The sequence below is a fragment of the Callionymus lyra genome, chromosome 4, assembly GCF_982586985.1.
Source record: "Callionymus lyra chromosome 4, fCalLyr1.hap1.1, whole genome shotgun sequence".
Taxonomy (NCBI): domain Eukaryota; kingdom Metazoa; phylum Chordata; class Actinopteri; order Syngnathiformes; family Callionymidae; genus Callionymus; species Callionymus lyra.
Genome location: NC_141821.1, coordinates 21222468 through 21366646, shown reverse-complemented (window position 1 = coordinate 21366646; position 144179 = coordinate 21222468). Strand labels below are relative to the sequence as shown.

The 144179-nt window shown below is 37.7% G+C and overlaps 3 protein-coding genes and 1 pseudogene across 3 annotated transcripts; 3 read left to right on the top strand and 1 right to left on the bottom strand.

The window, feature by feature from the left end:
• Nucleotides 1-1865: 1865 nt before the first annotated feature.
• snx7 (sorting nexin 7) lies at nucleotides 1866-26425 on the top strand. The gene is made up of 9 exons (XM_087789149.1): nucleotides 1866-2033; nucleotides 2726-2902; nucleotides 6343-6453; nucleotides 7483-7641; nucleotides 9340-9538; nucleotides 11080-11279; nucleotides 12959-13045; nucleotides 14762-14914; nucleotides 25184-26425. The coding sequence occupies exons 1-9, from the start codon at nucleotides 1950-1952 to the stop codon at nucleotides 25241-25243; spliced, it is 1230 nt and encodes a 409-aa protein (XP_087645275.1). The 5' UTR covers nucleotides 1866-1949; the 3' UTR covers nucleotides 25244-26425.
• Nucleotides 26426-36431: 10006 nt separating this feature from the next.
• Nucleotides 36432-38333, top strand: LOC148082060 (uncharacterized; annotated as a pseudogene).
• A 1755-nt stretch (nucleotides 38334-40088) lies between these two features.
• Nucleotides 40089-109455, bottom strand: plppr5b (phospholipid phosphatase related 5b). The gene is made up of 8 exons (XM_087789160.1): nucleotides 109374-109455; nucleotides 105268-105347; nucleotides 90185-90373; nucleotides 77153-77285; nucleotides 63110-63360; nucleotides 46966-47142; nucleotides 46346-46480; nucleotides 40089-42352 (listed from the first exon to the last, which is right to left on the bottom strand). Exons 2-8 carry the CDS (start codon nucleotides 105328-105330, stop codon nucleotides 42323-42325), a joined length of 978 nt encoding a protein of 325 aa, XP_087645286.1. The 5' UTR covers nucleotides 105331-105347; nucleotides 109374-109455; the 3' UTR covers nucleotides 40089-42322.
• A 1232-nt stretch (nucleotides 109456-110687) lies between these two features.
• Nucleotides 110688-136998, top strand: plppr4b (phospholipid phosphatase related 4b). The gene is made up of 7 exons (XM_087789157.1): nucleotides 110688-111025; nucleotides 127464-127649; nucleotides 129011-129140; nucleotides 130072-130267; nucleotides 132167-132224; nucleotides 132304-132477; nucleotides 133175-136998. Exons 1-7 carry the CDS (start codon nucleotides 110954-110956, stop codon nucleotides 134804-134806), a joined length of 2448 nt encoding a protein of 815 aa, XP_087645283.1. The 5' UTR covers nucleotides 110688-110953; the 3' UTR covers nucleotides 134807-136998.
• Nucleotides 136999-144179: the final 7181 nt, after the last annotated feature.

Here is a 144179-nt window from a genome sequence, read left to right as displayed (position 1 = left end):
TTTTAGTAAAAAATTAAAGGTAACTACTTTCAATAAAGTATTCAGTAAAAATGTGTGATTGTGTGTTTTTAATAAATATAGTCTATACTAATAAGCAGTTTTAATGAATATTAATTCATAGCAATATTCAATTATATATCTTAATAGCGAAATGTATGTTTGTGTAGACAACTAGCTCAGTGTGCTAATGCTAATGTCCTGCATTTTTATATATGTAATATTTGTAATTAAATGTATTCAAACGAATATTTCAGGTAAGCTCTTTTAATTGATACTTCCTTTTCGATATTTTAGCCTGTAATATATTTGTTTTCCTACAGTTATTTGTATGCAAAAAAAAACATACTTGGGGGTAATTAAATCTCAATATTTAGAAATGCATTACATTATAATACCTGACTATTGCAACCATTACAACACCTGAGCCATTATAGGAATGTATTACCCTGTAGGTGGATGAAATAATTACAAGAGAGATTAAATGAACAAATGATTGCATACAGATAACCAATAACGTTAAGCTAGACACTCGAAGCCAAAATAATTGTAATGGTTAACCAAGAATATTGTTGATTTTATCTGTATCAATGTCATTTTGGCTCTTATTGGTTTTTCTGGATTGTGGAAGAATATCAATATTTTACACAAATGGTTGAATCGATGAATAATTTGGATTTGAAAATTGGCAGCTAAAGCAAATCTCTTCAGGAAAGACAGAAGAAGACACACACCTACACACATCCATGCACACAGCAACAGATAAAAACAACAACAGCTGTCACTGGTCCAATGAACATATGTAGAGTCAAGAATCCAGTACTTTGTACATTCTTACTTAGTAATCCAAGGCAAATGATGTTGAACTAAAATAGCAATAATACAAATGAAAGGGAATGTGGTAAGATTTCATCCAAAATGTTTCATTTTAAGCCTTGTGAGCAGAATTTCTTACTTTATTTTACATGCAAAAAGAAAATCAAATTAATGTGTATACAGAGCGTCACAAAGCTGATCTTGTACAACAGCGCCATCTGTTGGTTAAGACACAATTTCCATTTTTTTTTCTTCTTATAATCGTCCGCTGCATAAATGTGGAAATAATTTAAGGCGCAAGTAATGGAGATATTATTAGGAACAATGATACATTACCATCTGTCGAATCTATTTTTTGACGTTTTTTGCTATACTTTGTTTTTTTCTGATATATTATTGATTATTTCATCAATCAGTCATTTAGCTGCAAAGGTTAAGTCCCACAGTAAAGACAAAACAAACAACAAAAAAAAACGTAATTATTTTTGTGAATGTCTTGTCAAGCACTATAATGGCCCAGGATGTCCCTATCCGTGAATATATAATACTATTAACATAAATTAAAAACTTCAAGATATTAAACTTCAAACTTTCTGTGTATTCTTTGTCGAGCTGAGTTGCTGATCAACTCATTTATGATCAACATTTATTATCGATGACATGACATTCATTGTTTTACTATAATAATAAGATAGTAAGTATAGAAAGTAATTTAAACATGTCGATTAGTTTTTTTCTATTAGATAATAAATCAATAACTTTCTTATGCGAGTTACTTCCGCTAATGCGCACTTTGTATGTAATTTGTTTGAAGGAACACTCGGCACCGGAAATATGTTTGTCGTCAAAATAAAAGTTGTACTACTTTCTGTGTAATTTCCGAACTTTAATTAAGCTATTCTCGCACAGCATTGTCGTATTCTTGTCATATTGATACAATACTGGTTTAAGTTATGCCAACAAAATCATTCGTTTCTCTATATTGTGATCATAAATATAGACGTTGACTAAACAGTATTCTGAATTGTGACTTCCGGAAGTTCTTCTCGCGTGTGTTGTTGCGAGCTGAAGTTATCCAGTAACTTTTCATCTTCCGTGTCACAAGCGTTTTATTGGAAAAAGTCACAGGGGGTGAGATGAGCGAAGAGCCGGCACCGGCGGATTTCCCAGAACACATGTTGGACCTGGACGAGGACGAAGACTTGGAAGTGTTCAGTCAGGTAAAAAAAAAACAAAAAAAAACATCTTCCGGGACTCTTGTTGTGACGTTTATGGCTCAGAGTCTGAGCCTCAGATTCTTCCTGCAACTCGATCAAGTGACGGATGAGATCACGATTAACTCCTCAGTGTTTCCTCACAACTAACATCGTTTTAAAGACACACAGGAAACACTATTTAAACGAACGTTGTTGATGAATGTAGCAGCTGTTTGTGTTCTAGTTCTTGCAATTGTCAGTGTGTACATACTAGTGTTGTCACCTGGGTGTGTGTATTTATATTTGGACTTAACGTTAAGACTCAATACCGGTGGAGTCGATCCACTTCTAGTTGCAACTTGAAGTAGATCCTGGTGCCTCTATTCCTGGTGACTTATTAGAACTATTGGTCTTGGTTTTATCAAGGTACTGACCTCGTTCAGGTCCAGACCACTGTGACCTGACCTGCAGGTTTCATCAGGATTTTCACACAGACGTCTGTCTTTAGACTGAAGGATCTGAATAACATCCGTGGTAACAAACCCCTCACTTTATTTAGAGTCACACACACCAACACACATAATCCCCAACACACACACCAACACACATACACACCAACAGACACCCCTACACACAGAGGCACTCAATGACACACTCTTGTTCCTCTGCCTTGCATCTTAAAAATGTTAAAACGATGAAACCGTTTCTCGTCCCAGAATATGTCTCTGGCGGACGGAGGTCCGATGCCCAACTCTCCCGGCTCCATGGTCAACCATTACCAGCTGGAAGAGGAGGCCCCCGTCGGAGCGAAGGACCTCTTCATCACCGTGGACAATCCGGAAAGCCATGTCACAGCCATTGAGACTTACATCACGTATCGAGTCTTGACCCAGGTGTGGAATTCAATTTTGAATTTTTGATGATTGCAACTATGGCAGAAATACAATGAATTAAACATTATTTTTTGTTTTCGGTTACTTCTATTTAATATTTATTGTATGTGTTTATATATTTGTATTGTCTCTATTTGCATAATGGTATCTATATTTGCTCAAAAGAAAAAATAAGAATGAGATACAATGAAATTATGTTTCGTTGGAAAGATCCATTTTGTCTAAAGAAATGTAGGTATAATTGAATATAAATAAAAAATGGCAAAGTAAAATGAATTATTTAAATGTTTTCATTTGGTAAAAACAATGTATTTTGTAATAAATAGATTAAAAGAGGGGAATATGTTGCATTCTTTGCAAACAAAATAAACGTATGGCAATGTTATTTAAAAATTGACTTTAAAAACAATTTCAGATGGAATGTTAGTCACAACCAAAATAACACGAATAAGCTCCTTGTACTTTTTCACTCTATCTTGAAAATGCAATTAAAATACTAGTTTGCTCACACATAGACACAAAAATACAACTGCAGAATTAAAGAAAATGTCTTAATAAAATTTGTTTTGTGCCACTGCAGTAATCACATTCGCTCTATTTATAAAAATAAAACCTTTTTTTCCCAACACAATACCAGTAAATCTGAAGGTTTGTTTGATGATGCTTTCATCCATTCAAACATCCTCTCTTCTGTGAGGACCTTTTTTACCTTCCTCACCTTCCTGCAATTGTTATTAATCTATTAAAATTCTACGCACACAACAAAGTGGTACAGCCTTGCTGAACTGTCGATGTTTGCTGCGAATGTCCCGAGGCTGTTGGGAGGATCCGGGTCTCCTCTGCAGCGAAGTAGCTCAAGGCTAAATCCCCTCCTGGTGATTCTGTGATGGCGTCATTGTGATCGCTGGTGGTCACTTACACAGTGCATTTAGCCACTCGGCTGTCAGCCCATAGATTACTTGTGAATAATTATTCCCAAGGCAATGTGATGTATAGAAAGAGGCGTTGAATTTCTAATCAAACTCATTGTGTGTCTGAGCCATGTTGATTCGCTGCCTCTGTTATGACCTTCGCCAGAACTTGTATGGACCCCTCCTCCAGTCTCCTCAGTGGAAAGGCTGAGATTCTCCTAGATATTGACATGATGGCATTACTCTGTTGCTGTGGATTTGTTGGCTGCACATGCCAGATGTTTAGAGTCCAGGGATCTCTTTATGTCAGGATTCCATCTTTGTAAAGAGTCGTTTGAATGTAACCACTGGGTAGATTGATGTTGCTCAGGAGCAATGTCGTTGATTTTGGAGCTTAAATCATTTATAATATCACTAATAAACGCTGATGCAAAAAAACAACAAAATAATAATATTGCAATGTTGCATATCAGTCACTAAAGTCAAATCTCTGCTTAAGTAAATTAAATGCTACCTAATTCTAGGGGTGTAAGAAAATGTGTATATATATATATAGCAATGTTTTTTATTCCTGATACTGTATTGATATTTAATAGCACTGTATGGATTACATTTTGTTCTATATATATAATTTCACACTGAAAGATTCACAGCATTTACACCAGGCTCCGGCAGCTTTTAAAAATTATGTTTGGGCTCCTTTTAGCAGAGTTTAAAGTAGATATTAACACTTCATTGTGTATTTTTTAATATGAATTAACATTTTTTGTTAATATTTTTTACTAAGCACTTTCCTACAAGCACTTTCAGATCTTTGATTAAAGAAAGTATGTATTCATTTTTGTTGCTGTAAACACCAGAAAGAAGTGTTCCTTTAAAAGGAAACAGTATATCGTTGTTCCAACGTCAGCTTACTGGCATGTTTGCCTCTTTTTGCTTCAATCGGCAGTTTTAAGGTGCAAGAGTCGTTGCAGAATTTATTGAATAGAAAAAAAGTGTTGGTCACAGCCAGCAGCACAGATTAACTCATTTTTTTTTATTTCATTGACTACTCATGGACGGATGCAATATAATGAAGTCTCTATCGACTGGGTCTCGAATGTCAATCGAGGTAAAGTTATTTTGTGATTAAATATCGTTATCGCTTCATCATCAAACCTTCTATATTATTCAAATAAAGCTCATGTTAGTTGAGGTCAAAAAACATCTTTCAATATTCACTAGTGTGAATGTGTGTGTGTTTGCATTTGCAGCTGTAGTTGATCAAGTTCGTTCTTCGGACCCTAGAGCCTAAGTGTTGGTTTGAGTTACTCTTGTCTGTCTCATCACCTCAACCTGTTCTCTGGTAGTTCTTTTACGTCTATTGTCAGAATAAACTGCTGGTGCAAAAGTTGTTCCAAAGGAATTCAAACACCCTCAAAGTACATTCTTCAGAATCTCAACGATTACCATTGAAAGGCTTCTGTTAATGAGTAACTGACATTTTTATAGGTCAGATTTACAGTAAGTGACGGTGAAACATTCCACCATTATGAGTTTTATTTTATTTTAATGTTTTCAGCTATTGCCGCCCATGAACCTTGCTCTGCTCATAACAATATACTTAAACACATCTTCAATAAAATATAAAATCCATTTTTTGAAGCAGCCTTAACTATCATATTGAGTTTTTATCTTAAATGATCTGCTTCACGTGTCCACGTCACCACCAAACAACTTGTACTGGACGATGGTTCAGGGACATTTATATCTAATGAAGTACCAGAATATTTACCAGGTAGAACCAGAAGCTGAAGCATCAAGTCTAAATCTTGTTCGGTAAACCAGTGTGCAAGTGGTATTTGGTAAAGTCGCCTCACTCTCTTTGCGCTTGATGGAGTCTACTGACTCCTTTAAGAAACATCTTAAGACGTTTCTATTTGTTCAGGCTTTTCCTTGATTTTCTGGAACTCCTGTGTTGCTCTCAGTTTTATCTTGACCTTTAAAGTATATACTTTATTGAATATTGTTTAAGCGCTTTGTGACCCTGGTCTGGAAAATCGCTATATAGATAAAAATTACTTACTTACTCACTGATTTTAAGATGGTTGCAGTTACACTTTTCTGACACCAGGGGGTCACTAGAAACAAGCTTCTAAAAATTGCGTATTGTTGCTTAAGTGCCTGTAGCATGTGTTAACTTTGTTGGCATTTGTTTAATTGGATTAAATGTTGTGTTTCTAGTCCAAGATATTAATCTTTATTTAATAAATATGGCTGTATTCAGTCAATATGTGTAACATCAAGAGCAAAACAACATTTTATTTCGTTTGCCAGAAAGTATGTATTTACTTGTTCAGAGTCTGTATTCTGGATTGTGCAAACCACAACCATTGTTAATGAATTCCACAAAATCAAAACTGTCCATTACTTACAAGTAGGATTTTATTCTCCAGGTAAAGCTTCACGTATCTTTCCCACTCTCGAATGCAACAACTAAGATAAATTCTTTATTCCATTTCTCCACCTGACACATGTTCTCTCTTCCAGACCACCAGGAGTGAGTTTGACTCCAGTGAGTACCAGATCCGTCGACGATACCAAGACTTCTTTTGGCTACGAAGCAAGCTAGAAGAAAACCATCCGACGCTCATTATCCACGTACGTGTGATCGCACTTGATCGTCTTCTGCTGCTATTCAGCTGCTCGTTGACATCCTTTGAACCTTCGATATTTAAAGCTTAATCATCCTCTTGAGTTAGTTCTTCTTTAGATTAGCCCTCCTGGTTCTAATCAATCTGAAGGCGGCGGTTTAGCTTTTGTTTTGAGAGGCTTTTGTCTTGTCCTTCCCAGAGTGAAGTTCAGAGAGGAGCAGTATCATTAAAAATGCTTTTATTCGCAACGAGATACAACTATTGATGATCTTTTAATTAGGTTTAACTTGTGTTTTGGCGTCCTTGTACTGTACGCAAAAAGAATACAAGAACAAACAAATAAAAACAATGAAAAATTTCAAGTAATTCAGCAACTTATTGTTGGTAAACTTGAAAACACACATTTACTGATCAGCATAAGAGGTAAATAAATCACATTATTTAAACTTAATAGTCACGTGTTAGTCTGAGTTCACGGATTCATATGTCTTTTTTGTTTTTCCTGTCCTTAGTCGTAATGTATTCTATACACCGCGTTGATGTGGGCGAGCACATGAAGCGGTGGCAGCTGTCATACTGGCTGCAGTGGGATGAGGATGTTTGTGTAGAAGAGAAATCCACAGCAGAAATAGATCATATATAATGTTTGCTCTGTGAGGAAACCTCCATCTCCGCTCTAGACACATCCACACTTGCACATGGAGGGTTTTTTTAAGAAATAAAATGTAAGTAAGTAAAGTAAAGTAAAGGTTATCTGTAAAGTGCATTTCTAGACAAGGGTCACAAAGCGCTTTAACAATCAAAAACAATACACAGTTAAAATATATACTTTAAAAGATCAAGACACATAAGATGAGAAATGTGGTCCAAGAAAATCCGGGGAAAATCCTGCACAAATAAGAATGTCTAAAGACGTTATTTGAGGGAGTCAGTCATCAAACGCAGAGGGAGAGGAAAAATGTGTGATTATTAAGACTCCAAAAGGGAGGTTCTTCAAAATAAACGTCTGATTAAATGTCACTGGTTTGTTTCGTAGCCGCTTCCAGAGAAGTTTGTGATGAAAGGGATGGTGGAACGCTTCAACGACGACTTCATCGAGACCAGGAAGAAAGCGCTACATCGCTTTCTCAACAAGATCGCCGACCATCCCATTCTGTCCAGCAGCAGCTACCTGAAGGTCTTTCTCACCGCAGAGGTCAGAATCTTCTATCGAACAAAATATCACTGTCAAATGACATTTGGAAAATAATTTACAAGAAGTTTGGCTCACAATACTCTAGGTTTAGTTTCAGAACCTTTTTTTTCCCAGCTTGACTATTGATGTTCCAACCAATTCGACATGATTGGCTGTAAGCTGCTATGCTGCCCGTCCTTCATACCGGATGGATGTGACTCTATCTCTGTGAAGCATATGGAGAATTGACAGTGAAGGGACAAATAACTAATGACAGAAATAGCTGTACAGATGCTGCAGATTATCACACAGCGTCGGTCTATTCTCTGATGTATGGAGCAATAATGATGATTATTACTGCGTGAAATATTTCTTGTTTTTCCTCATCATTCACAGCAGTCTAATATCTATATATATCTATTTGCAAAAACATAGCATTATCTTATGTTATATTATCTGCAATTGGTTAGACTATCCAATGAAAAAGTTTTTTAATCACTCCTAAAAAAGGTGATGGAGTCCTCAACTTGATTTTCTTTGCATTACTATTCGTAATTGTGGCAGATCAGAAGATTGATATATATATATGAGAACATAAAAAAAAAAAAACCTTAATAAAGGAAATTATTGTTTTAAACGGATGCAGTTCTAGTAACGTTCCGCCGTATATGAGACTAGACCCAAGTAGGGGTGAATAATAATGTGTTCTTTTATCCATATCATTAGAAAATAAAACGTCTATAAACCTTGCATTTAACACAGTGGTCTCCAACCCCCGATCCAGGGACTGGTAACGGTCTGTGAGGCATTTTTTACCAGGCTGCACAGAAAGAACAAAGATTTGCATTATTGATTATTAATGTTATAAATGCGTTTTGTTTTGACAAAAAGGCAAAATTAGCTCTTGACACGTCAAGATGCTCGTTTAGGTCATGTTTAAAAAAAAATAAAAATAAAATGTAAATTTATATATATATTACCAGACACATTGATGTCTGCTCTCGTGTGTCACTGACCATTGTTTTTAACTCAAACAAAGACAAAAAACTCACACACAGAAACGATTTCACAAAAGTGCATCTTGGAAACGGATACAATAAAGTTAAAGATTAAAGATGAGATCAATCCATTTAAAAGCACAAAGTTTCACTGTAACTTATTTATTGCATAAATTCACTGTTTACTGTTGCAGGGATTATGAGTAGAACAGGAGTATAAATGTCAATAAAAAAAGGAACTGCAGGTTATATAAATACACAAGAAACAAATTATTTTGTTTGATAGTCTTGAGGATATTTAAATGTATTTATTCCAGCACTTAAAAAAATCCCAAGTCAATGCGACTATAATAATGTTTTTTATGTCTTTTTTAAGATGCATTTGTTGAGCTTATGTTATATTTTAGGCAATAAAAACTACTCTTTTATTTGAGTGTAAGACAATGAAATCCTTTAGAAAACATTAAATATCTGTGCTGTATAAGTGAAATGTAGATAAAACGTATGTAAATACATTTGAATTTAGCATTATTTCTGACTTTATGCTATGAAGTTTGAAATCCTATCAAGACATTCCGCTGGACTCCATTTTTAAAGGTCACAATCATGCTAAGAGAACCATGTACGGCTTGATCTCATTCGCAACACGCTCACATGAGCCGTTTCAAAAGTGAGGTCCTGTTGATAGACGCTCACTCCAGATCAATTTTCTTCTTTACAGGATTTGATGCCGCACAGAAAACAGGGACCCGGGTTCCTGAGCCGAATGGGAGAGACCGTAAGAGCCGTGGCAAACTCGGTGAGAGGCGTGAGGGCTCGACCGGAGGAGTTCACCTCCATGCAGGAGTATGTGGAGGACTTTGGGAACAAAATTTCCTCTGTGGACCGGGTTACACAGAGGATCATTAAGGAGCAAAGAGGTACAGATGGAGTGCAGTGTTGGAGCGTGTTTGGTTGGAGAGCGTTTATTCAGTTAGACCCTGGAGTTCCAAACTTCTTCGAGCCACATTTGATAAAGTGAAAACTAGCGGTTGCTAAATGAATAACTTATTCATAGACATACAGGATCAAAAAGTTCAGTATTTCGGGATAAGCAGCTTTACATTCTCTGACAAAACAAAAAAAAAAGTTTACAAAAGAGGTATATGTCTACTAATACTATTCCGGGTCAGACTTTGGACCTGCCTGAGCCTGACAGTGAGTCTGGAAGTGATTTTATTTTAGCTTAAAGTATTTTTGTTAGTCTTGTTTCACACAAAGCCATGCTGCTCAGTCCTTCCACACCACCTCAAACACCAGGAGAATCATGTACTGGGAGTGTGTGCGCACTGAAAACTCACTTTTTCAGGGCAAAGTACATATATAAGAATGAAAATGGCATTTAAATGTGTGGGTTTACGACATGCATTACAGCTGGTGCCCGCACATATCTGCTGCTGCCTTCCTTTTGGACACTCGATCGTCCTGTTGAGAAGTGCACATCAGAGACACATTAATGATCAACATTGATCAGTTACGGGAGTGGAGATCCAATATTTGGACACTTTTAAGTACTGTATGTGCCTCATTCTAATCCTTGTTATTGACGACATGATTGTTTGATACCAGATTTTTATTAATCAGCCTTTTTCACACAGTTCAGAAAATGTTTTTGAAGGAATTGTTATTATACAACGAACAAAAAGAACCACATATGATCACTTCACCTTCTGAGAGTGGCAGCCAGTCTGGTCAATCAGGGTGAAGCTGAACATTCAAATTAAGGTGCATCAAGGGCCAGTTTTGATCAATGCCATCTGCTTAAAAAACACACCTCTATAAAAGTAGTATCAAAATCACATGAAAAATAGGTGTATAGAAACAGAACACACTTTTCTTAGATAAATGTAATACAAATGAACACCTGTGTGTGTTTGTTGTGCGCATTCATATTGTCGTTTATCCATGTTAACAACCCATAACTGTAACTCCGTAATGTTTAATATGAACACATAATAACTCCAAATCCAGTTTTAAATTTATGTTTTCATATTTATGATCGCACGGAGTAGAAGCCACACAATTCTTAGTACACAAGGCCTCTGGACATTGCAGTTATCAATTGAAAGGAAAACTTACTAATAAAGAAACCTGAAATCAAGTTATTTAAATCAAGTTAAAAGTTGTAGTTTGTTTCTCTGTATTAAGTTGATAAATTATTCAGGTATTTCTGCAGCTTTTATGGGATCCAAACCTTCAGCTAACTGTGGATAATGACTCTGGCCTTCATTTCCACTCTCTCGGAAAAAGGGATGTGGGGGAAATCAATCTTTAAATGTATCACAAAGATAAGAACCAAACAGTTTATTCCGTTTCAACACAGTTGTGACTCGAACAGGATATTATGGCACAACATTATTGGCTCCACTCCATGAGTTGCTCAAGTGTCTTTGGAAATAGGTGACATTTGTAAATATTGCAGAGTACCTGGATGAGCTGCAGCAGTACAGCAACACCTACTCGCTGTGGGCCGGGTCGGAGGAGCAGCTGAAGGAGCCGCTGCAGGGAGTGGCCTCTTGTGTGGAGGAGTGCAGCAAAGAGACAAAGGAGCAGGTCCAGCAAATGTCTGATGTTCTGATTCCCACCCTGCATGAGTACACGCTCTGCACCGAGACACTAAAGGTGAGCTGGATGCTGCTCATGAAGCCGCTTCAATGGTCATAGGACGGTACAAATGCTCAAGTACCAATAAGAGGATTAACTTTCAGGAAGGTTTGCTCAGCAAGTATTATTTCTAGTCTCACTTTGGATTCTTCTAAAACATTGATCAGTAATCCTTGGGTTCAGACAGAGAGATACAGACTAACTTTATATTTTGAGTTCACCACGTCAGCTCCTTCCTCTACTATTGGAGCTGTAAACAATACAAGTGAGGGCAGGTCACTGCTATATATGTTCAATTAAAAAGAAAGTTTAACTGAAAAAATAAATAAATTATTGAATTACAACTATCAAAAAAATAATGCAACTTTTGTTAATTCAATTTTATTGTTACTTGAATAAAAAAGTCAAATATAAGACTGAAATGTTGAATTCAAGTATTCAATTTTCTGACGTAAAAAATACTAAACTAGTGCTACAGACTTTTCAGAATCAATTGATGGCACCATTGTAAGTGGATTAGTAGGCAGAATTGCAGCTTTTATCTAATGTTGATGTGTAAAAACAAAACACCACATCAGCATAAAATCTGGACTTGTTTTGCAATATGTTGTCTACTGTCGGATTTAATAAACTTGTAAGAGATATTGACGCAGTATCTGTGACGTCGTGGCTTTCGTAGAAATGCTTATCCTGACTTTTCAGTTCAGGCTGTTTTTTTTGGTTGGGAGATGAAACCGCAGTTATTTAGCTCAAGGCTACTGTTAGCCTTGAGCTAAAACAAATATTGTAGAGATAGTGCAAGGTGAGGAACGGGATCTATAGCCTAGTGTTTACCGTCTGTGAGAATTGAAGCAAAAAACGTGATCACAGTCAAGTTAATGCAAAATCATAAAAACTGAAATAGAATAAAAAAGGGGGGGAAATAAAGTTTCAGTTTGTGCTGATTGTTAAAATGTTAGTGATTAATACGAAGCTCAACAGATATGGATTTGAATCCCACAAAATGTATATTTACCAAACTGTCTGTAACAACTTGTATGAGTCTGAATGCTATATTTATTTTTAATCTTTGAGGTTCACTATATCTAAATTATTTATATACGTGTCCTCTATGAAATGCTCACCAAGGAAATTCATTTAACATAATCTTTACCGTTATTGGAAAATCTCTGTTGATATCGATCATTAGAATTCATTAGTTCATCTCCAACACTGACATCTCTATAGGTCATCATGTCAGCATGTACTTTAGCCTACTTTGATTTGAGCCAACTGTCCAGTCCTATCTGGAAAAGTTGTTTATATCCGTCCATTGCTTAATGATGATACTGGATAGTGACTCGACAAAGTTGGCGGGTGATTTAGAAGCTTTTCCAATACTTGTTATTGACGTTCAACTGACCTCAAACATAATATCACTTGCCTATCGGGAAGTAATGGCCATTAATGGGGAAATAAATATTTGATTGGTATATTTGATGAGCAGACACTGCTGTGGATGCAACCTCACACATTGTTTGGTGTGTACAGAGCTTCGAATAAGAATCTTAGCTATTTATACTCTTCCATTATGTTTTTGAAGAATGAAAATAATCTACTTCTGTAGCTCTCTACAGAGCCCGGAAGGAAAAGTGTAGGAAAGTGGAAATATCTGTACTTTCAGCAGGAGATTTAAAATCTGCGCTTTCTTGTTTCAGGCTGTGATGAAACGACGAGACAACATCCAAGCGGAGTACGAAACCAAAAATGAAGCCCTGGCGTCCAAAAAAGTGGACCAGGACGCGGTGAGTTCAGTTTTTCATCTGCACACTGTGAGAAATCCTCTCTCCCTGTTGCCGCCTGTATCCCTGCAACCCAGCAGATGTGTTTGTGTGTCCGCCGTCATCTTCCGGGAGATTAGGTGTAATAAAGTGAAGCGCGGAATAGTGCATCTCCCTCAGGGGCGCCCTCAGCTCATATTTGATGGGAAGAAGTCTTCCTGGGAGGATTATCGAAATATCCAGGCTTGTTGGCTCAAGCTCAGTCCTCAGCTCAGTGGGAATAAGAGCTGTCAATATTATATACACATGGTAAGCCTGCCAGCTAATCACGGCATAATGAAAATTCCCATTCCCTCTTTCAGATGATGACTGAAAATGTCAGGGGAGAAAAAAAGGGAAAACTCAAAGTTCGAAAGCAAAGGATGAAGCTATTTTTAGGGGGGTTTAGTGTGTGTTTCTGTCTGCGTGTGGGACTTTAATGAAACACTCCCACCTCTAATGCATATTGCCTTTAACAGATCTGCACTAATGAGGATGTAAATGTCAGCGCCATTGCTTTGTTAGCATTTCCTTCACAGCTTTTGTTAAAGGAAGCATGTGGCCGCTCTCTCAGCCTAATGAGTGTCATGGAAACACACTGCTTGTCTTTCCCTTTCCGATCTGAAGTCTTTGATTTGATTTAATGATCCGTTAGTTCTCCAACACATGTGGCTCTGCTCGTGGTCACATGTCCTTCTATTCCGTACAACTCCTTATATCGCTACACACCCGTCTAAGTATATACACTATAACACGGGCACACCAACTTTACTGAGCAAAGTTATTTTCTGTACTGTTACTTTGCACATAGGTTAATGGTTATTGTAACTTTATTATTGTTGTTTTTTTTATTTTTGTTGTTGCTATATTACTCTGCGTTCTCTATTTGACCAGTTTGCTTATTCTACTAACTAACTTTTTCATTTAAGAAAAGCTGTTTTAAGACATTCACATTGTATTAAATTATAATGTGACCTATAGAAATGTTTTTATATATATATATTATCTAAATCCTTATTAATAGTAGTTTTTATAACCCTCAATTTGATTTGAATCAATTTATGAAAACATATTTTCTATATTAAAAATGATAGCTTTGTTATTTATTTTAATATTGGCATACATTTATATTCAGCCTGTTTAGATGATTTGACAACATGCTGAATAAGTAGGTTCATGTTTATAGGAATATGTTAATGTACACTAAATGCTGTTTTGTTTTTTTACCAAACTTAATTTTAATTAGTCATTTTTAAATTAAAAGCTTGTTTTCTCAAGTCTTGAATTTCAAATCATACATTTATTTGATTGTCACTTATTAAATAACAACCCAAATATTTGAAGTACTCCTAACATTAATGACTTGCATATATCATTTTAATTATAATGTTCTTTATATAGCATTTACATTTAAGTTGTTTATTTTGAGTCGCATGTGTGTATTTATATATAGAATATATGAAAAATAATATACTGTGAATATGTATATGTGTATATCTTTGTATATAAATATATATATATGTATATCTATATATATCCATCCTGATTTAATGTATCAAATGTATATATATATATATATATATATTATATATATATCTAAATATAGATGAAATTTAAATCTTACATCATAATTTCTATTGTCATTCAATCCTATTTTAGTACTAATGTGACTCATTTATTTTGCGTGTGTGTGATTTGTAGCTACAACAGGAGGTCGACGGTCTGGCCGACCGGGTGGAACTGGCCAACAACGCCCTCCGAGGAGACTGGACCCGCTGGCAGAACAGCATGAGGTCCGAGCTCAAGTCGGCCTTCGTCTCCACCGCAGAGAAGAACGTGGACTACTACGAGAAGGTACGCTTGTGACCGACAATCAATATTTCATCAAGGAAGGCTTTAGCCGAGGGTGGCTCCTCATATGAAGCAACCGCTGATTAAACAATACTTTCATTTCATTTCTATCCTAAAATCACTGTCAAACACATTTTTCTTTTCCACCTTTGACCTTCAACCCCGGTCTGAGTAAAGCTGATCCTCTCAGGACAGACGTCAGTCAACATGAGTCACAAAACTAAGATGTAATTGCTACAAAGACTCTCCTGGATTTTTCATCATGCCAGTAAAGTATCATCTTCTGGATGTTTGCCAGGAGATTGAATCAGTTTGGCCATTAATGATGGAGGCAGATTCACCTTATTCACACAGCTGTTCAAGAATCTAAAGATTCTGTTCAAATAGCAAAACAAAGGCGCATGTTTTTCTGATCAGGAAGAGAGTTCTAGATTGAGGTAACCGGGTCAACACAGAGGCCGATGCAATTAAACCTTACAGTGCTTTCAACAATGTCCCTGTTTAGAAATGGCGTCTTAGAAAATCATCACAATTGTTTGCTCAAATAGATGTTGATTTGGTGAGTTCAGGGCTGTCAGAATTTTCTGTGTTACCTACCTAAGTGTTGTGGCGGCCCAGATGTCGTGCTGGTCACAGCTCGTTCCATAAACACCTTCTGTTACTAAGATAAGGGATGAAGAGATTTTAATAGACTTTCTGAAAATGTTCATAATCATTCATGGAACAGATGGTTCTATTTTTTTAATGTCACAATGTATCTGCATCCATAAATCTTCTGAAGGTGTGAGACTTCCTGTGGTGCGGAAGGATCTGCAGTGCAAGCTCCTACTGTGTGTTGTGCAAGCAAGTTGGAATAGGCTACTGTCCCGTTAATCTTTTTGTTTTAATCCTTAATTAGATTGAATAATATTAGAGAAAAATAGTGTTCGGCTGTGTTTCAGCTGATCCATTTCCTGGACATTCATGACCTGATATCTCAAATTTCCTTTTATTAAGGTTAAAAAAACACACTTTTCTAAAGGTTTGTTTCCTCTTCTATGCTCCTTTTTTTGGGTCATCGTTAAGATGTCTACTTATTTTTCATTGCTTAAAGGAATGAGTTTTATTAATTTTAATAAAAACTATTTAAGGAATTAAATTCCACCAGCTTCCAAAAGAAATGAACACAGAAAAATGTTCCCCTCATGTGTATAAACTGCTCTCACTTGCAGCTGAGAATGCTGTTGCTTTTTTTTCCACTCCAGGAATTTGTCAGCAAAAGCCGAGGAAGCAGATGATGGCAGAATCAGGAAGTGACGGTTTTTTGAGAGTGTCAGCTGAATTTGAAACTTACTAAACAATAACTGACACTGATAAGTGAAGGGATAATAAAAGTCTGTTTACCTCATTAGTGGAACAAGATCTCCATCAGAAGTAGAAAATATTAAAGTCACGAGAGATGGAAGGCTTCTTGAACTTCTTATCTTCTTGTCTTTTTTTCCCACTACACCAACTGAGATTCTTAGCCTTCTGTTTTTCAAAATAACTCTGATTGTTCTTAGTTTTCCACTGAGTGTTTATTTTTCTTTATTTGAACGCAAAGAGTGAGTTTTTAGGACACATTTTTATCAGGGAGAAAGTCTGCATTGCCTTTTATTCCTCCTACTCATCTCTTGTCAAAGACACACCATCCAGTCTGAAAGGCGTCACTTTGATTAGTCAAATGAATTCCAAATCACTTTGCTGGGTTTTTAATGTGGTGGAAACCAGAGGTGCAGCAAACATGTCAGTACAGGAGTGGAATATAAATAAGCAGGTAGTTGATGAATATAATACTTGGAATGTTGAAATAAGAATGTTTTATTTCCAGGGACAGAAACAAGTTTTACTGAATCCTTCAAGGATCACAGTAATAGATAAATAATTTCTGCTGTTTGCAATGAAATGTGTGACAAAACATAAGTATCATGAAGTCTGTGACGAGTTCAGAGACAACGCTTGTCTAATAATTCATCTGTATCGTGAGTAGAAACCACACATCTTTCTCAGGTGACTCTGAAAGGTGTTCATTTGTGAGGTGGTTTAGTATTTCATTGAGAGTTTAATTAAGTCAATGTTCCACGTGTAAGTTGCAGTATTTTAAAAAATGCTTTAGCTCTTGACAGTTAAGTTGTGTCGGTGCCATGTTCAAGAGAAGAGCACAAAAAAGCAGAAGATCAGTCATCAGAACATGTATTTTTTATGCTTTTTTCCTGTTAACTTGAAAAGCATTTAGTCAGCACAGACCTCAGGCAAGCTGTTCATTTCTATTCATATTGTAATATAAAGGAATTCTATTGCTTTGTTTTATTTTTATGATAAGCTACATTTTTATCAATTAAAATCTTGTTAGTTTAGGTGATTCATTAGGAAGAAGTAAAGCTTCTGCTGCAGCTCTTCTTAAAATGACTCATCAATCCAGATGAATTTCAGAACACCTTTTTAATCCATTAAAACAATTCTTGTTTTGCGAGCAGATGTACGGATAAAGAGTGTGTGTCTTATTACCTACTTGGCACTACTCATTATAGGAGATGGGGTGAGACGACACTAACAATAATTTAAGCTCCTTATATCAAAGTTGCGTCAGATATTCATACAAAACACACAGGAAGTTGCTGAATCCATCTGTTTTACTGTGTTGAATGACAGTCATACCTAAATAAATGTCAGAGTAATCCCACAACATAAAGACAATGTATCAGCTGGACTTCAAAACATGTATTTACTCAAACTGATTTATCTGAGCGACAAATAAGAAGCTGTTTTCTGTAGAGCACATTTTTTCCACCAAACATTCGCGCAATTTGAAGGTCAAAGCCTATTCCTGCAACAAGTCAGTTACTCCGACTACAATCTGAATGAAAATCAGTTTTACTTTGGATTTTTGAAGGATTTGTCTTAAAAAAAGAAGCTTTCCAGTCGTTTAAACTGATGCTGGTACAAGCAGAGTGATGTTTTCTCACAGGAGGATCTTTCGGAATGATGAATGCGAGGACCTTGTACTGGAGGGCTCTACAGCAGTTAAATAAGACAATGCAGTTACCATGGTTACCATCATTACTGCTATATGGGACTCATCATTGGAGCTGCATGCTTTTCAGGCGATATGATTAGTTTGTCCTAAATTCCGTAGGCACGGATTTGAATTCCTCCTGCACTATTTTCATGTTAAAGAAACGTGATTTTATCATCTCGACTGCGTTTAAATTCCCAACGTGGTTACCGCGAGATGTTGTGCTTACTTTTCTCCACCAGATGGCGGCAGAGCCATTGAAATGGCTCGCTGAGGTCTGCATTAACACGAGTATGAATTAAGTTCACGTGACACCCTAGGGCAGAAGGTCTCTCCACCCAATCACACCCCATCAGGACGAGTCTGCATCCAGATTAACACTATATGAGATATTTTTAGCAATGACGCATCCATGCAGCACGTGTTCAAAAATTGTTAGACGTGGCTTTAGTAAATACTTCACTTTCATGTGCGTCAACATGTGCTGTGTGTGTGCTTCCTGACTACTTGTGTGTTTGCTGTTGCATTGTGTGGGACGTTTTCTAAGATGACAACAATGTCTGTTGCATTATAGCGCGTGGAAAAAGTGTAGTTGTAGATCAATATTTTTACCACCACAGTATACATTTGTTGTATTGTTGTGTCAGTGACTTTTTATTCTCTGATGTCCACTGAGGACAGATATTTGTTAGCATACAAGACAATACAAAACATAATGATACCAGTGAAAATAAGGTGTCTGCAGAGCTGACCAAATATTGTCTCTTAGTGGTTATAAAGATTGGATTTATGCCGACTTAAGAAGAGCCTTGTGCTTGTGTGCTGGTAAAACACAGACCCAATAGTTATTTGGAAGTGTAGTGTAGTTTAAGTGATAGTGGATGGAATGTTGTGGTTAGAAACATATATTTTTAAGGCAGTAGCATCCTGGAAATACATTGGTGATCTTAATAATGATAAAATGAGTGAAAGAATAAAGTAAAAAAAGTATATGTCCAAAGTTATATTTCGAGGTAAGCCTTATTTCATTTTTAAATCTGCATCAGCAACATAATTATCTGAGTTTGCTTTTATTTGAAATGTTGTATTTGTAATTAGGTTTAAATTATACTTAAAAAATATATATATTATCATAAAAGTCTTTGTTAGGCTCTGTTTGGTCCGTGCAGGCAACCTCTTCTCAAAAACACTTGAATCAGCACAATTTTTATTTTTCTGTATATTCTTTTAAAATGTTTTTTAGGCTTCATTATGTGTGTATATATTTTTTTGTTTTCAACACATTTTTTAAGATGTATTTTTTAGTAATTTAATGCATTTGTGTAGTTAATATGTTCAGCCTATGAGCATAACATTACTACATACTAATGATCACATTTTTATGAATCAAATTCTGTCACATATAAGGAGTTGTCTTGAAACTGAAAGGCACTCGGTTCCACTTGTATTGTGAGTTTCACACACATATCCCCTTAATCTTTTATTTATATTATTTGTTTGTAGAATAACTATTTAACTTTTTTTGCAAATGTGTTCCCCATCAAAATAAACTATGAATAAAAATATAATTTATGTTAAGAGTGCTTTTGCTCCCTTACCAAGAAATGTATTACTCAATTTTTTAATGTTAAAATAAATACTTTATATTATTCTTATTGTTAAATTTTGGTTGGCAGCCCTAACACTGACGGCGTCAGTAGTCGGGTGTTGAACTTTTGAATGACTGAACAACTTTAAAAAGTAAACTAAAAGAGGCAGTGGATGAATAAATGAAGTAAAGGACGCGGGGCTGTACACGGCCTCCGTGGAGGTCCTGATTTCATAGACTTTCGTCACCATCCTGTCTGGATTTGAGGGAGGAGAACTCCCAATCTTTTGGGGGGAAAATAATTCTCGGCTGTCACCCTGTCCCTGTGTGTTTTTCCTTTGGTGACTTTACAAAGTGTGCGAGTGCAACTACACTTAATGTTCCCATAAACACGGCTTTCAAGCCCAGTCAGCTTCAATCAACGCAGCACTGCGGCTGAAAAGCCAGTGCGTAGGTGGACTTTTCCTTTGTGGCGCCGCTGCCATCGGTGTGTGTAGTCATCCTCGCTGTATTTGGGTTCCTCCGCAGTGCCTCTCCCTGCGGCAGCGCTGACAAAAACACTCAGCGACCAACACTGATGCCCCCAGAAGCCCGCCTCACACTGTGTGTTTTTGTGTGTGTGTGTGTGTGTGTGTGTGTGTGCGAGGCGGCGGTCGGTAAAGCGGGCCAAACACGTGAGGCAGAAAGTTTGAGGTCGACCATGAATGAACTCCACAGTGTAAAGAGTTTACTTTTGAAAGTAGCTCGTTGATGAGCAATAAGACACAATGGACGAGTGTGTAGGTTTAAGCTGGAGTCAACAAATCATTTCTCGGTAGTCAAGCTCTTGAACAAACAAAGTTCTTTCTATCTTTTAAAGCCTTTTGTCGAATGAGTGGAAAGTGGAAACTGCTGACGTCAAACTGAGGCAGAAGAAGAAGAAATTAGGAATGTGAACTTTAAAGGAACTCATTTAAAGTCAGATTTAATTTAATTTCAATCCCTCCGCATAATGTGAATGTTACTTGGTTTTCAGATGTATTATTAACAATCTCTAAGTCGACAACTATAAACGACAATAAAAAAAGATCACATTTTAATTGTGTTACGGTCTGTGTTGTATTCTGTCGGTTTTATTTGAGAGCTAAATTCTTTGTTCTTGATGTATGAGGAGCTCTGTCAGGGGAGACCAAAAGTGGGTTTGATTGAGTGATTCAATATCTCTCCAGGTTTAAATACATGTTGAATGGCAACTAATATTAAAACCCAACTCTCTTGACTCACTCTCATGTTGAAGTTGAAGTCTTTCTGTCCAAGATGCAGTAAGTCCCTCATCATGACCATGTTTTGAACTTAGTACTTTATAAAGCTCTCCCCCGTCTGAAATCTGGGCGAACGAGAGGTTACGAAAGCGGAGCATATTATGAGCATCTTAAAACTTGAGACTTATCTTGGGGCTGCTGTCACTTTGTCATCTTGGCCTTTTAAAATATGTATTTTAACTCTGTATTGTTCTATTGTTTAAGCAGTAGTTCTCTTTTGAATGAATCCATCGTACAATAAGTACTTTAAGGTTATTTATACTTCAAGTAGATCCAACCGCGCACTGTTATAGGTCAATAAGACATTTAGAGCATCATCTGAGCACAACATCAGCGCATCACTAAAAATATAGTCTGGTAGACGGAGTGGTTTCCATGGTTTCTCTGGCAACAACAGACGCTTCCTGCATCGAAAGTTAGTGAAGAGGAAAAACCAAACGCGGAGGAACAACCACAGCCAGCGGTCCATCAGCAGCTACGTCACATTGAGATTACATCAATGATCGTCACACAATAATGCATCCGATGCATCAGCGTTTGACTCCCGGGAATGAGAGTCTGTGGAGTCAATCACTCCTGCAGAGTTACATATTGACGATTTAAAGAAACCATTATGCAGAAAGGCAGTAGAAAGATTGATCTCTTCATGTTGCAGCTACAGCTGTGACAAAAGCATCACAAATAAAGCGCAACATTATTCAGGAAATTGCACTTAATTAAACGCATACTGACATTTAAATATGTGTATTTTACATTATTGGAATCAGGCAAAAGAAGCAAACCTGTAGCAAGGCAGCTACGTTAAGCATTTAAATCTGCTCACGGTCTAGTTACTGCAGATGAAGCCATGGTGGCGCTGGGTATCAGCACCGTCGAGTGGCGAAGCTTTAACTCTCCTGATTAGAGGGTCACGATGTCAAAATATTCAGGGCGATTCAATTTAGCATTTAATTGAATTCTGAGCCACCGATGCATATTTAATGCACTTTTCTGGCCCATATTAATTGACTTGATGGGTTTGGTTTTGGCCTCGGCACGATGAGCTGGACACGTGTTTTGAACTAAATATGCCCTTTTTTCTCCTTCACACCAAAGCCCTTCAGACGTTCTCTGAAAAACACGCTAGCTAGTTCGATCACTGACGGGAACACGTTGTACTGGATCTTAAGATGGTATCTCTCTGTCAAGAATAGTTTAACCTTAAGCAGACCTGGTGATGGCACGGAAAAAAAATGTATATTTACCCAATCAGATCTAAGATTGAAATATTGTCTTTTTATTCTTAAAGGCTCAGTGTTTCACATCAGTTTCACTCTCTTCTTAGTCTCTGTATAATGACATTAATAATCTCTATTTCTCATCTTATTTTAAAAACTGGCATCTTTATAGATCAAATTAACCATCATCTACTTTCTATGCGAGGCGAGGTGAGACCAATGAATAATAAAACTAATTAAAGTACTTAGGATCGTAAAAAAAAACATCCAAGGGCGGGTATTGTCCTTCGCCTAGGGCGTCATCTTTGTCAGGGGCGCCCTGTTGGTCCCAAACATATTGTGTTACCATGGTGATTGTTTCAATATGATCCATATGAAATAAACCATCATTTTATATTACAAATATCCTCATATAGCACCCCTGTGTATTTCCAACATTTACATCACTAACAACAGGGGCCTCATGTACTAAGAAGTTCGTAGATCTTCTTCGTAATATGTCCGGAAACTGAAATCCAGAAGATGACAAAAATATTCAGATGTATGAATCTGTGCGTGACACGAACTTAGTCAGTTTTCCTTCGTACATTCCGATCAACGTAGAACTAATCGCAGACTTGTTCAGCCCTTTCCACGCCCTCATACAAATATTTAAATAATATTTAAATGAAGCATAGTCTGTGATTTTTCTCTCCGCGATCAGGACAAACGAATAAAAACAAGAATATAAACTGGTTTAACCGTTTATATTCGTTCATTTAAACATTTCTGAAATGAACAACATACTTGCATTTAAATCGTGCAGACGAGCTCCTGTGTAAATGTTTATATTTTATATACACAGTTATCAACGCAAATACTTTATTACCAGACGATCAGGGGCTTATTTGAAATGTTTAAAATTCACTTTAACAAATTAAAGATTAAAAACTTTAATAAAAGTGTAAATCAGTAACTTAAAGTGCTGAGTATTGATGATGACGATGATGAAGATGATCTGATAGTTTCATATAAATGTGTGACGCAACTGCAACCCATGCAAGTTCTTATAACATTTACAAAATAAAAACAAATGACAAATGAAAAAAACATGTGACAGTGTATTTATATAGGTGTGTTTTTCAAAGAGATGTGTTTTCAGCTGCTTTCATTCTGCAGCTTCACTTTGATCAAACGTTGTTTCACAAAAGTCTTTGTGAATTTTGTTGACTTGAAGCACAAGAAGCAAATCATTTTCTTTGTTATATTATAAAAACAAGCTCATAATTCCTCTTTTTTTTCTCAATAGTGTAAAATAGCGGATTAAAATATTCATTAAAAAATGAGCGATGTTGTCTTAATAAATACAGATCATCAATTTGGTGAATGAGAACATATTAATACTACTGTGTGTTAATTTATGATCAATATTGATCGTTAATGTAACTCTGATGTAAACATCTCAACATGACCAGTGAGGCTGACATGCATCTGAGCAGCTGATCCGGTCGTACTCGACCTACAGACCTTGTAGGAATTAAAAGCTTTTTACCTCTCTTTTCAGTATTGATACATATGGACTCTGACGTAAAAAGGTGGCTCAGCATGTTTTTTGTGCGTAAAACCCCTTAGTCCATGAGGCCCCTGGTTACTAACTCCGTAACTGCGATCCAAAAATCCAACTGAAAAGCTCTTGTGATGCTTTGCCGCCCAGGGACTCAACTGCAACTACAATATAAATCACATTTGAGGATGCAGCGACGACTGCCGTACATTTATGTTGTATGATCACTTTACGGAGCTATATGTTTGAGCAGCAGCGGTGAAAAGCCATACAAGTAAATGACAAAACCCTTCTAAAAATGAGATGGAACTACAGAACGAAACCAAAATTTTGCCTATTTCTGCACAATGAGGAATGTTTTTGTGAAAACATACCCACCACTCCTTGGCGGAGGTAACATTGTCATCAAACTTAACCCAAGCGAGGCAGCTCTCTACAGACCCGGCTGGACCGGCTTGCTGAGGAGGAGATTCTTCTTCCTGAAATAAGATTGTATTGTCATTCAGCAGGAACAGTAGCTGCCGGCTGTGTGAATGATTTATGTTGGCGCCGCTCAGATGGACAGATTATAGAAACCTCATAAGAAGCCTCATCTCGCAGACTCCGATAACACCCGTGACAAACTGCTGCTTCCCCGGTTGATGAGCAACACCATCGTGATATCAAATGAAGGAGGTTTTTTGGGGGCGACTTTTAGACTCGTGACGTGGCAGGTTTCAAAACACACCTCAATAACCGCCGTCGAGTTCGGGAACTCGTCTCTTTAGACGTCCCTGCTCTTCCACTCCGGTGATTCCTCACAACCCGCGCTTCTTACACTGACATCAAGGTGGCGCCGTTAACAGGTTCTGAAGGATTGATCTTATTGTGCGAGCCTTTTTTATAGATGCAGCCTCGCTTCGCATGAAGTGCTTCGCTGTCGGCTCTAGTTTGATACACAACCCCTGGACCTGTTACAAAATAAAAAGTTGTGACCTAAAGAAAGTTGTTGTCCCTTGACATAAACACGTCATATCTTTGTAATAAAGAGTAAAAAAAGTAGTTAAAAAAACATTAATTAGATGTATATGTTACATTGGTCTTGGCCTAAATATCGCAAACAAAAACGTAAAATAAAAGACAAACTCCTTATTAATTGTTACTTGGATTGTGTTTGTTTGTTTTACAAAATTACAAAGTATTTTTAATTATAGTTTTGTGGTCGGAATTTTTTAGTTTTGTAGCAGTGTTTCTGTTTCTGTCATTTTATTTTTGGTTGAACAATTTGGATTTGTAGTTTTGAAACTGACCGACAGGGGGCAGGATTAAACAGTAAAAGGGGGACAAGGAGCTTTTTCTCTGTCTTCATTAAAACAACCATTTCATCAACTATAGGATGGTTTTAATCTTAAAACATAAATACAGTTCATCTAACTGAAGAAATCTCTCCTTTTGTTTTGTATCATCTATCCAAAAATAAACTTTTTACTTTTTTTTCGTTGAATCGAGCTGTTTCCAGGCAACCTGCGGCAGCTTTTTTAAGAATGAGTAATAGCGTAGAGAAGATAATAATCCCTCTTAATGTTGATTTTAATGAGTTTTGTTTCCAGTGCCTGGCGGTGTGGGAGACGTTCCTGTTGTCTCAGAGGTCGGAGCCCGGCAAGCAGTAGGTGAAGGACGGTCGTCTTCGCCGCCCCTCGTCCAAAAAAAATCAAGCACAAGTCCGTGACCAAAAATAACAACCGATTTAATTCCTGCGACGCTTGAGATCAGCGGTTAAATTCTACCCGTGAGTTTGTGTTGAATTACAGTGAAAGAAGCCAAACGCTAAAAAGTTTTCTCGTCCGGTTCACTCGATTAAAGCTTCACGTAACATTTCTTTGTATTTTTTAAAGTAGTGACTAAAATAAGCTAATATGACGTGTGCTGTGACCCTGCACGATGTTAGCAACATGCTAACCAAGAAAGTATAGCTTACAAAACCGGTGCTAACACAGTTGAACGATTAGCTAGCTAAATGGCTAAAGTATTAGCATAGCTTACCATATTCACAAGTGTTTACGCTACATTTCTCCGCGCTATTGTCAAAAAAGATGGCTGAAAACAAACTCTAGTCAACGTGGTTAAACAAGTAACTGTTTTAACAGTTTTCTCTTTTGCGTTACTAGCTTGGTAGCACAAAAAATGGATAAATATTAGGGATGTTCTTCGCTAGTTAGCATCTAAAGTTGTTAGCACCATTTTGGTTAGCATTTTGCTAACTTGAATCATTTTGTGCGCTAATGTGACAACATTCTGTATTGTAAAGAAATGCCAAAAAAAAAAATATTTATACATAGAAGCCATAACATTACGACCACCCGACTGATATTTTCCTCTTTAGCACCAAAACACAGCCGCCGTAGTCTAGCGCCCTCTGTCTGGCGGGTGATGGTGTAGATGTTTTTTTTGGACGATGCACAACTGAACAATTCTTTCCTCGTGAGGTGGTCGTAATGTAATGGCGCGTCTGTCCTTAAGCACTAACTTAACGCTCGTACACACTAAGTGCCTGACGCTCGACCAAAGAAGCTTGTGTTGCCATGAAGTCCACGGTTACGTAACTCTGCACCAGATGTGGAGTTTGATCAAGTCAACGCCGAGGATGATGAGGATGATGATGATGATGTATGACTCTGGTTTCCATGGCGACGCTCACGAGAGCAGAGGAGCGACCTTGAAGTTTACATATCAGCAGTGATTTGTCGGACGTTCAGGATTCTTTCTCCGTCGCTTGTTGTTTGTCAAATCAAGAAAAAAAAGTAGAAATTGTACTTTTTTTTAAAAAAAACGTAATAAAGATTTCAGTCCAACCGTTGTTTGTTTTTATTTTGTGACTCTTTTATTTCTTCGACTCATCTGACCCGCATTTGAACGTTTTGCCTTTTTCTTCCTTTTGTTGCTCTGATTCAAATAATGTCATTAGTTGTTTTTATTTTCTTCTATCATTATTTATGGTTTCTTTGTCTTTATCGTTACTCCATTTTATGGTTTATTTTCCTTTATTTCATTCTCTTCCTGTCTTCCTTTTTTATTTCTGTTTTGTAGTTAAAAAAAAATCCTGTTTTTTTCTACGTCTTTCTTATTTTCTTCTTTTATATTTTATATTAAATTATATTTTATTTTGTGCTATTTTTTAAAGCCTTTGTTTTCTCTCTTTTTCTCTCACTATTTCATTTTTTTTGCTTGTTTTTTTCTTTTTCTTTCCATGATTCTTTTTTTTCTTCTTTTTCTCTTTTTTCAAGCTTCCCTTTATTTCTTCTTCATTTTTCTTGTTCTTTTTTCATTCTCTTCTCGTTTTCCATTTTCCTTCTGTTTTGTAATTTTCCCTTTAAAAATATTTGTTTGTTTTTTTCTACGTCTTTCTTTTTTCTTCTTTTATATTGTATATATTCAATTATATTTTAATTTATTTCGTGCCATTCTTTTAAAGAATTTAAGTTTTTTCTGACTATTATCTTCTTTTTCTTTTCTTTCCATGATTCTTTTTTTTCAAGCTTCCCTTTTCTGTCTTTTTTATTCTTCATTTGTCTTTCTATGTTTTTTTTCTTCATTTTCTGTTATCCATTTCTCATTTTCTCCTTTTATTTTCCTTTTCCATTTTCTCTTTCTTTATCCATCTTGTTCTTATCTTGATCATTTCTTGTTTTTTTTTTTATCTTTTACTAAAACCTTCATTTTATGTTATTTCTTTTTTTATCTTTTTAAGCATTTTTCTCATGTGTCATTTTGTGTTGACTTCTAACCATTATCTGAATAGTTATCGTAACCTTCCATCCCATAATAAGTCTCACTAATGAGGTTATTGCACGTGATCTGAGAGAACGTTGAAGAAGAATCTTTAAATAAAGCTTGTCTTTGAAGAGACGCAGCAGGAACTCACGGGTGTTGATGCCACAGGGTTGTGTTCTTGTCTGTGTGTGACTTGTGTTGCACTTCTCTTGTGACGCTCTCACCCCTGTTGTTGTACTTAAAACCGTTGTGTGTCCGTTGAGGTGTGTTAAATGTTTTCTTTCCTTCTTCTTTGTATTTTTCCTTTTGTGTTTTTTTTTTGTGTTCTCTTGTTTTCTTTTTCCTGTTTTTGCTTTTTCAAATGTATATATTTCACTTTTTCTTTCCTTTTTCCTTTGTATTATTCCTTCTGTGGTTATTGTCGTTCAGTTATTGTGTTGTTCTATCAGTGTGGTATTTTTCTTTTTCTTTATTCTGTTATTGTGTTATTTTCCTTCATGTTTTCCTTTGTTTGTCAATCTGTGGTTATACTTTCAGGTGTTGTGTTGTTTCTTCTGTGGTTTTATTCTTTGAAATGTTGTTTTGTTCCATCTGTGGTTGTTGCCTTGGCTGTTGTGTTGCTTTTTCTGTGGTTGTGTTGTTTCAAGTGTTGTGTTGTTCCAATTGTGCTTGTGTTCTTCCAAGTGTTTTTTTTGTTTCATCCGTGGTATTGTTTTTTCATACTGTTCTGTTGTGTATTTTTTCTTTCTATAGTTGTGTTACTCCAGCTGCTGTTGTTCCTTCCATGTTTGTGTTGCTTCTCTATTGTGTTGTTCCTTCTATAGTTGTGTTACTCCTGCTGCTGTTGTTCCTTCCATGTTTGTGTTGCTTCTCTATTGTGTTGTTCCTTCTAAAGTTGTGTTACTCCTGCTGCTGTTGTTCCTTCCATGTTTGTGTTGCTTCTCTGTTGTGTTGTTCCTTCTATAGTTGTGTTACTCCTGCTGCTGTTGTTCCTTCCATGTTTGTGTTGCTTCTCTGTTGTGTTGTTCCTTCTATAGTTGTGTTACTCCTGCTGCTGTTGTTCCTTCCATGTTTGTGTTACCTCTGTGTTGTGATGTTCCTTCTATAGTTTTGTTACTCCTGCTGCTGTTGTTTCTTCCATGTTTGTGTTGCTTCTGTGTTGTGTTGTTCCTTTTTATAGTTGTGTTACTCCTGCTGCTGTTGTTCCTTCCATGTTTGTGTTGCTGCTGTTGTTCCTTCTATAGTTGTGTTACTCCTGCTGATGTTGTTTCTTCCATGTGTGTGTTTGCTGCTGTGTTGTTTCTTCCATGTTTGTGTTACTCCTGCTGTTGTGTGTTTCCTTCTATAGTTGTGTTGTCTCAGTGGTTGTGTGAAAGTGCAGGTAAAAACTCTTGTGTACGTTGTGCTGCAGCCGACGGTCGATGGATTATCGATGTGAGGGAAAGTTTGAGTTCCACACGTTGATGACGAACATTTGTGTTGTTGCTCTCGAGGAGAACAAAAAGCTGCTGCTGCTGCTGCTGCTGCGAGTCAAGATCAATAATTGATCTTCTGGCTGATGGAAGATGTTTAGTGACGCTTCTCCTCCGTTCCAGATTAAACGCGCAGACGCTGTCGAGGTCTTTGAATCGCTTGCGTTCGGCCCGAGGCCAGTCGAGGTCAGAACTCTAGCGGAGATTCTTTTACTTCTAATATATCTGATTTGATTTCTACTTTTCAATGAATGAATGTTTCTTGCACAGACGGAGTCAAAGCTAATGGCAGCTCCGCGTTTGTAGTTCAGTTCAATCCGTCTTCATGTCTCCTGTGATGGTGAGCTTTCCACTGCGTCTCCTGCCTCTCACCCTGAGTAGCTGGGAGAGGCTACAGCCCCCATTATCCCATAAACAGAATCATCTAAATTAATGCAGAAAATTCAACTTAAAAACGTCAGCTCGGTCAGACTTGGGAAAAATGCATCATCCCAGTAAGTTCATTTGGAAACAATTTTATTACTCTATATTTATTTCAATAATGCTTGTCTCTAAATATAAATATAACGAGAGGAAGTTTATTTTAAGAATTTTGTCCTCAACAATTTTTGTCAGTATTTATTTCCTCTAATATAAGTAAATATAAAAAAATATTTAGGAAAAAGTGCTTTTATGTGAGATCTTTGACTTTTTTATTTCAAAATTTTAAATAAAAAAAATGTGAATAAAATCCAATTAGTAAACAATTAAAGTGGATTTTATACTTTCTTCTCCTTTATTTTAGCTTGTCGGCCCCTCACAACAGTCGCTGTATAAACGGAGGCCCCTGAGGAAATGTCATGTTCCACCACTAGTGTTTTATTCCCTTCATGAATCTTCCAAAAATGTCGAAATTCAGGTTAAAAAGGAGTGAATCATGAACCAGAGAGAAGTTTTCATGTTAAAATGATCTTTTAAAATCTCATATACTCTTCAAGCGGTGCCAGTTTAATATCACGAATCGACTTTTTTAGTGCGAGCAGCTCATTCATGGGAGTCTTGGAGTAGAGCAATCGCATCGCAGGGAGTGGTTCAGACAATAAAGTTGTGTCGAGGACTTTGAAACACACCCAAGTGTCAGAGTCTGGTGTTATTAGCTTGATATTAAAACAATGCTGCGTTTGTAACCGCTGGAATATTCATGACGTGGGAGTCTATGGGGAGTAAAAGCCTCATGACTCGAGCAGTGTCTCTTCGGGTCACACATGGTCGAGCGGCGCCGCCTCTGGTCGAGCGACTCGATTCATAATTAAGCCACGACAACAGTAACGTGCTGTTCTATTAGCGGGATGGTGTGTTCTGACACAGTCGGACTGGGGAGCGGGTCCACCAGCGCCGGCAGCCATCATGTTGGAACATCACTAATGGATGTGTGGCCCACTTCTTCTCTCTGCGCTGAAGATCTGCTGCTGGAGGTGGAGATGACTCTGGGGGAGTCAAACAACCAAGAACCCCACAAGCCACATAATGACATATAACCTGATCTGAAGTTTATTTTTGACTCAATAGTTGTAAACCAGACCTGGACCACTTGTATCTCTGCAGCCCTCAAGTATGATCATGAAGAAATTCCTCCAACAATTGTATTTATTTATATTAATTACAGTGCGATTCAACGTATAACCAAACCATGACAACTTTCTTTTTCTAATTTTGTTGAAAAATCTTATTTTATATTCTTTAAATGTTGAGTGTCTTGTTTATTTTATGTTTTTCACCGCCAGTCTATTGACTTGACGGGCCCTTACAATAGTCACAGTACATCATTTGGCCCCTGAGGAAATTGAATTGAGAGCCCCTGTTCTACATAGTGTCTCTGTTGTCGGGATGTTTTAGAATTTTTACTTTTATTTTTATTTTTATATGTTTATATTGTTAGTGTTAGATACCAAAAAATGTATGTACTGTGTATACTATATATATATATATATATATATATATATATATATATATATATATATATATATATATATATAGTATACACAGTACATACATATGTACTCTCTTTTAGATTATTATTTTTATTTATTACATTGTTGTTATTTAAGTCTGTTTGTTTTTTCATCTAAATTTTGTTTATTTAATCTTTTGAGTTTCTCTCCCGATGTTTTTATTTTATTCATATGTTTTTCATTCCAAGTTAAACAGTCCGATGAAGACTTTCCTTGTATAAATGCTTCTTTTATCCTTTTAAATAAATTAATGTTCTTCTTCTTCTTTTCCTCTGGGCTGCTCCCTTCAGGGGTCGCCTCAGCGAATCAACCTCCTCCATCTAACCCTGTTCTCTGTATCCTCCTCTCTCACACCAACCGACTTCATGTCCTCTTTCACTACATCCATGAACCTTCTCCTTGGTCTTCCTCTAGACCTCCTGCACCAGTCTAACATGCATGTCCTGCACCAGTGTAACATACATGTCCTGCACCAGTCTAACATACATGTCCTGCACCAGTCTAACATGCATGTCCTGCACCAGTGTAACATACATGTCCTGCACCAGTCTAACATACATGTCCTGCACCAGTCTAACATGCATGTCCTGCACCAGTGTAACATACATGTCCTGCACCAGTCTAACATACATGTCCTGCACCAGTCTAACATACATGTTCTGCACCAGTGTAACATACATGTTCTGCACCAGTCTAACATACATGTCCTACACCAGTCTAACATACATGTCCTGCACCAGTCTAACATACATGTCCTGCACCAGTCTAACATACATGTCCTGCACTAGTCTAACATGCATGTCCTGCACCAGTCTAACATACATGTCCTGCACCAGTCTAACATACATGTCCTGCACCAGTCTAACATACATGTCCTGCACTAGTCTAACATGCATGTCCTGCACTAGTCTAACATACATGTCCTGCACCAGTCTAACATGCATGTCCTACACCAGTCTAACATACATGTCCTGCACCAGTCTAACATACATGTCCTGCACCAGTCTAACATACATGTCCTGCACCATTCTGACATACATTTCCTGCACCAGTCTAACATACATGTCCTGCACCAGTCTAACATACATGTCCTACACCAGTCTAACATACATGTCCTGCACTAGTCTAACATGCATGTCCTGCACTAGTCTAACATACATGTCCTGCACCAGTCTAACATGCATGTCCTACACCAGTCTAACATACATGTCCTGCACCAGTCTAACATACATGTCCTGCACCAGTCTAACATGCATGTCCTACACCAGTCTAACATACATGTCCTGCACCAGTCTAACATACATGTCCTGCACTAGTCTAACATACATGTCCTGCACCAGTCTAACATACATGTCCTGCACCAGTCTAACATACATGTCCTGCACCAGTCTAACATACATGTCCTGCACTAGTCTAACATGCATGTCCTGCACTAGTCTAACATACATGTCCTGCACCAGTCTAACATGCATGTCCTACACCAGTCTAACATACATGTCCTGCACCAGTCTAACATACATGTCCTGCACCAGTCTAACATACATGTCCTGCACCATTCTGACATACATTTCCTGCACCAGTCTAACATACATGTCCTGCACCAGTCTAACATACATGTCCTACACCAGTCTAACATACATGTCCTGCACTAGTCTAACATGCATGTCCTGCACTAGTCTAACATACATGTCCTGCACCAGTCTAACATGCATGTCCTACACCAGTCTAACATACATGTCCTGCACCAGTCTAACATACATGTCCTGCACCAGTCTAACATACATGTCCTGCACCATTCTGACATACATTTCCTGCACCAGTCTAACATACATGTCCTGCACCAGTCTAACATACATGTCCTGCACCAGTCTAACATACATGTCCTGCATAAGTCTAACATACATGTCCTGCACCAGTCTAACATACATGTCCTGCACCAGTCTAACATACATGTCCTGCACCAGTCTAACATACATGTTCTGCACCAGTCTAACATACATTTTCTGCACCAGTCTAACATACATGTCCTGCACCAGTCTGACATACATGTCCTGCACCAGTCTAACATACATGTCCTACACCAGTCTAACATACATGTCCTGCACCAGTCTAACATACATGTCCTACACCAGTCTAACATACATGTCCTGCACCAGTCTAACATACATGTCCTACACCAGTCTAACATGCATGTCCTGCACCAGTCTACCATACATGTCCTGCACCAGTCTAACATACATGTCCTGCACCAGTCTAACATACATGTCCTACACCAGTCTAACATACATGTCCTACACCAGTCTAACATACATGTCCTGCACCAGTCTAACATACATGTTCTGCACCAGTGTAACATACATGTTCTGCACCAGTCTAACATACATGTCCTACACCAGTCTAACATACATGTCCTGCACCAGTCTAACATACATGTCCTGCACCAGTCTAACATACATGTCCTGCACTAGTCTAACATACATGTCCTGCACCAGTCTAACATACATGTCCTGCACCAGTCTAACATACATGTCCTGCACCAGTCTAACATACATGTCCTGCACTAGTCTAACATGCATGTCCTGCACTAGTCTAACATACATGTCCTGCACCAGTCTAACATGCATGTCCTACACCAGTCTAACATACATGTCCTGCACCAGTCTAACATACATGTCCTGCACCAGTCTAACATACATGTCCTGCACCAGTCTAACATACATGTCCTGCACCAGTCTAACATACATGTCCTGCACCAGTCTAACATACATGTCCTGCACCATTCTGACATACATTTCCTGCACCAGTCTAACATACATGTCCTGCACCAGTGTAACATACATGTCCTGCACCAGTCTAACATACATGTCCTGCATAAGTCTAACATACATGTCCTGCACCAGTCTAACATACATGTCCTGCACCAGTCTAACATACATGTCCTGCACCAGTCTAACATACATGTCCTGCACCAGTCTAACATACATGTTCTGCACCAGTCTAACATACATTTTCTGCACCAGTCTAACATACATGTCCTGCACCAGTCTAACATACATGTCCTGCACCAGTCTAACATACATGTCCTACACCAGTCTAACATACATGTCCTGCACCAGTCTAACATACATGTCCTGCACCAGTCTAACATACATGTCCTGCACCAGTCTAACATGCATGTCCTGCACCAGTCTAACATACATGTCCTGCACCAGTCTAACATGCATGTCCTGCACCAGTCTAACATACATGTCCTGCACCAGTCTAACATACATGTTCTGGACTAGTCTAACATACATTTTCTGCACCAGTCTAACATACATGTCCTACACCAGTCTAACATACATGTCCTGCACCAGTCTAACATACATGTCCTACACCAGTCTAACATACATGTTCTGCACCAGTGTAACATACATGTTCTGCACCAGTCTAACATACATGTCCTGCACCATTCTGACATACATGTCCTGCACCAGTCTAACATACATGTCCTGCACCAGTCTAACATACATGTCCTGCACTAGTCTAACATACATGTCCTGCACCAGTCTAACATGCATGTCCTGCACTAGTCTAACATACATGTCCTGCACCAGTCTAACATGCATGTCCTGCACCAGTCTAACATACATGTCCTGCACCAGTCTAACATACATGTCCTGCACCAGTCTAACATACATGTCCTGCACCAGTCTAACATACATGTCCTACACCAGTCTAACATACATGTCCTGCACCAGTCTAACATACATGTCCTACACCAGTCTAACATACATGTCCTGCACCAGTCTAACATACATGTCCTGCACCAGTCTAACATACATGTCCTGCACCAGTCTAACATACATGTCCTGCACCAGTCTAACATACATGTCCTGCACCAGTCTAACATGCATGTCCTGCACTAGTCTAACATACATGTCCTGCACCAGTCTAACATACATGTCCTACACCAGTCTAACATACATGTCCTGCACCAGTCTAACATACATGTCCTGCACCAGTCTAACATGCATGTCCTGCACCAGTCTAACATACATGTCCTGCACCAGTCTAACATACATGTCCTGCACCAGTCTAACATACATGTCCTGCACCAGTCTAACATACATGTCCTGCACCAGTCTAACATACATGTCCTGCACCAGTCTAACATGCATGTCCTGCACTAGTCTAACATACATGTCCTGCACCAGTCTAACATGCATGTCCTGCACCAGTCTAACATACATGTCCTGCACCAGTCTAACATACATGTCCTGCACCAGTCTAACATACATGTCCTGCACCAGTCTAACATACATGTCCTGCACCAGTCTAACATACATGTCCTGCACCAGTCTAACATACATGTCCTGCACCAGTCTAACATACATGTCCTGCACCAGTCTAACATACATGTCCTGCACTAGTCTAACATACATGTCCTGCACCAGTCTAACATGCATGTCCTGCACCAGTCTAACATACATGTCCTGCACCAGTCTAACATACATGTCCTGCACCAGTCTAACATACATGTCCTGCACCAGTCTAACATACATGTCCTGCACCAGTCTAACATGCATGTCCTGCACTAGTCTAACATACATGTCCTGCACCAGTCTAACATGCATGTCCTGCACCAGTGTAACATACATGTCCTGCACCAGTCTAACATGCATGTCCTGCACTAGTCTAACATACATGTCCTGCACCAGTCTAACATGCATGTCCTGCACCAGTCTAACATACATGTCCTGCACCAGTCTAACATACATGTCCTGCACCAGTCTAACATACATGTCCTGCACCAGTCTAACATACATGTCCTGGACCAGTCTAACATGCATGTCCTGCACCAGTCTAACATACATGTCCTGCACCAGTCTAACATACATGTCCTGCACCAGTCTAACATACATGTCCTGCACCAGTCTAACATGCATGTCCTGCACCAGTCTAACATACATGTCCTGGACCAGTCTAACATACATGTCCTGCACCAGTCTAACATACATGTCCTGCACCAGTCTAACATGCATGTCCTGCACTAGTCTAACATACATGTCCTGCACCAGTCTAACATACATGTCCTGCACCAGTCTAACATACATGTCCTGCACCAGTCTAACATACATGTCCTGCACCAGTCTAACATACATGTCCTGCACCAGTCTAACATGCATGTCCTGCACTAGTCTAACATACATGTCCTGCACCAGTCTAACATGCATGTCCTGCACCAGTCTAACATACATGTCCTGCACCAGTCTAACATACATGTCCTGCACCAGTCTAACATACATGTCCTGCACCAGTCTAACATACATGTCCTGCACCAGTCTAACTTCCTCGTACAGTACCATAGCTCCTCTCTCCGCACCCTGCCATAAGCTTTTTCCAGATCGAAGACACAATGCAGCTTTCTCAGACCTTCTCTGTATTTCTTTACCAACATTCTTAAAACAAATACTGCATCTATAATACTCTTTCTGGTCATGAAACCATACTGTTGCCCACAAATGCTGACTTCTGTTCTCAATCTAGTTCACACTACTCTCTCCCATAACTTTATTGTATGGCTCATCAACTTTATTCCTCTATAGTTACTGCAATTCTGAACATCTTACTTATTCTTAAAAATGGGAACCATTATACTTGTTCTCCTTTCCTCGGGCATCTCTTCACTCTCTAAGATCTTGTTGAATAGTCTAACCAGAAACTCTACCGGATCTTCTCCTGGACACTTCTATACCTCCTCAGGTATATCATCAGGACCAACTGCCTTTCCATTCTTCATCCTCGTCAATGCCTCCCTCACTTCACCTTTACCAATCCTTGCTACATCATGGTTCACAGAAGTCACCTCTTCTACCTTTTGCTCCCTTTCATTTTCCTCATTCATTAGCTCTTCACAGTACTTTTTCCATCTTTCTATTACTTCTATGGCACCTGTCAACACATCCCTCTTTCCCTCTTCATCCTTAATCACCCGAACCTGTTGCACTGTCTTTCCCATCTCTACCATTCCATACAATTCTCTCCCTCCTCACTTTCCAACCAAGCATACAAGTCATCACACGCCCTTTCTTTGGCCTTTGTCACCTCTACCTTTACCTTGTGCTGCATCTCCCTGTACTACCGTCTGCTCTCTTCAGTCTTCTCAGTGTCCCACTTTTTTCTTTGCTAACCTATTTTTCTTTATCTACTCCTGCACTTCCCAATTCCACCACCAAGTCTCCTTATCTACTTTCCTTCCAGACGACACACCAAGTACCTGTCTCTCTGATTACATTAGCGGTAGTTATCGAGTCATCTGGGAGCTCTCCCTGACCACCCAGATTCTTTATCAACTCCTCTCTGAAAACCAAAGAATAATCTTTGTCCTCTTCGTCTTCCTTGTCACCAGATTTATCTTGCAGAGCACAATCTTATGCTACTACTTTGCAAACACTGATCTCCTTCAGATTACATCAGCTATACAAGATGTAGTCTACCTGTGTTTCTACCTCCACTCTTATAAGTTATCCTATGTTCATGCCTCTTCTGGAAAAAAGTATTAATTACGGCCATTCCCATCCTTTTTTGCAAAGCCACCATCTGTCCCTCTGTGTTCCTGTCCTGGATACCAAACCTAACATTCTGGATCACTCCATCTACCTCACTGCAGAATGTTTCCTTCTCCTCTAATTCACATCCCACCTGTGGGGCATAGCCACTAATAACATTGAACATGACACCTTCAATTTAATTTCCTTTTTTTTATTTTAATTTCCTATTTCATCTTTGTTTCTGAACCTGCCTTCCCTCGGTCCTCCTTGTGAGGACAAGAGGCTTGTGACCTTTGAAGGCAGATTTTTGTCCCTGATTTCTTTTTTTTATATCGTGAACCAAAGATTCATTGATTTGTCAGGTGTCAAGTTGAGGCTTTTACAGTGGTCAGTGTCATGAGTCTGAGGCAATTGTTGAGGAAGAGCACGAGAAGAGAATATCGTGTCTATATAGTTGAACCCTGTACAGGTTTTAAATGTAGGCGACAGTTTGAATAGTTAAGAGAGACTAGTGAGGCTGCTCAACAGGAAGCTGGTAATAAATGGGATCAATACTGTACAAACTTCATAGTGGATTTGGTTGGTTGAACTTTTTTTATGTCTGTATTTTAGAAGTGAAACGACATTTCTGTTGCTCCAGCGGGTGTGTGTTCCCGAGACGTCACACTCTGGCGCCGCGTACAAAGCAGGGCTGAGCATAAGTTTGATGCAGAAACGCATCAGGAGGAAGTGAAGTCACATCTCTGTTGAAAAGCAGCTCGGAAGTCTCGCCTGATCCTCGAGCTGCTTCATCATCAGCTTCTGTCGGTGACGGTCCGGAGAAACTACGTGGATCTGCCGAGGATTAAGTCAGGATCCGCTGAGGCAGACGTTTCCCCTGAAGGATCAGGAATTCTGCTGCTGATGCTGCTCGTCCACTTCTTTCTTTCAGCCGACGTCATTCAGACGTCGACTCATGACGTCTTTCATCAAGTTTACACTCTTTCTGTTTGACATATTTTAAGATGGAAGTTTTTAAGTCTATGGCTATAGTTTCAATGCATACATTAAAAGTACTTTTTTTTTTAAAGTAAGTTTCTTAAATCATGCATTTCCTTTTTTTTTCTCCACTCTTTGTAAAAGCCTTTCCTTTTAAAATATTATTATAATAATAGTTTTGCTTTTCGTATTTTAAGCAATTTTTCCCCTGTCCCTTCCTTTTAAATAAGTCCTCTATAATTATTTGTTATTATTTCATTTCTCTATACTTCAAATAAAATTAAAATAAAAATCGATGCATTTAATATCGTGTATATACATTTTAATTGTTAAATATATATATGTAATATGAATAAAACTGTAATATAAATGTCTGGCCAGCCATTAAAATGCATATTCATGATTAATTACATGACTTTCCTTGTTAATAACAAGCATTATTTTTCCTCTTTCTCTTAAAATAATAATATAATTTTAAAGTGGAAACTATTTTAAACTGTTTCTGCTTCAAATGTAAAATGTCCTGAACATTTAACTTCAATCTAACGCTGGTCTTCATAGAGAAGAAGAAAGTGTCGACTGATCTCAAGTCAGGAAGTTCGTGGTTTCTTTCATCAGAAAATCACTTCTCAGCTTCACTCGTCCTTCCTGGCGTGTGTGGAGCACCTGAGGAGGAAACCGTGGAGCTGAAGGAGGGAGAAGAACGGCGGAGGTGTCGGAGGAGGAGCTCGCAGGCTTTCATCAGACTTCTGTAGGAATAGTGAAGCAGAGCAGGACGTGAAGGAGCAGCACGACCACTGGAAGCCGATGATGATATTCACATGGACGACTTGTCAAAGAGCAGCTTCCATCCTTCTGAGTCAGTCTGGTCGAGGGGGCAGCACTCTCAGAGAAGAGACCCAGACCTCCTTCACCTTTGTCTCTGAGCGTCAGCAGACGTTTCAAAGTACGTAAGTTTCTGCCCAATGGTTCAGTCCCGTCGCATAGATCAAGCACTTTTTGACTTTATTTGAAAGTCAACTAATGCATAAGTATTTAATTTAAAATATAGGATACTCGAATAATGGGATGGATGGATGGATGGATGGATGGATGGATGGATGGATGGATGGATGGATGGATGGATGGATGGATGGATGGATGGATGGATGGATAGATGGATAATTAGTATTTATCTTCAAAAGCTGACATTGGTAAATAGATGTTTGTCTCATATGAATGTGACAGATTTACTCCCTAGAGATGGATTTTAACTGTCTACTGTTGCAATGACACAACGTATTCGGCAGATGGCGGAAATGTACAATAAGCAAAAAAAAAAATAGTAAATAAAAACTACAATTTTTAAGTGTTGATGATCAACAGAATAAAAAAAAATTTAGTTGATAGCTTATTCATATCTAAACATCTGTTTTACATTGTTGGTTTAAAAAAAAGTTTGACTTATTTCCAGCAACTTGTGTTACCATTTTATTTCCACTACAATTAAGAAACATCTTAAGACGTTTTTATTTGTTCAGGCTTTTCCTTGATTTTCTTGAACTCCTCTTGTGTTATCAGTTTTATCTTGATCTTTAAAGTATATACTTTATTGAATATTGTTTTGATTGTTTAAGCGCTTTGTGACCCTGGTCTCGAACTATACAAATAAAAATTACTTACTTACTTACTTACTTACTTACTTACAATAATTAAAGTATAATAATTCAAACATTAAACACGTTTTTAAAAATGACACAAACACAAGCATAAAAAAAGCACCACAACCCATTTAATTCCAAAAGATGTTTATTTGTTTTACAGTGTAAAATATTCCAACTGATAAAAGGAGACACTTGAAAATAAACAATATCAAAAATAACAGCATGAGCAGAAAGAAACGTCACATGTCTGCAAGTCTGGACGACACACACACACCCATCTACACACACACACACACACACACACACACTCTCACGATTGTCTCACGATTCACGAGGAAGTAACAGCGACGATGGAGATACTTGGGAACAGAAAGACGGGCAGAAGTTCCTACACGAGATATGGAGTCAAGCAGTTTGGTTAAAGTGCTGCTTCTTTGTTTCCTTCTTTGTACACAAGTGCGTCAGTGAGTCGCTACAAAAATAGAGATTTGAGGGGAAATAGATCTGAACGAAAGATGAACTCGACTCGCTTTTTTCTTATTGCTCCGATGACACACACACTCGCACACAAACACACACAAGGTTTCTCACTTGAGCCGACGGAATATAGGTCACGTGACTCAGGTGTTGTTACCTTTATTTTACTTTTCTTCGTTTTTTTTCACTGTCGAATCCTGATGAAAAGTTTCCTTTTGATGTCGTTATTTTACAACAATGAGTTTTTGTAGTTGTTGAGTTTGTCATGTATTTACTTGATGACGGTTTTTAATATTTAATGTTTGTTTTATTTGTTTGTCATTTTATTCATTTGCTGCTTTTCACCCAAGTGACCTTATTGTATTATTCTCCCTTTTTTTTTTATCATACACTTTAAGTGTTATAGTAACACGTTTAATAATCTTTGAACAATTAAATAAAGTCTTGAAATGGTAAAGCATTTGTGGGTTTTTTTTAAATTTATTTTTCATTTCCATTCTATGTAAAAATGTAGCGTCAATCATAAACATGGTGTTTTGATGGCAAACATCTCTGAAGTTCCACTGGAATCTGTGGTGCTGCCACCTAGTGGTGGTGTCGTTCAGGAGGCGCTGTCCAGGTGCTGAACCAAAGCCAACGAGTCATTGAATTGACAAAGATCGCATATTGAAATGTTTAACCTTTGAATCCGCTCTCACTCTTTGTTAGTGTCACACTCTTTCTCCATCACGACTTTTCGTCTTTAGATTCACCGAATGTCTGTGGATTCCCAATACTTCCCACATCCAGAGTGTTTTTTTCAAATTTCTTTTGGTACTTTCATGTCAGGCTTGAAACAGATTTGACCTGATTATTACATCTACAGCGCCACCAACAGGCTCAGTAAAATTAAAGAAGTCAACACAAATAAATCTGTGACGACAAATGTATCCAGTCTACACATTAAATCACTTAACGTTACTATTTGAATGACAAAGGTAAGAATATGTTTATGAAAAAAAAAAATGTGATTAAGTCGCGAAGAACAAGAAGAGTGCAAAATCTTTACATCCCAAATATTTTGGAATAAAATTCAAAATATAATTAAAAAAATAAATATAATTAAAAAGAAAAGACAGAAAGCAATAGAACTTGATAACATATATAAATCGTCGTAACTCAAATGTGAGTTTTTTAATTGAAAAACATTGTAATTCAGAAACGTTAAGTAACATGAAGTAAAAAATGCAAACGTAGAAAAAAGAAATAAAAGCTCTCATATCACATGTTTAAATAATAATAAACGTTAAACATTTGATCACAAAAATTAGATAATGTTTGTTCCCCGATAGAAGAATCTGAGCTGAACTGTAATGATCTTCTGTTCGAGGACACGTTTGTGTTTCCAGGAGTTTGATCTTCTCGTCATCATCACCGGCTCGTGTGGACGTCACATGACACGTCACATGACACGTCACATGACGCGTCTCAGCACGTGTGACTGGATGAAAGCAGGTGAGTGAGGGAGGAACTGGACACGTGGAGGTAAAACACGTCTGTGGGAGTTCTTGATGGTCACAGTACTTCTCTGGAGGTCACTTCCTCTTCACACCGAGACACACAACATGGTCACAAACACACACACACCTAACTACACAGAAGGTGGGTGACCTGCTGTGGTGAGCTTCCTCCGGGTCAGACTTTCTGCATAGATGGTGGAAGTTACCAGGTTCAAATGAGGGAGGGGGGTCGGGGGGGGTACACAGCGACAGACGAGAGACTCACACACACACACACATACATACACACACACACACACAGAGGTTAGCGCTGTGCTCCGGTTAATTGGGTTGGACTGTGAAGAGTGTGGACGTCCAGTGAGTCTGCAGCACCGCCGACTCCACGTCATGTGACCTCAGCGAAGGTGATGTGATTCTGGGTGGAGAGAGAGAGAGAGAGAGAGAGTCAGAGCAGGTCACATGACCTCGAGCAGGAAAGATGGAGAGAAGAGTCGAAACAAAGAAACTCAACACACTCACAGAAGACAGAGCGGAAAAACTAGGTAATTATTTAATATTCATTTTTTCAAAATGAACTTTCCTGTCTTTATTATAAGCTCTTTCATCATCATGAGCATCTTTTCTTTTTTTTTTAAATCACTTTTTCTGTCGTATTGTTGCTTTTACAGGCTCGTATGTTATTTATTTACGTCCCGCTGATGTTCAAAACAACAACTCGTCTTCAGAAGTTTTGAGAAAACAGCGACATCGTCTCTCCCGACTGGTGTTTGCACAACATAAACACTTGTATCGACACAAACAATGGTCGTCTGTCAAACACTCACGAGCCTCTGAGTCTTTACTTTACTGTCTTTATCATTTATTGGTTTGTCAACACAGGTCTGGGATTAGACGCGGCTGAGCTTCGTGTTTCTGTGGAAACAGCAGGATTCATCAACAGTTTTAAGGGTTTATTTGTAAACAGTTTGAACATTAATTTATTTATTTTTACTGCAGGTTTAGCTGCTTGATGTTTGTTTCCTTGTTTTCATTAATAATACGTAAAAACAAAAGTCAAATCAGGACAAACTTCAAATAAAACATTAAATATTTGGAGAAAGAAAATTGCTTTCATTAAACTAATAATTAAAATTAAATTAATCACGGTTTCAAAATATAATATATTGAAGTTTGTAATTCCGTGTGATTAAATGTGGTCACCATGGAGACGTGGTAACAATAAAACCAATCTTGGTCGTTTAACGATGGATCTGAAGCGATTAAAAGGATTTGCTTCACATTTGTTTGTGTTTATTCAGCATATTTTCCGTGACAAGAATAGACTCAAAAACAGCCAGTTCTGGCTCGAGTCACCGAGGCGTGTTCAGCGCTGGCAAATCTTTAGGCCGGGATATTTTTAGAGCAGGCAGTTTCCCTCTGAGCCGTCGTATCTGAGGGCCAGCGTGAGGTTCTCTGTTCGGCACGGGTCAGGACGACCCCCTCCTCCTCCTCCCACGACAGCTGGAGTGGCTGATCGTCGGCGCTGCTAAATATGGGAGCTTTAATTAGAGAGGAAACGCAGCCCAGAGAGGAACTCGCCGCTTGGCGGAGAATTACACGCAGATTTGTGTCTTTTATATCAGAGATGAGCAGGAAAAGCAATCAGATCACACTCGCCAACGTCTCTGGACAGACTGCTCGACAAACCAACATGTTTTTGTGTTCGTTAGTGGAATTAGTGTTTGTTCTGGTCAAATCTGTGGCAACTGGATCCACTTATTGGATGTTCTGTCTCTCATTTAAACTGTACATGTTCAACAGTCTTACCTGTTATATCATTTTTTAAAGTATAATTATTCAGTTTGTTTAATGAGGGGGTTTGTTTATGTTCGTTTAAATAAACAAATGTTGGGTTTATTGTGGGTCTTCAATCTTTTCAGCATCACATCCAAAACAAACGTTTGTCGCCACCTCTTCTACAAACGTCTAACTTTATTTAAAACACCTCAATTGACATTCCATTTTTTCGTATTGAAATTAATGTATTTAAGTTTAAATTATATATTAAGAAGCAGTTTTATTTATTGATTATCATTAGCTGTGTTTAACATTCTGTCATCAAAACAAACGTTATATCATTTAAAATAAAAACTGACTTAACATTGCATTGATTTAATTCAAATAGTTGTCACTTGGATATTCTCCATTTTAAAAAAAACAAACATTTTAAGCTACATTTTAATCTAATGTATAGAATATATACTGTATATACAGTATATATATATATATATATATATATATATATATATATTTTATTAAAAATTGCTAAACTTAGAGCAACTTCATGGTGTTTTCCCTCCGGTGTGAGGCCAACATAAACTTAAATTATCTCAATTCTGTTTGTACTTAAGGTGAAAACTTGATTTTTACCTAAACATGTTGCCTAGCTTTGGAAGATTTCGACCAATCACAGGCATCCTTGTCTCTGGCAGGCTTAAGGAAGCAACAAACAAGCAACATCAAAAGCTCTAACCCCATTAAGAAAGTGACCAATAGGGGGCGCTCTGATGTCTAGAGACACTTATTTTAAGGCAATAACGGTATTTTTCCAAGTTCAATTTGTCTTTGAATTATTGGAGAGGACGCTTTTATGCTCTTGACCTTTGCAAGAGCCGAGATGTTCTTGTGCACTTTGCATCAATGCAAGTGTGTGCGAGCGACTGTCCAGAGATTTGGCAGAGAAGACGCAAAAGTTCCTCTTGTTGTTGCCTTTTCTTTGAGAGACGCTGGAACCAGTCGAGTCCCTGCAGCCAGTTGAGAAAGGCCAGGAGGCGGTCCTTGATGGAGAAGGACTCGTCGTCGCTATCCTCTGTCTCCTGTGCGCGTGTGCGTGTGCATGTGTGTGTGTGTTAAGTGTTAAACATAACAAACATCATCATCATCATCATCATCATCGCGGCTCCAACAAACCAGACAACGTTTCACAAATTAAGAGTCGGGCCATTTGAAGTAATGATAATCCGTATTAAAGTAGTTTGAGGTTCACCTACGGAGCGCTGCCGTGCCTCACCGTTAAATGCTAATTATCTCTCAGCTGCAGAGATACCGGGTCAGAACCAGAGTGACGGCGTAATTGCTCTCATGACTGCGGGGATGTCAACCGAGTCAGACGTGGAGCAGTGAAAGGTGAAAGAGATGTTCCACTTAAATACCCAGACGTAAACATTGTTAAATTAGCATAATAAACGGGGAGATGCTGGGGAAGCGGCGGCTACAATCTCCGGCTGTTATTGAGGCGGTAAAAATTCCATTGACATTCACTTTCTATGTTGAGAAAAGGAACATGTGACATTTAAAACCCAGAATTATGAAGTATTGCAGGATGAATCATCACATCGCCTCTGAGGTTTATTGATGATGAATATCCTGCACAATGATCGACTAAACAGAGCGTGTTATTATTACATTTGAAAGGTCATAATGGTGCCGGTCATCGTCTTTACACGACAGACTCACAGAGATTCAATGTGTCTTCACAGTAAAATGCTGCTTTTGTCACCAGACATTTTGACCTTGTGTACTTTTACTACTTTAATAACTTACTTTTCTGTTCTCAGTTGAGTCTCCATGAACAGGAAGGAAGTGAGAAAGTTTCAAGTTGTTAAGTTTTACTTTTTTTTAAATGTTCTAATCCACATAAAGATCTGGTCACAGGCTGTTAGCTAAGTAGACTAACACTAGCAGATACTCTAACCTTTTATTACCTTCATATTTTATTCTGAATCACATATTAACACAATTTATTCTTATATTACTATGAAATAATTGCTATGAAAAACTACAATACGGTGTTTCAAAGAGAGCTCCTGATTTTTTTTAAGTAAGTACTAATATAGTAATATGTCAAGAATTCATCAGCAAAATCCAAAATAATTGTGTTTGATCAGAGTGGACGTGTGTGTTTGTGAGAGTGTATCTTGTGCTGTGAGTCAACGCTGGTTGATTCTGACACTTCAAACTTAACATTAGCTCCTAAGAATTAAAAGGAGACGTAATTTTAAAACTTTCATTTCCTGTTCCTTACAGTTGGACAGGGTCTAAAGTTAGTGGAAGCTCGTAAAACAAGTGAAATATTATTTGGTCACTGTCGTCTCTTTGTCCATCAGATACTAAAAATGGCTTGTTTTTCTTCTCCTTTTTGACGAAATTTCATTCTTTGCAAAAGTCAACATACAATCTGGACTCTGATTGGTTAATACACACATTTGTCTACTCAAGTTTTTTTTTTTAGCACAGTAGAGACGGTTCTGAGTAACAGGGAATTAAAACTCTTCTGTAGTGAATATGATATTCAGGACAACAAAGGTGACTCATAATAAAGCATTTTTTAACATTAAAATAAATACTTTTCTAACGGGGATGAACTCACCTGGGACGCGATGTACTTCTCCAGTGGACTCTCCACTCGACTCATGCCCAGGATTCCAGAGGTGGGCTGCTGGTCTAACGAAGAATCATCACTCAATAACAACTTTCCTTTAAAGTTGTGGACGACGCACACAACCTGCAACATGTCAAGAATGGAATGTATTAGAATAATTCAAATATATATTCCATCGATGCAACAGGCTCCTCCTCTCTTGGATCACACATTAAAATAAGAAGAAAAATGAACTAGATTGAAGGTGTTGCTGTTGCTGGTGGAATATTTAACAAAACATTACATATGTCATGGGACAAGATCGTAGATAAAATTTCTCACTTAATCTGTTTTAATAGAGTTAATTGAGTTCCATACAGACGGTGGAACAAGAGGTTGCAAGTTCAATCCCAGCTCAAATTGAGCCCCTGGTTCCATGAAGAAGAATCTTAACCCTGATTGCTCCTGATGGTCAAGGTGCTGCGTTACGGCCTACATCCATCGGTGAGTGAAAGTGTGTGTGAGTGGATGAGTCTGTGACCAACCAATTATTTTACTTGACTAATCCTCAGTGTGTCAAAATAATATATATTTCATCGACACAAATGTTGAACTATCTTATTTCTCACCAGAAACGTGGCGATGGCGGTCCCGATGATGTATCCGGCGATCACGTCCGACCAGTGATTCCGATATTCGGCCACGCGGTTCAGTCCGGTGAGGAAGGCCAGACACATCAGCCCCAGAGATAAGACGGGTTTGGCCAGCCGCGTGCCCTTAGCCTGGACCGTGCACGTCACGTACATCTGTGGAGAAAGGAGGAAAAAACGAGTTAAGAAAGAAAACCTCACTTTACACGACGTAGCTGAACGTTCGTTCTCTCTCTCTCCGGAACAACAACAACAAACCAACCTCTTCCACAACAGGAAATGCTGCACATGCATGATGACTCGAGGCGGCGAGATGCTCGTACAAAGAGCGAGGACCTTTCACGACCTGCTCTTTATGAAATGTGCCGGGAGACAACTTTGTTTATTACCTCCTGCCTGAAATGCAGAGAACCGAGTTGGGCTCGGAGCAGATGTCAAGGTGACTGTTGGCGGATCTCATTTCCGAGGTAGAGCGAGATTACTTATGCATTCCACAGCCGCTAAAGAGCGACTGGCTATTGAGTCGCTCTCGGGCAACATCCGTCAGACCGACTCCGACCATCACTGGTGTCCAGAATAAACACTGTCTTCTTCTTCTATCAGTGTGTAGAACTGCTGACACTTCCAGATGAAAGGCAACAGCCTGGAGTCCAGAGGGGAAGTGAAGTGCAGTCACTATGCAAATGAATCTGGTGAAAATGTATGATAAGAGGATGAAAAGAAACAAAGAAAGAAACACTTTGGGGATTTGAACCACTCCTGCTGCTATTATTTTTTGGACTGTGTGAGGACAATGGAAGCTCTGCACGCTTTGATGCCGTCTGTAGTATCGTTCTGTGAACTACATTGTGTTACACATGTTTAAACACAAACTTCAGCGTTGTGTTGACAAGTCAGATGTTAGTTTTGTTATCACGAAACATCTTCAACAGATCAATACGTCAATGAGGATCTGTGGTTCCGACATTGATGTTGAAGGATTGAATCTTAAAGTTGCCTGCACACCAAACTGGATGAATGAGTTGAGAGTGACTTATTTATATATACGGTTGCAGTACCATATGGATGTGGGGAAACAACATGTTTGTGAAACAAGTTGGCCAAAATCTGTAGTTTTAGTTGAAAAATCGTTTAACGTTACGCATAAATGAATGCATCATCAAACATTTGGTGCCAGGTTTTAACTATGACGTATGAGCGTATGAGAGCGAAAATGGACCTGACAGATCCCGAGATGGCAGCAACAAAATATGATTTTCCTTTATTCATACTTTGACATTAGATTAAGTGACCATTATGAATCTCTGATCCACCATTTGGATATTCCACTAACGTTAGACCTGCCCTTAGCAGATTGACCAGACCGTGTTTATTGTACGTATCCTAACGATCCTAAGTTAAGGAGCACTAAGTAATCAAATACCAACAGCGGTATTTCATGTCAAGATTGAAGTGATCCCCGTTGACAGCTTTGCTTTGATTGGCTGATTGTCTTGTTTATAATCTGTCAACATCCGCAATACTGGAATAGCTTCAACGAGGTCTCACAAGTTCTCAGTTACAGGGCACTGTTGTAAAAGTTTAATCATCTTTCTTGTCCTCCGGAGAGGCAATATTTTCTCTCCACACCATCATGTCAAACGTGAGAGTTCAATCACTCATGCTGTGTGAAATACTCTCTAAGAAAGAAGCTTAAGTGGGCAATTATGGGGTTGGATAACGGCCGATGTGGACCTGGGAAAATGAATCACGGGGCGGCCGCCTGGTTCTCATTCTTCTTCAGATTAAACATTAGCATCAGATTCACATCCATCACAGCTCAACGGTGTGAAACTCCAAACATGACTCAGTGAGTAAAGAAAGGAAAAACACAGAAGTGAGTTTTGAAGCAGCGCTATTCTTGTTAGCTTTACTTTAAACCTGTCTTCACCTCATTTTTACAACTCATAAAAAAGTATCTATACCTCGTGAATTTAAAATATACTAAACTAAAAACAAAAACATGTCATTTTTTGGGGGCATTTTACTAAATTAATTTCATTATCTTAAATACATCAAAAACAATTGTACTGACAAATAATAACACACAATCTGCAACAGTTAAAAAATGTTTGTCCAAAAATGAAGACTTTAAAATACAGATTTTCCTCCGGTATCAGATCAAAAGTAAACAATAAACATTCCTACTGCCGTCTACCATCCCACTGAGCTCTTTGCTATTATATTTCCAATTCTAAAAAAGGAAACTAATTACATAGATGAATGAATGTACATGTGGTAATGAGCAGTTTGCTTTGCTCTAAAACGTCGACCATTATTCACATACAATCATAGTTTTTTCAGCAAACTGTAATCAAACTATGTATAACTGATCCTAAAACATGTTTTTAAAATTTTAAAGAAGCAGTTACAGCTTCTACTATTTACACCCTAATTATTCCTACTCACAGTTGTGTATTATTAATGTAAGGTAAGGCTGACTTTACTATATGTATCATGTGATTATTAAGTTTGTCATGTATGTCATGTAATTATTTATGTGACTCCTGTGGTAGTTTTTGTCGTTTTTTTTATGTGTCATGCAATAATTAATGTATGTCATTTGTAAAATGCAACTTGGCAATTTTTTCAATAGTTATTTGGTAGGGTTAGCCTGAGTGACAGGGGTGTAGGAAGCAGACTCCTAAAGCAGACTCAAGTATCCAAACATAGAAGTTTATTTCTAGAAAAAAGTTCCACCAAAAATAATGGTGGAAACAAAAATATATGAGTCCATTAAATGTCAGAAAAACAAACAGTTAATTAAACTCAACAGTAAATTAAAAAAAACACTATCCACACTCCTGAACAGTTATTGCACCCATTGCATGCTGGGATGCAGAATCCACCTGGACTCAACCAAGCAGCAGGAAAGACTCTTATTCACTGGAAGAACAGAAGAGAATCCATATAAATTATCTTTTCCTAATAAAACCATGGGAATTAAATAATCTTCTCTGGCTCACAAATGTGCTGTAAATACTTGACTTTATGTCAAAATCAGAGACAATTCACACTGCTACACAGGCTACATCCCTCCAGAGATGGTATCGCCCGATGACCTCATTGATGATATCATCCAGGTCATAAAGGCAGGAACTAATCAACCTTTTACCCTTTAGGACCTGGACCACATGGTGAGTATAAATCAAAGTGATAAATAACTGTATCTGTAAAAAGATACTTGTATGCATTTGATTTATCCACACAAGTCGATAAATTATTTGTACTTAAAATACAATGCAACCTAAAATGACTAAAATGACAATAAAATAAAAATAAAAAAAGACTAATGGTTTGGGCTACTACTATCACAAATAGTTTTCTGTTAGAAACATCCTTCTATGTCACACCTCTATCACAACAAACATTCATTTCAATCGCCTGCAGTTGATACAAAACTCTGTGGCGAGTATTCTGACCCGCTCTAGTAGAAGAACTCACATTTCTCCGATCCTTATAACTCTTCATTGGCTTCCAGTTTCTTTCAGGATCCATTTTAAAATTCTGGTTCTTACTTTCAGATCTATTCATGGTCAGTCTCCTCCTTACATCAGTGATCTGATCCAGCCTTACACCCCAGCTCGGGCTCTGAGGTCTGTGGATCAGAATCTACTGATGGTTCCTGAACACGTTTCCGGACCAGAGGAGAGAAATCCTTCCAGGCTGTTGCTGCTAAGCTTTGGAACGATCTTCCTCTCTCTGTGTTTGAGGGAGTTTACTGACTTAAGACATTTGTAATTTGCGCAGGCTTTTCCATGATTTTCTGGGACTCCTGTGTGTGTCTTATGTGTCTTGGCCTTTTAAAGCATGTTTTGTTTTAGCTCTTTGTATCTTCGAGTGTTTTTTAAATTGTCAAGTGAAGGATGACATTGCCCCGATTCTCTCACACGCTCCTTGTTTTGAGGGGTCACTGCTCCCTTGACATGATGCAGTGAAGACCGTGACTGTGTGTAGATCTTGTGGCAGTAACTACAGAAAACAGTGCATCACGAGTCAGTGCAGACATCTGTGTTTTTTTTTTTTTTCATTTTCTCAGTGAGAAAAGAGCCTCCCGGCAGTGAAAGGCACTCGTCTGCAGCTTTGTCCTTATTTAGAGGCTGAAGCCGTCTGAGTTAAAGTCTTCTTTAGATGAACACTGCCCATGGATTTCCCATCCTAGACTAACCAAGGGGATACGACTAGACATAAACAACCCCATCTGGCCATCTTGACCCTGAAGAATGTCACATAACCTTTATTTTTCCTGAGTTTTAAATAGAAAAAAGAAGCACGTGTGAGTCAGACCATGGACTGAAGTTACATGGTCATGCAGACGTAGGAACCTGAAGGGATTTTATGCTAAGGCACATCCCAGACATACTCGTCTCTCATAAGTGTATCCCAAAGCCCTCTTTGAACACAAATTGAGTCTGACAAGTCTGGATTTGTTTCAAGCAGAGTCTTGTTAGTCTCTTCAAGGAGACGATTCGAACTTCAATAAAGCAGCTGTTCAGACTCAACACACTTGAATTTATGAACCAATGCAGTAGTTCATATTCACCTCAGAATGTGTGGGAGTTTGAGCCTCCACTAAGTATTATTATGATCCTTGTACTTTTTGTTGTAGTTTAATTGTATAGTCTATTCAGGTCTCAACAATATGTATAATTGCTTTAGTTTCTTTAAATGTCTTGATTTTTTTGTATGTTCTTATGCATAACTTTAAACCATTTTGTTTAAAAACACATTTTATAATCTTTCTATATCTATAAGGAGAATATCTAACATCGAAACCAATTTTAATTGTATACATTACATTGGTTTATGTTTTTTTTAATAATTTTTTCGACACACATTTAAAAATATATATTTTAACAACAAGTGTACAGTCTTTTGAAGATACAATATGTATTAACATTTCTGTACTTAATGAAACGTATTGTTAATGTATATATTGACATTAGTTAGTGTATGCATCTATGTATGCTTTAACATATTTTAAATGTTTACATCTCTGTACGTTTTTGACATGTTTCTTTCACAATTTACTACCTGTGTGTATTTAAAAAAAAAATTATTACATGGAAACGTATTCAAACAAAAAAAATATTATGAATTTAGGAACAATTATTTCAGTATTTTCTTCAACTTTTAAATGAAATAATGTTATAACAGTACCTGACGTGCTGCCCAAAAAGAAGGGAACATTTTTAAAACCACCATTATAGTGGAAAAACACTGTGCACTCAGTTGAGTGAAAACTTTTAAACAATTGTTTGCTTAGACACTTGGGTGGAAGAGTGAAGGCAGATGCAATAAATCACTACAATAAATCATCAGGCTCTGGTTTAAAGTTAATCTCGGAAAAAGAAATGTCAGAAGAAACCAAATCTTTTCCTTGATAACAGATTATAAACTTCACACATTTGACATAGAAATGTATTTTTTAGAGAGATGACACAAACAATTTTTCACCAGAGCGCAATTATCTGCTTTATAATGGAAATGTTCGGAAGTTAAAAAGTGTGTGGAAACGTGAAGAAATGAGAGTTGACATAAAGGAGTAACCGTAAATGGAAATCTCTGCGTCTTGTCGTACTGAAGGAAGAGAGGAGGATTCGAGTGCGATGACAGAGCCTGCGGCGTTCTCCTTTTTCTCATCCTCCCATGACCATCTGGTCCTCAGATGAACTGGTGAATAATGCATTGTTATGTGAAGACCAGCACAATTCTTCACTGCGACTCAGGCGGAAGGTCTACAAACGCTTTGAACAAACCGTAATGTCACACCATGGATGCATTATTTACGGAGACGTCACTCAAACATGGAGTCTGTATTCGAGTTGACGTTCACGTTTATGGTATCTTATTTTATAAGTATGACTCGTACTGAATCAATGATAAAAAGGACATTTGAAGAGCTGGGCAGGATGAGTCACATTTTCTCACAGACTCTCAGAGCGGAACAAATCAAACAAAACCTAAAACAAATTTGCAATTAATAAAAACTTCTGACTTCTTTTGGTTTTCCCCTGAAGGGACTACCCAGCAAAATAAACCTACTTCACTCAGACACACTCCTAGTCATGTCTATGCTCGTCGTGTCCTCATTTCCCACATGAGCTGATCCTCTGATATTCACATTTCTGATCTCCATCTAAAAGCCTTTTCATCTTTGCCAAGTCTAATTTCTGTACTTTTTCATCCTCTTATCTATACATAATCGCAGGCCTTTTGCAAACAAAGATCACCTCTGTTGGTGATCATGCCAGCACTCTCTTCTTCACCTCTCTTGATCTCTCAATTGATCTTGATACTTGACCGTAAAACGTCAGAACATTTACTGATCAAGATAAATAGTAAACGTGCTCATATCACAAGATCCAACCGTTGAAATGCATTGTGGGACTTGATGGTCCATATACAAGTATGGGCCAGATGTAGTCGTACCAGAGGGACTTGGGTAGAGTAATTGGACAAGACAGATTTATGTTCTTGAATTGCTTATTTCAGTTTATATATTCATCCATCTTATGTGGTTAAAGACAAACTAAGCCTTAACAAAGCGAGTCATAAATTAAACTGTCTGTAGGCTCATTGATTTGTGAATTCTTAGATTGAAATTGTACCAACCGTTCCTCTCCAAAGACTGTTCAATAATACCGACTTTATGCTTGGTCTAATCACCTAAAGGTGCATCTCAGAGATTTTAATTTTACCAAAGTGTATATCTGAGTGAACATTTATTGCCTTATCTAATTGGTTTCTTAAAATTCATTAACACCCTCAAGTATTGCTCCTGAGTTCATCTGCTATGAACAAGGATTCGCACCTGCGCAGGATTGTGTGTGTTCTCCATGAGATCGGTCTGGGATCCGGTTCAGCGCGAAACATTCGTCTGATCTGGCGGAGCAACCAGATGATGTTGCCCTCAGAGAAGGAAGTATCCTGTTCTCACAGGAAATGTACAGGTGTATTTATTAAAAATGTAAACCTTAAGCGTGGATCACTGCTGCTAACTTTAAATTAGTGGTGACTCGGAGAGTTCATCATGCATTTTGCTGAATGATTTTTTTTCTTTTTCATTTTTTTTATCCACTTGTAGACTTTTTAAACAACAGGACCAATCAGAATAACTTCCCGCCTCAGCAGACAAGGATAGTGAAGAGTTTTGTTGTTCACCGGCTTAGAAGAGCCTCCGGTGCTACTTTGCTCTAGACGCTGGAACATCTGTGCTTCGGAAACAATGACTAAAATTTGGCCTCGTTTCACGGCAACCATATTAATTTAGCCCAAGGAAGACAAATGTAGAGCTGGAATGGGGAAAAACAAAAAAGCCTACTTTTGTCTGCAGATACTAATCTGCCGTGGTGATGCAGCGGAAAAGTCTCCAAGGGCGGAATTGTATTTTTCATTATAGTGTAGAAGAAAAAGTCCATTCTCTTAAATACAGTCTCTCTTAATCTTGTGATTTCCAAAACACACAAAAAACACCAAGCCCAGGCATATTTTCTTCTTCTTTAGAAGAGTTTTTAGGGTCTAACAGATGCAGCTAAAGAAATTTCACCTTGAACTTTAGACACACAACTGTGTTCTGTTAATGACACAAAATTCCCATTCACTACATACGTTATAAGAAAGTCTGAACTTGACCTAGAACTCTGCGGCAGTATTCTCCCTCTGGACACTCTGAACCAAAGAAGCCAGCCGGTTAAATAAGGACCGTATTTTAGATTACTTTCAGAGAAATGAGGCGTTTACAGTTCTTAAGGTCAAACCTATGAGGCTTTGGATGTTCTGATAGAACCAGAAAAACAGGCCTTGTTTTGCAAGGATTAAAAGATCATCTCATATTCCATGACAATTGGGTACATTATAACTTTCAGCTAATGCAGGTGTGGCCAACCCGGTCCACAAAGGGCTGCAGTTGGTGTAGGTTTTTGTTCCAACCAATCAAGAGGACACCTTTTGACCAAGCAGGAGTGCAATCGGTTCTGTCAGTCTGGTGTTGCTTGTTTCAGCTGAAAACTCATTGGTTAAACTGTAAATGCTCGATAGGTTGGAACAAAAACCTGCACCCACTGTAGCTCTTTGAGGACCGGGTTGGCCACCCCTGACCTTATGTAATAGAAATAGAAAATGCTTTCACTGTCACCATCAGCTTTCAACGCAATAGGTCAGTCAGGTTGCTTTTCATTCCGATATTTCCCTTGACATCTCCAAACCACGCCAAAATGGTTTGTGTAGTATTTGTGAAATGTGGCGGCAGTCCTCTTCATTTTGAAGTCAACCACATTCATTCTAGTTTCACTGCTTCTCACAGCCTTGTGTATTTTCCAATATGGCAGCTTATTTACACTACCGTTCAAAAGTTTGGGGTCACTTAGAAATTTCCTTATTTTGAAAGAAAAGCATTGTTTTTTTAAACAGTGCTTTAAACTAATCTAAGTTTAAACTAATCTATACATTGCTAATGTGGTAAATGACTATTCTAGCTGCAAATGTCTGTTTATTGGTGCAATATCTACATAGGTGTATAGAGGCCCATTTCCAGCAACTATCACTCCAGTGTTCTAATGGTACAATGTGTTTGCTCATGAGGCTAATTGATGATTAGAAAACCCTTGTGCAATTATGTTAGCACAGCTGAAAACAGTTTAGCTGGTTAGAGAAGCTATAAAACTGACCTTCCTTTGAGCTAGTTGAGTATCTGGAGCATCACATTTGTGGGGACGATTAAACACTCAAAATGGCCAGAAAAAGAGAACTTTCATGTGAAACTCGACAGTCTATTCTTGTTCTTAGCAATGAAGGCTATTCCATGCGAGAAATTGCCAAGAAACTGAAGATTTCCTACAACGGTGTGTACTACTCCCTTCAGAGAACAGCACAAACAGGCTCTAACCAGAGTAGAAAGAGAAGTGTGAGGCCCCGCTGCACAACTCAGCAAGAAGATAAGTACATTAGGGTCTAGGTTCACATTCTGTGAAATATTTATATGAATTAATCATTTATTTAATAAATCAAAATTGCGTCATAAGGTAAGTGAAAATTAATCTTACTTGATATTTACTGGATGAAGTGCAAAAGCATGCAAGACATGGATTGGAGTGGTCAAGAATAACCTGTAATCTGTTTTTTTTTTTTTAGTTCCCTTTCAATGTCAAAGCTCAGCAACAATAATGCAATTACTCAATCCTTGTCTGATTAAAGGGATATTTCCCCCCCAAAAAATATTTTTATGCTAATGAAGGGACTAATGCTCGGTTTTCTTCAGCTAAAAAGACACTTAAAAACCTCCAAACACATCTGTACTGCTCGTCTGTAAGCCTTGAAAATAGGAATTGTTCCAGAAAAACTCAAACAACTCTATTTTAAGCTTGTTTGTAACAGAAGTGTAAAGGCTAACATAAAAAAAGTGAAAAAATGGATATAGAGACTTAGCCATGTGACAACATTGCAAAAGTGTGCTATAATAATATTAATAATCTTCCTTTAACCTGCACAATAATTATGAATGTCTCCATGCACTCTAAACTAGAGTCATTGAAGGCCAAAAATGTATTTTGATTGTTGTGTTTTTGGATTCTACAGCCATGATGGCTTGTTGCACTTACTTGTATATCTTGAGTGAATGGAATTGCAATAGACAATGGAATTGCTAACGGGGAGGATCCTAACCAATCAGACTGATTTGAACAGCAAACTCGAGCCAAAGTTGAACAATGAAGAGAATCTGCAGCGGGAACTGGTGTTTGTTTTGAGCCATCATTTTTGACCCATCATCAGGGGAGCTTCGGAAATATTGAGAATGTGACACGCATGTTGTCACAGCAACGGCCCGGGGCTTTTAGGATTATGCATATATATATTCACAATTATCATCTAAATGTGTGGAATAATAATGAAGTGCATTTGGACTGTTTCCGTACAGCACAATGGGCTCTGCAGGACAGCTGCTGCATGTAAATAAGGATACAGCTAGAGAGCTTTGCACCGCCCAGGGGCTTAAAGGAATGCATACGTTTCATTCTGCATTGTTCCAGTTGCCAATCCTCTTCAAACTGGGTAAAGACGGCCAACCCTTAGCTTCAAAGTCTTCTGCATAGACTCATGCAGAATGGCTGAGGATTTCCAATGTATAGAATTCTTACAATCACACTTGTTGAGATATTGAAGTGCGAGTCGTACGATGAATATAAGTGTGGTAAGGTATCGGTTGTTACATTAAAGTGCATTTGGCCTGATTTAACAAACATTTATGCAGTGGTAAGGTCTGTGAATACACTTATGCTGGCGACACTATCATTTACAAAGTACCCAGGCTGGACTCGACAACATCATTATGCGTCTACTGAACGCTGCAAGCTTTTAAAAAAAAGTAGAACGTGCACCACATGAAGGAGAGTCATTGACTTAAAGCTGAAGCAAAATGACACCTAATCTACATATGGGTAAAAGGTAAGCGGCTCCCTGGACAGGTTTCCTGCACATACTCCCTCACTTATGTTGAACGAAGAGAACACGCATCAAGCAAAACTCTTGTTTGTAGATTCTAAAACTGACCAGCTTATTCCATGTTTCCTGAAATATATAGAACTGATTGAGTTAAAAATAAATGCAAAAGTATTTTTAGTGCCTTGGAAAGCTGGCTTCCTTGAGGCAAAACGTGATGTTCAAGATGCCGTTCCAGAGTAATTTTCTGGCGTGAAATTGTTAAATATTAAACATCCCTTTTCAAAAACTGATGCAGAAAGAAGGAACATGTTTTTGTACTGTGAGACAAAATGGAAGATATTGAACTAAACTTGAATTCAAGAATGAAAATGAATCACAAGTCAGGGTGACCGAGAGCCCTGAAAACGAATGTATTTTTGTTATCTCTTGTGTTGTCTCCGGGTCATGATGACCAACGTCCACCACTGCATATGTATTAATGGCTGTTCTGAAGTTACATTATTAAAGGGGGTGATGCTTAGCTGTAGGGGAGATATGGTTGCTAACTGTGATGTCAAATGCCAAACATGATTATTGGAAAAAAATCCAATGGCTGTTTTACCAAGATAATGTTCTCCAATGTCCATTCTTGGAAAGGACATGTGGTCCTCTTTTTTCTCACTGAGTGGCAAAGACGGCCAATGAAGGCCTCCCACTTGAACATTATAAAGTGTTAAATAAGGAACAAAATAACTATACCATCTGCATTTGCCCATTTCTCTATTTAGCCTATGCATTTTTCATCCACAGTCCAATTTGATTTGAGTATGTGAATGAATAATTGTGGTTAAATATATTTGGGGTAATTCAAGGTAGAGAGACAAAGTCACAACAATTACATCAAAAGTTGGATAATGGGCTGAAAGTGTGCAATAGACGCATGCAAGTGTGCATTCTCTTCCAGGCTTCAGTAAAGTGGAAAATTCTTGCTGGAATAATTCATGAAGGGCACGCATAACTTTTCTTCAGAAACTCTGTAGCAAAAGCTCAATTTGAACCTAAACAAAGCACTGCTATGTCTGACGGGGGAAATCATTATTTCTAGTTTAATATTCAGAGTGAAACACAGACCATGTTTTACTAGACGACTCCACAGTGTGACTCATAAAAAGTAGATACAATCTATTGTTTTAAGACGCTTGTTTCGCCAGATCGTGTTCATGTATAACAACCAAAATAGTTCAAGTGAACATGAGGTCATTGTCTACGAGTTAAAGAATTCACCCTTAAACCTGTCTTATGTGTTCAGTGTTACTTCGACACCGTCAAGCCCGGTCAAACTGTCGCATGTCGTCTCCGTTATACACAAGTTGACCCGACTAATGCACATGAATCATGGGCGTCTTCTTCCTGAGGCTATCTTTTGACCCGAGACACGTCATCTTTTAATCTTTAGGATTGTTTGCTAACTGCCAGAAGAGACAAATAGTGTCTGTTTCAGGTGAGAAGGAAACCTTAAAGGGTTAGTTCAGCAAAAATTCAAACGTCACTCGTTTTCTACTGGCACTCATGTCGACCAAAGGAATGGGATTATTTTCAGGCTTCAGTACAAGGTGGAAGTTAGAGACGATGATGGAGGTATTTAGATGTTTTTAAGTGTCTTTTTGGACGAAGATAAAGATGAAGACAACTGAGCTCCAGTCACTACGTGAAAATAGACAAATATTTTTGTCTATAACTCTTAAAGGAACAGATTACTCTGAAAATATACAACCCTTAGTCGACATGAGTGTGAGTAGAAAATAAGGGAAGTTTGAATTTTGGCTTAACTATCACTTTAATTACGGGTCCGTCGCCAGAATATTTTGAAACTCGCTCTGACCACAGCTGACTTTGACATTTGAGTTTTCACCAGAGCGGTGATTTAAATGAGGATTCTAAAATGGTTACTGGCACTGCTCACTTACTGTTGCATAACACACAAAGAAGGCTCAGTGAGGATAATGGAGGAGTCGGTCTCCTTCATCACAGGTACATATACGAGATTCTGAGTCGTGTTCAGGAAGTTGAAAGAGCTACCTGCCAAGAGTCAGAGGACTGCCGACTCCAGGCTGTTTCAGCAGGAGCTATTTTGGTGCAGCTTGTGTTTGAGATGACGCCAGACACTTTTAAGCAACACCTGTGTCAGTTTAAGCTTGTAGGCTGATGCCAAAGCAGGCAGATAGATAATATTCATAGAGCCTTTTATAAACATGTCGACGAGTAAGAAAGTGGTGAAGCAAACACTGTTTATTAGAATAGACAAAGATCTAACAAAGGCTTTTACTTGAAGATGACGAAGCATCGGCCAAATTTTATTGAAATGATACACAGCAAATGCGACTCTTGCAGGCAAAAATATGAAAGTGAAGCTCCTACTTGATCAAGGACGAGAATTTGGTGCAAATTTTTGGTGCACCAATTCCACTTTGGTGGAGATGAAATAATGAAGGGGGATAATTTCAGATCACATTCACAACCAAATTTAAACTACCAGTAGCTAACATTGTCAACAACCCATGCTAAAGATTTTGACCCCAAGGTGACTTTATACATCGGTTTTAAACTTCTGGTGTCAAATGTAAATTCATGTAGAGAGGTCAAATGTCATTCAACAAATAAAACAAATGTATGTTGAATGATAGTTTAAAATTGGGGGTTTAGATAACTTTAGACTCACTATATACAAACTTCTTTCCATACAAATAACAAGTAAAAAGCTGCTGCTATTATGTAACATCTTGTTTTTATTAGCGTACTGATATGAAACTTTGCTCTTATAGGACCAGTTGAGTTTAGTGGGGGAAAAAAATGATCCCAGTCCTAAAGTACATCTTTTTTATGTATATATTTATTTCAATCTAGATTTGTCAGTTACCTACCTAACACCATACACGATTGTCTAAAAGATTCTGGAGGTTGAAAAGAAGCAAAATCACTTTTGACCCTATTTATACGACTTTTCTTTATCAATGAACAAAAAATATTCTCCTTGGTGACTCATAATTCATGATTTTATGTTATTAATCACTGTACATCGATGTCTTCGTTATTACCTATAACTATTTGATTATGTTATTACTTATGTTATTTGTTTCCTATATCAATAGTGTACCTGTCAATATACATTTTGTCTTTTATTATATATATACAGTATATATATATATAATACATCACCTTTTTAACACATGCACATATTTGAATACAGCTTGCAAATTTTTTTTTATGTTTGTTTGTTAACCCAGTTGTTGTACCAGCTTCAGTTAGGTTAAGGTGAACAAAAATATACACTATCTTAAAAAACACTCAGAAAAGTAGAAATTGGGATTCAGGACGATGAATAATTTGGGAAATCTTCCGACAAATTTCAATTTGTCCCCAATGGCATTACATGAAGCAAAGGCAACAGAACTTCGATCTGTTAAAGTTGGGCCCTGGAGATGATCTTGTATTGCGACTGTTATTTTTATTTCATGTACAATTTAACTTGGACGGCAATGAGACTTTAATCCACCCCACACTGGGAACTGATCCAACTCAATTTACTAAATTCTTCCAAAAAATGCTCAGTGTTGAGTTTTCGTTCAGTATCCTTGTTTACCCTCTCATTTCTAATCGCTCGTGTCCCAGCAGTCCTAATATCTGCTGCGTGTGGGGCTATCGGATTAGATTCTTTATAGACAACTCTTGAAAATGCAGATGCAGTTTAAGAGCATCACGAGTTGAAGTAGGAGACAGATGCCAAGAGACTCTTCTAGTCACCTCCGGGAAAGTGAGGCGTCTATCATAAACCAGCTTTTTAATGAGGTTATTATATCCTGGTGGTGCGTTGTTGGTCCTAGCACCTGCATGTACTGACAGACAAATAAAGCTCTCCAGTATGTGTGAACATTAGCTGTGAATGTATGTTTCCTTGTATCAGAAACATGTTTAACACCCCACAAGATGATGCAATGTCAGAATTACAAGCCTCGAGACGGTAATCTTTTTATTTCTGTGGGCACACTTGGCACCGTAGGTCTTTTACTTTACTAGATGAAATGTTTAGAACATGCTTGGTCGTAATTTACTATAGTTGAGCTCATCTTGTGGACTTAAGACTTTAAAATACACCAAAAACATGATAACACAACATACCAAAGCATTCTTACCAATATTGAAAAAAGAAACACTTTTAAAATAGGCTCTTTTCAACACACGCATGCACTCACACCTTCTAATATGCCTTTGGTTGACAGATAGACCGGTCCTTTCTCAATATTCTACTTCTGGCATTTTTAAAGTCTGGCTTGGGGTACATTTGTGGCCTGTAACCAGGTGTAACAGTTGGCCTTTCTTTATTCGTTCGATGCCATCAATTCAATCATTTAGCTTTAAACGAGTTATCTTAGAAACGCCCAATTAATTGTTGTAATATGAGTTATCAGGCCATAGTTTCATGTTCTAAATAGTACAGGGTTGGTCCAATCAGCTTGTACTAGAATGTTAAATCGAACTGAAGAATATACTGTATGGAAAAAAAATGTCTATTTATCAGAGCTTACTATATATATATATATATATATATCTATATATCTATAGATATATAGATATATATAGATAAAAATTCTTATACACACATGCAAACATATAAATCGGACGAAACCACTGTGCTAAAGGCTGAGTTGAATTTACATGCTGCTATATTTGTATAAACTAAACATTTTTTATTGAATAAAAACATGATTCATTCACACTGAAACATTTGTGCAACTGAAGAACGAATAGAGAAAACTTGCCATAACCTTTGAAGCATATGAGACATAACTCAGCTCAAATGAACCACGAGAGGATCCAGATCAGATCTGGCATCTTTAACAGACCTTTGACTCCCACTCCCTTACATAATGGAAATTATTATGGGACTTAGAAGCCATAATCTTATTATGGTTCAGAGTGACTCAGTGACAAGCCATGCGCGCAAATATTAGCCATTTGCTGAAACTTGGCTTGGATGGAAACAGACAGGAGTCATTCGCCCTTAAAAGCATCAGATCATATACTTTCTTTGTGTACGTAGGATAAATCTGAACTCTGAAACCGACTGAACTAGCGACACAAAGGGGGAACAAGGGCAAACCGTTGATTTGAGAAGCAGAGCAGCATTCCAGGAGCAACAATGTAAGAAGAAGATGTAGCTGCACATGAAAGATTGAGACAGACCACTCAGGGAATACGTCTTTCAATGTTTCAAATTGCAGACAAGCAGAAGAAGTTGAAACAAATGTGTCATTCAAAATACCATTTCGCTTTTGACGATTGTGGTCTAATCTACTTAAATAAGAGCAAGAGGCCAATGAGACTCATTTATTTACTTCATTTTCTAATCAAACTACTGAAAATAATGAATGGATTTATAGCTGATGCAAAAATATGTCTGAGAAAATAAGTTTACAAATGCAGAGGGCAGCTTTTAAATGTGCAACCGGGATGTTTCCCCAACCGCCCTCTATATTGTCTCCTCTTGACTTTCTCAAAGCAGGTATGAAGGAACTAATTGTTAATCTCTCCAGTCAGGGTTCACCTCAGATAGACATCATTTTTCAAGGCTTCCTTAACTCTAGAATTGAACAGCACAGATACTCACAGCCAGGTATAGCGCCGCGTAGACACTCAACGCTGCTTCCTTGGATGGGAAGGTCTTGCGGGCACGCATGATGTCCTCCTGGTTCCCGGTGCACGCTTCCTGGTGGCTGATGTAGCGCAGCGCCTGCTGACAACCGAGAGCTGTGTAGTTTGGCTTGCAGACTGTGAGGAAATACGGGGCCAGATTTCCTGTCACCACTTGGCCAGCGTTGACAAAGATGTCGACGGTGAAGAGGCCAAAGGTGTAGACCCCTGGAAGGAAAAGAATAATGATTAACTCATCAACCTGTATCTCAACTTTACATCAGTGAATTATTTTTAATTTTATTTTAAGGCAGCCAGCAGGTTCAAAGAATAAATCCAACAAAATAGCATGATTAACACAGAAGTTTTTTTTTTACAAAAGGTAGCATTATTTGGAGTGATTGTAGTAGATAAGAAGCATTCTAGCACATGTATCTATAGAGTTCCCTCTTTTTTTCTACAACATTTTGGACATCCTGGAAGATAGGTGAGACCAGGGGGTGGATTTCGAGAAAATTAACATTCATGCCAAATGCAGGATTAAGCCTAAGAAAATTATAAAATGTTGTTGTTCGATTTGAAAATGTGCCAAATGCTTTATAATGTTTTGCTACTTTTTTAACTACCCAGATTATTTTCCAGGGAAACTGTGGTGTTCACACAGTCTTAGAGTGCTGTTAGGTTAAGTCGTCTTTGCATTTCCAGCATTGATGACGCTTTTCCAGATGACTGAGTGTTCCACACCAGAGGCGCCAGCACAACGGCATACTAGATCGAGGCTTTTGAGCTAAACTGCTCAAAACAAACCAAATGTTCCATCTCCTCTTCAGCCCGCAGGATAAGCAGACCATGACTTCTGAAACAAATTTAAAGTTTGATTCATCTGACCCTATAGCAGTTTTCTATTTAGCCTGATGTCGAGTTTCTAGAACAGAGCGCTCTGTGCCGTTTAAAATCGCGTTTCACTCTTCTGCTTCGCTGCATAATAAATCTTTCATTTGCATTTGTTTAACGCACAACTGTATTCACAGAAAGGGACTCCTGGAAGTGTTCCCAATATAGTAATCCACAGCCTTTTGACTATAGTCTCTGAATTAATCCTCATTTAAGTTTATTGCTGACTATTTCTATTCAGTTTTTTTGTGGGACATACCTTTAAAGGATAAAAAAAAAAATAAAAAAAATCCTGCTTCCTTCATGGATTGATACTGTAGTGATCAGCTTTTGAAAAGCTTTTCAGTCCTATATGCACAAGTCAGTAATGTTTGACACTGCAATGGATGAGTCAGCTTTTGAAGGTTCTGAAAAATCAAAAGACAAAAGCAGGGAATATTTTCCTTTTCTGACTGCATGATGGTTTCCGCCACACAATATTTATGGTTTGACATTTAAAGTCTGATTAAAATGTGATATTTAGAAAAACAGTTTGTGTCTATCAAATATTAAACCAGAGTATTGATTTTGTGTATTGTTTGTTATGATACAAAGTCTGGTTTAGCTGTTGCTTCAAAAACCTTTTATACCTAAAGAGTAAGAATAATACCTTTGGAAGTTTTCCAGTTTTTTGGAAAGTATCATAAATCACGCATGAACATCAATGTTGGCTGATCTTTTTCTATTAAATTGTGAAATTGGTTGTTTTCTTTAAAGAACAAGAAGCTCTGAAGTTAGATGAGATGGTGCAACCGGTAAACCAACGCTTAACTTGGATAGCTAAGAGGCGCAACGAGGCAAAAGTTATATAGTGTTAAGAAAGCAAACGCAGCAAAAGTATATTAAATACTTTCAGTAAAACGGATGATTAGCGAGTCCAACATATGTTTGGAGGTGCACAGGGTCTAGAAGAGATTTGGATAGATTTACCATGGGACATAACTTTGGATGAACAGATGATTTGCCAGATGTTGAATATATTTTAAAAAAATGGAAAATGTTCTGAAAGACAAAATATAACACAGGATTAACTTTTGAGACATACACTTGATGTTTACTAATTAATTTGTTTGAACAGATGTTTCCACAGTAACACGACCATGCTGGCCCCATAATCCACTGGATTATATTTCATATATTTGGAAGGATCAACAGTCAAACAGACCCGGTTTTGACTGCTGAGGTAAATAGATTGATGGTTGTTTGCATGCTAACAATGGACTTTAGCAGAAGAAAGACATAATAAGGATATTTAAATGGACTCTTAAATACACTTTAATAAAGATAAAAACGGCTTTGGAAGATGTTTGACGGAAGAATAACTGAGTATGTGTGAATAAATGGTTAAATGGATAATAGGGATTTTACCAAAATGTATACAAGAGGCAGAATAATTGATAAACAGACCAGAAGTTTAAAGATAGACAAAGCTTTATGTGTTCACTTCTGGTCTCACTTCGTGACTTGAGCTGCTGAAAAGAGGTTTTTTTTTGTAAACATCATCATCACGCCTTCTTGTTAAAGGTGACACTTACTTTGTTTGAAGGCATTTTGGCTCATCAGTCAAAACACTCAATATACTTGGTGACAGGTCTATTCCTCCACAAGCATCACATCGATTCTGTCACTGCTTGAATGACTCATGGGTTGTTAGAATTTGCTCACCCACAAAATAAGGAAGAGTGAACTTTTAGTTTATGGATGATTACACCCCGCTTACTCAAGACTGACTAACTCAAACTGGCATTGAAATAACGGATACGGTCACACGAAAATTGCTCATTAGGGCATACTTTTTATTTGGATAGATTAGTTAACAATAATTGTTGTCGTTTTTTATTTTGAAAGTTAGCATCAAACAGGTCCTGGTAGGGGTTCGTACTACTCACTGACTTTTAAAGCAGAGCATGCTCACAATTTAAAAACTTCATGATGTCCTAACAGTAACATACTTTAGCTCCATTTAAACCACAACAGGATGGTTGTCGTCATTCAATTAGAAAACATGCCTTGCTCATTCAAGAATACGTGTGAAAATGTATTTTTATTTTTGAAAGCGTAAAAACGTCATTATGTGAAACATAAATTATCTGCGTGTGTGTGTTCAATGTGTTTTCCTTCTCAGCAGAATTCCGCTTCACTTGACATGTGTCACAGCAGCAGCTCGAGCTTTTTCTTACCGTTTAATTATTCATCGTAACATTTTGTCAAAACCAGATTTACTGCTGCAACAATTTACTTATGTTTTGTTAATTCAGTCGCATAAACCAGGCGAGCAGTAATTAGCTTCCCATTGTTATCCAGAGTAATTGTCTGCTGCCGGATAAACGCTATAAAAGTGAAAGGATCATTTCAGCGATTGTTGGAAGCAGCATGTGTGAAAGCAAGTCGTTTTTTGTGTGACAAATGTCATTTTGCAATCTTGATGATAATGTTGTCTGTGAAAAAAACACGGCCTATTTTATCGCCAACAAATCCGAGACATTAACTTCCCTGGCTACCTCAGCCTGCTCTGATTGGAGATGTAATGTATCCATCTGGTCCTGAATCTGCCATACTACCATCTGCCAAGTGTATGTCCCTAAAAGCCTTCCAAGAATAATCAGACCTCTGAGTCTTTTAAACATGGAAATGACAGTGTGGATAGATGACTGGTTTGTCACAGAATCACAGTTTCATATAGCACAATATAACCCCTCCCAGGACCACCTCGCCATATATCATTCTACAACATCTACTTTGCCATCCGCTTTAGTTTCAATTAACCACCCCAGATAGAGTGAATAAATATTCCAATATAAATAATATCATTTAATTGATATAGAAGGGAATATTGCCCTGTAAAAAGTTGCAGCTTGTAGAGTCCACATTATTGATGTGCAGTCGCTGAGTTAGAGCCAGTACTCTTGGGGCAGTCCAGTTGGGGGTGTAGTGATACATCTATCTCAATACGATTTGATTCAATATGTTCAGCTCCTGATAGGATTTGATGGGTTATATTTGGCTAACGGTACCATTTAATATATTCATCTTTAGATCTGATTCGATAGGATATATCCGGCTCACGATCTGATTCAGTATGTTAAGCTCAAGATACGATATAGGACACGTTGACGTGTCACCAATCCTCGAAGTCTACACTACACCTCCAAGGAACTCGTTGTATAAACAAAGCGGGGTGTGATTACAGTTGGCCGAAGGAGGAGCGAAGCTCATTATTACATCATACAACTTCTTGTTCGCTGAGATTTAAGACTGAAGAGAACTTTATAAAGTAATAACTTAAAAACGTGGTCATGATGAGGTACTTATTGCATCTTGGAAGATGGAAGACTTCAATATTTGAAACATGAGAGAGAGTCAGGAGAGTGCGGTTTCAATCACAATAAAAACAGCTCGTCTTGGATAAATTGTTTGGCACTGCATATCAATTTAAGTAGGTAATTAAATTCCTGTTTCAAAGTCTTTGTTTCTTCTTACATTGTTTTAAATATGCATTTATGCCTCCTTCAGTGACATAACAATTGTGTTGTTTTGTCACTGTTATTATAATGAGAAACGGACAATACACATTTAATAAGTAAAAAACGTTGTGGACAATGTTTCCAGATATGGAAAGACAAATACTACACATGTGCCTTGTATATTTCTCTTCAATAAGCTCCATGACCCAAAAACCTTAAGGTAGGTCTCAGAGTAGATATTTTTAAGGAAACAACTTCCTCATTAAAACACAGCTGGGTCTTTCTTTCATGCACCAATTATTATTTGTGCAATTATACTTAGTCAGTATGCCTCAAAACATACAACACCCACACAAGCTTCTGTCAAACTGCTAACACAATTCAGTACTCCTGGCTTGTGCTCTTTCAAAAAATGGCCCTGAGTGTTCAACACAGTTACATAATGTCACTAGCAGTAAATTCTGAGAACCGACTTGCCGACGTAAAGTTCACAAGCCTCAGCAAGCGGACGGAAATTTGTCAAAGATGAGCGTGACAGGGCCATAACCTTGGCCACCATTCTGAATTTATAGACTTTTTTATTACAAGAAAAGCCTTCATTTTATTAAGACGTGAAAAAGAAGCATGACGATGATAAAGCGTTCATGACCCTGTGTTACCCTGGAGCAGAACATAAACCTGCGGACGAATAACAATATTCATGTGGGTAAGTGAACGGAGGACAAAAACAAAAGTAGGCAGAGAACATGTCGAAACTGTCAAACTGACACCGTGAAATTCTAAAATAGCAGATAAGATGATGTCAATGGTATTAATTGGGGGTATAAGAAGTAATGATGCTTTGTTATATTGCAACAATTCTTCTAAAAAACTGTATTCAAATTCAACAACTTTTATTATTGTCCTTTAGTTCTTTTATGGTTTTACAACCAAACAAAGTTTGTATAAAATGAAATAAAATAAAAAAATAAATGAAAATACAATTATTTACAGCATTTATTCATTTTTGTGTTGCAATTACACTTCAGGCCACGAAATGGCATCAGTCATTACTTCCTTTGCAAATAAAGGAACAATGCCGATGTTTGGACATATTTAGATTTTTCAGAACAAAATTAGACAAGTTACGGCTTTGTCAAGAGTCATGTGGTCTGTAAATTCTGCAACACCAGAATCAAGTAATAGACAATACTACTAACTCTCCAAATGTTATATATACTATAGTATTACAAAATATATTGTATTGTTGCCTGTGTGGGCTGAGTGGTTCTGCTGAGCTCATCTCTGAGAAGACTGAGACCTCCAACAGAGAAATATTTGTGGTTGCTTCCATTAAAGATTTTGCTCCTTCTGTCATTCCCAGAAATCTTGTAACCAATGGTAGATGCATGCTTTAAATGTTCAACCTTTTCTTTATTGGATCAGCTCTATCTTCACAACATACAGATGCAGTCCCCATGATTGAAGACCCAACTGACTTGTGACCAAGGATATTTTCCAACACCTTCAACTGGAGAAGGATCTTATCTCCTGGCTTCACATGAAATATTTCCACCGATGAAAAGCGAAGAGCAGTTTGTTGATCCTCTCCAAAGCCGTGTCCTTCACCCTCCCAAACTGATGTTCAAGATGTTCACGGTTGGTAAAGTAGGTCATCCTTGGATTACGTGCAGATATAGTTTTCAAACATCCCATCAATTCCAAAACGTGAGAAACGTGAAAGAACATCAATTAAAGGCAGCCAAAAAGGCTGGAGCTGGAGTGTGGATCTACAGCTCTTTTCTATTCCTGCTTCACTGCTTTGATCATCATGATGATCACAACAGTGGGAGGCTAATTAATACAACCACGTTACCACGACAACATCAAAGATAGGTCAGAGATGTCTTGAAACACCAGATAGTGATAAGCTAATATCCCTGTATTATGTCTGAGCAGTTAATTTAACGACTGATTATTTATGTTGTACACATATTTAATAACATGTTTGTGCGTTCAACCTTGTGCCACACGAGAACATTTGAGCACGACCAACATCCATGCGTTATATGTGTAATTGTAATGCAAATCATTTGATTATATTTTATAACCTCATTTATTCTGGTTAAATCAGAAAGAGTTGAGTCATCCAAGACATCTCACTTTGTATGTTTCAGAGATGAGTCAGGGGACTTTTAAATAACCTGAGATCAAACTGTATAAATATAAAGTACGATCCTATTTTTCTTTCCTTTTGAAAAGTGACTTGTACCTCTTGGGATCCAGGGAACGCTTTGATTTTTAACAATCCACCCACTTCCTCTAATGTATGCATAACACTGGGGTACTTGAGGATTTGTAAATTAAACAAAATGTTGTGAGTGTAAATATCTGTCCCCTAAAAAATGTATTTATATAACCCTCCCACTTAATTAAAACAAGTATTTAAAAGTTTAAGGCTTCTTGTTAAAGTTGTGTTAATAGGGAAACCGATGGAACGTGAAATGCTGTAAAAAAATTTTTAACCCTTGTGTTATATCAGGGTCAGGGTGACCCAAAGGCCAGAAAACAAATGTGTTTGTCATATCCCTTGTGTCTCTGGGTCATAAATACATAGGCAGCGGTGGAGGCCGTTCACCTAGACCAAGGGAAAACACAAGGGATACCACAAACACATTTGTTTTCTTGTCTTTGGGTCACGCTGACCCTGAGATAACACAAGGGTTAAATGATCTTGGTTATTTAAACATTTGAGAAAATAGAGAATATAAAGGTTTAAACCAACAAAAAAAAGCAAACCCAAAAATAATTTTCAGTTGGATCTCAGGATCTTTTATGTTCTGTAATGAATAAACTATGATACTGTGCATGTATATGTAACTCTTAGGTTGGTTGTGTTTTCTACTTTCATTTTGATGTACAGTTTGATGGTTTCGTTTACTTGTCTGGCTTCTATGTACTGCTGCTCACGTGGCCAGCTCGAGCAAGAACTAACTGACGGATAAATTGATATTCGGCATTTAATTGAATTACTATAACGAATCAACCTTGATGCTAATTTGTTTATATTGTTTTTGTGCATTCTACATTGTTAAGTAAGACAAACACTTAAAATATAAGGACTTCAGAATGCTGCAGAGCTTTTAGTTTCTAACAGTGCAAAAGTGAAGAGATGAAATCTTCCTTTTCACTATGGGAACCTAGTTTTTAAGGGGGGGCATAGGTAACCACAAATATTTAATCATCAAAGGCATTTCAATTATTTGATTGTATGCTTTAGTCATACATAAAAACAACAATCCTCAACTGTTACTGATAACATATTAAAACATCAATATGTATTATTTGCAATATAATACTGCTAAAATCCTGACAAACCATTGTTCTGCTCAGTCCCAAATAGCTGCATGTGTGATAAGGTATCAACTAAAATGTCTTTGTACCAATATTATATTTTTTTATTTGAACATTATTCTCACCACGTTTTTTAAGCCAGTTTATTCAAAATAAAAATAACTTGGATCCATCAATCGCTTATCCGTGGTCAGCTCAATGGACAGAAGCCAGCGTTGTGAAAACAGAGCCGTTTCCAGGCCAACTGAGGGAGAGAAATTTATCTTTTACATCCTCCTCCTACTAGTAAGACATGGCTCATCAGGGCAGCGGCCATAGTTCAACTCTTGATGTAAATTTGTTCTACTCTCAGTGTCTTCATCATGCTTTGCAACCTTTCCAAGAGCCTTGCAGTTTGGTCCCTTAATTCAGCGCCGATACAACAGACCAGTACAGATTCCTCATGAATGCAGACGCCTCTTCAACCCGTCTTTCCTTCACCCGTGGAGAAGAGCCCACACTACTATGAAGTAAATCTTAAACCAGCCGTGAACAGACCATGTTACGCTGAACATAATCCTTACATTATAATTTAGCCGCTACAATGTTTTTTTTTAATGTTTTTTTCCCCAACTGCGTGGTGCATAATAGAAACCTTCCATGTTAAACGGTTGTAATTCTATGTTAACAGCACATGACTCAGTGCAGCTTGAAGAGATTAGTACTTACAAGGCAAACAAAGGATCCCAGTGGATTTCTCTGTTGGCATTCTGATACACAGCGACTCTGCCAGTCGGTGTGTGTGTTCATAAAGAAACTGCCAGCAGGTGAACGTTAAGCCTCAGAGGGCACATAAGTTACCTTTTTACCACTAATACCCGGTGATCCCTCTGCACAAATCCTCGTAGGCACTTACTCCGGGTCTAAACCTCTGACCTGAGACCTTTTGAACCCTTGGTCACATGAGGGAGCTCAAAAAGGGCTTTACTTATCAACAACAAGCTAGCAAGTGATATACAAGAGGCAACCTGAGCAACACTCAGGTACTGTTATGAAGAAGCAGCATGTTAAACAGAACTTTGTGTTACACAGAAGCCGTGACTGCCTGTCACAAAGCCATTAGCTAATGCTGTAATGCCGAAGCAGAAGAGGCACTCCTTTTGCTTCACTGAGCTGTGAGCGTCCAGATTAAAAGCCCTTCCACTTTTCTGCAACTTTAAAATAATGTTAAGCCACACAGTCCACCACATACTTCACAAATTAATGAGCAGCACTCTCCCTCAGCGTAGGCCTTATCTGGAGAGTGGCTTTTTAACCCATTTATGTCACATCACTTATTAAGTATTAAGTGTATTACTGTATTCAGTCTTTCTGTTGGAGTAAAATCAAATTTCCTTGTTCTAGAAAAGAGTTGGTGGTAGGGTTATCAGAGTCGGAGCTGGTTTGGATGTTGGCCTTTTTCACATAACATAATCCAATGTAATTGTGCTGCCACAAGATCTGTGTTGGATGGACCCATTTTCCAGATATAAGCACTATTTTCAGTCACCTGTACTGTCACGTCGTATAAAAAATACCAGTTTCCAGCCTTTAACTGAACACAACTTTAAATCATAGCCCTGTTTCTATCTTTCAGCTGAAAACAACAGTATTGTGCTATATATATATATATATATATATATATATATAGCACCATAGTCTGCAGTTGTTTCGTTGTTTTGTATACTAAGCTTTGGAACGATCTTCCTCTCTCTTTGCGCTTGATGGAGTCTACTGACTCACAGGTCAGTGAAGGAATTTGTTGTTGGCTTAGTTGACAGGACATTGTCAACATACCTTAAATTATGATTTCTGTAAAATAGCTTTTTAAAAAAACATTTCAGACATGATCACTGAAGTAAATACAGCGTAATGTTTGTGGGTTTTTTTGTTCTTTCTGGGAGCTTTAAAAATCCTCCAAGTACTTGATGGCCATGATGGAAATAAATGCAACTTCCGTTTCTTGGTGGTTATTAGGTTAAAAACCCACGGCTGAAAATAATTTCAAAATGTTACATCATGCTGCTTTTATATCGAAAACTCTCAAGATGATGCATCATCAATCAACTCGAAGCTGATTTTAATGATAAGATACATGCGAAATTCTACTACCTCACATTTTTACTGGTTAAATAGAACTTAAAATCAGCTGAAAATGTTAATTTTATTTACTTTGGTGTTGGTGCAGTTGAGGAGTGGAGGTGACAATAACATCGATTTTCTCTGATGATAGAAAATATGCTGCGGTACAAATTAATATTTTGAACCAAACCTTGCTATTTTTTTTAAAGATGCTCTGCACAAGTTAACTTAGCCTGAGGCACACACCCACTAGAGTCACCATATGGCTAACAAACTGCTTTGCAGAAATGTGTTGGGGACCATAGTTTGCGTGCATCACTTTTAATTTTGGCTTAGAGTGCATATTTCAAGCTCCTTGGAAGAGACTGATCCAACAATACCCTTTCTTTCTTATTTTTGAAAACATCAGAGAAAGATATCCGCTAGGAAAAGATGCCTATTAGGAAGGCTGATCACGAACATACTGGCACTCAGTTGTCGTCTTCTTCCGCTTCCTCCAAAAAGACACACTTAAGAACTTCCAAATACCTCCACGCTGCTTGTCTGTAAAGTGCCACTTGCAGTGACACGTCGGCAAGGTGATTTAATAGATGTCAGTCCCATTTTAGCAGAATGGATAAGGAAAACAGGACCTTCACTTTTCGTGTGATTTAAAGCGTCAAAAATAACTCTGCCACAGGTGAGTGCGGTCAAACCAAAAAGCAGTAAAGTGCTCGTCCCCTCAGGAGCAACTGTTCATACTTGCAGTAAATATGATTGAAAGTCTCTTACTTGGTGAGTCAAAACAACACCACACAGTCTTTCTACAGCGAGTGCTCCAGTTAATGTGTGATGGTTGACTTTGCACCTAGAGCTGTGAATCACACTGCCAAGGTCGGAGAACGCCTCACCAATTTGCACGTTATCACCAAACTGACTAAGTGGCCCCAAATACAGTAAATGCCTGCACTGAGCTTCTTCAAGTGATAAAAGAGGAGCTCAAAGATCTAAACACAGAGCCTGTTTAAGGACTATCTGTTCAAGGATGCGTTAAAAGTGAGGAACTTTAACTCACAGTAACATTAAATCTTACACGGAATGAGGCCATTCAAGACTTAATTGGATGTCAAGCTAGTGTCAAGAACATTCATATGCATTTCCTGTTGTCTAGCAAACATAGTGGCATATTTTAGATGTGAAAGTCATTACACACTTGACCTTTTTATCAGGTAAGCTAGTTCTGATGTACCCTGCAACATGCATTGTGAGGAATGAAAACAAATATAATTGAAGATTAGTGGTAGAAAAAGTACAACAATCGGTACAAAAAAAAACTAGCTGATTTGGTTTTGTAAAGTTGTTTTGAATCCTGCCATAATAATGAATTACGTAAACCTCTGAAATACTCACACTGTGTCTCTCAACAGTTCCCCAGCAGAGGAGCCAGTGCAGCCATTTATCCTTTACTTAGCGGGTAATAAAGTTAACCAGAAGTCAACGGCAAGCACTGACATCAATTAACACTAAGACATTATTCCGATTAGATAGAACCCGTCGCCTCGTGTAATATAATAACCAATTCTATGAGTCTCGGTAGGCTGGAAGGCTTTCCGCCCTCGGAAAGGGGAATGTTAATGTTAACGAGCATGAATGGCATACGGGATGTGTAAGTGCGAGGGCAAAGCCGGGCTAGCGAGTGGATTCTCCCTCAGGGATCTAGGTAATAATCCTCTTCTGCAGCCTTATCTTCTGCTCTCACTTAAGCATTGAAGGAGACGAGGAGAGGCCAATGCTGTGTGTTTAATAAGAGGGTAGCCTGGGGGGGCTTCGTGGTTCGGTTATTGTGTGATATATCTCAGTATATGGACACATATAGAGTATATAGATGCATTCATCTTCTAATGCTTATTCTCAAAAGAGGTCACAGACAAGGCTTGCTTGGGGGGGGGGGGGGGACCAGAGGCGGGAATGATTTTATTATTTGGACAGTCTCTTGGCATGTATAGCTAAAAAATGGCTGAGATTTATTTTCAATAACATCTTAACACCAGGCTCAACTCCATAAACTCCATTCATCATATCTCTTATTCATCTGATTCAGAGTCTGGCAGTTATAAACATTTCAACAAAATAAACCTCCACTCGTTGAAAATGACAGCAAGTATTTTTGCCATTTGTGATCTGAATGGTCAAGACATCCAGCATTCTCTGTTGCCATGGATTTTTCATCTGAGAGTCTCGCAAGCCATTTGTGAATCGATATCAGTGTTTCTTTATCATTATCTTTACTCATTACTACAGCGAGATTAGAGGGGCAGAACGATTGATAATGTCAGAGAATGTTATTGAGTGCGTGGATTGATTCATAGAGGTATACAATGTAGCTGTGCTGTGAAGCCAACAGTTAAGTAGCTTGACATAAAGAGGGCGATCCGAAATGGAGTATTGTTTGTATAATCTGAATGTGAGCACAGTAAAGTCACTGACTGTACATGGCTGAACAAACTGCCTAAATTATGAGGTTTTTCAACTTTAATTATAAAGATGTTAATTGATCATACGTACTGTAAATGACAGAATGAAAAGACATGGTCCACATATTTAGAAATCTGAGAGGAAATCAGAATGATTTCATAGCAAAATCTCTATGATAATATCAGTTTATTATCATATTTTTAAGTTGCAGGAGGAACCTCTTCTTGTCACTGTTTTTACCATTCCAAAGAATGGTACAGTTAGTCAGCCTCCTCCACTGTAACCCGTCTTGCCTTGTCATACCTGTCTTGCATGTTGTCCTTTATTACATTCATAGAGCTAAAAATAAGTTTCACCATAAACATGAGATCAACAGGCTTCATAGTCATAGTTCAGCAATACAAACTCCTTACTAACTTCACTGGCATTTATTTAAAGTTTGAAAGAAATCACATGCCCCGTCTCATGCAGAAGTTCTGAGGAGCAAGACCATCTTCTGAAGTGTGATGCCATTACTTTGATGTGCTTTGATTGAAGAGATTTTTACCAAAGTTCTACATTGACCTGTTTTAAATGAAAGAAATGTAATGTGCTGAGAAAAAATTAAGGGAGAAGAAATGGATTAAAAAGGAGAGAATCACCCAGAGTAATTGTCAGGTTTGGAATCTGACTTGATGGTTTAAGGACACACATTGTACTTGTAAACAAAGAGAAAGTATAACAACACCGATGTGAATGTCTGTCTGAAACCTTTTCTGAAGTACAGAGCTGTTAGTTCGCTGTTATATCTCTGTAGCAGTTTCAATTACAAACCATTAACCCTTGTGTTATCTCATGGTAAGGGTGAAAAAGAAAAACACATTTGTTTTCGGGCCTCAACACAAGGGTTAATTATCTTGCTCCAAAAACAAACTTGGATTGTAGTTACCATCCTTAAGGTCGAAGGTTGCGTTTAGACATCTCAAATACTCACGTTCCTTCCTCACACGAGCATTGATAAAAACAAAAGCACTGATACAATTGTAGTTATAGTATATATGTGGTACGGTCAATTAGATAATCATACTTAAGCTCAGGACTTTCCCATCAGTAATGGGCACGGATTAAGGAAGTGCCAGAGGACAGTGAAGACAGAATATACGACTGAATTGGTTCATGTGTAGTTCAATCATTTTACAAAGACAGCACAATAAGCAGTCTAAATATTGACCTTGTGGTGGTGATGGATGTGTGCAATCGTACTTGACTCGATAGCAAAGGAGGAAGCTTGAGTTGTCTAGAAACATTCTGGTTTGAAATGCCTCCTGAGGTATTCTCCGTTGTTCAATTTGAACCCAATTTAGCTCCGGCTTTGGCATGTGGCTCCCTCCAGTTGACATTTCCAATTCATGTCTTAATGGCATTTAAATTGATCTTTTATGCTCAATGTCATCTCTGAACTAATCCTCAGTCAAATGTCTGGCATATAAAGAGCAGATGTGTGACACCTGAGGCAGCAGCTGTAAGCTAACCGAACAGTTTCGGTTAGTTCGTATCCTAATTGGATTCGTGCGACGTAAATGTGTGTGTGTGCGCAAAACACCCCTTTTTTTTACACATTTTTCGTTTCAATTTAATTGACTCATTAATGTATAACACATTGTGCTCAAGATAGGAAGCAGCGGGCTATCTTGTGACTTATTTCCAGTGTAATTAAATTTAAAAAAAGGTTCCAATTAACAGGGCACGTGACTTACCGAGGAAGCGGAAGGTCCTGCGCACCAGAGGGTTGAGATAACAACAGTCCCCTGTGGCGACAGTCTTTTCCGAGCGGTCAAACTCTTTGGAAGTGTACTGGACCAGGAACAGCACAGTCTCCGTTACTGTGATCTGGAACAGATAAGGGCCAGAAATAGAAGGAATCAGTTAGTGAGGTAATGTTAGGAAGTCACATGTTTCACAGTCTGCTCAGCAGCACAGTCTCCTCGGCTGATTTCACCAGAATTTATTATAGATGATGCATACGTGTCTGTTTGTGTGTGTATTTACATTACAGTCATGTTCTCATGTTTGCTGAGAACACTTTAATGGGTCAAATGTAACATCAACATGTATGTCTTCATTTTCATCAGCAACAAGAATTCAGTAATAGAAAAAACTAAAAAGCAGCAAAATCAAGTCATAGAAAGTGGTTTCCTACATTGAGACTGGTCGTGCTACGCCTTGTGGGTATTTCCCACCTTCAATTTATAATATAAAATGCAATTAAATGATACAAATAAATCAAATTCTGATCATGTAATTACGGGGATCAAATGTGTTGCTATAGTAATTGTTCAAAATTGTTTTGACTCTGGTGATGCAATGTTAAAATCCTGCCTGTTAAAAATATAAATGGGTAAATTGAAAGTTAAATGGTGGTAATAACATTTGTGAATCTTTATTCTGGCACTGTGGGAAATAATGGATATACATTTGAAAATAAATGAATGTAATACAGTAAATTCTTTATATTTGCCTTGATATGCAATTTAGAAACCAAAACAAAAAGGGTGCTAGTTCAAGTATTGGTGCAGATGCTTAGCTTTTTTCTCAACCAAACAACATTCCTGAGCCATGATCATGTGCTATGTCTTTAAAAAGTGGTTTTAAAATGAGATTTTTTTGAGTTTGTGGAGTTACGCAGGTAATCGATATATTTGCCATAGTACTACTTGCTTTTATTATTATATTCATTGTATGTATCATGAACTGCTTTGTGGTACCAGCTTTGAAACATACTTAGTATCTGAAATATTACTTAGATATGTCTTCTAAACATGGTCAACAAAAGCGCTGACATAAATGTTATTAATTTGTGTTTTGTTTTTTGTTTCTCAGAAAATGAAAACATGCGTGGCAGCAAAAACACATCCTGGCGTTCAAATGTTGTGAGGGACTGTGGTGTTAGATCTAAAGCTGTCATGCTCTTGGGCAGTGTCACAATGATTCATCAGAAGCCAGTGATTGAAGCAAACAGGGTCAAAAGCACACTCGCAAATCCAACAATTCCTTAATAAATAAAGAATGTTAAACATCAAAAGGATTGACAACTAGGCTAGAAGATAAGAACCAATGATTATGTTGCTAAATATAATGTACATAAGCAATCCACATATATGTATATTAACAACCCTGATTTGGTTGTCGCACCAGGAAAGATCTTATACAATTATAATTATAGGTTATAACTTGAGAGTCAGTTTTGATGTGTCCAGTTTAAATTGGACACATAAATCTGTCGCAGAGAAGCTTACTAAGACCCTTTGGGCATGTACAAATTCCTCAGCCCTTAGAATCTAGGTCACAGTCCCTCATATATAGACCTCCAATTCAGTTCGAAAAAATACATCTCAAACTGCATTCTGGTTTCAGACAGATAACACAGGTCGGCGTGAAAAGAACATTTTCTATCTGCCGCCTGTGTAATAATGGTGATGATGAATTGATTAATATGGACAGAAACGGTGCAGTAATTGTGGGCAATCACAGAAAAGTGACCTAATTCCATCAGAGTGAATTGAGTCTAAGACTTAGAGCCTCAATAGATGAGGAGTCAGACCGCGTTTTGAACCCTGGAAATGAGAAGAAGATTTTGAATCTCTTTAGTAAAAAAAAAAATCTAAAAAAAAGAGTTGAATAATAAAACACGAATCAAAGAAAATCTGGGATAAGTAGCACAATAAGCCCAAGGAACTTGCACTCAGTGTACACTGAGCATTTACTGTATTAGTCGAGAGCACATGGTGAGATGATGCTCTGACGTGGAAGACTTAAACATCAACAGGGAGTAGGCGTCGTTAATCTGTGCTGCTATAAATGTAAACAAGGAAGATAAGCGAGCCGCCGCCTGCTGACGTCTCTGCAGCCACATAGCATGTCAGTGCAATTATACACATTAGCTCTGGATCAAAAACCCACAGAGAACAAGAAACTAACAGTCGAGAAACAATTACTTGAAGACATGGCCGTCATGGAATGAAAAGAGGGACTTAAAACACAATCAGATGGTTTAAAGCACTGTCCTATAGAGGGGTATGAAAACAACTATACAGTAATATATCCCAATGTTTATTTTTCACAATACTGCATTGATATTAAACGGCACTTTTTTTTTGCAAGTAAAATCATGTTTTATGGTGTATACTTCATTGTATGTAAGCAGCTTGACAGTTTTTGTTAATTAAACTTCAAGCCACAGAATGGCAGCAATCATTACGTGCTCCGCTAGTCATCACAGCGATGACTGAGGACGAGAGGATACAGTCAAAACCAGCAGCATTTACAGCTGATGTTTGGACTTATTTTGGTATTAAAACAAATGAAAGCAGTTACGACTTTGAGAAGAGTCAGTAAATTCTGCAACACCAGAATCAATAACTCGGACGATACTACAAATATATCCTTGTTCCTTCAGTATCGCAAGATATCGCAATATAGTGCATCTTTTTCCCTGTATTCGTAAACTCATTATCACTTTATTCTTGCCAATAGAAATACAAAATGACTGTTAACACTGCAAATTAATAACCAGCACCTCAATAATATGACAATGAAACAATAACAACTTTTGAACATCAAACACACTACAAAGCTCACTTCAAAGAAAATTGCCTGGAAGAGTTATTCTTTCCACTAAAAATACACAAATATTTATTAGGGCAATTATTGTATTTTTTGAACATGACAACATTTCATTATGAGTAGAAAACAATCTAAATCCACTGCTACAAGCATCTGACAATCAATCCCTTTTTTACTTCCTTGTTCAAACATTTTTTTTCTGGATCCCATGGTAGTGAACCAGTACATCACACACACTGGACCTTTTATCTGTTAACAGCTTCTCATAGTTCCCACATTTCTTTCACCATGATGCTTCTTCTCCTAGAGAGTCTGGAGCGAAGCCTAGCCGACACCTCAGCCACATATTTTCACACTAACAATCACACCTTTAAAGGACCCCCATTGACCTAATGTTCGCACTCCTTTTTTTCCATTTGGCTAAGCCTAGGTGGGAAATGGAAACAACCTTGCTGCCCACCTGATGTAAACACACCCACTTCTTTCCAGACAGTGGAATTATTCTGCTTCTTCCATTCTTTTCTTTTTTTTACCAACCCCAGTAGCCAAGGCATGACTGTTTGGTTAAAAATAGAAACTGACTTAAGTGTATGCAGTTTTGGGAGCTGTGGACCAAATATGAATTATGTAAATTTCCATGAAAAAAGTGTGGTTTTATGTAAATTTAGAGGTCATAAAATGATGTATTCTAGGAAGAGAGAAAAAAGATCCTGCTCTCAGGCCAGCAAAGTGACCCCTTCAAAATGGTTGGTTTGAAAACGGGAGGTTGCTGGCAGCTCCTTGGCAATCGTAATATGTTGCCTGTGCTGCTATTTCACTGATAATTAAGATTTGGTGAGTCACTTGTAGATGCAAATTAACTTACTTTATGAAATATCTTTTGCTAATAATGCAAGAAGTTGTGGCTTTTCATTTAACTCATCAATTGAAGACAAATAAATACACACTTAATCTAATTTAAGATTGATGCTCTCCTGTACTAAATAAAATGAAAAAAAGTAAATTAGAATCATCCGTCCAGGAAAAAAAGTAAGAAATGAGAAGTTGAAAAGATGCCTTTTATTGTTAATACTTTCTATGGCTCCAAATGATAAGTCCTTCTTATCTCTGGAGAGATTTTCACCTCTAAAATATTGCTGTGTTGCAATTTTCCTTTACTGCCAGAAGATTGTTTTTTCCAACTAATCTGAAATCACAAGTGGCTGAATTCCTGCAATTTAGAAATGATATAATGTTCCTCCAAAACATCATGAAGGATTTGTGTCTGCCCTGAGTTACACGAAGTTGTCCTGTTGCTGCTCCGCTCTGCAGCTCTTGTGTCAGTAGCTGGAACAAGAAGTGATTGACGGGGAAAGACGGAGAAGTGACAGCTGATCAAAGAACGTATAAACTTAAACAAGTAGCTGGGAAACTCTGCTGCTGTTCCTTGAATAATAAAACTGCAACACGACAGGGGCTCAAGGTAACTAAAAGCAGTTGCCAAGCAACAGACAAAGGGAAGCTTTTAAACATATTGGCTGTGTTTAACAAAAACTTAAAGCTGTGAAAGTGAAAATAAATGCACTATACACGGGATGTGGAAACCTTGACGTTTCTTTATCCTTTTGCAAGGAGGCCCAGACTTTCCCTATCAAGAACCTCTTCTAGAACTGAACACTGAGGTTTAGGAGCTTCTTGAATGCTACTGGTTCCTACTGGTTGGACATGTCCGCACAGGAGGACCTCCAAAAAAGTTTTCAAGACACCTCTGAACTGGATGTATAGAAGCTGAAGTTCTGCTTTAAGTGTCTCCCAAAACTGAGCTATTTAATTTATATCTTAGGTAGAATACAGAAACCCTATAAAAAAGCTGATTTCAATTGCCACTTGTGTCTGCATTGTTTCCCCTTCAGTTCCATAATAAAGAAAGCGACCATAACTGAGAGAAAGAAGATAGATTGACCTGCCATTAAAGAGCTTTATCTTTTAGCCAAACTTTCTTAACTATGATAGACCAACATCGAGACCTCGTGACTGAGCACCTTTGACTGGTCTGTCGATCTCACGGTCTATCTTTCCTTGAATCTTGAACTCCTCTTACCTAGAATGGACCTTTTTCTGACCAAGGACAGTGGTTTCACATACAGCTTTGTCCAACTTATTCAATGTTGTTGTTTTTTTTAAAGTAACTCCATTTTAAAAGTTAAGTTAAGGTGATGGTTCACCCAAAGTTCAAACTTCACTCATTTTCTACTCGCCCTCATGTCGGCTAAGGGTTGGATTATTTTCACAGTAACCTGTTCCAGTGAAGACAGTAGACTGTATGGGCTCTGGAAGACCCAATATTTACCTGGAGTACTACTGGTCTGTATCGCTTGTAATTCTTTAACACTTCTAATACAAATGATCTTAAAATATATATTTTCCTCACGTCGCTTCAATACTAGATGGACGTTACAGACGAGCACTATGTAGGCTATTGGATGTTTTTTTGGGCGAAGACAACTGGGAGTCATTTGCGTTTTTCAAATGGACATACAATTTAGTCTTTAACTCTAAAAAGAAACGGATTACTCTGAAAATAATCCCAACTCTTAGTTAACATGAGGGTGGGTAGAAAATGAGTAAAGTCTGAATTTTGGGTGAACTATCGCTTTAATCTCAAATCTATAACTTAAGGTCAGGTGGCTTTCAGAATCAGCACAACTGGATGATCCAAGGACAAACCTTTCCCAATAAACAAAACAGCCAAGAAAAAAAAGTAATATAGTTATATTATATAATAATATTTTCTTCACTGATGAGGAATGCTTTGTTCCTGCTAAATTACCTTGTACCTTTTATCCTCTGAATTATTAGTTGCTTTTATACTGAGGAATTGAAGTGACATTCAAGTGTTGATGGAATTCCAAAAGATGCCTGTTATGCAACGACAAAAGCTAAACCTGGCTGAACCGCCACCTGATTCTGAGCAACCACAGCCACAGGCCATTAGTCCTTCTCTTATTTGCGTTAACACAATCTGACAGGGCCACAGTTGCAACGTGCGGCTGATTTGGTCCCTTAAGTACCTCGCTTTCTGGCTATTCCTCCGTCTTCTTCGGCGTAGAGCCATTTCCCAACGGCATAGTCAAGATGACAGCGCCGTGGTGACAGCCGCAGTTTATTCACTCAGCAATTCCTCGCTCGCCTCTTCCATCGCTCTTTTTTTTTTTCAGACCCTAACATGGTCATTCAAAGATTCATGTCTCTGCACTTTTATATTTAACACATCTAACAACCATATTTCTGAGGACCACGTCAGCTTGTTCACCAAGAGGTCTTAACTTGTCTGAATGCAAAGGATAGAAAATGTAACAGGAAGGACGTTAACGATATCAGAAGGGCAGGCTTTCCCTCTCTGGAGAAAAATAGACAGGCATTAATGACCCAGCAAGCCTTAGAGGCAGACTGGATAAACCAACAGCAACAAAACACTTGACGCTTCAGTCTTTGTTTGCAACTCAAAGCAATTCCAGCGGCAGACGTAGGCATCATCCCCAGTCATTGTGTTTCTTTGTTCCCCACTCCAGACTTCCTTTTCCATCCCTGCAACGAACACACTCTTTTTTTTTCAATTTTAGCAAGATCTCAGATTAAGAAATAATTGCACTATTGTTACATCATATAATCAATATTAGGAATTTGTAATTAGCACAGAGATGAAAGATACTTTGTGCTGCTGCGCTAGTTGTGTTTTCGAAAAATGTCCTTCAGTTCGCCAAACATGAGCCTCTGATTGTAGAAGAAAGCCCGGCGGGGAAATTAAATATCAAATTCACTGAGAGAAGCATAATGAAATACTTTCACTTTGGCTAATTCCAAATTAAAACAGACTTTCTTGAGCGTGATACCACTAAATACGTTTAAATAAAATGTATCGTTGCTGCAAGAGGGGATGAGAATAGTTACGTTCCATCCATCTATTTTTATTGGTCTGTCAAGACCAAAGATTTGAGTAAGACCTACTTCAAAACTACTACTACTTAAAATCAACTGAACGATGATTAAAAGAACTGATACAAATTCCTGAGTAATCCTTTATATTTGTGAAAATGTAAATAAGTTAAAAGTCATAAACCTAATTTGTTTACTGATTTCATTTTATTGAACCAAAAACCAATACAACCATTATTAATCTTTGACAAAACTCTAGGCACATATTTAAAAATGCAACCGCAATCAATTCAATAACAACCAGCATCCTTCAAAAAAATTTTTTTCATTTTTATTCGTCCTATTCGAATGATCTGTCGTGAAAGATAAACAGTCCTATTGTCAGAAAATAATTTAAAGCAATAATTGAAGGAGTAATTAAGAAAACAATCTTAACACAAAACTAGCTCTAATTGTTACCCATGACATTACACTCGAGTCACTTTGGCAACCAGATTATATTGAGTCTAGAAACTTTGGAGGCTCAAAGTACTGCCACTTTATTTAGAAGGCTGGATATATTGGGGAAAAAATGAAGATGGGTCAAGGCATCTCGGAAATCTTCAAGACCCTGGTGCTAAGCAGACCATAACGGAGAGTAAGATAAATGATATCTGTTTCTTGCCACTGTAAGGCAGGGAAAGGTCTTGGTGACAAATATTTGTCCTGGTTCAGATAAGTGACATCTACAGTGAGTATAGTTTAATCGGAGATCTTTCTTCCTGCAGGGGGTCGTCATTAAGAATGAACGTCTGTGTTTGTGGCGTACACTCCTGATGGATTGAGGTCAGCAGTTAGTTCAACCTCAGGCATAAAAATGTGTACTCATCACATGTCACTATATTTTTTATTTATTTTTAAAGCCTGCTAAAATGTCTTGCAACTGTTAAACTAAGGAGGAATGTTTATAATAGAACATAATGCTAATGCTCATCTGGAGCGCCAGAGGTAATCGATGGCTTATTGATTAAATAAATTAAACTTAACCCCCTCTGTAATATTTTGGAATGCTATATTCAGAATCAGATTGAGTGGATGTTGCTTCTGGCAGCTCTCACTCCGTCTCCTGGCTCAGTGACACATCTCCAGATCCTGCCCTGACCATTCTAACTTTGATTGTATTGCTTGAGTTGAAGTCAGACGTCAAACAGAGAGACAGTTTGGATTTGACATTTTCCCAAGCGAATCCTGATCTGCCAGAGTAGTACAAAAACACTAACTTTGTTGCACTGTTTCAAATCTCTCACCCATCAGACACAACTGTGATGGACGTGTTATGTGGGAGCCCTGTCAAAAATTAAAGCACACTAAACCAGAAAAAGGTTCTTAAACAATCTTACTGCAAGTCTAAATTAATCATTAATAAACTACTTAGTTAGATGATGGAACATATTAACCAGTAATACACTACTTATTTAGATGATGAAACACATTAATCAGTAATAAACTACTTAGTTAGATGATGGAACATATTAACCAGTAATACACTACTTAGTTAGATGATGAAACACATTAATCAGTAATAAACTACTTATTTAGATGATGGAACACATTAACCAGTAATAAACTACTTATTTAGATGATGAAACACATTAATCAGTAATAAACTACTTAGTTAGATGATGGAACATATTAACCAGTAATAAACTACTTATTTAGATGATGAAACACATTAATCAGTAATAAACTACTTATTTAGATGATGGAACACATTAACCAGTAATAAACTACTTAGTTAGATGATGGAACATATTAACCAGTAATAAACTACTTATTTAGATAATGGAACATATTAATCAGTAATAAACTACTTATTTAGATGATGGAACACATTAACCAGTAATAAACTACTTATTTAGATGATGAAACACATTAATCAGTAATAAACTACTTAGTTAGATGATGGAACATATTAACCAGTAATAAACTACTTATTTAGATGATGAAACACATTAATCAGTAATAAACTACTTATTTAGATGATGGAACACATTAACCAGTAATAAACTACTTATTTAGATGATGAAACATATTAATCATTAATAAACTACTTAGTTAGATGATGGAACATATTAACCAGTAATACACTACTTATTTAGATGATGAAACACATTAATCAGTAATAAACTACTTATTTAGATGATGGAACACATTAACCAGTAATAAACTACTTAATTAGATGATTAAACATATTAATCATTAATAAACTACTTAGTTAGATGATGGAACATATTAACCAGTAATAAACTACTTATTTAGATAATGAAACATATTAATCATTAATAAACTACTTAGTTAGATGATAGAACATATTAACCAGTAATACACTACTTATTTAGATAATGGAACATATTAATCAGTAATAAACTACTTATTTAGATGATGAAACACATTAACCAGTAATAAACTACTTATTTAGATGATGAACACAATAACCAGTAATAAACTACTTATTTAGATGATGAAACACATTAATCAGTAATAAACTACTTATTTAGATGATGGAACACATTAATCAGTAATAAACTACTTATTTAGATGATGGAACACAATAATCAGTAATAAACTACTTATTTAGATGATGGAACACATTAACCAGTAATAAACTACTTAATTAGATGATTAAACAAATTAATCATTAATAAACTACTTAGTTAGATGATGGAACATATTAACCAGTAATAAACTACTTAATTAGATGATTAAACATATTAATCATTAATAAACTACTTAGTTAGATGATGGAACACATTAACCAGTAATAAACTACTTAATTAGATGATTAAACATATTAATCATTAATAAACTACTTAGTTAGATGATGGAACATATTAACCAGTAATAAACTACTTATTTAGATAATGGAACATATTAATCAGTAATAAACTACTTATTTAGATGATGGAACATATTAACCAGTAATACACTACTTATTTAGATAATGGAACATATTAATCAGTAATAAACTACTTATTTAGATAATGGAACACATTAACCAGTAATAAACTACTTATTTAGATGATGGAACACATTAACCAGTAATAAACTACTTATTTAGATGATGAAACACATTAATCAGTAATAAACTATTACTTACTTACTTACTTATTTACTCATTCATTTTAGATGATGAAACACAGATTAAGCATTATTCATTTGTGTTCAAAGATCAGAACTTATTTGCTGGTGGGGAAACTGAACCCAATCAATGGTATGAAAGGGAAGATGGACTCAAGTCATGTGAGAATGAATAGCATTCTGTCGGTAATGGAAGTGTATATAGTGCGCCATTCAGTGATTACATGTCTTATTCCATTCCTGTTTGGCGAGTCCTTGAGTGAGAACCACTTTCGATGAGGTCACTTGTTGTCCCCGACTACAAAGCATGACAACCCAGCTAGACTAAAGTGCATTTCAGGTTAATGTACACACATAACGTGCACATTTGACCTATAGGATTACTGCATCACTCCCAAGAGAGGGACACTAAAAGCTGTCACACAAAGCATTTGTAGAAACCTTGAACATCTGTGTGTGTAAAAAAAAAAAAAAAAAAGAGTAAAAGAGTCGGGATACAATTTAACCTTCTGAGGTGTTTGGCTCTATTCAATCAATCCTGCATCATGACTATAACCAGTTACTATTGATTTTCTACATTGCAATCCTAATAGGCACGTTAATAAAATGTTATTTTCAACGCGCCAGTTCTGCTCTGAATGAAATCCACGTATACGATACCCCTGCTGTCTCCCTGTGATGCGTGTTCTGTGCCTTGCACCTCAGCTGCGTTCCAGTGAATCTCGGCGAGCTCAGCTCGGTGTCGCTGCCGACAGCCAGGCCGCCAGCAGGAACAGACGCGGAAGGAAGGTGATGACTGCGAGGAGCTGTCAGCATATGCCACAGTCGCAATTATCCCTGAACCTCACATCCAAGCTACATTGCACCATGTTTGCCTGCGTTTAACAAGTTCACCGCACAAACACAATGTAATTGGCAAAATGACATTTGGATGGGACAAGAGACGCTCTCGTCCCTGGAGGTGATGTGTGAAGAGAATCAGAACATTCAGTGAATATAAATGTTTATTTTCAATTAGGTTTGCGTATTAAAGCGCAAACCTTCAAAAGTTATCTCGACTAATGTATTTGCTTATAGCCCTTAAACAAAAATGTTCCTCCTTTATTTAATGACTCAATTATTTCATTCTTTTTAGTTACTATTATAGTTAGTTCACTAAATTAAAAGGTGCCCTGTGTAGTATGCAAGGTTATCCATTCATTGCAGTGCCTGGGTCAGATCAACGTGTCCGGGTTAAGTTAAAAGGCAGTTTAAAAAAGATCCTGCTTGTTTTTACTCCATCAAATGTGTCTCACTTCCAAAAACGTACGCAATCAAACAAGTTAGCAGAGATGAGCAAATTGGCCCCATGTTTCACTTCCATATATGTGGGCCCCTTAAAATAGCTATGGATAACTAAATATGTGTTTTTGTATTCCTCACTTTTCAGTACTTTTTCACCTCTAAATATAACTAGGGCTTAAAGTTTTTTATGAGATATTAAATATTTTTGATCATTATCCATCACTCTTAGTCTCTTTTTTTTTTTTACACCTTGGTTGTCTAAGCTTAGCAGACTTCTCACAAAATGTATATTACGTGCTTTCTTAAATAATAAGATTAGGTAATTTGATTGCCTTACTTTTGGCCAGAACACCTTGGCATCAGACCAGTCAAGTCTTGGACTCAATTTGTTCCTTTACTTTTACTTATTAGACTGTTTCCCTCTTTACATTAGATTCATGATATTTTGGTCACTGTAATCATTTTGAAAAACAATCCCAGCCGACATTCAACATTCACTTTACACAACCTTTCAAAACTCATTAACATCGTGAATAACAGTAATCTACCACTTTAGAGCAACTCTTCTAGCAGAAACTCAAATGTCAATGTTGTATTTCCAGAGAAATAATAGGATCACAAACCCAGCAGGATGACTAGAATAACAATCAGTTAAAGATCAAAGTGGCTGTGTAATAATAACTTTATAAGATTCTCCAATAAAACTTAAACGATACAGATTTATCCTTGTAGTTCAAAATCTATGGTAAGCTTGCTCGCTGTCAGCTTTTATTCTGATATAAGGTCATGAAAGTATCAATCATGCAGTGTGGAGACGCAGCAGATCTATCACAAAACTGAGTTCTATAAACTAACTCAAGGAGAATACTAAGCCATGCCAGAGAAACATAATTTTGGCAATCTTGTGCAGAGACCGTGACACTCATCCATCTATCCTTCCTTCAGTTCCCGAGGACCTCAACTACAGTTAAAATGTTGAGTTCAAAATGTTTTTTTCATGAGCATAAAAGGAACACAGCTAAAATGTATCTGCCCTCCAGCCCTGCTTCCAGGCATTTTATCACATATTGATAAGATGTTTCTGTGATCCAACAAAAGATGTTTGCATGAAGAAATAGAGACATGGGATCTGACATAATCAATTTGTAATATACCAACTGGAATACTGCATATAAAAGTGCAATATATTTTTAATGAAACATTAAGATAAGGAGTATTCTCAATGATTTTCAGTTTAAGAATATGAATCAATTCTGAATCATCTTAGAGCCTCTTGATGCTTTATTTTCTTTAACATACCATTTTGGTGTTTGGCAAAAAATGAGTATGTGCTTCTGTGTTCAGATCTTTATATTTAGATCCTTTTACAGGTAAAACTCTTTCAACACCCCTTGTGTGCGAGATGAGAAAAGTAAAAAAAAAAAAGTGTGAAGCAGTGAGAAACCAAAAATACGGTCGGATATACAACTCTGATAAAAATATGATCACGTTAGTGAATGAACCGCGCGCATTTGTAATCCTGACATCGTACATAAGCGAACAGAGTACAGCTGAGCGAGCAACCAGAGGCAACATGAATCAGTGACTGTGAGCGCACGCATGAATGAATTAAAGTGTCAATGACGGCATGCTTGCCGTATCATCAACAAAACTGCCTCGTCGGTCATGGTCATGAAGGATAGTCGTGCGGTGTGATGAATGAATTAACTTGTGATTCTACTATAGTATGGCATTTGTTAAAGAGTAACAGTAACATTGAAGTTTTCTAGAGGTCATCTTAATTCGTGCCTCGGGCAGACGCCCAGACTGATCCGAAGGGTGATAAAAGGTTCGATTAAGAAGCAACTCACCAACAGGGTAGGTAGTCCCGCGACCAAGGCGTAGAGGAGTATTGGTGGCACGGCGCTTCTGTCCTCTGGTCCCAGGTAGGGTTTGGTGTAGGCGGTGTCATAGCAAAAGAAGCCCTGCACGTGGACCGTGAAGGTATCGGTGTACTCGAAGTAGTAGGCCAGCATGACGGTACCGGCCATGATCACCAGCTGGAAGTACAGCATGATGCAAACAGAGAGTGTCAGGCATTTAAAACAGAAAAAAAAGGGTTTTGTCACTGGCTGTCTCCTAACCAGCCTCCTCCTCTCCCCCTTTGGTTCCGACTCCCTCGGTCCTGCTCATGACGGCTCAGCTGAGAGGAAGGAGCCGGTTCCCGCCGCGGCAAGACAATGTTGAGAGAGAGGAGAGAGCGATGGTGGGTATGAGTGTGTTTAGAGTGTGGTGATTGTGAGACTCCAACCCCGCCTACTAGATGGGAGTGTGTGTTAAAGAGAGAGAGAGAGAGAGGGAGAGAGTGAGAGCCACAGAGAGGGATAATAGAGGATTTGAGCGACATGTAGGCAAACTGACAGTTTCCAGTGAACGTGAGCCAATTCAAGAACCGCAGGAAGGGAACTGAAGACGGATGATGTCATGAGTGTGTAATAGAATGGCTGCAATTTCTACACATGAAAATGATAATAATCGACATGATATTTTTTTTGCTGATTTGTCACCAGGCCTGTCAAGACCACAGAGACCAAAACAAGATCAAGACCACATAGACCAAAATAAACCAACACCACAGAGACTAAAACAAGATCAGGACCACAGAGACTAAGGCAAGATCACTGAGACCAAAACAAGATCAACACCACAGAGACCAAAACAAGATGAAGATCAAGACCACATAGACCAAAACAAGATCATGACCACAGAGGCCAAAACAAGATCAACACCAAGACCACATAGACCAAAACAAACCAACACCACAGAGACCAAAACAAACCAACACCACAGAGACCAAAACAAAATTAAGACCACAGAGACTAAGGAATGATCACAGAGACCAAAACAAGATCAAGACCACAGAGACCGTAACAAGTTCTAGACCACAGAGACTAAGGCAAGACTACAGAGATCAAAAAAAGATCAAAACCACAGAGACCAAAACAAAATCATGACCAAAGAGACTAAGACAAGACCACATACACCAAAGCAAGACCAAGACAGCAGAGACCAAAACAAGATCTAGACCACAGAGACTAAGGCAAGTCCACAGAGACCAAGACCACAGAGCAAAACAAGATCAAGACCACAGAGACCAAAACAAGACCAAGACCACAGAGCAAAACAAAACCAAGACCACAGAGAACCAAACAAGGTCGAGACAGCAGAGACCCGAGCAAGATCTAGACCACAGAGACTAAGGCAAGTCCACAGAGACCAAAACAAGACCAAGACCACAGAGCAAAACAAGATCAAGACCACAGAGACCAAAACAAGACCAAGACCACAGAGACCAAAGCAAGATCAAGACAACAGAGACCCAAACAAGATCGAGACCAGAAAGACCAAAACATGATCAAGACCACAGACAGGTTCATGAGCCGTTCATGAGCGAGGCGACCGTTATTAAAGACCGTTATTTGGTTGCATGGCTAACAGGGCCAGTTGTTGTCAACATGTAGCCCCAGCAGGTTTTACATCACAAATCCCAATACTTTCTGTACAACACAAATAATGGAGTATTTTCTGTTAAACAAAATCATTGCTTAAAATGCAAAAGGCACTCTCCCTTTTATCTCTCAAAGCTTATTTCAAAGCAAATAAAAATGTCTTTCTAATGCTATCGCTGGCCACCAGATAAGAATGTTTTCTTTAATATCCTCCCCTGATAATGTATCAAACAAAAAGAGCCAATGCAGTTCTTCCAACTGATCACGGCAGTCCGCTTTTATTTCACACTCTATTCTCGGAGTCTCTTTCTGTTAGACTGCAAACATTCATCTGCTTCTGCAGCGTGATGAAATATAAAAGTGCCGGGTGTCAAAGGAGTCAGAGACAGATGGAGACGAAGCCACGAACAAAAATGGAGATGGTGATGAGAGGAGTCAGGTGAGTACACAGTGACAGGTCTGAGTAATGGCAGCCATTAACATGACACTCTGTCACCAACGAACATTACAAGAGCACAGAGGTCATAGTTGTACATTGAGGATGTCATCCATGAGGAAATCTTGTGAATGTATGGACTATTTAAAATTGAATACCTTAAATTATAAATGATGAACTGTATTACCAATTTCAAATGAAGGATGTCACTCAAGGAGGTCCCTAATGGTGTCTGTAAAGAGCATTTATGGTCGGTAATCATGATTCACATGCAACATTTTGGAATCACTTGTTTTAATATTCCTGGTATACTATCTTAACATCTAAGTGTTAATAGTTGCAGAACCCTAAACCCCAAGAGGAATACATTTTGCACACATTAGCTAGCTAATAAAACTGAAGGATCCCCATAGACATTCCATGGTCTATGTGGCGATATAATCACACCATCTGGTCTTGTGTTAGCCCTGCGGTGTCCTCTCAGCTCGCTGTGTTTGGAAACTTTCCAATGGATGGAAATCAGGTGACATTCTGGCCAGATGCCCAAGCTAACTCAAAGGCATCCTATCTATTTAAAGTCGTTGGCAGAGCGTTGCACTAACCAGTCTGCTTTCAACAACAAGTTGAGACTGAATACATGTCTGTTCTTGTCAGGACCACTCGTAACTTGTCCCGTTACTCCTGAACAATGACCCGTCATATTGGAAATCTTGCTGGGAAGCAACAAAAAACTGCCCACAATGCAATCCTTCCAGCTAGATCCGAGAGGTCAGTACGAAGCCATAGAGGTGAGGCCAGTTTACTTTGTGATATTTCTGACTTAAGGATGAGAATCAGAAACTTTTGGTGTGTTGTCTACACAGCATAAGTACTATTACACGCAAAATAAGCAATAGAAAAACAGAACCAGGACAGACTTTTGCACACATATAGACCATGTTCAAGATATTTACTGGTCATGTAGACAATATTTTTTTCTTTTCACTTTTATTCAATGAATTAGGGGAAATAATTGAAACTTGTATATATATTATTGAGGGGCGAATGGTTTGGAATGTGATTTTTTAATATAAATAAATAGCAAAGCAATGGCATATTCTTTTCACAAGGGTGGCTCATTGCTGAGAATTACATGTTGATTCCTCTGGAACATTTGTCAGAAGAACTGGCCAAAAGGGAATGAGAACCCTCGATGTCCCTCTAATTTTAAGGACAACCAGATCCATGGGCTCTCTCCTTTTTTCTTTTTGTCGTATCTTTATTTTTCCGTGTTTAACATATCCAAACTGACCATTTTATTCCTACAGCTTCCAAAATCCAGTCCATGGGAAACAGCTATCTGGAAATATCAATGTTAATATGTGTAGCCCTTTTTTAAAGTGTATTTTAATTAGGGCCACCAGATAATAAATAATTACATAAAAAGTAAAATATGCTGTTGTTTAAAAAGTGTCTCTATCCTATAATGACAGAGAAAAATATTTGCAGATCAGGAATGTACTGTCATCACGCTGTTCGGTTTGTGACATGCTCACACACTACAAATAACTGTGTCACCACCTCATTCTGAGTAAAATAAAAAACTTTGCTCGTCACAGACCATTTAGTTCGGAGATACACCTATTTAAGAATAGATCTGTGACGACAAGAGGATTCTTAAACTACAAATATTTTACAGAAGAGGGTATCTTTGATGATCTGATATAAATAACTGTTGTTACAAAGCACTACGTCAGCCTTTGACGGCTGATGTGAATGTTGCAGAGCGGAGCCGTCAGCAGCTCCGCAGGAATTACCATTGAGCAAATCTCCCACCAGCCGTATCTGTTTCTACTGGACCTCACTTGTTAGGTTCAGAAACAGTGAAATTGTTTCGTGGGATCCTCAAAAGGAGAAGGTGCAGGCTGGGTCAAAGAATATGATTTCAGAATAACTGCATCATCTATCTGACCTCAATAGAAATGACATCTAAAGTTGTGAATCCACTTAAAGCTTTTGAATTACCAGCACAACCTTGAGGCAAAAGAAACAGAACAGTGCAACAAATGAGAAACCAAAGCGGAGAGAAAATGACTTTTAACAATATAATAATATTGTTTCTCATCAAAGGTCAACTAATGTGTTGATTCAAGTTTCTCTTAAATATATGTTGGACCTCTATTGTTCTCATCAGTATGTGTCTGTTTGTACAAAACTCTTTTCATTGATATATTTACATTAGAAAATGTGATTAAGCCCCAGCCCCCCAGCAGGAAAACTTTCTACGGTTTTTCTCTAGCTAAAATCTTGTTAACCATAACCACGCACACTCTGCTGGGATTGGTCAAACATCGAGTTTTGTCATGCAGCGTCATCAATCCCAGAAGTCTCCACCTCCAAATTGTAAAAAGGAAGAGGCAGTGCATTCTTCGCTGCTGCAGGAGAAGCAAAGCCCATAATTACGCCATAATGGACTTCGCTCTTGTAACCTCTCGTTCGCCCAGATTTCAGATGGTGAAGACATTTTTAAAAGTAATAAGTTTGAAACATGGTCATGATGAGGGTCTATCTGCATCTCGGAAAGGAAGACGTCAACATTTATAACACGTGAGTGAGTCAGGAGAGTTAGGTTTTCACATGTATTGCCCTTTAAGGTTATAGGATAGAAAGAAAGAAATGGAAATGCTGCAGGAAATGTGGCAGCACCATTTTGGATTGTGAGAAATTGAAGAAAGTGTTAAAAACCTACTCAATGCAAAACGATGACAGGAAATAAAAACTAATAGAACACGAAAAAACATTTTTGTTCGGCCCCTTCTTTTTGTGTAAATATCAGTTTACAATTTGGGCACTTGTTTCTCTATCGTCTTCAAACTCTATTGTCCAGGAAATACAGTATCTTACTGGATAAAAGGGCTAGACTGGGTATTCTATCTGAACATGGTATTTGTACAGAACATTGTTTTTCAAACATTCAAAATGGTTGTGTGTCTTTGTTTGCCCTGCCACAGACTGGCGTCATGTCCAAGGTGTCCCCTGCCTCTCGCCTGTAGCATCTGGGATAAGCTGCAGCGCTGGCTACCCCCATAAGGTGGGCGACATAGCTCAGATGGTAGAGTGGTTGCCTGCAGTCCAAAAGGTTGCAGGTTCAATCCCAGCTCCAGACAAGCTTGTGTCGTTGTGTCCCTGAGCAAGACACTTCACCCTGATTGCTCCTGATGGTGAACTTGGCGCAAGTGTGCAGCCTACTCACATCAGTATGTGTGAATGGTTGAATTTCCCCTCGCGGGACTAATAAGGGATTCTATTATATTATTATTATTATAAGGGAATAAGCGGTAAAGAAAATGAATTAATAAATGGATTGAAGTTTACTATAAAATTCATGACTACTTCCTATAATGTCTCATATATAAATATCAAATAGATTAAGCTACATTTATAAAATGGTTTCTTTCGGACAGAATGCTCTTGTTTAGCCACTGCTGTAGAGCTTTATTGCTGATATTCCTGTCGTTCCTGTTCACACTTAAGTTTCTTTAGTGCAGGTGTTGGTGTTTAGAGGCAGAAGTGAAATATGCTGATATGAGGATTCAGGGTACCAGTCGGTTTAAATATAGTGTTCAGGCAGGTTGTTTAATTGGCTATTTTTACTGTTAGATAAAGATGAGCATTAATGTGTTCATAACATCATTCAAAAAGATCTTTGAATACTAAAGCATATACTTTATATATAACTAACCCAAACCCTAACAAGAGAAAAGGTAAACAATCAGCATTCTAAACAAACTACTGACTAAATTTAATTTTATAGTGATTCTCTGGTGAAAAAAAACAAAGCAAGAAGGGAGTAGAAAAAACATGCTTCAGTGAATAAAAGAGAAACCAGAGTGCACATGTACTTACAGCAACTTGAAAAATAACAGTGTTGACAGCAGCAAAGAAGAATGTTTGTTCTTGACCTTTAGGGTTTTAGAATGTGCCATTTGATTTTTGATTTGATCGAACAAAAATGTTGGAAATAAAGTATTCAATTCAAACATTCATTCATTCAACAAACAAAGGGTGATTGTGAAATATGTCTTTACTTCAGCGGTATAAATAAGATTAAATAATGATGATGAGGATGTTGAGGATTCACTGCGTTTTATCATAAGCTACATTTTTTACTTTCCAAAAAACAAGTTTTCTGTTTATAACTGTCTAATTCTGTCGGTCAGCGATTATTCTTTGTCTCGCCCACTAAATAACCAGTCTTATAGCAGAATATACAAGTGTTTGTTTGCTAAATAAAGAAACCATTCATTTTTAATGACTTTCTGCCTATTTAACTTGCACATTTTACGATTTCCTTGCAGGCTTTTGTTTGTAAAACAAGAATATCTATTAATAATTCATGTAGTTGCTTATCTTTGCTGTAAACTTATTTCCCTGTAGGAGAATTTGGGTAAATTTAACTGGTGCAATTTTGTGTTTGTCTGTATGGAGGCACTGTATGTGTGCTGCACTTAAAATAAACTCCTGCGTGGACTTTGGGAGGACAAAAACAGAAAACGTGTATGTATGTACGGAATATATAAAATAGAATGTATGTATATATATTTTTTCTCAAACGCAGAGGGAGAGGAAGATCGTTCCAAAGCTTAGGAGCAACAGTCTGGAAGGATTTCTCTCCTCTGGTCCTGAACCGTGTTCAGGAACCATCAGTAGATTCTGATCCACAGACCTCAGAGCCCGAGCTGTGGTGTATGTCTGGATCAGATCACTGAGTAGGAGCCTGACCATGAATAGCTCTGAAAGCAAGAACCAGAATTTTAAAATGGAGTTTTAAGGATCTGGGAAATGTGAGTTCTTCTACTAGAGCATGTCAGAATTCTCGCTGCAGAGTTTTGTTACAATAGTCTAAACGAGAAGACACAAATGCTCCAAATCATGCTGTGACACCATTTTCCTGAGTTAAGAGATTTTCCTCAGTTGGAGTAAAACGTTTTTGGTCAGTTATTGTTACTTAATTTACATGTTTTATGGCAGTGGTTCTTAACCTGGGTTCGATCGAACCCTAGGGGTTCGGTGAGTCGGTCTCAGGGGTTCGGCAGAGCCTCCGCCGCTGAGATCCGGACACACACAAATGATCGTGTAAATTCATGATGGCACGCCTCGCTTGGCCATTACTGGCTGCAGATGATCATGCACACTTCAAAGACCAAGGAGCTGGTCTTGGACTACACAGACCATGTGTATAAGAAAGTTCAGAGTAGACTGTACTTTCTGAGGAGGCTCTGATCATTTAACATCTGCAGGAAGCTCCTCTGCATGTTCTACCAGTCTGTGGTGGCCAGTGTCCTGTTCTATGCTGTGGTGTGTTGGGGTGGAAATGTGTCCAAGAGTCAACAGGTTTGACAGGTTGATCAGAAAGGCTGACTCTGTGGTTGGAATGAAGCTGGACTCACTGGTGACAGTTGCTGAGAGGAGATCATTGAACAAACTACTGTCCATCATGGATGATGACAGTCATCCTCTCAGCACTGTCATCAGTGAACAGAGAAGCAGAATGAGTGCACGAATGCTCCTACCCAGGTGCAAAACAAATAGACTCAAGGAATCATTCATTCCTCGGGCTATTAAATTGTATTCTGAGTTCGGGGGCAGGAGTGGAGTGAAAGTATCTGGATGTTCTGTTCTATGTTAGTCTTTGTATCCTTTGTCTTTGTTATTTTTCTTTGATCCATGTTCTTTATCTTTAGACTTAGATTGTATCATCTTGTTCTTTCTCTTTGTTTTTGTTCTTATTTTATTTTTTTTTATGAAAAATGTCTTCATTTGCTGTGGCTAATTGGAAAAAAAACAAAACATAATCAATAAAGTTCTACCTAACCTACACCGCTTGGCCAATCCGTGCCGCGGGGAATTTAGTGCGCTCAGTAGTGAACGTGTGACTTTCTTGGTAGTACGTTGTGTGATTTCTTTGTTCATATTTTAATCCATACTAACTATGTCGGGCAAAAGAAGAAAGTGGTTGGACGAATATGTACAACAAAGATTCACGTGAGCGTCCTATCTGCATGATTTGCAACGCCAACTTGAGCACCGGAAAAACTGAAGGAACACTTCTTGTAGCTGCGTGGAGACGGGGAATACAAGAAGTCATTTTTTATTTTTCACTAATTTAGGGGTTCGGTTAATGCGCATATGCAACTGGTGGGGTTCGGTACCTCCAACAAGGTTAAGAACCACTGTTTTATGGTATTGTTATATATTTTATTCTCATATTCTTAGTGGTTATACTGATGTGCTCAGTGTTAATAGTCTTGCATTCAATGCGGTATAATTTGAGAATAACAATTTCAAGATGATTAGTAGTCAATTTACAACAGTAGAAATCCTTTTACTCTTTTACTATGATTAAAGGAACTTAAAGGAACAATGTTGGATTATTTTCAAAGCATTAATTATTCTTGTTTGAAGGGAAACGCAAATTAGGTTTGAAAGAGAATGCTCTGCAATTTTCTGAATTAGAGTCTAATAATAGCCCTGTTCGACCTAGATCCATGTTTAACATCATGCTAACATGCGGCACCTTTGTCAACTTCTATTCTGCTTTACTTTAAATACTACAATTTCACTCCTTGCCAGCGTGAGGGTAGATAGAAGTGATTCTGGACAAAATGTATTTAAATGTGCTTAAATTCGATGAATGTGTGTGGATAAACAGCAGTGCTGACTGAAAACTACAGCTGCTCCGCCAAATTATACCTCAAGAGATTTCATGCTGTGACTTTGTTGTAAGCGACTGATGTGAACTTCCTGCTGGCATCTCATCATGAATAATATTTTGACTGAATTGAAGAAACAAAACAGCAACCGCTCCAGAGAATGTGTACCCCACCATCATTTTCATGCTGTATTACATTAAATAGAGATTTATCCAAATACATATTTTTGATCAAAGTTAACGTCTGGTTTGGACAGTGATAGCCCTTTGTCTCTACCAATAACTAGATGTATTTTAATGATTGATGTGTGCTGCGTTTTAAAAAGACAAGGTTTGATAAGTGAATCACTCTTTAACCACTTAAGTGCATCTTAAACCATCCCTTAAAAGTCACTTTTGTTCCAACGAAGAGAACAACCTTGTGTCAAATCAAGACATAATAACAAGTTAACATGTGTCAAAAGTTGAATTGTACCTTTTAATCACCAACTACTCCACCCCATTAGTGAACTCATGAAGTATTAACAAATATATGCATATATTTATAACGCAGGCTCCTTGAATATTTCATCAGTCCCAGCATTTACAGTCTCATTTTATTTGTTTAGTATTCGTGGTTAGGTCCTGGGGTAATATTTCTGCTTGTCCCGAGCTCAGCAGCGACTGATGAAGAGTGATTTACATCAGAAAAAGAAGGGAACTGCTAAAAGAATAGCAAACAGCTACATATTTATACTGACAGGTATGTCATGAATAAATATGCATTGGTGCACTAAACTTAATAAATGAAAAATGTGACCTTCCTTTTGACTTTAAAGCTTGGTAGATTTTTTTCTTCTTGAACTTCTTTTTAATCCTCTATACAACTGGATTGCTGCTAATTGACTCAATTAAAACACAGTTTAAACACATTAAAACATTTAGTCACCAAGGTGTTGTAGGGGACTCAATGATGAGATACATTAAATTATATTAATATGTTCAATGATGAAAAAGATTGTCCATCATTTAAGGCATCTCTTACCTTATTATTTGTGTCATTTAAAAAAAAGAGCAACGACAAAACTCATATTCTGGAACAATATGGACAAAATATTAAAAAAAACGACTAGATTTTATAAAACTACAAATTACTATAAATACTATAATATATACACACACACACACACACACACACACACACACAGACACATATATATATATATATATATATATATATACTTTAAAAACTACTACATTTCTCAATATCGATATGACATGGTAAAATGTGCTTGGTTCTGTTTTTTGGCATTGTTTTGTGTGTCATCTTATTTCATTTTTGTATTCTGTACCGACAAAAAAATCCTAAATTGTGTTACTGGTAATAAAAGTGTTTGATTCTAATGTTGGTTTAAGGTAAGGTAAGTTAAAACTTTATTGTTGTTTTCCAATAGCCATAGTAAATAAAGCATTTTTTCATAAAAAAATAAATCAAAATAAAATAAGAACAAGAACAAAGAGAAATAAAGAGAGGATGATACAATCTAAGTCTAAAGATAAAGAAGATAGATCAAAGAAAAATAACAAAGACAAAGCATACAAAGACTAACATAGTACAGAACATCCAGATACTTTCACTCCACTAGGGTTTACCACAAATGTATCAGAATACGGCAGGCATGTCAAGATAATGTAAACTTTAATTGTTAATCAATTCATAGTATATTGACTGTGGAGCAGTCAATAACTGCTACTATCAATAAAGTTTTAACTCATAGTATCATTTCTTGACTCGCAAAATCGGATTTAAATCTTTCAAAGTCATTCAGAGACCGTCAGAGGTCCGCGAAAACAGCTCAGACATCGGTAATGAGGAGCAGGGATTAGAAGATGTCTGGCAGATTAGTTGATCGATATCACTATCTAAACTGACACAAGACTGAGACAGAAGTTCTGAGCTGCTGAACAATTCATAATCTTTCTTATGTTTAATACCCATTGTCCTTAATGTCAAACTCATGCACCGAGCGTGTTTGTTGTGAGAAGACCTTTATTTAATGTCTAAAGCATGTTGAGTTGATTTTATCAACTTGAAATAATCTGAGCTAAATAATATAATTAATTAAGGCTTGGATCTTAAACTCTGCCTAGAGTGTCTTTGGTGTCTGTCCTGACTATTCTATTGCTCTATCAAAAAAATTGAGATAAAGACTGATTTGAAGATGTAACGGTTTCTTTTTTCCAATTTAACATGGTAAAAACTGACCAATATCATGAATAATCCAGTTGAGAAGTGTCACTGCAATGCTGTTGAGCTGTTGAACTGCTGTTGCAACATAGACATTGTGGAGTTCACGATCATCTACTCTATCACTGCCTGGTACCCCGCTGCAACAGTTACACGTAGCAGCAGATCATACATTCCAATTATCGAATTCTTATTTTTTACATTTGTTGTTTAATTTAATGTGTTGTTTTTTTTGCTCAGTTAAATGTCTACATCCCTTATCACATCTTATTTATTTACATTTTATTGAATTCATCCTGTTTTATAATGTATCAAAAATACCACACAAAACTCATGTGTTTTTTTTACCAATACTGGCAATAAATATTTCCTGATACAGCATTTTTATTTGTTTACAAAACAAGATAATGGCTCCTTTTGTGTCAAATGTATACTTCAAAACTTGAGATGTCAAAATAAAACGATGAATATAATGAATCATGTTTAAAATTGTAACTATTACTGCTTTAACAAGGTAGGCGTTTGTTAACGGTTGACACTGACGTGTAAATGTTATAGCCGTTGTTTTGGCTGCATTTTTTGCTCATTTAATTTCCTTGTCAAATCTACTGCGCCAGAGTGGGATCAAAAGGAAAAGATTTGTTGTATTAATCCTGTTACAGGCAGATATGATTCAAGATGTCTGATTTAACGCCACCAAGGGCAATCTGAGGTTCAAAGCCTTGCCCAAGGAACCATTGCATAATCCATAATATTAACATATAAGGCTCATCTACTGCTCAAGAACGTTAAGAAACAAACTTGTTCACATCCGAAAAAAATGAATATTCATAATGAGAGAAGATTTGGTTCATCAAGTTCCAGATGTCGACAGAATCCATTCCTGTGATTAAAAAGGTGACTTAAGAAAAGGCAGATACATAAACCTCACCATGACTAGTCATCGTGCATCATCTGACGGCAGGTCTATTTCGCTCACTCTTCCTGTTTGAAGAGCTGCTCCATCTTCTCGCACTAGTTCGAAGCTCCCTGCTCTCATTCACATTCACATGTAACTATAGAAACAGACTGAACATAGACACAAATAGAATAATGAGCTGCAAGTCACGGCATTTATCGAGAGAGTTTGCTCTACAAATAACCTTTACTTACTCTATGTTCTTTTCCCTAATCTTGGTAGCTGTTCTTAGCAAACAGTGCAGTTGTGAAACTGCTTTAATTACTTTTTGTTTCAGAACTTTTTTATCCAACCAACTATTGTTGGGTTACAATACAATTTGGGGATTTGTTTGCTTGGTGAGTCAACTATTCAAATGTGCAGGGTGAATTACTCCTGCCAAGTACAGAGTGGTTATTCTTACTCTTCAAACAGAGCTGAAATGTCTTCAATCAGGGAGGATTGGAGCTTATCCAGAACCACTGTGATCAAGGCTCTGCTAATAGATGTTTATTATGTTAGAAATACATATTTGATAAATTAAATACATTATTGCAGACTGGTAATCCAGTTTTTGTAACCCTTAAAGTGATAATTGAAATGAACACATATTTTCTCCTCAACCCTACTAAGCGGTGGCATTATCTGCAGAGTAATCTTTTTGGTCACATGGGGGGGCTCCATTTTCTTCGTCCATGAAGACACAATTTTAAACGTCTAAAATACCTCTATACTTCTCGTTTTTGTAATGTCCATCTTGTTGGGACACCTCGACAAGAGGGGTACTTCAAGCTAGTTTGTAGCAGATGCCAAAAGGCAAACATGCTACACAGAAAGGAAACATAGTAAACAGGGTCAATATCACGAGAGCTTCCAGTGTAGACAGTAGATTAGAACACATCTGCCAACAATAAAAAAAAGACTTGAGGGAGTAGAACATTTGTGATATTTTAATTTGGGGGGGATTATACCTTTAAAAAGGAAATCACTGATATGGTGGTAAGAGAAGAAGGAATGGTTGGTTTAAATGAGTAACTGAAGAGCTCCCTCTAGAGGTGTGAAAATAAACAACTCCCAAATCGTGTTTGGTTTAAATTGTTGAGGTCAACTAGAGACTATTAAATTAAGAATTACAATATTTTAATATGATAGTGAAGGTTTTTTTATCCAAATAAATTATACTTGTACACAGCTTTAGATAAAAGCTTAGACACTGTTATACTTACAAACACATCTTGGATGCTTTCCAGCTTCATAGTCTGACAAACTTTGCAAAGTATTCAACAGCACCCACACAGTCTCTCTCCACAGAACCCACACAGGCCTTTCCAAATGCATCAACCTGCCTCTGTGGACTTTCAGAAAATTATAATTCGCTAGAGGAACTTAGTCATCCTCTCTTGGGAAACAGTCGGGAGCAGAGACAGAAAAGGAGACGGCGAATAAGAAGCACTGTTGCCTACACACATTGTTGAACTGTCATCGCAATCACGATGCATCCATCGAAAAGATTGTGTAGGTCAGAATGTTTTTTCGATTAATTATACAGCAGGAGATTGCTCAACCTCAATAGCACATTGAGGAGTATGAACGTTCTTCACTTGTCACTTTGCTTGGCAACAGTCCCTGTGAGTCGTTAAGGGGGTTCACTGGGGGTTTCAACCATAACAATTTTCCTCTACGTTTTACTGAAGATTTTAACTTTCTATCTATCGCATTGCAAACAGTTTGGACCTAAACCTATTATAGCAAAGCTTTTCTAGTAGTTGGACAAAAATATTTATTCTTAAAGACCCATTTTAAATGGCTTCAAAATTACAGCAAACATAAGAACACCTTATAAGTCTTAAAAGATTTTATATGGTAAACCATTAACCATATTATTACTCCATGAGGCTCATTGGGGCTGATAATTTATTTGCATTAAGGATATAATCGCGATTTAAAAAAATGTAAATTCATATCACAAAGATTGCGATTTTATTTTATGTTAATTGACTTTCTACCCGTCACATGACTTACGAGCAGTGCCGAGAAGAACCATCAGAAGGACACATGAAAACTCCATTGAGGACATTGAAAAGATAATTGCATATTTAATCAAATAAAGAGAAATATTATTTATTTATTTTCATAATCCTCCTGTAATGCAGGGAGCAAATCTGTACCAAATTAAAAACACTTGCTACAAACTTGTCTCACTGGCCCTTTTATCTCTGACCTAGAAACCTGGGGGAGTAATGTCCAAAGCAGAGGGAAATGTTAATTTTCCTTCATTATCACAGGGTAGAACATTCAGCTTTAATTGGGAAGGGACGTAATCTTGAGTTTTGGTTAAAAAATTAAAATAATTTTCGCACAAGTCTACAACACATTTTAACTACAGTCGCATTTAAAAATACTCTTCAGGATTGATGAAATAATGCTGCCCTCTACTGGTATTTAACAAAAGGTGAAGTTTTAAAACAATATTTTCCCCTTAACATTAACCCATAGGAAAAATAACCTCTGTAAATATGTCCTTCAAAATGCGTAGTTTTTATTGATAATGTTTTTTTTAAACCCTCCATATTTGTAGCTGCTATTAAAGAAAATATATGACAGTTTGCTCTGTCCATCTTTTTGTTAAGGTTTCATCCTGTTTACAGGGTTGGCATTCAGGTAATTCATTATGTTTGCAGTTTTATTTAAAGATGGGCTGATGACCTATCAGGACTGTTTTCTTGTTATATGTAGCGTTTAACTGAAACCGCGGACCTCGCATAATTGTGCAGTTACAGCTCTCCACCAGTAGATGGAGTCAGAATACCGTTTTGGTACCGGTTACAGCAGTCGTGACCAGTCACAGAAAAACCATGACTTGATGACTCGTAGACACCCCCACTTGTTTCCCACGCTGGAGCGTTATGTTTGAAGATTGGAGATTAATTTTCTCTATTGAATCCAAGCCTAAATAGGGAACCTTTTATTGACATGTTTTATTAATTTTAATCCACATCCTTGTGTACCCCACAGATCTGAGAATGTCACATGTGAAGGACGATAAATTCTCCGATGACGCAGCAACCAGAGAAAGATACATGTCCTTACAACACCCTCAGAAAAAATGAGTAGAGAGCTTGACTTGAGAAGATATCACTAAATCATTTCTTACCTCCCATGTCAATGAGATGTACACTTCCCTCCGTTGCTTTCTGCTCAGCTGTTTAGTGGGCATGTTCTCTCTTTTTGCCTCTGAAAAAGAACAGGCAAGTGTCAGAAAAGTGTGAACTAAACATCACTCAACTGGCAAAAAACACAAGAAGCTGATTGTATAATTCAAACTGCGTCTTGGTCTACTTTCCTGGCTCACAATATGTTTTGGGAAAGAGCTTATAGTGTCATCCGAGATTGGTTTCCATGGCTCCATAATCTCTTTTAATTCAAATATTTACATTAGATAATGTACCACTGAAAACCATTTATTTTTCTGGAGATTACCATAACCACACCCACTCTGCTCTTATTGGTCAAGCATTGAGGTGACACGTCATCAATCCCAGCAGTCTCCACCTCTAATGGACTCCGCTCTCGTAACCTCTTGTCCGCTGAGATTTCAGATGCATTCTAAACGTGTGAGTGAGTCAGGAGAGTTGGGTTTTCACATTAGTTGCTCATTAACTATCCTCCTTACTTATGTCAGGAAGGTAGTTTCCCTACACATCTCAAAGATTTTCAAGATAAGTACAATCGAGTCCAATATGTTTAATACTCTTGCTGTATAACTCATTTGTTGATTTTTGTATGTAGTTAAAATTGAACACATTAAAACAAAGACAAATACGAATCACGGCAAAACTCCCAAAAAACTAGAAGAAGGTTGTTGAAAATGAAAGTGGGTAAAAGGGAAAAAAATGACAGACAACCGAGGTTCACTGATGTGATTAGGGCGGACATGAAAAGGAGAGCTGAGATTAAAAAGGATACGCAAAATAGCTCAAGGTAGAGGAAGCTAACTTGTCGCCCCTCACGAAAAGAAGTCAGTCCATCTTGAAATCAATCCAAGGAACTGCAAGTAGAACATTTTGTGGGTCACAATGGAATAGAGAGGGCTCAAGGGGCATTCATCATGATGATGCAACGAAACTGAAAAAAAAATAAACATTACAGGTAAACGGAACATGGTATTGATTTTTTTTTTTTAACACCACAATGGAGTTAATGATTTAAGATAATCAAATGTATTGGAGTTATATATGTTAATATCTACTTGATGAATACTAATCCTATAAAGTTTTTAGGACAATATTTCCCATTAAATACGTTTGATCACAAAATATATAATTATCTAATACATTCTTCATACTTTGTTCTATAGGCTTTGTTCTAAAAGGCCATAGGTTCAAAACCCGGTCAAAAGAACTAGTATCCATAGCCGTCTCTACAGCCTCCCAAGTAGTCATTGTCTGGGCTTTTTACTCTAGACATTTGCCTGAGACTCTCAGCCCCACGTATCAACTGACAGACCAACTAAAGACTCCTAGTGGTCACCTGACACCATGACACAGTTAAGATACATGGTCAGAGTGATCGGTTACCTACCAGCCCCAACTTGGAGTCAAGATTGTATATAATGGTCACAGAGTTTTTACAATTATGTTTCTGTTAATGTCTGTCAGGAGACTCATTTTAAACAGTTGTAGTTTTAGTTAACACACTCAAAAGACCCAAGAAATTGGACTAGATTTACCCAACAACGATAAAAATTTGTTTTCATTCATGTGAGAACAAAAAGTAAATTAGTCTCGCCTCATTTCACTTTTCCTTCAGCCGAGGAGGACGTTATGACAGCTGCCTTTTGGCAACATAAAACTAATAGTAATTTGTAAAGCTACTTTAAAGTAAAAGTAAAACTACTCAATTTCCCGAAGGAGCTCTTCAGAGGGATTAATGAAGTCCATCTATTGATCTAAAAATGAACATACACCATTCATATTACAATGTTAATTGTAAATCAAATATTTAATTATTTTACAAACCCATTATTGGATCATAAAGCTTAAAATAACTCAATAAGGTGGTGAAACAATGCTGTACACTAATAATGCTTTTAAAAATGGAAGTGTTAATAGTTTATTTTCATCCATTATCAAAATGCAGTGAATGAACAGAAGAGAAATGTCAATCAAATCAATATTAGGTGTGACCACCATTTGCCTTCAAAACAGCATCAGTTCTTCTAGTTACACTTGCAGATCTTCTGTAGATGTTTCTCAAATCCTTCTGTCTCTTCATGTAATTCCAGACAGACTCACTAATGTTGAGATCAGGGCTCTGTGGGGTCATACCATCACTTCCAGGACTACTTTTTCTTTACGCTGAAGATGTTTCTTAATGACATTGGCTTTATGCTCTGGGTCGTTGTCCTGCTGCAGAATAAATGTTGGGCCAATCATACGCCTCCCTGATGGTATTGCATGATGGATAAGTATCTGCCTGTATTTCTCAGCATTGAGGAAACCATTACAAATCCTGAACAAATCTTCAACTCCATTTGCAGAAATGCAACCCCAAACTTGCAAGAACCTCCACCATGTTTTACTGTTGCCTGTAGACACTCATTATTGTACTGCTCTCCAGCCCTTCAACAAACTGTCTTCTGCTACAGTAGTTCAAGTTTTGATCCATCAGTCCAGAGCACCTGCTGCCATTTTTCTGCACCTCAGTTCCTCTGCTTTTGTGCATAGTTAAGTCTCTTGGCCTTGTTTCCATGAAGACGCTTCTGGCCAGACTTCTCATGAGAGTAGATGGTGTACCTGGGTCCCACTGGTTTCTGCCAGTTCTGAGGTGATGGCACGGTTCGACATCTTCTGATTTCGAAGGAAAATAAGTTTGATGCGTCTTTCATCTGCTGCACTAAGTTTCCTCGGCCGACCACTGCGTCTACGATCCTCAACCTTGCCCGGTTCTATGTGCTTCTTCAAAAGAGCTTGAACATCTTGAAACCCCAGTCTGCTTTGAAATCTTTGTCTGGGACAAACCTTGCTGATGCAGTAGAACTACCTTGTGTCTTGTTGCTGTGCTCAGTCTTGCCATGTTGATGACCTGTGACATGAAACTGTCTTCCACAACCTCAGCTTGGAGTTTGTCCCTCAGCCAGTTTTAAGCTCCTACACAGCTTTATCTTTTTCACTTAATGACTGTGTTTCATTCTACTTGTGAAATTGATGATCATTAGCACCTGTTTGGTATCATTGGTTGATCATACACCTCACTATGATCCTACAAAACCCCTAACTTTGTGCAAATGTACCTTTAAGAATTGATGCTGGTTTGAATGCAAAGGGTAGTAACAACAAATATTGATTTGATTTAGATTTCTCCTTTGTTCGCTCAATTTTGCATTTTGTAAATTGATCAAAATAAACAATTATTATTTAATTTTTGAAAGCATTCTTACTTTACACCCTTTTTTTCACCCCATTTAGATAATAGAGTTATTTCTTCTTGTGCTTGTTTTGGTTTACCCCAAGCACTCCAGATTTCCTCCAGAAAAAAAAAAAAAAAAACAGAGGTTGATTCCGTTCTTTAAATTGCCCGAAGGTGTGAGTGTGTGTGAGGGGTTGACCAGTTAAGCCGACCTCTCTTCCTAACCAGATGGGAACCAGCATCCAAAGATCCTGATAAGAGAATGTACAGTTGAAAATGAATGAATGGTTAAACATCTTACAGGGCACGATGGAGAAAAATAAAGAAAAAGGAGGAGAAGGTAGAAGAAGAAATGATGAGAAACTTAACATTATATTTGCAATTAAGTAACAGGTTTATTTGTAATTTGGTATTAATAGTAACAGTGTCGGACTCTGTACTTATTTTAAGAACTTTATGTACTAATTGAAGTATGTGTCATACTCAGATGAATAAACTGGATTGTATCCATAGACCTTCAAATACTATCTCTTCAGATAAGAGTCAAATGTATACATCACCAAGCTAAAGATAAATTATTATGTGTACAAGGCTGATGTCAAAATATGAAGTTTATTTTTGGTCAAGAAACACTTTTACCAACTTTGAAAAAACAGTCACTGCATTCTTACCTGTGGTAAATAAATACAAAAAACAGCTTCCATGGCCAAGCGTTGACAGCAACATGAGCACGAACATGTAGCTTCTAATATAACGTGTCAACTCAGGTAAAACGTGAAATGCATGATTTAAAACGGATGTAGTTAGAATGTGAAGAGTATACAACGACAAGGACACCTGGGATTATCTTACCTTGGACAGCTCCAACACTGAAAAAGATCCTTTCCGACAGCGCAGAGGATAGAAAAACAAGTGGTGAAACTAGCCTGGGAGTTTAAATGTCTTCACAAAGCGCGTTAATCCTCCGAAGACACTTTTCCGCATCTTGTCGCTTTTAATTACCGGAGCTTCGAACGCGCATGCGCACTAAAATTGGGAGCTCGGTGTCTGCTGCAGTCACGTGACGCTCGGCAGCTCAATAGCACGTGTATTTCATTTATAATTAATAATTTGACCTTTTATTTTGCTAATATATATAGGGAGAATGATTGTTTAATGTTTCTTACAATTTCCATAAAAAAATTAAAATAATGAGCGTAATTCACAAGCTCTTACTTTTAATAAGGATTTAATATCAAATGGGTCGAAAGACATAATATGTACTTGATTTCAAGTTAAAAACGTTTCCTGAATTGAAAAAGACATTTGTTATTGTCACATATGGTTTAAAAAATACCTGGAAAAATAATGTAAAATGTCTTGATTTATTATTTATATTAATATTTAAATATAGTCTATTTATATACTGTATGTATGTACTGTATATGTGAAAACGTGCATACATATATTCATGAGCAATATATGCTTATTTATTTATATGACTTCATGTATTTACTTCATATGCTTTACTTTACTGTATATGACAGCAGTGTGTAGTAGTATGTAGTATACGTTTAGAAATTACTAGAAAAGCGGCAAAGAGTAACAAAGAAATATTTTTGAGCTCAAATATAACAAGGAGATACACATTTAAGTTTTTCATTACTTTTATAATAATAAAAAAAACAAGAAGCAGCTGGGGTGAGAGAGATTATGTATAGTAAACCTACACAATATGCATGCTGTATGTTGTACATAGTGAAAAGATTGAGTAATATGTTGTGGATGTGTGAACAGTTCTTATTGTTTCTGTTGCATGATGTCTCTCTTGTCTCACCCTTTTAACCTCCAATTTTCTTCCTTAAATCAACCTTTTTTTTTACTTCTGTCATTTATTTACATTGAAAAAAATGTATACAAACAATAAAACTCAACATTTCGAAAAACGAGGTCACTGTGTAATAGAGTTTATTTTATTTATTAAAATTAAATAAACAAAATCAGATCTTAATGAAAAAGGCGTCATAATTCTTAACTGAAAATAACTTTTTCTCAATACAATTATTGATTTCAGACGCATGCGCAGCGAGTCCGGAGCTCATCGTCACAGTCAGTGTCAGCGAGCCGAAGAATACGATCATCCTCAGCCTCGCCAGTGCGCATGCGTCGTGCATCTCTCCCTCCTCCTCCTGCCGTAGTTCCACCTGACATCCACAGACCCACCGAACCCAGGGCTTCTTTTTTTTTTCTTTGCAGCACGCGTGCGAGTCTGCTCCTGCACGGAGGAGGAGGAGGAGGAGACTCCTTGCGAAAGTCGGACGTCGAGAGCCGCACCGAGCGGCATGGAGCGCTCCTGATCCCCCGCCTCCGGAGAGACCACCGACACCCATTCACCTCTCATCCCTTTCGGGTCCGTTCGGATATTTTTTTAATTTTTTTTTGGAGGCCCAATCATGTCTGCGAGAGAGAAGGGGGTACTGACCAAAGACAGTGTCAGCCTGCTGCCCTGTTTCTACTTTGTGGAGGTGAGTCCCCCCCCCACACCCCCCCCCCCCCTAAGATCATGGAGGTAATGTGAAATAATGTCAATGTGCTGGAGTTCATAGTGATGAACTCACAGAGCCACACACTGTCAGGATGAATGAGAGTGTGACAGCCATGATGGATCCGCTCCAGAGGTTCAATAGTGACACATTGTGTGACAGCTCATCAATATGAGAGTCCTGTCCAAACACTTTAGATTTCTCTGGACCCTCCGTCGGTGTGGAGGTGCTCGTGGCCACATTCCTGCGTCCCCCTGTCCCCATCTGCACACTTTATGCACGCTCTAATTCTCCGGACCCCGGGCTTCAGCGGACAAACTTGGATCATTTATTATAGATATGGCTTTAATGCTTAAGTGATGGATACCACTGGCTCTTCTTCTCCCTGCATCAGGGATTCCCCCCTTTTTATTGTTGTCGTTTTGCCTGTAATCTGTTTTGTTCCAATCCTTCGCACCGCTGTGTCTGAACTAAACCTCTGAGTCTTGAGGATGAAAACGATGCCAGCATAGCTTCTGTTCGCTGAAGGATCCTCGGCTCTGTATTCCCACAGACAGGAGGAGCCATTCAAAGTAGGTCATTGCTGAAAGTTCATTTTGCTCAGTGAACTACAACACTTGCGTATAATTAGATCTCCTCTCTATGTCATGGGCCGCTGGTCCCTCTGAGTTTTGGCTTTCTTTAAGTCTTTAATAATCCCATCTGGAGACATAATGACACGTTCAGGACTCAGCCTGGTCTCTGCAGGTTTATATAGCCGACCGTTCGAGAATCAGAATTCTTTTATTGACATTATTTCCACCTATTGGGAGTTTTGGTTTGGTCGCGTTGTGCAACACTAAACATGAACTACAATCTCAAACATAATTAAAAATACAGTTGTTTTTACACAGTAAATATTAATTAATTTTGTTGGACATCTAATGAATCATATGACCTCGTACTCTCACGGTCAACTGCCTGCCAATGTACTGGAGGGCAGAACTGGTGAATGTGCCGCCCTTTGATGTAACTAAGTAAGTAAGTGAGTAAAGGTTATATGTATTTATCAAAGATCATGTATTGTATTGTATTAGTCAAAGATCTTGTAGAAACGATTTATGTTTGGATTTTTATTGTTCACAAGGGTTTTTGTTTAAGGAATTTTATCCACCGCTTTTGTCATCTGAGTGTTTATAAGATTAAATAAATTCAGTTTGAATTAGATAAGATCCAAAAAATTTTACAGAAGTTCATGAAACGGCTTCCTCAACGTTGATACATTACTTTTCTGGCACTTTATTGTTATTTAGAAAATGGGGGGGCTGGAGCTTATCCCAGTTTCATTGGGCGAGAGGCAGGGGACACCCTGGACAGTAAGCCAGTCGGTCGCAGGGCACACAAAGACACACAACCATTTATATACACTATTAATACCTACTGACAATTACTCTAAGTTCCTAATCAACCTATGTATGTTTTTGGACTGTGGGAGGAAACCTGAGTGCCCGGAGTAAACCCACGCAACACATGGAGAACATACCAACTCCAAGGTCATGGAGTTTCCTCCATCATACAAGTTTACTCCTTTTTTTACTGAAATCATTATTAAACATAAAAACACAGTACAATAATGTGACATATAATAGCAAAATAGTAATTATTAATAATATTAATAATAAAAGAATAAACAAAAAAAAAAAGCAAATGAAAAAAAACAAAATATTAATGAAATAATGATTATATATATATATATATATATACATATATATATATTAACACTATTTTTTGTTTTTGCACATTTTTATTAATGATTGTTACTCGCATACAAGTTAATATACTATTTTTTATGGTTCATTTTTGCCTAATGTCTCTCATAACAGCCACTGTATAAATTGTGGCCACTGAAAAAATAAATCAGTTGCTCACCACAGCTGTAGAGCAGATGTTCTTAACTGGTGGGTCAGGAACCAAAAGTTGATCGTGGAGCCTCTTACAGCGATTTGAGATTTCTGCCTGGCAAATGTCCTTATTTGCTTTTTATTTTGATAAACATGATCACTGTTCTATTGATTTAAAGAGAATAAACTGTGTTGTCTTAAATTCCCAAACATGGGAACATGGTAACATCTGCCAATTCTAAATATGAAGAACAGATTTTTCCACAGCAATTCTGGCATGGAACTGAATTTGAAAACCAGTGTTATTTTGTATTTTTTCTCAGGTTCAAACTGCTGGTTTTCTCTTTCACTATATTTCATCCTACAGCTCATGATGCTGAAATGAAAACCACACATGTTAGTTGTCAAAACTTCTCGACCAGAACGTTGATTATAACAGATGAATTCATCTTTTTCCAAAACACTCCATTGAAGCGATAACCTAAATGCATTTCAAATGTTCTGTTTTCCTGTCTTAAAGATGTCATTCATCTGATATAAGAGATTATAGGTTCTATATTTCATTAAATATTTTTAACAGAATTTCGATCTTCAAAATAAAAGTGTCATGGGTGGCAAATTTTACATTAGAATGAAAGAAGCTATTAACTTGCTAATCCATTAATTAAATCAGAGTTTAAAATGAACTTCACTTTACATTAGTGTTGAAAAATAAAAACATGATTGGTGCTACTTTGTGGGACTCTCCAGACATGGGGACTGCGTTCTTTTCTTCTGACCACACCCCCTTTTTTTCATTGATCAAAGGCAGGAGACACTAGAGAGCACTTGGAATAATAATCAAAAGCAATTTACTAAGATTATCACTTAACACAATCCCTGACATAAATGCATCTTTAATTTACATGAGACACTAAATGTGTAGAAGTAAAAGTTTTGCTAAACACCTTATTTTGAAATGTGGGTTTATACTGTAGCCATTAGCAACAGGCTATATTGATTGACAAATATAACTAAACAGTTGTTTTGGTGAGGTGAAGTGTAAGAAAAAACTGTAGTAAGCTCAATATTAAAGGCTGTAAGTTGAAGAAATGCATTAACACACAGCAGAGTCAAAAGTAGACAAACATAATATTAGTATATAGTGTAATATTATTTGTAAATACTAATATAAATAAATGTCATATCTACATCATGTCTATAACTTTGTTTGAGCTTCAGCAGAGTTCTGTTTATGCTGAAATAAACAACCTATCTGTCATCCCTGCCAGTAGAATGTACTTGTGCTACCTACAGAAGTCACACAAGGTAACAGATGACAGACCGGGCTGGCCCACTTCTGGATGCCGAGCGATGCTGTCCCAGCAGTTGTTCAGTGTCTGGGGAAAAAAAGCGCAATTGTTACATTCGTCTGATCTGGTTGAATCCGGCGTGACTGCTCAGTGGCAGAGGGAATAGCAGCGCAGACTATTACCAAGAAGTTTAACTGTACAAAGCAGAGCTGGAACCTGTCGTTGTGTTGCCCCGGGGCCACAGACAACACTCTGACGCCCTTGAGCTCAATATCAGACATAGTCACGTGAAGATACATCCAATATCGCATCCAATATAATAGGTACTTTTTAGTTTTTAGTTTTTAAGGAGTTCTCTTGTTCACCTTTGGTCACTTAAAATCAACCTTTAAATCAGTTTATATAACACATTATTTTAATTTTTTGAAGTTCTGTAATGAAATAAATATTTAATCCAAAATGTATATTTTTGCATGGCTTTTTAAAGGCTTTTCTTGTTTTGCCCATTACATTCATATATCAAATTGTACATAGTAAATACAAGTAAAAAAAAAATATATATATATATATAGACAAAATACATGTTTTACAAAATACATTAATTACTTCACAATTAATAATTTATTTCAAATATATCTAAAACATTTTTTTATAAGACATCAAGTATGTTTGACTTTTTCAATTCTGGATATTTTCATATAATCGTAACTTTTAAAATTCTTCTAATGCTTTATATGTTCAAATTATCAAAGTAATTTGATAAATTTACAAATAATTTGTTGTTTTTACGTCCTTAAAATAATAAATAAAGTCATATAAATGTCAAGAAGATTTCTCATATGCAGTTTTAAACTACTTTCCATACATTATTGTGTGCGATGATTTATTTTTTTGGTGTTGGTATTATTCTTAAAGTACCTTTTTTTTCAAAATATAATGAAAACCTATTATAATAAAAATGTATACAAAATATTATTAATTATATTATAAATTATTAAATAAATATAGAAAATAAATATAGTTTTACTTAATTATATAAGTTAAGCCTTTTGCTTAAACAATGGGAGCCATTTGCTGCACCATTTATTCTAACATATTTCTCAGTTTGTATAATGTTTCTGCAAACATTCTATATTTATATTATTATATAACATGTTTTATAACCTCTTTGTCTCCCATTATCTTCAGCTATTTCAAATCTAAAATATGTCGCCTAGATGGAACACTGAACTGACATGTCGTGTATCTTCACAGGCCAAATTAACGACCGTATGTGTCAGTCACGTGACTATGGTATGGCCACAAATTACAACGTAAATAAGCAAATTAATCGTAACACTGGCATCGGAAACGCGGCACACATGAAAGGGGGAAACATGGTTCCAGTGAGCGCAAGAGAGAGGAGGCTGATGTTGAGATATAGATGCGATGTGACGCAGATACGAGTCCATGCGTGTGACAGAAGGAAGGAGTGGAGGAGGAAGAGGGAGGCTGGCAGCGAACGCCAGCAGATGTAGGGCAATAGAGCATTGCTGCTCGACTGCGGAGCTCCGCTCTCCCAGAGGAGCTGAGGCTGCTGAGAGAGGAGAAGAATATCAAGACTTCAGCATACAGAGTATCTAGCTTAATCTTTGACACCGATGTACATTCATCCTCCGCTCCGTGTGGACAGCTTGAGAAATTTCTCATTATCTTTATAGTCGCGATGATGAACCCATCAGTGCTAAACTCAGCCGTTATTAGGAAAGTGAATCAAAAGACACTCTTTACCGGCATCAATTAAACTCTCAGCTGGGCTTTAAAACAACTCTGTTAGAAAAAAAACATTCTATGATTTTGAGTTACAACAACATTAATTCTTTAATTTACTGCCACTGATTTCCATGGTGGAGAAGCAGGGTGCTAGAGCTTATCCCAGCTACTTCGGGCAAGAGGCGGAGAGACACCCTGAACAGGCCTCCAGTCTGTCACGGGCACACAACTATGTACACACACTAACATGTACGGGCAATTTAAATTACTCAATCAACCACTTTTTTGTTTTCTATTATGCAGTTACAAGTTTCGATCAAAGAGTTCCGCCAACAACAAAAAATAATAATATAATATCATAAAAATGTCACATTTTAGAAAATATCCCAAAGTATTTAAAGTGCTTAGGATGACTAAAAGAAATGCAAGTAAATATATTCTCTTTTTATTTAAATCATACTGGTATCAAAAGATTTTCTGATGTTTTCTTACAATATATTTATTGTTTACAGTTTTATATGTTACACACACAAAAAACGATCACAACAACAGCAAGAAAACCATACACAATCATTAGACAACATCTATAGACACAACTCACACACTTAAACATACATTCACCAACACGTATGACCAAAAATTGTTTTCTTTTCTAGGATTCCAATGCTAAAAAGCAAGTCAAGCTGTTCTGTAATTTTCATTTTTCCTACCTTCTTTGTCTTTGTAATATATAAGGTTTACATTACGTCCATCATCGTACCCATGTATGGTTCCTAAAGATGACCAAGTCTTTCTTTTTCCCCCTTGCTGTATACGTCAGTATTTCCAGGACCATGCAATTCAACATCTCCTTCTTCCAAATGTCGGCTAGATCAGAGGTCTTGCCCACAGGATGTACCCACAGAGCACAGATAACCTTTGCTATACACTAGCTGAAGAACCCGGCGTCACCTTGGGAATTTTAACATTTTGGGAAAAGATGCAAACTGGGGAAAATAGTTTAAACAAAAGAATGCAAAGGCCATATTATTTAGTTTTAAATATTGTCTTGTCCCTTTAACAGGCTTGCATGGATACTAGCGATTTTTAAAAGGCTGCCGTTTTGGAGCTACAGATATCTAATTTAGTTTAAAACCTTCTTTGGAATGACACAAAATTGGCCTATTCATTCTATTGTAAGGGAGTAATAGAAAGGGAGTAGTTTCCCTTCTCCTTTGAAAGTACTCTCTCCAAATAAGGCCAAAAACAAGAAAGCAGGCTTCGTCGTCACACAGATGGGTTCACGGCGGTCATTGTGAGCCAGAGAAGAGCTCTGTAGGACCCCTGGAGCACCGTGAGAGGGTAACCAAGCGGACTTAAGTGTCCTTCAGAGATATAGATGACTGTTTGTTTGTCTACAGGTGTGTCTACGAGTGTCTCTTGACTATCAAGTAGCTTTTATAGGCTCCCAACGTCTACTTAAGGTGAAAAAAAAGACAAAATAACAATGAATGTGCTTCCAATTCTCAAGGTTAAGTTATATTATCATCATATTTTTAGTGTTCTTTTTTTTTTTTTGTGCCACAAACATTTTGTATATTTAAAAAAACTGTTAAATTCCCAAACCATATCCCCATATTCCTAAATAATCCTCTACAAAAAGAGTGAAAATTACATTTGGTTAAAGCTAATAATCATGTTATTTGAGGTTCATTATCAAGTTATACTCACCTTGGTTTGCTGCTTTTAACACATCGTTCTTCAAATCGTGTTTTCACCTCTCTTAGCCTCGTCAACTTAACTTCGCTATCTTCCTAATATTAGATAAAACCATCTCTCCGAGCCCAGCTTGCATAAGTCAGGTTAAAAGTTTGCAAAGTTTTGACGCCATAGATCTCTCCTAAGGTTTTCCACCTGCTTTGAACAGCTTTGATGGGAACTTATATTCACTACCTGAGGTGTTAAAGAGTTTTCCAGAGACTCTTTCTAAGAAGTACTCTCGCAGGCCTTTATGAATATCTTTCACGTTCCTCATTCATCCTAGTGCAGTTTGGGAAGACGGCTGCTCGTTGTAGAGCAATGAAGCGATGCACCGTGATGTTACAACTGATTCTATCTTTTTATTATCTAATGTGTATCTTAGACAAATCCTTTTGAAGGTTAATTTTCCCATTAACTGTTGAGTATTTAATAATAATAAAAATAATACATTTTATTTTAAAGGACATTTCATGGCACTCAAGTACAGAAAGATAAAAAAAAAAATCAAACATCCCTTTTTTAATTGTTTTTTTTCTTTTATCCTCTTTTTTATGTTTTCTCTACTGCAAGTTAAAGTCTGATAATTTCAAGGTTTCTGCCTGTAGCTGTCCAAAACAACTGTCGTACAACACATGACTTATACATGTCAAACTTTTAATCTGAAATGTTGCTAATAAAATGGAAAGAAAGAAATTTATTTAAAAAACAAAGAAACAACTTAATTTGGGTTGCTAATATTTTAGATTATATTAGATTTACTTTATTTATACCTCTGGTGATCACCCTTGGGCAATTAGATTTCCAGTAGACAGAAGGCGATAGCAGGAACAGCAAGTTTATAAAAGCAAGAACAAAGTGCAAATAAAAAGAACAAAGGCAAACAAATAACAAAGTGCAAATAGGTTACAAGGTTAGTATAGAATAGGTTAGGTTAGGTTAGGTTAGGTTAGGTAGAACTTTAGTGATCCCTCAGGGTGTATCCTTCGAGAAATAGTTTTTGCCAAATTATCCACAGCAAATACAGCAATTTTTCCAAAAAAATAATCAAAATAAAATAAAAACAAGAACAAAGAGAAATAAAGAGAAAGAACAAGATGATACAATCTAAGTCTAAAACATAATAACATCTAATAATAAGTAATAATAATAAGTCTAATAACATCTTCCCTTCACTCTGATCCTGCAGCAAAACTCACAGTTATAAAGTCTAATAGCACAAGGAATGAATGACTCCCTAAGTCTGTTAGTGTTGCCTTATTATTTCTCTCTTGCCTTATTGCCAGTAGCATCTGGGATGGGCTTCCGAAGTAATTTTGTCCTTAATCTTTTCCTCATTCTCTTTTTATTTCACGTAATTATTTGGGCATTAAGCCTGCACGGCTGACCCAGAGACTTTTCTACCACTCTCATGCTCAACAGTCTGGCGCGGCTTCACCAGAAGAAGAACTGGCCCAGCACTCAGCCAAAATAACCCAAACCCACTGGAGCCTGCTTTCCATTTTTGCACATCTATTATTGAAGCACTATCTTCTGTTCCCCACTCGTATCTCTGTTATCACCGAGGGCCCGCGATGATCATTTGGGGCGGCATTGTAGGAAAAACTTTCACTGCCCGTGGCGAAAAGCCAAGTTTCCGATCCACAGGGCTGTGAGAATAACTGGTGAAAGAAACTCACTGTACAGAAAAGTGAAGCCGACTCTGATGTTTGACTGTCTTCTGCGGCTCAGTACTGTTTTGTAAGCTCCTGGCAGCTCAATACAGAGAAGGAAAGTCCTGCTCTGCCTGATTTGATTTTCTCTGTCTCTGTTCTGATTTGCTTTATTTAAGAGACGTGGATATGTTTTTTACAGTTAACAGGAGCCAGAGCAGTGAGTCCCATTACTGTTATTTATTATTTACTGTTATTGTGACAGAAAGAGAGCTGGAGAAGAAGGGAGACGCCTAAATGCTCAAGTGACGAGCGGGGTTTGGAACTCAAGTTCAAAGAACCTCAGAGAAAAGAGAATCCTGTACGTTCTGATAATCACGTTTGATGTTCTGTTGCTATCTTCTTCTTCTTTGTCTATCAGCTTTTTCCCATCGCGTGTTGCCAGAGTAAGTCTGCCTTAACTTTACTAGTGTGTCCCAGATCACTCTTATCCTCTCTATCTTTAAACAGCAGTTGTGGTCAAAATACTGATGTCTGGGTTGAAGAAGATGTTATTGCTGTAGAAAAAAAGTTCTCTATTTTCACGATATGATTTATTTTTAGTATGTTATTCTGGTCAAAACAGTTAAATGCAAAAAGAAAGGTTATAACAAGAGTTTATCTGGCTGTTAATAAGTACATTATCCTGATGTTTTTAACTGATGTGGTAGGACTTGGAACAGTGCCTAAATATAAACCTCCTTTGTTATGGATTTGTTATGTTATGTAAGCATTTCCTATTGAAACCCCAGTTTCTTCCCACAGTCCATAAATACAAGAAGGTGAATGAATGAGTGTGTGTCTTTGTCTGTGTCATCCTGTCCTGTCCAGGGTTAAGACTTTATCACTATCACAAGCGCTTCTAGAGCAGTCTAATGTCTACACTGGAAGCGCTTACTATATTTTCACGTACTACTTCCACTTTATATGGCTTTTTATTAATTAAGAATAAATCCCAAGCCTTAGTCGATATGAGGGTGTGTATAAATATGTCAAGTGTGAACTATCACTTCACTCTATACACTCTTGGTTTTTTAAACTAATAGTTATGTCTTTTTTGAATTTGTAACAGCCATGATACATATAAAGACGTTTTAATGCCCAATGCAATATGTGTTCAATGGCTGTATCAGAAAATATTTTTTTAATTATTTGTTGATCGTTCCTGAAGAAACTTTGGCTTTTACCTGACGCCCATCAATCTGCCTTCTACAAATAATTGGAACTCCAACTCTCCTGAGTCACTCACATGTTTCAAATGTTGAAGTTTTCCTCTCCAAGATGCAGTAAGTCCCTCATCATGACCATGTTTTGAACTTATTACTTTATAAAGTTATTCTACCTCTGAAATCTTGGCAAATGAGAGGTTACGAAAGCGGAGTCCATTATGAAGTTATAATGGCTTCAATCCTCCTCCAGCCAGCTGTTATCATGTCCACTCTGTTTACACAACGAGTCCCTTGGAGGTGGAGACTTCCGGGATTGATGAGGCGTGGTGACAAAGCACGGCAAAGTCGGTGTGGTTATGGTAAACTAAAATATTTAATCTACAGGAAATTAATTTAAGTAATGCAAAGGTTGTATGGAAAAGTAAAAGTGCACTTGGTCTTCAATGTGACTAAGCTTAACAGCACCAAAAGTTTGTAAAAATCCCAAATATAGTCGTCATTAAACTAAATAATCTACATCGTTAAAACTTTTCTTGGTTTCTTGGAGCAGCTCTCAAACAGTAAGTACCTCTTGGAATATTCATCCACCTGCAGAAAGTGGATTTAGTCTAGCATCAAAATATCCATTTTGACAGCAAGAAAGTCAGTAGGAGCTGAATTTAATCTAATCATAAATAGTGATGATGTGAATAATTTGTTTTTGTTTAAAGGGATCTCAGGAATGTTCTGCAGCTTTTTTGGCCTCAGGAATTTGTATCATCATAGGAACACTTCAGACAAGGAAGTGCGTTATGCAGCAGAGAAACATAAGTGTGCAGCCTTCCTCTGTTGGTGAAGTGAAGCAACCCTTTGTTTTGTAGCCACTTTACTATATAGTGCTGCACATTGAGGTCATTTAAAAGTCCCTCGCCTTCTGTAGGTTTTCGTAACACACCTCCAAAACCTCCACAGCATCAATCCTATTCTCTTGCCCCCTTTAACGGGAGAATAAAACATATACTCTATATAATCACTATATAATTATTTAATTAGCCAACGATTGGATTTCGTTTTTGCATATTGTAAATCTCCCAACTACATTTTAAAGCAGCTATACGTAACATTTTTAAATTCTTATTTGTATTACTTTCTGCAAGGACTCATGTAGTTCAACATTCAAATGATAATTTTGTACAGCAGTGTGTCAGAGACAGTTTTTCCATATAATACATTGAGAGATTTTTGTTTTTAACCCGCCAGAAAGATAAAACCAGAAACTGTATCAACAAGAGTCTTTATCTAATTTATACACAAATGTACAAGAGGTGTTTGTAACTTATCTTTAACAAAATAAAAATATTTAATCCAATTACTTGAATAATCGATTACATTCTCAGTAAAATACTCGATTTATAAAATGTTTGTTCCCTTAAGCCCTACTGTGTGTATTTACTATGTCCTAATGTGGAATTAGATATTTTCAAGACCAGACTTTTTGTGAAAAATACCAACAATAAGTCAAGTCTTTTTGAAAGATTTAAGCTCTGAATAAGTCTGACAGCAATTCTGTTTAACTGTTAGCCTGCCTTTAGCTGACAAAGTGAAATCGTATCAAGATAAACAGTGGGCCATTCGCATATCTGTACCTCGTCAAAAATGGCCACTCTTTTTTTTTTATTTAAAAAAGTTCAACACACTAAAGGGGAAAAAATAGGGAAGCAGCTGCAATTAATTTGGTAAGAAAATGAGGTCACCTTCCCACTGTGAACAGTAGCTGGGGTACAGAGACGTTACTAACACCTTGAACCGCGGGGGAACCAGTCAGTGACGCACTGCCCAACTATTGACCAGTCGTGAACTTGTTCACACTTGACAGCCATTTTTTTTAAAGCTTGAACAAAATACACTGCCAAAAATATCTGCCACTCACAAAAGTGCATTTTTCATATATTAACTGGATTCCTTTCCAGATGCTCCCCCCCCAACCTTCCCCTAGCGACTGAGATCCGCTCATGCAATTGCTTTATGTAAGGAATATAGGGAAGAGTATGTATACTGGATAAAACAGGGAAATGTATCAGTAAAAATAAAACTAAATCCATATTTACATAAGCATCCTCTGAGTACATCAGTGACTCATGGAATGTAACTATAACCACAATTTCTTCTACTTCAAGCTGAAAAATGTGGTCGCTAATCTCAATGGAGAATAATCCGGTATTTAAACGCCTTAATTAGAATTGAGCGCAATAACGTGGATTACCTCGGACCTCTGTGTTCCCAGAGCAGCGGCGGCAGCGTCACTAACTAGCTCTGTGAAGTGATTTACGTCGATGCGGTCCGTCTTCACCAGAGAAGCGCTGACTTCACTGACCTCATTTCAACGAGCAGAGATGCTGCTGCCTCTCGGAGGCGGGAGCGGGGACCTGAGGAGGATGTGGGGGAGGGGAGGAGGATGGCGTGGGGCTCGGCGGGGTGCTTCGTGACATGTCGTCGACATCTCGCGTGCACCTGGATCGACCGTGCGCTTGTTTAACGTCGACTCGTGAAGCTCACGAGTGTCGTCACTACAAACTCAGCGTCGATCCTTCTATGGTAAATACGTGACCAAACCCTGGAAAATCAGGACACTGAGCAGGATTTCGGTTTCACTCGTTCATTCATCTCACGAGTACGTAGTATTCGGGCTCATGTTTTAGATAAGTGTTCCTCAGTCGAGCTGTCACTAGTCCATTTGTGCATTGAAGTGAAAAATAATGAAGGTGTCGCTCAAACTCAAAGTTACTTAAACTTTAATAGCATAAAATGAATATCTTGTACTAAAGAAATGTGGAGATATGCTACCAGTTGTTGCACTGCCACAGTTGTCCAGTGGGGGCAGTATGAAGTTTTTATTGCTCTTAACTACTTAAATAATCACAGGATAATTCTAACTCAGATTGTGTGCGGTCCTAATGTATGTGCATCCTCCTTGTTTTACGTATTGTGCTTTTATGTGTTTTATTGTTTTTTATTCAATTGCCAAAAAAAGAAACGACCAAGGAAAGAGGTCTATGTTGATTTAAAAGTAAAAAATCATGATCAGTCTTCATAGACAGCAGATCAGATATTCTGTTTATTCTGAATATGTAGTTTGACATTAGAAATGGACAATTCCAAGACCATCAATCATTCTTACTGGTTCTGTCAAGCAATGTCTCCTATGTAGCCTTAGTGTATGATTTCAGGAACTATCAGTAACTTGTGTTTATTTGTTCATATTTATGTTTAGATTTTGGTCCAATCATCTACAAAATAATAGTCCAATAGAGTTAAAATTTTGAAGAAAATGCATGAATCTCTAAATACACTACATTTTTGTTGGTTCATTCCATTGAATTGTATCATAATAATATTGAATTGTTTGCCATTGTTTATTTTTTTTTTACTTGGCTCGATGTCTAATGTGACCCTTGTTTGACCCTGTGAGATTCTCTTTTCTTATTCAAAATTAGAGAAACATTCTGAATAGAAAATGTTTTTTTACTTGTAAAAATAAATATAAACGAACACATGTTTCTTTTACTAATGAACGTCTTTTAGTTTCCGTTTCCTTCGCCTCGTATTAATTCTGGTAATTATTCTTAGATCTTTTCTTCTCTATAACCCCTCAAGCATCACAGCGCCACGCACAGGCCAGCAATGTGTATTACGTCATTTCACGTGCACAGAGCAGAAAAGATCAGATAGAAAACGTGTCTTTGTTAGCACAAGGCCAGATTTTTGGACAGTAGGTCTACTGTATATAATCCATTACCAAAACCAACATGAATTTGCTCAAGGACTCTGACCCTGATAACGTTTTTTGTTGGCTTTCGAAGCGGAATAATGAGGAACGGGGCATTACACTGGACGTCGTCCGCCATCAACAGGAAAGTGTTAAACCACAGAATTGCCCTCATCGGCGTCAGCGGGCTCACCAGAGTCGGAGTGATTCAGGGTATTAAGCTGCACGAGGAGGCTGAGGGTGCCTAGGGGCCGGGTTCAGACTCCTGACGCAGCTCGCTGTGCTCCTCTGTGGACACTTCACTCCCTGCATTTACACATCAGCTTTCTGCCTACGCACACACCTCGCGCCTCCTTGATCCGCTTAAGTGGGACACCACAGAGCCTTAAGGGTTGTTAGAAAACATTTTCATAGGAATTATGACACAAGCGAACCGCAGGAGAGAAATCGAGCGGCCCTTATGGGAGTGCACTTCAAGTCCTGACGCCTGAATGTGACAGCATACCTGCAGATTAAGTTCACGGCTCTCAAACCTTCACCTTATTCGCCTCCACTTGTGTCTTAAATACTAGAGCAGTCCTGGTTAAAGTGTGGACTTCGAGCCACATAAGCCTATAACTGCAATGTGAACTCAAATGTGTGAGTTCTTTGTTCTATAAATTACTCTGATTATGTTTCGCTTTTTCTTTTTATTAAGTAATTCTTGTCCCTCAAAATAGACTAAAGGGTGAATATTTTTGAATTCATTACACGGTTTATTTAAGGTTCAGGGTTTAGAGTAAAGCCAGACCCAAGTGCAGCTGCAACAACCAAACAACAGACAAAAATTGAATGATACATTTTCATCACAAAAAAAAGCAGGAAGGCAATAATTAGAAAGAACACGCGACAAAAGGTACATACCAGTGAGTGAAGATTATAATCTGGCGCCTGTTGCTGCAGGAGAGTTGGCTTTAAGCTGCTGCAGCTGCTGTGAGAGCAACAGGCGCTGTGGAACTCGGGTAACAGAAAGGTCATGCAAAACAAGTTTCGAAATGAAATCATGGCACAAGACATGACAGTTTTCCACTAGTTATTTTTTCGTTAAAATAAAATGTATGCAAAGTGAAATGATATACTGTGCAATAGAACACAATGTTTTTTAATTGTATTGTTTTAGGGTAGATTCTGTTACGTTTGATATTTTTTCAACATGTTCCAAAATGTTCTTTTTTTCCATTTCTCTTTAATCTTATAGCATTTCTTGTCCAAAGGGGCCATGACAACAGTCGCAGCTTTCTCAACCAATTTAGATTTGTATTTGTTTTTGTTTTTAAAAAGACTACTGCGGGACAAATTATGCAAAGGATGCATAAGTAGACTTATTTTTAGTGTTGACATCAGTGGTAGATTAAAGTAGATACATTTGAGACCTTATTTTTATCCAGGGAAATGATGGTAAGATAAATAGTTTTAAAAAGGATTTTATTAAATAATTGGAAGCGTTCAGAATTTAATCTTCAAGAAACATGTTTTGGTTTTGGTGGTGATCAGGATTGTCATTAAAAAAGTTGTCTTTACTTGGCATCTACCATCTACGGTATTTAAAAGACTATTTCCCCATTTAGAGAAAAACATAAAATCCCTTTGACTCAAGTAAACCAACATCCGTGTAATTGTCTTGCTAAAATGTGTTGTCATCCATTTAACATACTTTTAGGGTTGTTAGATAAGATTGCAAGACGTCTAAGGGAACAGGTTCATTTCAACATCTCATCTCGTTTTTTAGCTGTTAGGACCTCAAAGCCCGAGTTTAATTCAAATGGGGAATTTATCGTCAAAAACCTAATTGTATGGGAACGAAATGGATTTTTAATCTTGTTTTTTTAATTTGCTTGTTGGTTAATACAGGGTTATCTAATAAAAGGAAAGTTAATCAGATTTTTTTCATCGTTTTGTGCAAATTAGACGTTTATGAGGGGAAACAGGCTGTTAATCGTTTAGTTTCTTTGCCTGTTTTGGCACTATTTAAATAGTAAAAATGCATTTAATATATGTTTAAGATTACATTTTATTTTCATGTTTAATTTAGCACTAGTTATCAAAAATAATTCTGATTCTTATATTTCCTAATGTTGATCCCAAGTAATCCGTTTGGAAAATCTCAGAACTTAGGTTAGGTTAGGTTAGGTTAGGTTAGGTTAGGTAAGGTTAGGTTAGGTTAGGTTAGGTTAGGTTAGGTTAGGTTAGGTAAGGTTAGGTTAGGTTAGATTAGGTTAGGTTAGGTAGAACTTTATGAGTTCTTACTCAGAAATTGTTTTTTTCCAATTAGACACAGCAATAGAATATCATTTAGTACTTCATCCATCACACAATCCTAATATATCCAGGGTATTAATATGGTGTATCTCTTTAACGTGACCATTAGCGCCACAATGCTTTCAGGATGGAAACAGAATTATTTATATTTCTTGGTTATGTTTGTGTGTTCGTAAAGATCTTGAATGCATCACGCTGTGTTCACATTTCATAAAACCTCTGATGTAACTGCAACACTGCAGAAAACAAGGACTTGAAAATAAATTAAATTAAATGCCTTGTTACTTCGTTGCTGATATTAACCAAAACATAAGCAGATGCTATGAGAGCAGACTCGGGCGTCGTCTGTCAGAACATCAAACCTCAACAATAAACAAGGATATTAACAGGGAGATTCATGTGCACTGAACTTTCCAGAGATACATCCAGGCCTCCACACACGGGGGTGTTATGCTGAAGCTTTAATTGAGATCTGGCACATCAGCAGACTTCCACTTCCTTCTATAATGGACAGGAAAACAAGTAGGTCCATTAATAATGAAAGAAATCCCACTGAGGTCATCTGGAATGCACACGCCACAAAAGCAATTTTGTTGAAGCAGCAGCTTTAGGGTACGTCTATGATTTTATGGTTGTGAGTGAACTTTCAGTTTTAGTATCCTGAGATGGCTGTAACGAGCGTGCCGGGATTGAGACTAATTCACGCCTGTCACTCTCCCTCCGGCCATCAAATCTATTTTCCACGCCTCCTTACTCTTCATCTGGTTAGAAGCTCATTGAACCGTGAGCTTATGAGGACATTAACGCTGATAAATTCCTCTCCAGCTCACTGACATGTTGTGTTTATGCTCCATAGCTGCCCATCCTGGTGTCGTCCGTGGTCAGCCTCTACTTCCTGGAGTGGACGGACGTGTTCAAGCCGGTCAAGTCTGGCTTCAACTGTCACGACCGGACCCTAAGCCTGCCCTACATCGACCCCAACCATGAGGTCATTCCCCTGCTCATGTTGCTGAGTCTGGCCTTCGCTGGACCGGCTATTACGGTACGAGACAAGGAAGTCCGAGAACTCAATATGGTTCCTTCTTCTTACCACGATTTAATCTGGCAACTCTGTTGAACTATTTTTGAAGTACTTGACTGGTTAACAGAGTCAGTGTTGGGAAGACAAATGTGTTAAAAAAAGGTGTGAACTTTGTACTAAATAGTAACTCAGAAGGTGAGGATTGACCCGATCAGAGGAGTTTTTTACCCACTTTTTAGGAGAGTACGGGCCCACATTATTTATGTGAGTCTTGTTAGGGGCCGTCGAACCATAGATATATAGAAAAAGTATTTTTAAAATGGGATAACGTGAAAAACAAAATCATAACCATAAGAAAAAAGGACAAATGTTATCATTATGTATATTAACTATGCCAAAGCATAAGCAAAACTTGTTATTTGACTATATTTTGTGTCATTGTTTTATTACTTTATTGAATGATTTGCGATTGACTGAGAACTACATTTATTGGCAGAACATCTACGTATGATATCAAAGTACTTTATATACAAAATGTACTTAGTGGGCAAAAAAAAGCGAATTAGGTCTTAAATAAACGTAAAAAGTTTTATTCAAATTTGTATCTGATTAATGACAATTGAACTGAATGCTGTTCAGGGGGCCACATTTGGCCCTTTGACTGTAATAATTTGGCCCTCATGAGGTCAGAACAGCCATGGGGTTGGGGACCGAAGTTGCATTTATTCCCATTTTTGTACCAAGTACCAAGATTATTTTTTGAAGCTTTCAAGAAATCTTTTTAACAATACAGGAAAAACAACGTAACAAGGGCCTGATACACTGGTTTAACAACAATGTAATTACACTTTTATAACCGTGGAAGAAGTCAGACACAAATAAACAATCTTCCAAATGACTGCTTTACACTTCAACTGCATTCAAGTCAAAACAAAAAAGCTTAATTCTGCCTCTCTGGAGTTGTTTTCCTGACCAGACCCACTCCAATGTGACTCAGCGTGGCATGACTTGTCCACAATTATCTCTACTTTCCTCCGAGCGCTGAACGACAGGTCGTTCTGTTATAGTAAAACACTTTCGACTCCATCAAAGGTAGTGGATGGACAACGATGGCCGGCAGCAGATGTAGGTGCACAGATAGAAGAGTAGAGTGGGAGACACTCAGTTTAACATGCTCTCTGATGACTGATGCAGTCTTGTAGTGACTTGGTTGCTTTGCCTGCCAGCGAATGTTTTACATTTACTCTCAAGCGAGTTCCTCGCTGACCTAAATGATCATTCCTTAGACTCCTTCTCTCCGTCCGTCTCTCGAGCAGGACAGCAGTGATCTGAGAGGTTGTCCATGTCTCCAAGGATGGTTTCGTGAATGTCTGTTTTCTCAGATAATGATCGGAGAGGCCATATTGTTCTGCTGCCTGTCCAGACGGAAGGGAAGTGCCGGAGCCGAGGCCAACATCAATGCAGCGGGCTGCAACTTCAACTCCTTCATTCGCAGAGCCGTCCGCTTCGTTGGTACGATAAAACTGTCAGATTGATTTGACCAGCTTTGGAAACAAGCATTAAAGCAAGATGAAGGAAATAACATTTAACAACTATTTTATTGACAGAAAATATAAAAAAATACATATTTTAAAACATGAAGGTGATCATCTTCTGCCCTTCAAAATAAAAGACTAATTCAACCACAGCCATCTATATACTGTATAATAATCTACACTAAGAACAAAACAAGAGCTATGTAAATACAAATACTGTAATTGTTATTAACATTGTTATTCCAACCAAAAAAACTTGTATAATGAAAGTCTAGATTGTTTTTCTAAATATAAAAAAGAAAAATCAAATCATCACAATTCCCTTGTTTATGTGATTTAGTGTTTTTTAACATGTAATAAAATTTAATAATCCAGTTCTGATTTCTGTCCGTTTTTCATTCAAAGCCTCATAACATAGCCAAAATAAATGCAGATAAATGATAATTTATTCATATTTAAAATCAGTTTTTACACTTTCCTGATGATAATATTACTTTATTTCGTCCAAAATGGTTTATTCTTTTTTTATTTGGATTATTGTTTCATTAATTGTACACACATAATATAATCAACACAACACTGTACACTGTAAATACTGACTCTTGGCTTTGTATGTTGTTTCTGTGTGTAAAATTAGGTAATTTGAAATAAATAAATAAATGTAGTGTATCTTGGAAAAAGGGCCACAATCACTCACTAATAGCACATTTAACCAACCATTAACTAAGTACTACAGAAAAATAAGATAAATCCATTTATAGGTGTAAAGAGTTAAACTACATCTACAACAGGTATTACAATTAATTGCTAAAACTAATAATTTGGTCGCACATCAGCATGTCTGTAACCTGAACTGGACATTAAAGGGTGTTCCTGGTTCCTTGAATGATCTCGTTTGTTGTCTTCAGGCGTTCACGTGTTCGGACTCTGTGCCACGGCGCTCATCACCGACATCCTTCAACTGATGACCGGTTACCCAACCCCTTACTTCCTGACCGTGTGCAAACCCAACTACACCACGCTCAACGTCAGCTGCGACAAGAACCCCTACGTGATCGATGACATCTGCTCCGGGGCCAATCCGGCAGCCATCAACCAGGGAAGGTGAGTCCGGCCTTTTATAGAGAGCTGCCTTTGAATAAAATGTATTCATCGTCCAGACCTTGTCTTGAAACTTTTAATGTATTTTAATTGATTATAATTATTTCCAGAAAAGCACTTGGAGAGTGCAGAACGTCGCCAAGCAGCTCGCCCCTACATTAAGTTTTATATTTTAATGCAATTTAATTAGACTCAAAGGAACAGCAGGTCAGGGATCCAGAACTCACTTACACAACCTAGTAGGAACAAGAAAGCTGGTCCAGCTTCAGGACTATTGGTACCAATAATTCATGTTATTGAAATGTATTGTGTTTTTTTGAGAACTTCCATTTACATTAACTATTTAGTTTTATATTTCTTTAAATTTATTATTTACTATGTGCATATTTAACATGGATATTTGATCTAAATAAGGCGTCTCAAAATTAATCTATCGGGAAAGAACATTAGAGGTCAATTCTTGTGAAGACCACAAAGGAGGGTCGGGGGGTTCTGTGGCTAAGATACTGTGAGAAAGCTAGTAAAAATCTTTTTTTGGTTTTTATCTCAGTGATGAAAAATGTAGTTGGATTCAGTCGTGTGATTTTTAAAAACACCCCATCATTTTAATCTTTAAATATCACATCCTAATATGAAATCAAAGCCATAAAAACAACTTGGATATAGCGATCATTTTTATTCCTTAACCACCTGACTTTGAGTCAGACCAGGGCCATTCTAGACTTAATCAAATGTAGGACCGTAGAATATCAACCAACAGGCCCGCGGTTTTAACGTTTAAAGATAAAGATAATTTTCATAGAGAATTACCACAAGTTGTGGCTACTTAAGTAACGTGGCTCTCTTGTTGAGCATCGAATGATCTCATCTCAGTAATTTAATTATTCATCTATTATTCTAATATTTATCTCTACATTTTTTTAGTCGAAACTATGTTGGCAGTGTTGACCCATTTATTTAGGACACACGAAGCTTTAGCTGCAGACTTTGCAGGGCTAAATTTAACCTCCAGCTTCTGGCAGAAACACTGCCTCAACTCTCGCCGGCAGATTTTAGCTCAAGTGCTCGAGCTCCACTCGCATTCCCAGTGCAGGTCGAAAGAGTGTTTTACAGCTCTAAATTTGCCCAGGAGGTAAGAGTTCCAACAAAAGAGAGAATATGTTGCCAGTGCAAAAGTACGGCGGAGAGGCAGGTAGCAGATGTGACAAAGCGAAACTGAACATTTTGTCAGGTAGGACTGCCACGATCGGGGGATTGGTGACACTGTGAAGTCTTAGAAGCGGCTCAAACCTAAATTCCCGCTGTCTCCTGACTCCTCCGGCGGTGAGGGACCTGTTTGAAATGTATAGTTGGAAGTAGCAGCATGTGTGAAGAGGTGTTACTTATACAATACTTTTGAAATCCTTCGACAGACTCAAGTGGGAACTGGTTCATTAAGATGTTAAAATTTGATATGTGTCGACTCTAAGAAACAGCAGCCCAGATCCTTCCCAGTAAACTCCCTTTCACCTCCTGAGGGATCAATAAAGTTCTACCTTACCTTACCTTAATAGAGTTTATTTTACTAAGACAATTATATCAGCTAGTTTGTGAGCTAAATGAGACAGCAGGTGGCAGCAGCGTCCTGAAAACCGCCTCCCAAGAAAGAAAAAGGCTGCAAAAATGATTATGATTTACAGTAAAAAAAAAAAATATATCGAGTTAAATACCAAGAAATGTTTTTTAATTGAGTTGACTGTATACTGTGTTCTTATATAAATACAGCATCTACTCCTTGGCAGAGCGAATGATCTGCGATTGTGCCGATACAAAAGACACGTTGATGAACTGTCTATACGTTTTATTCTATGTTAAATAACAACAACATCAACAAATGTATTTTCTTTCAATTGTCTCTTTCAGAAAGTCCTTCCCTTCCCAGCACGCCACTCTGGCGTCCTTCGCTGCTGTTTATGTTTCGGTGAGTAAATGTCGCATCTCAAAGATGGATTAAAGAAAATATCAACATCTCAATTTATATTCTGTTCATTTTTCTGCAGATGTACTTCAACAGCACTTTGACTGACTCGTCCAAGCTGCTGAAGCCTCTGCTGGTCTTCTCTTTCATCATCTGTGCCATCATCTGCGGGCTGACCCGGATCATTCAGTACAAGAACCATGCAGTCGACGTGTACCTGGGCTTTCTCCTGGGCGGAGCCATCGCTGTCTACCTGGTAGGAATCTATCATCAATTTGTTTTCTGTTGTGTTTTGTAGTTTAATTAACTCAACTTGATTCACCAGATGAGTTTTTGTGAAATCATTTGATCTTCAAATATTTTAGATTCCAACTGTCTCACAATGATACATTTTATAGTGACCTCTATGTAACCCCGGTTCTATGAAAAAAGCCCCTGAAAGGGTGTCACTTTTGGTTTTACTGGCCTTGGGATAAGGTGAACTAATTGCAAAGGTATTAAGAGGGCTGAGCATGTAAGATTAGGTTAGGTTAGGTTAGGTTAGGTTGGATTAGGTTAGGTTAGGTTAGGTTAGGTTAGGTTAGGTTAGGTTAGGTTAGGTTAGGTTAGGTAAGGTTAGGTTAGGTTAGGTTAGGTTGGATTAGGTTAGGTTAGGTTAGGTAGAACTTTATTGATTCATTGAAATTGTTGTTTTTTCCAATTAGACACAGCAATACAGCAATTATTCATACAAATACAATTAAGAACAAGAACAAGAGAAATAACATTAAGAAGATATAACTTTGTCAAACTAATGGCAAAGATCTTTTATTTCGCATCATTCGACTTGGGGTGAAGCAGTAGCAAGAGGATGTTGGTAGACTTGATATAATTTTCAATGAAAGTTACTGATTCAAGAGTGTGTTCCAGTCACTGCTTGTCAACACATTGTTGAGTTTGTGTTTCTCTTATAGGGTCTGTATGCCGTTGGAAACTTTCAGCCAAGCGAGTCCCCCGTCACCCTCCCCCAACCACCTCTACAGCACCCTCCCTGTTCCTTACCACACATCAGTCAGGAGGCTGTTCTTCACCATCTGCAAATGAAGGCCAGCTTGGCCGGAGAGGTTGGCATCCCCACCTCCCACTCTGAGGGTCTTCTCCACCGCACCCTCGTGCAGCAGAGGACTGAGGACAGCATGAAACACCACGGCGGGGAGGTGGAGATGCTCTCGCCTCACAGCCCTCGGATTAAAGAAGACACGATGACCTTCAGCCACACCCTTCCTCGGGTACACACACCACAGGCGATGGCGGCGTACGAGGAGGCGGCCAGGCGCCACGCCGCCACCCTCCACCACGCCTCCTTGGACTCCAGTCGCTCCAAACAGCTATTGTCTCAATGGAAAAGTAAAAACAACCATAAATGCTCACTGCAGGTCCCAGACTCCTACATCTCTTCTCTGGACTCTCCCACCGGGCAATCTGTCCAGCACCCTCACCATCACGGCAGCATGGAGCTCAGGTCCAGGGCCGAACAATCACCAATGGGCTTTAATGGAAATTTTGACGCCCACGCATACATGTCTAAACTGCCCACAGGAGCAAGCACCACCCTGCCAAGTAACTGCAGCGGCATCACTGGGGGAGCGAGAATCTCAATGCAATCCAGGCCTGGGTCCTCACAGCTGGTGCACATACCAGAGGAAGCTCATGAGAACTATAATGCAAGCTCTCAGAGGATGCCAGGAGGGGGTGACGGAGAGGAACATGCTGTCAACCCAGCGGTCCAAGCCAACTGGCAGAGAGCGGTGGAGAAGACGGTCCCATGCAGGAGCGAGGAAGCTGAGCAGCCGCGACTCATGCAAGTTATAGCCTTGTCCAAGCAGCAGGGGTTACTCCAGACCCACTCCAAGAGTCTTGATGAAAGTAGCATTAGCTGCAGCAATACAGGAAGTTGCCAAAGTTCTTCTCGCTTCAGAGCGCAGACCAACCAGGAAAGCATGACTGGACCGGGCTCGATTGGCAGCACCACCGGCAGCATTTCAGGAAGCACCGGAGCAATCGTCAGAATTGAGGCACATCCTGAGAACCGGCCAGTCATCCAAGCACCTTCCACGGACGGGTCATGGCGATGGCGCTCCTTGGATCATAGTGCTGGCCCTCCAGGTCCCGGAGGAGGAGCTCCAGGTTTCCGGCAGTCGTTTGAAGTGAATGATCTGAACAGAGACTCAGAATGTTTCGAACCAAAAGGCGAGGGATCGATGGAAAGGAAGCACGCCAATCACATAGTTACCACCACTGCCACCGTCAACACTCCGCCCGTCGTCACTGTGCACACACAGAACACCGGCCAGTCGGAGCACAAGCTACATCCTCCGGGCTTCTCCACCATCAGGGTCACTCCGGGCGATGGCAGCGGGGGACCTGGAAGTGGACCAGTGAGTAGAGATGGCTCCTCGGAAACCCAGTCCGTCTCCTCTAGCCGCGAGTCGACGCTGCGCAGGAAAGGAAATCACATTCTGATCCCAGAGCGAGCAAACAGCCCAGATATGACACGGAACGTGTTCTACAAGGGAACTTCTGTCACGCCTACGTTCAAGGAGTAATGTGATAAACTGAGAATAGCGCCCTCTATGTGTGAAAATATTCTGCATTTATTGTACTCCAGAGTTTTATGCAGCATGAGATTTTTGTATGTGTAAGCACTGAAGCACAACCTTTGAGTGTTGTTGAAATCACTGTGTTCTTTTGTGGTCACACCTGAAAACACCTCGATGCGGGCCGGGGTATTTTTCTACAGTGTTCTTGAGACATTTTACATTTAAAACTGCCCCAAAATAGAGTTTTAAAAGTAGCACAGAGGCTTGTGAACTGTAGACGACTGCTGCCAAAAAAAAAAATCGACATATCCTGCTACTGTAAATACTGTGTACGTTTGAAGGTGCTACCGCAGAGTAACATGAATTATTATTTCAGTCAAAAAATATTTTACAAAACCTAATATTGTAATAACATATTTAAAAGAGTTATGTTTTGTATTTTGTCTCCTTCTGTACAGACACTACAGACAAGTGTACCATAAGTGTGCTTAGCATTCTTCTGTAGCTACATCAAGTCCAATATGACTTGCTGAGAATATTGTGTTTACTGAACCTTGTCATCTGTACATTAACCTTTATATCCCGTAATGATTCCACATGCGCAGCACTAAGCACAGAAATTTTATATTCAAGCGCCAGTTTCCTTCTGGTACAGATCTGCAAAGTGAAACATATCTGAGAACAGAACAGTTTGGATGCACACAAGTGATGTAGCAAATAGTGATAATCTTCAGGGTTCCATTAAGTATTTTTAAGTTTGGGGGAAAAGGAGTTTTGTTTTTGTTTGAGAGAAAGTAGCATTAATAGCATTTGGGTCATTCTACGAAGCTGGTGCCATTAAAGAAATCATCTTGAACAAGAAGTTCACACTTTAGTTAAGACAATTATGACCTGAACCATATTTCTCACATCATCCATCAACTCGATTTACATTATTCTTTTATAAGTGCCATTGCAATATTGGAGGCATTATGTTTTTGTTTATTATTTATTATTTAGATTATACATATTATGGTAAATTCTACATAAGAATGACTGCAGTTAGTTTTGTTATCGACTAGTGAAGCAAGAAGGAATTAATTTCAACGTTTTCTTCCCTTTACGTTATAGTGAAATCATATTAATAATGATTCAAATAGTCTTTCAATTGTTACTTGCTGCTATTGTGGATCTTATTGGAGAACCTCCAGAATCCATTTTTTTTGTTTGAGAAATATGTACTTAAATGTAAATGCCAAAAAAAAAAAATGGAGTTGTTCATTAAAAGGTGTAGATTTACACTTACAATCTCATTGTACATACATTATGTTTCTCATGACACTTCAGCTAACAGCTTGACCACTCTTTTTTAGAACATTTTCTTTGGAGATCTCATGAAATGGGCCGGACTCCAGAAGGTTCTGGTTTCGTAGAATGGCTTGTACATCTTCACCAGCCTAATGGTTGCTCAACATGACTTCAGCAGAGACTGAAAGATTGGACAGAGTCTTCCACTTTACATTTTTAAGTGTCAAAATCAACCAGCAGATTTATATGTATAGGGGGAAAAAAACACTTCCAAATGTGTCAAATCGACGTGCGAGTTGTTTACAGTGTTATTTGGTGGTCAGTTAATGGTTATCAGTGGTGACCGACCATTGGAAAATGAAATAATAAGGATAGAAATATTCCAGTTCTGTTTCCTAGAGTTGTTCCCAAAGTGACGAGTGTGTAAAAAAAAAAAAAAAAGAAAAAAGCCAAAGGCAGATTCTCACTGGAATATAAATGAAAATTATTTGTACAGCAAGCCTGCGTTATATTGTACGTGATTTACTCTATAAAAGCAAAACATTTGCATGGTCACTTTTTTCTAGAACATATCATGTTTGAAATCCAGTATTTTTTATCTATTTCTGTGTTTCATAGTGAGAGATGACAATCTTTATATTAGAGTGCCGTCGCCCAATTAGGTTCTTTGATTCAGGCTGGTTTTCATTTCATGACTCATGATGAAACCTGCTGGAGGTCAGACCATCTCACGACAGCAGCCGAGCTGGTTTCGGGCAGATGATAGCGAGCAAGACATGCAGCTCTGAGCGAGACTTCTTTTGAATTCAGGCTTTCTTCCTCAGTTAATCCCCTCAGAGTCACGTGATCAAAGCATCTACTATTAAGAATGCTTTGTTGTTTTTTTTGGAATTGTCAATCGGAAGAGCATTATGTGGCAAATATTTCCTTCTATAGTTTTAATCTCTTAATCTGACCTAAACCTATACTCATGAAAATGTTGCTCTTTTTAAAAACAGAGATGTATTGACCTGGTAGTTGTTACCGCTTTGAAACAGTCTTGATCTATTCTTGTCAGGGGCCAAATATGTTCAGCTCATTGTTTGTGTTCCACAAAAGCTTTAAATATATCAAAAATAAATCAGATATTTGTTTAAATGCACCAAAAATGTTGATTTTATGAACAAAGAATATCGTAGTGTGGAAGCTTGTTACGCAAATTATTAAAAGGAGACGCGTCTTATAAAATGAAGCAACAGATCTATATATTTATGCTAAAAATGTCTTCATTTCATATTGAATTCTACTCTTGTTAAAGAAGTCCCAGCGAAAGAATGACTAGTATAAACATATTGTTTATTCAAGGTCACAGACTGTTTCTCAAGTTTGATCAAGGTTAACAAATTTAAAGGGAAATAAGATTAATTGATGACAATGTTGGTAGTTTTGTAAGGGGACACCTCCTGGATTGATTAATGGTAGAACACTACATACAGGATTGGCTGAGAAGCCTGGATATAGAAGGGACTTGAAGTAGTACCCACTGTGCTGCTGTATCGAGGAACAACTTTGGTCCGACCCAAAGCATGCTGAAGAGATGATGACTCGGTTTTTCCTACAGCCGCTTCTCTTTCAGACCCAACCTGAGAAAAAATGATTGAAGATCTTAAGACGTTAAGTTGAGGTTTGATCAGGCGATGCTAATGAAAACACATCAAAAGCTAACTTTGGTCCCGGCAGGACTTTTTCTCCCAACACTGACGTTGAGGCTGAATATGTTTGCTCTCATCAAAACTTTCAAAAGATGAGGCTGAGAAAAAAAAATCCTCCACCAGCTTCTTCTTGTCTCTCATGATTGACAGGGCTGTCATGAGGGAGACATTAGTCCCTAAAGTATTCAGCATGTGTGGTGCAATGTTTGTCGTCATCCAGCCTGTCCGATCGACCTGATTGAGGCCACGTCATGAATTTGAATTTCATTATCAGTTGATTTAGATCGAAGCCTTAACATTGTTCACGTCCCCTGGTCTCCACCTAAACAATAGGTGAAAGTCGGGTTATGATTAAATGTGTGTCCCGGGGGGCCGGTGAGTCGGAGATGGTGTCTAACACTCGGGTAGCAGCGTAGAACTGTGACTGGATGTTCTCTGCATGTGTAAAACCTCCGGTGTCGTCCATGGATGATAATACTGTTATCTGATAACTGTGACCAGCTGTATGGATTCTATGCAGCAATATTTTGTCGACACACCAACTCTAAAGGTGGAGCGTGAAAAAGGAGACGTTTGGTGTCATGACCTGGACTTGGAGCACGCTGATCAGGGTAGCTGACGAACTGTTCAATGTCAATCATTTGGTTTTTCTGGAATAAATGTTTGCTACTGAAGGCAGTTGAAGTGAGTTTTCTTTCCGCACCGACGCAAGATATAAGCAACACCAAGAGACCCACAATTCATTTCATTTGAGTCACGTCGGTTCTCATCACATGACTTAAGAGTTTTAAGTCTTTTATTTCTTAGTTTTTGCACAACCAGATCCTTAGAAAATTGGTGAAGAAGATGTAACTGAAAAAAAAATAAGAAGACCTTTGAAAGCAGCCATTGAAGGCAAACAAGTGATTTATTTTTTTACACGATCACTAATAATAGCTTTGGCAGGTGTCATCGAACCATTGATTTTCTATAACGAGTAGACAAGAAAGATTATCTGTCAATCATCTAGCGTTTGAGTGGCAGCTGGAACAAAGAAGGTATGCTTTTTTCAAAAGGGCGACCAGTATTAACGTAAACGTCAGACATCAGACTTTGGATATATGAAATTCTATCGCACAATTTTTATATTTATTTAAATTTAAAAAAAATAAAAAAAATAAAGAATTCAAGCTCTGTCGTTTTTAAATACATTCAATGTAAAATTTGTGCAAAAAATGTAATGGAAAAAAGATATGTGTACAGAATTAAATAGTTAAAATGATATATATGTAATAAATTAATAAATACATGTAAAAAAAAAAAAAAAGAAACTTAAATCATTTCAGTTTAAGATAATACAGTGATAAGATCCGCGCGAACAAGGAGAAGCAATCGATCCCTGACATCACGCTGCGAGGTCACAGGAAGTAGGATTGCGCCATGGCAACCAACACGTGGGATGCTGCTTCAGCGTGTCTGTTAGCTTAATATTTGTGCATACATTGAATATAAGATATTACTCATCACATTACACACTGAATTTCTCTCACTGAATTTTTGACATAGATCTTTTTGTGTTTTTTTTCAAACACTTTTTTCGATTGATCATGAAGTGAATTTATTCATGCATTGAACAAAAATAAACCAACAGTGTTTGAAATTTGATGTTTAAAAAAAACAAAAGGCCAATCTAATGACAGCTTATAGACTCTGGACCACTTTAGGAACTTGGCATGGGACAAACCACAGCACCAGGGAAGGAGGGTGAGTCTTTGGGATTGTAGAGTTTATTTTAAGGAGGCGGACAGGAAGTCTTTTCTCATGGTCTCACCCAACACTTCCCACATCCAAGTGTTGCCATGATTGACTCAACTTGGTCAACTGTACCTGTCTTCAGGCACCCCACTGGGGCTCCACCAGTGAGTTATGGAGTGTCCACCACAACAAACGTTGAAAATCGATGTGCAGAAGAGAAGCCCTCGATAGACCGTCAACTATTCTAGAAGTTAAACTAGAAAAGACAAAGACTTAATCTGGCGTCTTTTTCTTTTCTCTCATTACTCAAACTTAACCACCACAGGTGAGAGTAGGAAATAAGATCGACCAGTAAATCGAAATACTGCCTTTTTTCTCTGCTCTATCTTCACAAGGATGGAACAATACTTCATGTCGATAATCTCCACCCTCACCTCAAATAGGACAGCCTTGAAAAGAAACAACCTTGGAAATGAGTGATGTTTTGATTTGGGTGAATTAACCCTTTAAGAAAGTTTCATGAATGATTTACTTTATGTTACAGATAGGATAGCATGGGTGAGATGAAAAAAACAACAAAAAAAGATGAGTCAGCAGCTTTTGTCAGTCATGTTGCCAGCTGACAGGAGAGATCATCTATACAATCACAGAGTGTGCCACTCATCTCTGAAACTCTATGACTCAAAAACAAGTTGTACCAATAGAAACGCTCCAAGCTCAACATTTGCATTCGCAGGCCACCGCTGGGAGGCGAGTGTGTAAGACTTCAGGCCGGCTGCTCTCGTCAAGTTACCCTGAATTATTCAAATTGCTGTCATGACTCGTTGAGTCACACAAACTCAACATGTCTCATTCATAAAAAAAAGGAGAAGTTGAGAAATTATTTAAATGTGTCCTACATTAGAAATAGTTTAGGGAGTGAGGGCTCTTCCATTTGACTCTGTGACCACCAATAAATCAGGTTTAAGTCACATGCCTTTGTCGTTTAACTCTGCTTTAGCGACATGCTGGCTGGTGACAAGACTCACAGTATCTAACAGCCGTATATCTGTCCTGTCTTCCAGCCTCTACCATAAGCCCAACCCTGTGTATCGCTCACATATGACAGCCCGTCCTCTGAGTTAAGTGCACTTGATAAATGACTGGAGGTTAATACCGTCTGTTGGGACCTGTTCTATAAGTTGGACTAAGCTATCTTCAAAAGAGTTATTTAGCTTACAGCCTAATGAATTACAGCCTAAGATGAAACCATGTGTGTAAATTAACCTCTATAATAACAAGTTACTTTATTTTATTATCTGGTGTATGCAGGGTGAGTAAGTAAGTCAGTGACAGTGATAGTCAGCACAGTCAGTATGAAATTATGATTCAAAACCACATGGTACAAATTACAGACAGTAAAACAATGTAAACAAAGAAAACCCATTTTCATTCACATCTTCCTTTTGGTTCTTTTGTGAAAGTATGTTTTATTTAAAACACAATAAACACGTGCTTATAGATATCACAAAGTTTTCTTAATTTTTTGTCTGTGTCGAAAATTCAAATCAATTTGTAATTAAAATATATTTTTTTCCACTGTGAATACATTTAGATCTAGTCTATTTGCCTTAAAAATTGTACAGAAGTTTTAAAGTTGTTGTTTTTTTCATTTACAATGTTTAAGTGTTGTCAGACTAAACCATGCAGGAATAAATAAATATATACATTCGTTGTATTGTTGATATTGCCTCACTTTCCACTGCAGTGAAACAACATGAATTACACGAGTTAGTTCATACTTTTGAAAGACATAAAAAAAAAGACTTTTTAAAGCGTTTTACGTCCGTTTTAGCGTCACATCCTGGTAAAACTAAACTTCTGTTGTCTTTTTATTGTATCTATGATTTATATTTATTTTACATCAGGAGTATTTTTCCTAGAATAAATCATTAAAAACATCTTATGCAGGTACCTTCATCCGACAGTAGGAGACGCTGTTTGCCAACATTTTCATGAATGTGTCAGCAGAAGATTTTTGTATTTTCTTTTTAAGGTTGGTTGGTTAGACAGAAACAATGGAAAAACGTTTCACCTCGAATATTATTCCAATCAATATGCATCAACGTGACAATAAAAACACACAAAAGTGAGATTAGTGAATTCTTCTGTCTGTGCCTGAGAATCCACAGTGGTCTGGTCTTAAACCGTCGCCATGGTTACCGAGTTCTTTGGAGCTGGTGATGCACTAAATTACAAAGTCTCTTTCACCAACATGAAGCCAGTTGTCTTTGGAGAAAACACTTATACATTTTAGAATCTGTTTGAAAGAAATTTTATATTCAGTCTGTAACCTCCATAAACACACGTTGATGTGAAAGAATCTTTCATCCGCTTGGATTGACGCGAGGCCTGTGGACACCATGAGTACTCGTGTGGGAGGATGAGTACTCTGCTGATGAATAGATGAGCTGAGACTACTCATTTATATGTTCCTTCCCATGCATTCATGTTCAAGGATCTGCTCAATGTCAGTTTGTCAGTTTTTTTTTTGTTTTTTTTTCTAAAGTTCTAATGTTGAAATAAAACTGTTTTCATTTCAATCCCCTTCTTATTTATGTTGTTTACCTTCAGCAAAGTGTGTCGAACAATCACCCTCTTGATCATCTTTGACGCGGCTCTTCCCCTCCAGAATGTGAGTGGGTGTCCATGTGTTATGAAAGGATCTTTGCTGGGACGGGCAGCTTACATCATGTCTTTGTGATGTATGTTTGTGATGAGCAGATTTGATTCAGGAGGAAAATATTTATGAGGAATCACAATAAAGAAAACAATAAATATAAATACACTCACAATGCATTAGGAAAGGTTCACATTTAAAAATCTTAAATAAATACTAATTATAATACGTTAAAAAAATACATTGTTCAGAAGGAAAATGTCCTCACATATATAGGATTGGTGCTTGGTTCTGTTTTTCTAATCCTTATTTCGTTTTTTGTTTTTATTTTATTATTTTATTCTGTACCGACACCATGAGCAAATCATATGATGTGTTAACAACACTGGCAAAAAAAGTTTCTGATATAAATCAATAAATATAAAGGGAATCAAATAAGAGAATGTTTTTGAACCAGAATGTGCTGATAATTACTTGAATTGCCAAAGTTCTGTTAGCTTAGGCCAGTATATGTATGTGAGTGCATGTATATATATATATATATATATACAGCTAACAGATACATGTAAAAAAAAATTACATGTATATACTGTATATATTTTGATTTTATATATGTGTGTGTGTGTGTGTGTGTGTGTGTGTGTGTGTATGTGTGTGTGTGTGTGTGTGTGTGTGTGTGTGTGTGTGTGTGTGTGTGTGTGTGTGTGTGTGTGTGTGTGTGTGTGTGTGTGTGTATACAGGTTGACTTCTATATCCATATGTTTTTGTTTATTTTCATATAAAACCAATGTGTGACTGATTTGTCTCAACGCTCTTCATTCCCAATTTTTTTTTCTTTATATCCTATATATCCTTATATCCCTCATATACTTTCCGTCTAATTGTGTTTTGATTATAGATCATTTTTCATCACTCTGCATTCAGCAATAAGTAATGTCTTTAAAAAAACATAAGAAAATAACGTTTGCACCCTGATATCATCAATAACAATAATAAATTAAAGAAATACTAAAAAGAAAATATATCCTATACAGATACATCTAGAACAACCAATATGCATAAAATAAAATACAAAATATTGTGTACATATTTGTATGTAATCGGATTGGATCAAATATTACTTTGATATATAAATAAATAAACATTATAAAAAGGCCAGTGACGTAAATAGAAGAGCAAACTACAGCCGCCAAAAATAACTAATATAAATATAACAATAATTTCAAATAAGTTTAATTTACAAATAGAATATTAGAAAAACTAAATTTTAAAAACATAAGACAAGACAACAAGACAGAGGAGCTGTTTTCATACCTTTAAAGATTTTCAGACTTAAAGTCAAACTAGAGTTTCGTCATAAGATATTTAAAGAAGACTCACATCAACACAACTCTCTACTGGGAAATATGCACTTTCTCATCTGATTTTGCTGCGTGATGCTGAAGCTATTTCTGGCGACGTTACAACACCTTCAAACTTGTTTAATTGCTCCGCTTACATAGCGGGATGGATCCTATATGCACACAGTGTAGCAACAGTAACGTGGAAGGAGCTGGAGGTTACACCAGCTGGCGTGCACGTCACGTCAACTCACAAATGTTCCGGTTTAGAGCCAACAGATCTGCTCGTCCATCAGTGCTTCTGTGGAAACCAGCTGGCTCTTTAATGAAGCCTCAGAGTTCACAAAACAATATCTCAAGATCTCTCTCATACACGTGATTATAGCACGAAGCAGACTCCTGAGGTGACTGTAACGCTCCCAAACAATTCCCACCTCGCTCCAACAACACCGTTTTGTCGAGCTATCTGGGACATAAACTGAGGTTTCTTCTCACTCGGCCGTCTGCCAGCTGAATGTGAGTGGGTAATGTTGCCATGGAAACAAGCATCTCTGCGGTTTAAGCTTTTAGTTGGACCATTACTGGCGGGGCGTTGAATATTCAAGCTTTCTCCCAATATGAAATGAGGGAAGTGGAAAGATGAGCGTCTGATAAACGGTACAGACAAT

What these genes read in the sequence shown, in the direction of transcription:
- snx7 (XM_087789149.1), top strand. Translation starts at nt 1,950, where the DNA reads ATGAGCGAAGAGCCGGCACCGGCGGATTTCCCAGAACACATGTTGGAC. An exon ending in ACTTGGAAGTGTTCAGTCAG is followed by an intron (nt 2,034 to 2,725) that starts GTAAAAAAAAAA and finishes TTCTCGTCCCAG; the next exon opens with AATATGTCTCTGGCGGACGG. An exon ending in AAAAAGTGGACCAGGACGCG is followed by an intron (nt 13,046 to 14,761) that starts GTGAGTTCAGTT and finishes TGTGATTTGTAG; the next exon opens with CTACAACAGGAGGTCGACGG.
- plppr5b (XM_087789160.1), bottom strand. Translation starts at nt 105,330, where the DNA reads ATGCCCACTAAACAGCTGAGCAGAAAGCAACGGAGGGAAGTGTACATC. An exon ending in ACATCTCATTGACATGGGAG is followed by an intron (nt 90,374 to 105,267) that starts GTAAGAAATGAT and finishes CTGTACTTCCAG; the next exon opens with CTGGTGATCATGGCCGGTAC. An exon ending in ACGCGGCGCTATACCTGGCT is followed by an intron (nt 47,143 to 63,109) that starts GTGAGTATCTGT and finishes CTTTCTCCACAG; the next exon opens with ATGTACGTGACGTGCACGGT.
- plppr4b (XM_087789157.1), top strand. Translation starts at nt 110,954, where the DNA reads ATGTCTGCGAGAGAGAAGGGGGTACTGACCAAAGACAGTGTCAGCCTG. An exon ending in TCGCTGGACCGGCTATTACG is followed by an intron (nt 127,650 to 129,010) that starts GTACGAGACAAG and finishes CTGTTTTCTCAG; the next exon opens with ATAATGATCGGAGAGGCCAT. An exon ending in GCAGCCATCAACCAGGGAAG is followed by an intron (nt 130,268 to 132,166) that starts GTGAGTCCGGCC and finishes TGTCTCTTTCAG; the next exon opens with AAAGTCCTTCCCTTCCCAGC.